At 45.8% G+C, this 144,179-nt stretch overlaps 2 long non-coding RNA genes across 2 annotated transcripts; one reads left to right on the top strand and one right to left on the bottom strand.

Moving 5' to 3' along the window:
- Positions 1-65,233: 65,233 nt before the first annotated feature.
- Positions 65,234-140,430, bottom strand: LOC120409753. Its single transcript, XR_005601539.1, has 4 exons — positions 139,506-140,430; positions 118,654-118,731; positions 82,992-83,364; positions 65,234-66,645 (listed from the first exon to the last, which is right to left on the bottom strand). It is a non-coding gene; the product is annotated as an uncharacterized LOC120409753 (long non-coding RNA).
- LOC109145396 lies at positions 94,482-109,003 on the top strand. The gene is made up of 3 exons (XR_002046755.3): positions 94,482-94,948; positions 107,056-107,213; positions 107,578-109,003. It is a non-coding gene; the product is annotated as an uncharacterized LOC109145396 (long non-coding RNA).
- Positions 140,431-144,179: the final 3,749 nt, after the last annotated feature.

The following is a 144,179-nucleotide window of genomic DNA, read 5'->3' as shown; positions in this document are numbered from 1 at the left end:
CCAAAACCAAAAGAAAAAGATGCTTAGCTAGGGATGGATGCCAAGCCAATTATTTCATAAACAAGCTTGATGCTCTTCCTAAAAATGGAGGTCAGATCCTCATTTGGTGTAAGTGGGTGTGGCTTAAACTGGTCTCAAAGAGCAGGTCAGGAGAAGCAGCCAGGCACTAAAGGTCACTTTATAATGCCTGTCCTGATATTAGATGCTCTTCAAAAGGTCAAGCACAACCTCCCCCTGCACTCCACGTCCACTGCCTGCAGTACCAGTCCTGCAGAGGACACCTCCATTTCTATCCCTGACACTGACTGGATCACCAGGCTATCAGTGGCAGTATGTGAGCAGCTGAACAGCAAAATGCCTTAAAAGGCTCAAAACTTCTGCCATGGGATGAATGCCTCAAAAGGTGATCGATACCTCTCTGTGCAGTTTGCTGCTTTACCCACAGCAGTAGAAAATCAATGTAGGAGGGTCATCAGCATGGGATGAGATGACCCTCCCTCAAGTTGCTCCTGAAGGCTGCCAGGCAGGTGGCAGAAGATGGAGAGAACCTTGGATGCCTGGTGAGGTGGCAGGCAGGGGACAGAGCGAGTAGAAGAAGATCCAGGCTCTTCTGCTCTGACTCTTTAATTTTCCACTTGAGTTTATGTCTATTGTTATGGGGGGGGGGGGAGGAATACTGAGGCTGCTTTGGGGTCTTATTTTAAATCTTTCTGAGACAAACAGAGCTTTTCTGCATCTTTTCTGGTTTTCATCTGGCATTTTATTTCTTAGTATGGGAAAGATGATGTTATTTTTCTGCGCTACCCCATCTGATAGCTACAGATTAAGTGGTAACGTTTGTTCGCATTTATAAAAAACACAATGATTTTTATTCTTATTATGCAACAGTTTTGGAATTTGGGCTAAATCTGATTCTGGATGGAAGACTATCTCAAAGACTTGCTTTTCTAACTCACATTTAGGGGATCTGAATACATTTACTAGCGTTCAAATAGTTTGTCATAAGCCCTCAATTCTTTTATTCCCTGACTAAAGATTTATATGTTTTTTTAATGCATTCGTACAACGCAGCTCTTTATACATTTTTTTTTCAAACACATGGTGAATTTTTTTTTCTCCAAAGGGGGATCTGAACCTCTATGAAAGGAAAAATAGCAAAGAATCACTCCATACACACACATATAACCAATGGATTAATTTCAGCAAGAACAGAGGGGAAACCTGGCAGATGAAGTTTTCCTTCCTCTGAGGCATTTTGGCTAATTTACATCCTCATTTCAGAGCTAAAGGCTCCCACTGAAAGGCAACCATGTGTTCCTTTTAAACAGGTAGATTTGATTAAAGGCTGGACTTCTGGAGCATGATCCTGCTGCCTCTGTACAATCAGTCCTATCAAGGATAATGAAATTACTCACAGGAGTAAAACACTGCAGAACAGAAACCTAGAGTCTCACCAATTATAAGAGAATTTTCTTCTCTTCTTCCATCCACCCCTTTCTTTATTGCCCTTAAAATGCCAGGGGAGCTTCAGAGTTATAGCAATTATTGTTATGGAGAACAGGGCATAAAATGAACTGTTATTGCCTTAAAAGAGCTGGAATCTCTTTACCTTCCAAGAGTAGGGCACAAAAATCTGTATGCAAATGAATAAATATAAATGCAAATATAATCTACACCAGGAAAAGCTGTTTTTCCCTGAGCTAAAGAAGCATAACGATAATCAGGCTCCCAACTGTAAACGGTACTCAGTGTTTTGTAAGAGCTGTGGAAAAATGAGACAAGGGTTTAATCCACTTTCTCCTCTGGTTGGAGAAAACAGGTGTGGCTCCATTTGCAGGTAGCTTATTATTTTTCATGAATAAATTAGAGGCACTCTTTGCATATTTCAAGTGGTAGCAAATTTTGCTGCTCCTGCTCAGGAACACTCACTGGAGACAGAACAACGTGGACTGAGAGGTTTAATTGTGTTGCTTTGCTCAGCTTCGATGGTTTATGAGGATTTGAAGAGGCAGTAAAACATCCTTTGGCAAACAAAGGCTTCCAAGTAGATTGAAGATCAGGCATGCTTTGTTTATCAATGGACAAACAAGAGTGGAATAAAACAGCAGAATTTCTTCTCAAACACCCCACCTTGCAACATATATCCCATTAGGGAATCTTCCAGGAGATGCCTTCCCCCAGCCCATGTTGGGCAACTGGGATCACACGGCTGAGATCGTGCTGCCAGCAGAGCTCCCTGAATAAATATTTGCATCAGTTCACAATTAAACACCGAGACAAATGGTGAAAGAACGAGGAGGGCATAGAATATGTACCTGGGCTGAGGCACACAGGTGAAAACACAGGCACCTGAGTGAGTGCTGAACCAATGAGAGCCACGTTAGTCCAGCACAACTAGAGGAAAAGTGTTGGTGTGAGCACTTCAGTTTTCCATGCTTTTGGTTCCTTTGGCACAGAGAAACTGTGTTGAAACAAACCCACTCAATACCACTAATCACTGTGGTTTCAGCACTGGGAAGAAAAGAAATGAGGTACAGTGTGCTCTGGTTTCGGTCAGAAGGATTTGGCACTTTGGAGGAAACTTGGTGCCAAGGAAGGGGAGGGAAGAATTAAGTGACCCCCAATGTGTATTGTGTCCCAAAATTTATCTTGATACCTGTGGCAAGTTGGTGGGAATGAAGTCCATTTAATGAAGAAGACAGTGAAGAAAGCAAGAAATGTGAAAAATAAAGACAGTAGGTCATGGGGAAGGAAAGGAAACAAAATGACTCAAAGGATACCAAACTTCTTAAAATGCTAAATGAAAAGACCAGTAAAATTCAGATGCAGACAACAGTCTGCAAGAAACTAAGAGTTCAGCAAAGGAGACAGGTTTAAATCCTCACAGGATGTGACACAATTTATTGGCAGAACAGAGAAAACTTTAAAAAGTCCCTAGTGAAATGAAAATTAAAGGGCATTATTTTGCTGCAACATTTACAAAAAGACAACAGTGAAACAAACATACACTTTCCACGAGGTGTGAAGGTCAGAAGAGACGGAAAAGAAATAGAAACTGCTAGACATTTGATTGTAGTGATAGGATTGTAGTGATAGGATTGTTGCCAGAACTGGGAAGAATTACAAACTTCTAAAAGAGAATTTGGCAATAAACTAATGAGTCAGGAGACAGCAATGAAAGTAGGACACAATGACGACCTTAACTTTTGTACTGGGGGGAAGAAAAGCAAGGCACAGGATATTTTTATCTGGTATAGGATAATGTACTATTGAGACAATATGTAATGTGGGAAGAAAAGGAAATAATAAACAAAATTAAGAGTCAAGAAGAAAACCCCAGGAAGTTTCTTCAAATTTGATGGAAACTTTAGCAGAGATATATTATCACAGAATCATGGAATAGTTTGGCTTGGAAACAACCTAAAAGATCACCCAGTTCCAACCCCCCTGTCATGGGCAGGGACACCTTCCACTAGACCTGGTTGCTCAGAGACCCAGCCAATCTTGCCTTGGGCACTTCTAGAGAGGGGACATCCACAAGTCCTCTGGGCAACCTCTTTTACCCTCATAGTAAAGAATTTCTTTCTAATGTCCAATATAAATTACCCTCTTTTAGTTTAAAACTTTCATCCCTTACCCTGTCACTGCAGGCCCTGTTAAAAAGTTTTTGTCCATATTTCTTATACGAAAGATAGGAAGGGAAGTTGGTGCTGAATGAAGTCAAACACTCCTGATGCCAACTGGCTCTACTGCATCCCAGCTGGAAGGGTGGCAGGGAACCAGCAGGGTGACAGCCAGGAACAATCATGGTATCAGGGAGAAGGGTGCCCAGGAAAACCATGCCAGGGTGGAAGGCATACTGGCCTGAAAAGAGCATCTGTAAAAGAAAACTTGAAGGGAATGCACAATGGAGAAATGTCCAGGGAGCCAAAGTGTCTCAGTAAGGCTCTCTGCACACATTGATAAGTCTCTTGTGTCCAAAGCAGGTGGAGAACAGTGTATGTCCACAGCAAAGCAACCAGATGGGACACAACAGGCAGGGTGCATTGGCAAGGGGAACCATTTCAAGGCACAGAGGAAACCCTTACAAAAACACACACGTCAGGCAAACAGCTCTTGTGTGAAACTGGACATAAACAGCCTGGAAGGAACAAACAATAAATGGGGTTGAGTCCAAGAAGATCATTATCAGGTGAAAGATAGCAAAAGAGGCTCTAATGTTGTGAGTCGTTCTGCATGGGCAGGCCCCTAAACTTGTTCAAAATGTTACTGATTTCAGTGACTCTTCATGTCTCTGCTAGCATCAGTCAGAAAAAATCACCAGGATGAGCTGAAAGGTGCTTACACACTTCAGTACCTCATTTTTCCCAGCAGCAGGCCAAGACCCAAACCAAGAAAAGCAGCCTCTCCATGGGCCTTCATTCGAAAACATGGCCAGGGTAGAAATGAATCGTTGGGAATGGAGGAAATCATAGTGAAAGCCCCAAAATGATCAGCAGAGTTTTCAACAGCAGTTGGAGAATTACTCACTGGTGATTCACATATTCTATGCTCAGAAGGGGCTGGTGATCATACCCTCTGATTTCCTGCACAACAGGCAACTAAAACCTCACTTTGCTTCAGGCTCTTTATCACTGCCTGGTCTGGAGAATGTCATTTAGGCTGAGTTCTTCAGAGACAGAAATAACCCACCTGCATGTAGGTGTCTGTCATGTCACCTGGCCCTTATACATCTGGTGGGGATATGGTCAATATATCCACTGGAGATTCTGATCTTTATTTGTTTATCCTAAATTAAGTGCCTGTCTTTGGTTGCTTGAATCACACCCTCGTGCTGACTGGATCCTCACCCAAAAGAAACAAGACACAGAGTTCTGAGAAGTGGATATAGATGCATCACAGGCATCCAGAACTGGGTAAGATATGTCCCAGGCCAAGAATCCTAAGGTCCAAAGCATCCTTACATTTATTATGATTGTTAATCTCATTTATTCTGAATGTGTAGATAAATCACACTAGAAATTAGGTTTAATTTTTCTGCCTTCAGCTTCCAACCACTGACTTTTTAATATCATTTTCTGCTTAACTGAAGAGCTGTTCACAATTAAATTACACTGCTGTTATACTCTCCTTTTCTCTGGACCAACAGAGTTCATTATGGTCTAGATCTGCTATCACTGAAGATTAGATGATGACATTGGATCATATCAAATAGTTCCATTAACCAGAAAAGAAGGATCTAAAAGAATCTGTGAGCCAAATGCTCTATAAATGGGATTTGGTTTGCCACTATTTCACCTTTTCATGCTAAGGAAAAAAAAAAAAAGCAATAACAACCCCCACAAATTCCCCCAAATTCCAAAGCAATTATACACATAGATAAGTGTGGCTATTGATAGCAGTGTGGATATAAAATAGCAGTTCCTTTCATGGGGAAGAAGAATGTAAGCAGAAAAGAACATGGTGAAGGAATTTCCCCTACTTGTTTGCCCTGGTGGGTTTCCTCTTGGATTGCATAACAAGTGCTCACAAGGTGAAGGCTTTGCCCACAGAAATACAGCAACCAAAGTGAAGAGCCATCAGGTTCTATTTTTCTCTCAATCTCAAAACACAGGTTCTTCCGAAAGGCCAAAGATGAGATTTAAATGAGCAAAACCTACTGCATCTGGATCACAGAAGAAATTCTGAAAGCTACCTGTAAAAGCTGATAATCAGTTATTACAAACTACTGAATATTTGAGTAGAAAACTGATACTCTGAATGTTGTATTCATGCATAACTTACCTGGAAAGGTGCAGCTTTCTTTTTTATTCATGCATTCTTTTTTCACTAAAACTATTTTTATTCCAAAAATAATTTTCCTCTTCTTTTTGTTTCACAAGCAGAGCCCCAAGCCAGAGGGGAAAAATAAAAGCCGAACAACATATGCTGCCAGAAATGCGATACATCATATTTTACACTGCTAAAGGATAAAAGCAGCAGCTCAGAAAACACCAGGTTAGATTTGGAGTATCTGCACAGTTTGCTTAATAAAGACTGATGCCTGCTTTGCTGTTTCTCTTCCCCCATTCCAGTTAGCTGGAGCACAGACCAGCCTTTCTCAGAGCAGGATCCTGTTGCTAATGATAACTACTGAAATACAGTGTTGGCAAAGACTTCAAGAGACCATCCAGCTCAATCCCTGGCAGGATCAGGAACACCTAAACCATCTCTGACAAATTCTGATAGCAGATGACTCCAAGGTGTTTTGATACTGCCTGGAGGCTGTGGGTGATCTGTGCACACACTGACAGCCCAACTCAGACAGCAGGGACTGGGTTGCACACACATTTGGAAGATGCTCTTCCCACAAGCCCTGAGGGCTCTGGGAACCATGTATGAACCCTCACAGCTCAAGGGATTACCTTACCTTCAACAGCTGATCTGTTCCAAGAGCTCAAAGGGAAAAGGAAGCCAACCACAACTCCCCAGAGGGGATTCTCCTGCATATACAAGGTCCACAGATAGAGAGGAACCCAACCAACTCTGATGACCCTTGCAGCCCCAGAGCTGGAAGAAAGTGAGGATGGAGTCCTCAGTAATTTCACAGAGGACACCAAGCTGGGTGGGAGTGTTCATCTGCCAGAGGGCAGGAAGACTCTGCAGAGGGATCTGGACAGGCTGGGTCAATTGGCCAAGGTCAATTGTATGAGGTTGAACAAGGCCAAGTGCCAGGTCCTGCACTTGGGTCACAGCAACCCCTGCAGTGATACAGGGTGTAGGAAGAGTGGCTGGAAAGCTGCTGGGAAGAAAGGGATCTGGGGGCTTGGGTGACAGTGACTGAACATGAGCCAGATGTGCCCAGGTGGACAAGAAGGCCAACGGCTTCCTGGATCGTATCAGCAATAGTGTGGCCACCAGAACCAGGGCAGTGACAGCTCCCCTGTACTCAGCACTGGTGAGGCCACAGCTTGAGTTCTGTGCTCAGTTTTTGGTGCTTCCCTGTAAGAAAGGCATTGAGGTGCTGGAGCATGTCCAGAGAAGGGCAATAGATCCGGGAAAGTATCTGGAGAGTGAGTCACATTCAGAGTGGCTGAGGGAGATGGGGATGTTTAGCCTGGAGACAATGAGGTTCAGGGAGACCTCTACAATTCCTTGAAAGGAGATTGTAGCAAGGTGGGGGTTGGTCTATTCTCCCAGGCAGCAAGTGACAGGACAAGAGGCAGGTTCCAGGGGAGGTTCGGGTTGGACATCAGGAAGAATTTCTTCACTGATTAAGCACTGGAATGGGCTGCCCAGGGAATTGGTGGAGCCCCCATCTATGGAAGTGTTCAGCAAATGACTGAATGTGGCATTCAGTGCTCTGGTCTAGTTGACATGGTGGTGTTTGGTCAAAGGTTGGACACAATGATCTTGGAGGTCTTCCCCAATCTTAATGAATGATTCTATGCATGATTCTGTGAGGGAAGGGTGTATGCCTGAGGGACCACTAGCTGACAGGTATTTCTTTTGAGCTCTTTTGAGCTATTTCCATAGCATTTGCTGTTGCTCCTTTACTGCTTAGGGTCCTGGAGGCAACTTGGTCATTACAACATCAAGGCAAGACTCCAGCACCTTCAAGACTGCGCCCCAGAGGGCTGAAGCATCCCTGATGCCACCTTTCTCCTCTCACTTCTACATAAAATACCTATTCTCAGGTATGCCCAGGATGTCCAAGTGACACTACCAGGCAACAGCAGGTTCCAGCCTTCCTTCTAACTTAACATCCCCATCTCCTTATCAACTGGATCTCTAGCAATAGGCTACAAAGAACTTCCCATGTTTTGGGCACTTAATGCATTAAAAATTCAATACCATTCAAATTCACATCATATGGTGGGACTCTCTGCAGACAGACATCTGATGCCTGCAGAAAAGAATGAATAGATAGAAAACAGTAGCACAGAGGTGAAGACTGGAAATCAAACTCATCAGGGAAATAAACAAAAACTACAAAAAGTCAGAGACAAAACTTTTCTGTTAATAATAATAATAATAATAATAATCTAGGATGTCTTCATTTCATGATAACATCATCAAAATTGCTCCCAAAGGGAAAAAAAAAAAACCAAACTTATTTTTGCACCTCAGATCTGGATTGCACTAGCCATATTTAAACAAAACCAGAGAAAATAAAAAAGCTCTTCCCCTCTCCCTCTCAAAAAACCCCCAACAAACAAAAACATCTCAAAAAAATGAACTCCCAACCATAGTAAAAAAAAAAAAAAAGAGGGCTAAAACCTGACAAAAATAGTTTCTAATTAATGGCTATTGACAATTTAGATGGCTTTATATGCATGACCACAGTGAGCTAAGTCTACCAGTAATTCTTTTTATCTATATAATCATCAGTGCAGAGAGATGAGCTCTGCTTTTCTTTGCACACATCAGTTCTGTTCTCTGTTCTCTTGGAAGAGCAAGAGCAATGTCTGACATTCTCCAAAAGCTGCTCTCATCTACTCTTCTTCCCAGTTCTTTCTCAAAACCAAACTGTTTTCTTGAACACTGAAATTAAGATCTGCAGCAGGATCCCACTAAACTGTCTTCCAGATACCATATATATGTAATTCCTGCCCTACTTTATTTCCAATGATTCAAACGGCCTTTGCTCAAGCTCGGGCATTCTGTGAGTAATTCTTGTCTCTGAAAAATGCTCTTACCCATTTAGAGTTCCTTCTTATCCTAAATACTATGGTAATTGTTGGCATCACCTCCCTTTAGACCGCTGCAAAGCTCACCAGGAGAAGCGATCTGGCAGATATGTGAGTGTGGAGGCTGGTTTGGGAAGCAGACAGGCACCCAATTTACATGAGAGCTGGTAGAATTACCTTTCTGCTTAGTGATATCTCAAACTTCCTAAGCAACACAGGGCCTTCCTCTGATTATAAGTCAGCGTTATTTTAATTCAGTTATTTATATTCAGCTATAGCCTTTGTTCTGGGAACACAGCCAACTGAAGTACTGAATACTTAGTGAGTATAATTAGAAAGGTAAGCAGCTCCAAAAGGAATTAAATCAACACACACACAGAGTCATTATACAGGATGCATGAGGAGAAAGCTGAGGAGTGGAGGGCAAAGGCTTGGACACATACACACAATAAAACTCCCACACCCTAAGTGATCTGTCTCTACCAAACTGACATCTCTGTCAAATGAACTCCATTCCCCTGATAATTTGGAGAAATGTTTGTTTGTGGAGTGGGTGGGTTGGACTCATGACCTGTTTGCTGAGGCAACAAAAGCTCTTGAAAAAGAACCTTCCTAAGATCTGACAGGCTTTGGCCTTCAGCAAACAGCATGTTCAAGATAAGCAAATAATGAGCAACCTTCATCGATGAACTGCCAGCACAGAATGCCTTCAGATCTCCCGGAGCAGTTCCTGCCTGGCTGTCCTTCAGGCCTTTTCTCATGGCCCCAGGTAATCACATCTCTTCTGCTCTTCAGCTTTGTTTCCAGCATTTGAGTCATTGCTGTGTTTAACATTCAGTGCAGCTTCATAAAGAACCCAGCTTATCTCTGTCCAGATTGTTCCAGGTATTTACATGCTACCTGGATCATGAGAAAATCAATAGGAATCAAGTACCTAAATATCCTTGGGAATACAGACTGCTGCTCCTCCTCTAATGACCATCCATCTCTTGTCCCTCCAGCAGAGTAAAAGCACTGCTTTTCTGCTAGTGGTACGACACAACCTTCCTGTTCACACACAAAGGTGTCCTCTGAGGAGCAGAGGTTTTGTACTTAACTGGAACAGGCTGCAGTGACTAAAACTGGGAAAATATGATCAAAATAACAAGTGGATGCAATCACTTAATTGGCTGCAATCACTTAATTGCTCCTGGGTGGTTTATGGACATGCATTTGTTCACATGAGTCTTTTGGAGCAGGTTAGGCTCTGCCTGAGCACATTGTGCAATCCCTATAACATCAGACTGTCATTCACAGAGCTACCTACCAATTACTAGGAAGAATCTGAGTTCAAGCCTGATAGAGAAACTACTGGAAGGCCTGCAAAGATTTCCACTGGCTTAAAATTCTCATTAGTTCCTAACTAATGTCTGGTTGCCCATCTTAGCAGGGAAGTAATGCAGCAACTAAGCAGGGTGTGTAAAAAGAAGTCTCTCTTGTATGAAAAATAATAGTTGAAACATGCAGGGTAAGGACTATGATATGAAGATATTCACAATACTCTTTCCTACCATTTAGCATAACAACAGCCCAAGAATACAGACCCTGGGTCCTATCAGTGTAAGACACACACCTCCACGAACTTCTGCAACCTGCTCAAGTCTGCCCTGGTTTCCAGAGCAGGGAGAAGATGTTTCACGGAATACACCATAAACCATCTTCTTCTCCCAGCAGTGAAATGTGCATTTCAGAGAGAAAATTCTGGATCCAGCCCATGTTATCATTTGAAATCTCACATCTGACTTTACAACCAGGAGGCTTCAGCATCCAAGTGAGTAAAGAGGGTGAGAGCATAAGGCCAGGCTAAGGCTACTAAATTTTGCCACGCCAAATTTGCCAGACTTGCACTGGCATAGCTGTGCTAACTCCAGAAGCATGAAAGAATCTCCAGTGCTCTTGCTTGCAGAATTTGTTTTGCTGGTGATCAGATGATGGAAAGGAGAGGCCTAAATCACCAGGTAAAGCAAAGCCTCACGAGGATACACTGTGTTCCCAGTAGGAGATTTGGTCTGAGTATTTCAGAGGAATTCAGGTGTTGGTTTCACCTGTGATGAGGGATTACAGTCCCCACCTCAGAGCTCACTCCCTAGAACTATCTCCGCTCTCAAACTGCTGCCTGTGTCATGGCATCACAATTGCTTTTCTTGTTTTCTTTAACCTCCACCCATAAATAGTTTTTCCCAAACTGAAATTCCCCCACACCAAGCCTAGTTTTAGCTTTTATTTTAACTAATTCCCATGACATACCATTGACTCAAGACTGGAATGAAGTATTAAAGTTGGGCCAAATTCCAGCAAGCTCAATGCAGCCTCATTCAGCGTGGTGATGTATCCACAGCTAGCTAAGGATCAGACTCAGGAACAACTTCGTCAGCTTCACAAGCATTGCTACAGTCAAGCCATTCCCCATTCAATACTCCTGCCTTTACTTCAGTCTTCCTTTCTAATTGAGTGTTTTGAAAGGCGGGTGTTTCACCTCCCTCAGTGCCTACAGGATGGGTACAACATGTGTGACCAGCACACTCAGGATAAATATCCCCGTGCAAGCACATAATCAATATACATGTAGCACTTTAGGCCCCACGGAGTCAATTTTCACACTCAGAATTTCCATTTGGCCAGTCTGGACCAGGGGCTAATCTCATGGTCAGTTACTGCTGTTATCACATTGTGCCAAAACATTCAAAGTAAAATCAACAACATATCCAACACTAAGGGAGATTTCATGCACCACTGACTTGGATCAGGTATTTTCAATTTCATACGGTGTTCCTCTGTATTGCAAGAGACTGGACGATGCAGTTTTGTTATGTCAGTCTTCTGGCTAATATTTTAATCACTTAACCATCCCTCTGCCCTTCAGCTGGAAGGGGAAGTCTTCACTTCCTGGCCTGGTATTTCTGCACATTTCTACTTTCAGCTTCATTTTTTTTCCAGAGAGGGCTGGTTTTCAGCTGTGGACAAAATGACCTTTGAATATCTGTCTACAAAGAGATTTGAGATCTGTTGGCTGATGGTGGCAGTGTGTATCTGCCATCACTACCAATGCGCTGATTTAAGTAAGGATTTGACTTTATTACTAAGATTTAAAAAAAAAAAAATTCCTACAGCACTCACACTGCATACCAAAATCGTGTCTGGATTATACAGAGCAATACACCTGAACTCACCATGTCTTTGCTACGCTGTGGCACTGCCGCTGTCTGTTGCCATTCTCTGTGAGCTGGTGATCATGTCTTCCTGGCTAATTGCAATTTTGAGCAGTATTTTTCTACTTATGAAGATGCTTTTTCTTGAACTAGGGTCACGTTTTCATCATTTTCAGTAAATAAGTTTTGACCAAAGAGCACAGTTTGTGTTGGCTTCCTTATGTGGACAACATTTCCCTGAAGAAAAGCATGTCATGAAGATGCAGCTCCCAATAACTTGCTCACAGTTTTGGCCTTGTCTGTGTTGCCGACAAAGTATGTTTTTCACACAGGGATTAATTAAGGCACATTAGTCATCTCCTGAAAGCCAACAACAGGGCAATACAGTGCTAACACAATAGGTCCTCTCAACTGCTTAGCAGTGCTGTACTTGAAACTGTGACTGACCTGAACCTTGCTGCCTATGGGACCCCATGGGTTCTTGCTGCACATTTCATTTCTGCTTCAGAAAAACTCCTTTTCTGAGCAATGAAGATACAGCCCTAAGTATAGTATTTTTTTTCAGTAAGTGGGTGTGAAGGTGACAGAACATGAGTGTTCAGTGCAGGCACCATAGCATTCTACAACTTTAGTTTTATAGGTGATCTGAGATGATGTTAAGGCACTAATCCAACCACAGAGGATGCAGCAGCCCCACTGGCAGGCAGACAGGTTCTGGTCTGAGCCATTTTGATTGCTCCATCTCAAACCCAGCTCTGGTTTTGACCCTAGTTAACAACTAACAGTGAAAACCCATAAAAGTGGAGTATCACAACTTCTACTGCACTTTCAGCAAGGCAACCTTAATAAATAAAAGCACATCAAAAGCACTTTCTCCTTGCTGGGAGGAATGACCAGAGAAAAACTGAGACTGCTGCTTGGCTACCACTGAAATCTAGGTGCCATCAGGATTCAGGTTGCTGATGCTCAATTTGATGCTGAGCACTCTGTACAATCAGAGTTTGTGTGTGGGTAAGTCGGTGCATACAAACCAGCTTCATCAGGCATCTTGGGACTTCTGACTGTGGTGGTTTGTTAAACGCCACTAAAATTGAAATGCTGAATTTTGGGGAAAACCCACTGGCTGCCAGGACCTTCAGTACATACTGTCTCCTGTCCAGAAGTTACACTAGGCAAAGAGGAAGTAATTTCTTTATGACAGTGCTCTTCCTGAAGGGTAGGAAAGAAAAGCAAGTACATGAATAGGAAAAGACAACCAGTACAGACTGTCCAAAAGAAGGAAGGGCTAAAAAGTGGAAAAGTCCCCAAGCATAAAAAAACAGACTTTAATTTGTGAAAGAACAGTACTCAGCACCTAAGGAAGTCTGAGGTAGAGATGAGCCAGATGACTCAGTTACTTAGCAGAAGACAGTCTGTGAGACCAGACAGAAAGAAAAAAGTCTGCATGGTAAAGAGAGATGATTTGTGATCAGACTCCAAACATAGGAGAGGAGGAAAAAAACAAAATAAATATGAACAGAACATTGAAAAATGTGAAGAGTTCATGCTAATTTCTTCACGGTCTTTGGGAAATAAATCCTACAGCTTGATGCACGACCATTTCATTATTTGAAGACTCTTCAAAAGGCTGGCTTCATTATCCATTGCCATCTTAGGTGCTCCTTCAAGTATTAACTATTGGATGAAGACCTGAGGAATGAAGAACAGAAGTTTGCATACAGGCAAGAAATGGAAACCGCATAGGAAAGAGACAAAACAGCTGGTTTAAGGAAAAAAAAACAAACCCAGTAATTTAAAAGACTCTGGCTTTAGCTCCTTGAAATTCATGTTTCCAACTTCAGCCTCCAGCTTCCTCTACAAAAAAACAAAAAAATTCTGTAGATTTTTTGAAAGTGCCTGTTTGTCTTAGAAAGAGCCCTTGGAAGCTGAGCAATGACTTGCCCTGTCAAATGTGTAACACTCACTAGCTTATAAATATGTAAAACTAATATAACACAGGCATGGTGCTCTGTTGCTATCTGAAAACTCAGCCGTACTCAAGGGCGATTCAATCTGCATTCATTGCCTCTGCGGGAACAATCCATTTGTCGGATGTTTTCCATGTTCACCATAACCTCTGAGAAGCTCAAAATGAATTGCCATCGAGCGGAGGTGTCTTCTCAGGAAGGTTTGCCAGTTTAGCTGTAATCATATAAGCAAAGCAGAATCATTGACCCTCCAAGAATCGATACAGCTTTGCTAGTGCAAAAATATTTACAATAGTTGTCTTTAGACCATGTCTGCAATACAAAGTTGGGAAAGCATCAGTCATAAGGGTGCCAGGTGATGTATGACAGACACTGAGTACCCAGCCTACTCAGATTTCCAAATGGCTGCGCCTTAAGCCAAGCAGAGTATTCCACTAAGCCACAAAGGCAAAAGAAGAGTTTTCCCCATGTAACCTGTACCCCCTTTTCCATGCCAGAAATATGTTCATTGGAAAAAACTGACATTATTCTGGTGTAAACCAGGTTTTTTACCAGTATAGGTCTCATTCGGACTAATAAAAATCTTTAAGATACAACATTGGGTGAGGCACATCCTTTAAGATTTCCCATGTGCAGGGCAATGACTTGTGTCTTCAGCCCCCTCCCTGCACCCTCTCAGGTCACCTAGAATGAGTACCTAGTAGGGCATCACTCAAAACACCTGCTGATACTCTACTGGCACTTCTGCATGAAGCAGCGTCCACCAGGAGAGATGAAACAGACTCAATTCTGTGTCTAGATTAACCCAGCTGATTTTAGAAGAAATAATTTTGTCTGAGATCAATAAATACCAGCAGGAAAACATGGCAAATACCTCAGAAAAGAAACCTCTTCTACAGACACAACTGATCTGGAATGAAATCTGCCCAATCATCACCTGGTTTTCCTCTCTCTTTCCATGTGGTTTTCCTCTCTCTTTCCATGTAAGAGCAATACATTATCACTACTGGCATTTTAGCCTCCTTTCACAAGAATATGAGGCCTGTGTAATTACTCTGTATAAGACTGTACCTGTATATTAACCTTTTCCAGCAATAATTTTAAAACACATTATCAGGTTTAAAAATTATTAAATACATTGACAGAGAGGTGAAAGACTCAAAGACACAAAAGCAATGCAAATAGGGGGATGAGGAAGAAGAAAAATATCAAATAGCAAGAAAAACCCCCTGTATTCTATCTTGATTTGGGACCATCACCCAAGAGCCAGAAGAGCTATAAAAACTTGAAGCCATCCAAGAGAAGATCACTAGGATGGAGTGGACACTGAAGTTCATAATGAGCAAGGAGAGACGGGGATGGCTGGCTTTGTTCAACAAGGAGAGGAGAAAACTATGGGCAGGGGGATGAGGTTCCCTTCTTTTTGCTGCCTGGTGGAAGGAAAACAGGGGAAATGGAGACAGCCCCTTCTGAAAGATGCACAGTGAAAGGACAAGATGAAACAATCGCAACTTATGTTGGAGGCTATTCCAGCTGGACAGAAGAAAATTGTTTCATCTTCAGAGGAGTTCAGAGGAGCTGGAACAAGAACCCTGAGAGGGTGGGCATTATCCAACCTTGGAGATTCCCAAACCTTGCTGAATGAGACCCCAAGAAATCTGATGTACCACCAGAACTAGACCTTCTCTGACCTCAATGCTGGATTAGACACCTCAAGGGGACCCTTCCCACCTAAATCATGGTATGTGGTTGATCTGTCATTAGACACCAGAGACACCACACAAAAATCCAGCCTCAAGATACAAACCTATAGGAAATGAAGGGTCCTTGGCTTTGCTACTCACGGAACTATCTGCACTTTTTAGTAGTGATTTGCCTTTATTAAGAGGAAGTTTTATTAAAGCAGTAGTATGGAAAATAAAGAATGGAAATATGTGTTAGAGCTCCCTTTACTAGGCACAAAAAGAAAATGCATCTTTAATCATAGTGAAAAGCTGCTGCTTAAAAGATGAAAGTAATTTTTCTGTGCAGCTTTGGGTCCTGGAGACAAGAAAGCCTATGGAAAGTTAGGGGTGTGTACCTTTATTTCCAGTGCAGGAAAGGAAACACCATAACAGAAAGGTAGCAGCTTTCACTAGTGCCCTTTGCCCAGATTTTTCTCTCTGTCTCATCAGATGTGCCCACTGTCTCAGTTTCCCCTATGAAATCAGTGCCCTTAGCTTTGGGTGATCTGAAATGGGATGCCGTACCTGGCTTTGGATGAACTGCATGATGCTACTTTTGTCCCAGGGAAAAGCTGTTGAACAGAAACAGTGAATAAAACCCCTGACTTTACTCTTCCCCTGTAAGATAGACTTCTACATGCAGTAGGATGTCAGGCCCCAACCCATGAGGGCAGAGAACAGAAATGGGGCAACTCCATAGCCCTCTCTTGGCACTGACAGGGGGAGAACGTTGCATTCAGCACCTCAAGGGGCCTCATGGAGTATCCAAAACCTCAGGGATAAAGCCCCGAGCAGCCCAATCTCAGCACTGCCCCTGCTTTGAGGGAGTTTGGACCAGAGACCTCCTGAGGTCCCTTCCAATCCAATTCATCTTATGATCATGCAAATATTTACTCAAGAGCTTTAACAATTAACTGATGCAAATTTAGTTGTCTTGCACATCTCCATTCACCAGCCCCAAAGAAAAAGATAAGTAAAAATTTCAACCAAATGTTATTTTGAGGTGGTGGTGGTTTTTTTTTTTTAACCAGGAAAAATATAAACTGGGGTCGGCAGCTCCTTTTTTCACATGTTTCTAAGTAACCCACTGAATTGCTTTAGTTTGAAAAATTACACACTACACTCTGGAACCATTTCACTTAGGGATTTTTTTTTTTTTAAACCCATCATCTTTAGACAGGATTTTTAACAGCCTTTAATTATTTTTAATTGTGAATGATTCAAAATTGCTTTGTTTCATTTGTTTGTTCCTAACAAGATGTTTTAGCTCTCTCCCAAAGTTTGTTTATACAGAGACAAGGACTCCAGTCTTGACTTTTCAAGGTGTGTGTTGGGGCTGCTCATTAGCTCAGCAAAAGTATATTTTAACACAGTTTTGTCAGTGTAAAACAAATGTTGGTTGCACACTTTGAAAGAGCAGCCCAACCAAGCAGTGGTTCCTCCTGTGCCCTGAGAGGCTTTTGCTCTCTGTCTCCTGACCTCTTCCAGCTTGTGGCTCGTTCTCTCCACCTTGGCTGCAATACCAGAGCGCTGCTCCTGGGGTTCTGTGTCTTCCAACTTTTCTGACAAAGCTTCCCTTGGTAATTTATCTGGAGCAAACAAACAGTATCTGCTATGACTCCAGATTTGCTGTCCCAGGAAACCTCCTCACCAGCCTCTTAGTGAGGAAAAGGAGGTTGTTGCTATTGCACACCATGCCCCAGCTCCTGCACTAACAGCAGGACCAGTCATGCTGGGCCTGTTATTCCTCTGGAAGGGACCAAACCCCGACATAATCCCAGGGGGATGGCTAAGTAGAGGTGATTGGACCACTTGTGAACAAGCAGCCCAGTAGGACATTGCATGTACCTACAGCACTTCTACAACCTCCCCAGAGGAAGTTGCGTTAGTCAGCCTGGGAGAGGTCCCTAAAACAGGAAAACCAAAGAAAGTCAATGACTAGAACTTGTTCAAAGAAAGTCCCTCATGTCAATTTTCATGCGTTGAGTGAGGTGTTTACATTAGGTGAGAGACTGACCATAGCTATGCAGCTTGGAAGGGACAACTCCTAGGCAAGACATCTGACTCCTTGAAATTTTGCTGAAATAGCCACACATTGAAACCCAGCCAGCTGGTGTGCCTTCCCACCTAGACAATAAACGTGAGCAATCTTATATAATTATAATAATTAGCATTTGTAGTATGATTATGCTTTGATGCAACCCATTTTATGTGGTTTTTTATCATTGTTCTTTAATTAAAAAGATCTCCAGCTATTAAGATCAGCATGAATGTGTCACACCCAAACGAGTGAGAAAGCAACTTTACCCCAGATCCTAAAAATAAGGGTTATTCAGAATTTGGATACCCCTGAATCTGGCAGTGCTTGTAGCAGGGGTTTGGTTTGCACTTGTGCCTGTAGGTACCAGCCTACAGGCACAGTGGATAAGGAAAAGAGGCAGAGCCAGTAAGTTTCCTAAAGCCACAGCTGGAGCTGGGATCTGCCATGCTGGGTCTCAGTGCTCTGCCAGATCCAACAAACTCTGCACCTTTCCTACTGTAAAAGTTGCAGATGTGAAAAACAGACTATGAAACAAGCCAGAATTCCTTTTGTTTCCCCTTAACCTTTTTAACAAAGAGAATCCATTAAAGGAATGTGGTGGTGTATTCCAGAATGTACAGATTTTATGCAGCTTGTGAAGTACAGTCATGGAACTGCAGCACACAACAAGTGTTTGATGGAATGCTTAACATTCATTCCATCTTTGTTCTTATTTAATTAGTAAACATCTTCAAAGGGAACTGCCTGACTGCTCAGGCAAGGGGCACAAGCAGTCCAGCACTGAAACAGGCAAATAAATGTTTAAAGGAAGATATTTGGAACATACAAGAGGCTGGGGTTTTTTCATGCAAAAAGGAGAACCAAAACCTTTCTGTGACTCACAACCCTAGTTAAAGACAAGACAAAGCTGTTGCTGTTCTGAAGGCTGCTGTGGCACTAGGGCGTTCGTTTACAAAGAACTGTGTCTATAATATGCAGATTTGTGCTGAAATGCACTTGGGATTTGCAACTACATTCGCTACATCAATACTGTTTTCCATGTAAACAGATTTTTTTGTTACTGGTTATCATAACAATCTCAGAAATATTGCACTATTGGAAAATAGTGCCCCCAGACTCACAGTGAGCTGTTTCCAGGCTTCTGCAGAGTATTTCTGTGCACATCTCATCATTAAGCTGGCTGCAGAAAGGGCTGGAGAAAGCCCTTGTTGTGTAAACCAGAGACCTCTTGAAACCAAAAGGTTTCTACATAGACAGGAATAGCTCTTATAGGCAGACAGGGTCAAGCTTTGATCTTTAAAGTTAAATAACAGTCTGCTCTCCCTCACAGTGTCTAAGTATCCTGAGAAGTCTGTTTTGCAGGCTTGGTGACCAGGTCCCTGATGCTTGTGGAGAAAGGTGGAAGTCAGGCACATAAGCACCCCTGTGGTCCCTGCTGGTGGCCTTTCCTGGCAGAGCCACACAGTACATGTCCTGCTCCGAGCTGGCATGGGACACTGGAGAAGAAGCTGTTGGGGGGCTGGGATGGAGAAGGCTGGGATGGAACTGGGCTATGAATAGGAAGGGTAGAAAGGCAGGCATCTGCTCCCCTCACTGTTCTGATGGGGATAGAGAGGAACTAAGTGACAATTTCTTGAATGATGCCAGAAACCTTCAGCACAGGTCTTCCATCACCACACCAAAAGAGATCAAAGGCACTGCCAAAGAATGATGGGTAAAATGAGGTAAAAGCCCCTCCGCCAAATGCTACAGTTCAAGAAAATACATGAAGAAAAAATATTGGAGATAAAAAGGAGGGCTGTTACTTTGTCATCTGACTGTCATGTAAATTCAGTTCTGGATGACCACAAATTCTCCCTAGGCTTTTGAAATCTTTCAGTGCAATCTGGATTCACTCTGTAATTCATATTCTATAATCCTTCCTCTTGCCACCTGTCAATCATCTGCAGTTTGAATGCAAGTTCTTTTTGGCAAAGACAAATATATGGCATAGAAAAGTTCAGACTGGCACCAGAGTTACTTCTCCATGCTGGAACATCTGTAGACTCTTGAAACACCATTTTAAAAATCAGTGAATTTGTAAATCCCATAAAAAGAATATTTAAGCACCCACAAGACATTTTAGGACTCTTAGATACTGATGACTCAAAAATTAATCATTGCTGATTAAGAGAACTTTATGAGATGAAATAATGGAGTAATAAATATCCAAAAATTCTTTAAAGTCATTATCATGCAGCCTTAATTTAAATTTGTAAATCGTAAAACTTAGAGCATATACATAAAGCACATAACCCATATAGAATTTGAGAGTAGGGCTTATGTCTGTAATTAAATAACACGAGCAATTCTAGTCAGGTGATTGTCTTAAAATGAAAAGCCACAAACAGTCAAAGGGGATTTTTCAATACCTTCTCTCCTGAGATAGACCCATAACAAAATTTAAAATTTCAAACATTAAAAATGTGAAAAAAAAAATGTGGATTTGGCTTTTGGTTTTTGGTTGCTGGGGTTTTTTTTGTTTTGGTAGGCTTGGTTCTTTTAATGGAACTTTCCCATGATTAAAGGAAAAACAGAACTGTTGCAAAAGTTTCCATAGGAAGTACTTATCATTTCCCAAACAGCTCTCATCTTCTTTCTCTTGATTCATACTTTAGATTGAAGCTGTCTAAACCCTGAGTCCCAAAATGGTATTTAAACACTGTGAAAAAAATGGAATAATAAAATAATGCTTGGTGGACTATATATAACACTATGTGACTTATGGGCTAATACCTGTCCTGTTGTTATTTCTCTGCTGTGGTTAAGCAGATGACCTCAGGACAGTAGGGAATTCACTAAAATAATCCTTTCCTCTCCAAGAGTTAAAACCCCACTTCTCGAACATACGAACCAGAAACGAAATGAACTTTTGCAGCCTTCTCTTCGCCATAAAAGGACTCCTCTCTCGGCAGCCACCAGAGTCCATTAGCTGGGAAAGCAGGCAGGTGTAAAAGAAGTTCATGTTTAACCTCACTGGGTTTGAAAGCCAGCACTGAAGTTTATCAGCTCACAAGTCCGTGAAGGGAGGAAAGGCAGAGAATGGGATTTAGTCAAAGACTTACTCAGAGTTAACACAGGCCACTGGCGCTAATAAACAAACATTGCCAGACATCAAAAGGAAGTAAGTAAATCTGGGAAGGTTTAGTCCAAACAATGGAAGGGCAAGCTAAGCCTGTTGCAGAGTGGGCAGTGGGGTGGGTGACTAGAGATGTTAACCCTTACCTGGGTCACAGAGGCATCATAAAGAGAGGGTTGAACCCCAAATGTGTTCTAGAGAAGCAAGAAATTTTTGCCCCCAAAGTCAGAAAAACCCTACATTCTGAATCTCAAATTTCTCTGGTTCTCCACCTTAAATTAATCATCTCATGTAAGTCTGGGAGTCAGCCCAGTGCAAAGATTAATGAACCAAACCTGATTTCAAGAGCTGAAATCTGTCAATTTTCACACAGTGCCCAGGCAATCAGTGAGTGATGGCCTTACAGCAGAGGCCATGGCTGCTTGGCACATCAGAGCATGGAGATTTCTATATTTGGGAGACAATCTCCTCTGCAACCAAGCAGTGCGACTGCAGCACATGGAGCTTGGTGATGGGGAAGCTGTGAAGATGTAGCAGCACTGACTTTTGCAAGAATGTCCCTGAGGTCTCTAGCAGCTTTTTGAGGAGCACACAGTTCCCACGTCTTCCTTGTTTAAAGGGCATTTCACCTTAGGTCTCTGCCCTAGGTAGGGTTGATTGACCACAACCAAATTGTGTACTACATACACAATTCAGCAGAGGGGTAAAAGTGTCATTCACTCATCTACGGCTTCCCGATCTGTGTAACTCCCTTTGGTTTTTTCATCTTCCAGTTTGAAATATCAGTTTTACTCTGCCCGTAACATAGTGCTGTGTGAGCACAGCTCTGACAATGACTCCATGGAGGACATATGTACACCCACACTCCAAAAAAGACTCTTCCTGAAGGGAAAGGCTTTGAGGATACAGCCAGAAGCTGGAAGAAAGGAAATCTCTTCAGGTGACAGGGCTCAGTGTTATGTGAGTCTCAGAACTGTGGGTGGCCATCCATGCTCAGAAGGGTCATCTGAACCAGCAGAGTTCAAGATGGGCTCCACCAGGCTCAGCCAAGGGTCTCCTTCCAAGCCCAAGGAGCAGGAGTTGCCATCTTGTACTGGATGCCCTAAGACTGACCTTCCTTCTGCAGAGCCAAGCCTTCTCCTCAGCACTTGGGAAAGTTGGGTCATGCTTCCTCTCACTGAAGCAAAATCTCATTTTTTTGGAGGCTGAGGTAGAACAGGAGGCACTGGGGTAAGTAGTGCACTGCTTTCAGAGGTCAGACCCCACCCCTCTGGGCTCATCAGAGGCAGATCTCTCATGGGCTCCTGCTGCACATCTCCCCAAAGTTTTTTTGTGTCACCTTGTTCCTGAGAGAAATAACCACATGATGACAACTCCACTGTAAGGAATGGCAAGTTGCCCCTCAGCTCTGTACTTCAATTAGGAAGATAAAGAGATGAACGGGAGGCATTGCACAGCTTCTCTCCCTTTTGCCCAGGAAAAATAAAGAAAAGGGAAAATCCACAGCTCCTTCCCAGCAGCTGGATGCCTTTGATGCATGTTCCCCCTCCTGAAGGGTGTTCCTCTGGTTGGAAGCACAGGCACTGCCTCCAACAGGCTGCCTGCAACTTATCCCCCAGCAAGGGGCAAGTGTGTGAAAGTGAGACCAGAGAAGAGAGACTGAAGGATGCAGAGGGCACAGAGGCCCAAGCAGGACAGACAGGTGTGATCAGGTAGGTTTTGCTGATCACCACGGCACTGTGTCTGCAGGACTTAGGGCTCCTCTCACATTGCTCCCTCTGCCATTTCACAGCCAAGCCAGAAGTGTCTTGCTCCAAAGGCAGGTGAAACATTCAAAAAAACCAACATCAAGAAAAGGGCCCCCATAGATACCGCAATCAACACAGAGGTTTAAATAACATCATGCATAATACATTGCAAACTTGCACCTCCAAGCGAGGGAGAGATGGCTGAAAAGGAATGTAAACTGAGCCAAAAAGAAAACAAGGCTTTTTCCAAGAGGCGAAGGCTAGCAAATCTGTAAGGGCTTGCGATCTGCTGTAGCACAGGTTGTTTGAAGGCTGGGGTGAAAAACAGCAAGCCAAAAAGGCCCCAGAGCCTGAGGATTATTAACTTTTTTGTCTCTTCAGTTTTTTCTTTTTGTTATTTCTGCTTAGTCAAGGCTCGTTTTGGCACCTCACGAACTCACATCTGTTGCCGGGAGCGCAGGCCCAGACCACCCAACACAAAGCAACCAGTGAGTGCTGAGCCACAGCTCCAGGTGGCTCCAGCCTCGCCTCCTTCCCACCCTCCCTGCCTCTCAGCTCCCTTTCCATCAGCCAGGATGTCTTGTGAGGTGCCGTGTCACCTCAGATCTCTTTCAGATCACGGTGTGCCGCCTTCCTTTGTCAGGCAAGGTAATGCAATGACAGGATGATGTGCAACGGGACCATGTTTCTTTTATTAGGATCGTGTACCTGCTGTCACTTTGGATAAGGACTATCTATTTCAAGTGGTTTCCTGCGAAGTCAACAGGGCCGGGTTTCTCTGAGAGGTCATAAGAATTATCCGGAACTTCCAAGTGTGTCTATTCAGACCTGCATCCTCTATCACAGCACGGCCAGCTTTGTTACTTCAACATCCCATCAGGTACATAAGCCCTAAAGCAGCCACCAGAAGCCCAAAGAACATAAGCACATATTTAACTTTGAGCTAAAGGATTCCTCTAGACATCAGTTTTATTACCCCTGTGCTTAAAGCTAGGCACATGTCTTTTGTGGATCCTAACAGCATCAATAATTTACATTGTGGAAGCAGCTAGAGGCCCCATTTATGTTGAGATTGTTGAACAAACAAAATAATTGACAGTCTCTGCCCTAAAAATCTTTCAGACTGGAAAGTGAATCTCCAATTCTCTTTGTAGCTCACTTTTCCCAGATTTATTTTTCTCTCATATTTAATCCAACTTAAACACTTCCGTGCAGCAACATCAGCATGTTATTTTTAAATTCAGCTTTTCCTGACTAAAGAGAAGAAGTGACCCTCATCTTTACTGTTGGAAAGAGCAGAGGCAGCTGAGCTCAAATGCTGAAAGATTTACTGTAGAGCAACCAGTAATGTGGAGGCACAAACTGAGATATGAGCCATGAATTAAGATGCTTCTGAAATACTTTTGTGAGCTTTCAGCACTACCACAGGCTTCTTGTCAGATCAGCTGTTTGCCAGTCAAGACAATAAAAATGCACCCTCCAGATTAATTCTCCCCCAAGAATTTGGGCTTAAACCACACAGGATGCTTTGCTGACTGTATTTGGCTATACAGGAATTGGTATCAGCCTTCTTGCAATGTGGAACAGATGCAAAAGCAACGTAACAACCGGAACAAAGCAGCTGGGTCTCCATTTTCCCACTGATATGGTCTTGTGCTGTTCTATTTGCTGTCTCTTAGCAGTTCTAATCCCATACAGAGCAGGGTCCTGGAGACAGAGCATCTCTGATGATCAGGTGTCTTGCTGCAGAGTCTGAGTGTTTATGTGTGTAATTGTCATGAGGTGTCCTTGTTCACTACTCCTCCCATCAGGGCAGCACCCCTCCTTTGCAAAAATACTGACTCCCATTTTCCACAACTGCTGTGGTCTCACCTCTAGACTGTCACTTGTCCAATTCTATAACATGAAGCCCCAAACTGCATCCTGTGGTCCAGTCACTGCTGAGGAAAGTGGAAAATTGAGTGTCTGGGTAGTTTTTATTTAGTTTTTGAAGTACACCCCACACTATCTGCAGTACAGTAGAGCAGATTCCTTTAGCACAATGTTGCCCCACTGACTCATAGTCAATTTATCATCCTCTAAAATCCCCCAATCCTGCTTCATGATAGGAAAAGACTGGTTAGAAAACACCACATTTCCTCTTTTTCAGGAGCCTGACAGAACTATTTAAGGGTTTTTACAGTAGCTGTTGTTTTTATCACATCCTTAGTGTGCACAAAGTTGACCACATTCAATAGTCTTCTTAATTAAATCTCTCTAGGTGATTATTAATATAATAAGAGCTGAAAGCAAGCCAAGATAAAACAATAAATAAACATTTTTATTAGATTTCAGGTTTTCTGTGGAAAAGGACTAGAGCACCCACACCTTTGTTACTGGGTCCCAAACATTCCCCTGCGTTAGATCCAGTGCTCACCCAGGCAGATGCCATCTGCAGAAGGTAACATACCACTCAGCATAAGGAGATGAAAAGAAACCCTTGTTTTTATTATATGTAAGCATTTCAGTAGCATCCAGAGGCTCCAGCCAGGGCCTTCAAAAGCAAGACACAGCTCACCTGTAACATCTCTGCCGAGCCTCAAAAGGTCAGGTTTAGCCTCCAAAGGTCCCTGTTGAAGAGCAGCAGTAAAATCAGCACCAGTCCCAGCCCAGATGCGTAGGAGAACAGCTGAGATTGCCTTTGACACAAACAGTATTCATCTTATAAAGTACCAAATTAAAGACGTGAAACTCTTTCTTTAGGGAAAGGAAGGGAACACCAACCACACTCCCTATCACACTACCTTCTACCCCTCACACCTGCCACACACTCCATACAGTTGCTCTCACTGAAATTTTTATTTTTTCAGCCCAAGCAGAAGCTGAGTTTGCAGTTTTCTCAGCTTGTCCTCTTCCAGTGACAGCTCCTGAGTGCTCTTGAAAAGCCCCATCTGATCTGAGGATCAGAACCACCACCTGGCACCAAGAGGTACAGCTCGGAGAACAGCTGGAGTTCTAGAGATCCCCATTTCCAGCTCAGGTGCTCCCTCAGCAGCTGATCCCATCTGCCTGGAGTGACTGGCAGTAGCTGTCCCTTTTTCCAGACACCCTTGGCCAGGAGCTCCCACACGCTGCCCTCTTCAGTGATGCTTTGCTCCAAAGTTAGGGTACAATGGCACTGTGACCCATGCACAACCCTGACACGGAGGAGGCACCATGGAGCTTGCTCCTTGGTGTCTCCAGGCTCTCCCTGTGCTTTTCCTATTCCTCCATGAAGCCACCAGCAAGCACCCTTTGCCTTTGTGTTCTTCCATACCTTTGGGACTTCTGAAGATCAGCTGCTCCTTTAATTTAGACCTCAGTCCAGTAGGCCAGAAATAAGCAATACTTCTATTAGCATAAAAGACCCTTCCTCAGGGATAAGGGTGGTAATAATAATAGTATTAGTAATAGTAATACCAAACCAAAACCTAAACCAAAACGAACAAGCCCCCTCCCCCCCCCACCCCCAACCAACAAAAATTCCAAAACAAAAATCCACATTCATTGCTGATTCTGGGGTAAGCAGTTGAAGCCATTTCCTTAGTTCCTACAGATATCTGACAGTACTGATTTAGACTTTTGGTCCATTTCACTCTGTTGATATATATTAAATGGTGAGATCTGACTAGTTTTTAAGGTCTTTTATTTTAGCAAGGATGGTTCAAGTAGAGGTGTAAGAAGTTGATCCTGTGGAATTTGTCTGTGGGGCAGAGGAAGAAATCTGCACAAAAAAGATTTCTTTCTCTTCTATATTTTCTACTGAATTGTATTTAATAGAAAATATTAGAAACCATACTATATTCAGGAGAAAACCCTTCGTTATGTCTTTCTTTGGGATGAGTAACCGTCTGACAGATCTGTTTCAAGCAGAGCATTGAGGTGCTACACTGAAATTATTTGATTTCTACCTTCCTGAGATCAGCTTTCTAAGAAGTTAAACATGTGCCTCAATTCACTAAAGTGACGGAGAAGATCCAAAACCAGCCAACAGCATTAGGAAGACTTCCCTCAAACTGACTGGGGTCTGGATCAGACCCAAAGACAGTTGGTCTGAAGAAAAAGAAAAGAAGAGCAGAATTTGAGTATTCCCCAAGTGTCAGAGACATAAGCAAAGCTGCATGTAATGGAAATAAGGAAAAGCTGACTGATAGAGATAATGCAGCAGTTTCCTTACAAGCTTTTCTTTGTTCCTATGATTTAGGACAAGCCCGTTTCTGACAGATTAGCCAAGTACTCATTTTCCTTTCAGGAGAAGCTGTGGTGAACATCAGTAAAGGCTGAATATACCACAGTGCAGAACAACCCTGCTGCTTGAGGTGACAGCCTTCAGCACGGAGCCGGAGCCAGCTGGTTTGAACAAGGGGCAGGCACACATCAGCGCTGCCAGACACGCAGCTGTATTTGCAGTACACAGGCACTTGCAGTAACAGACAAGGGGTACAACGAAATTCCTCTCACCCAAATGCTGATCAAAGAGCACTGAGATATTCCAGGCCAAGATAATGATAATCCAGAAACGTGTTACAAGTGTTGGTACAGAAGCAATAGCCCCCAAAAAATCCACTGGTGACAAGCAGCAGTAGGACATTGGGAAATGACCGAAAGTTGCATTAAGAGAGGATTGAGTTGGATATTAGGAAAAATTCCATTACTGAAAGAGTGGTCAAGCATTGGAACAGGCTCCCCAAGGAAGTGGTGGAGTTACCATCCCTGGGTAGGCATGGAACATCATGATATGGTTTACTGGCCATGGTGCTATTCTGTTAAAGGTTGGACTTGATGATCTTGGGGGTCTTCTCCAACCTTAATAATGCTATAATTCTATGATTACTGCTGGTGCTCTAGAGACCAACAGGTACAGACCCCTAAAAAATCCCACAGCTCTTTTAGAAGCATGAACACAAAGTTATGATAAAACTCAATTTTTTTGTAATTTCGTGCTGCCTACATACATCTTCCCCATTGATATCCCCTACAAAAAACCAAGACATTCCTCATCCTTGGTGGTGATTGCATATGTGTGGGAGGAAAGCATGAACCAATTACTGTTTATAAAATGTTTTTGATTCCTAAAAGACTGTAACTCCCTCTAAAAACATACCACATGACTTAAGTTTTCTGTTGGACTCCAATGATTGATGAATTTTCAGTACGGAAATGACATTTTGATTCAACTAAGTCAAAACTGGGCACAAGAGAGCCCAGAGAATTTCCTGCAGCAGGTCTCATAATCAGATTAAAACCTGTGGTTACATCTTAAAATCATGGAATTCTTTAGGGTGGAAAAGACCTCTAAGATCATTGAGTCCAGTCATTAACTCAGCACTGCAAAGTCCACCACTAAACCATGTCCCTAAACAGCAAGATCTACATGTCTTTTAAATCTCTCTAGGGATTGTGACTCCACCAATTCCATGGGCAGTCTGTTCCAATGCCTGAACACCCTTTCACTGAATAAATCAATAAATTATTCCTAATATCCAATTTAAACCTCCTCTGGCACAATACGAGGCCATTTTCTCTTGTCCTATTGCTTGTTACTCGGGAGAAGAGACCGACCCCCACCTGGCTACAGCCTCCGTTCAGGAGTTGTAGAGAGTGGTAAGTTCCCCCTGAGCCTCCTTTTCTCCAGGCTGAACGCCCCCAGCTCCCTCAGCTGCTCCTCATCAGACTGGTGCCCCAGACCCTTCACCAGCTCCATTGCCCTTCTCTGGACTTGCTCCAGCCCCTCAATGTCTTTCTTGTAGTGAGGGGCCAAAACCTGGAGACAGGACTGAAGGCGTGGCCTCACCAGTGCCCAGCACAGGGGGACAGTCACTTCCCTTGTCCTGCTGGCCACACTATTTTTGATGCAGACCAGGTGCCGTTGACCTTCTTGGCCACCTGGGCACACACTGGCTCATGTTCAGCCACTGTTCACCAAAGGACCTTTTCCTCTGGGCATCTCTCCAGCCACTCTGCCCCCAGCCTGGAGCACTGCATGGAGTTGTTGTGATTCAAGTGCAGGACCTGGCACTTGGCCTTGTTGAACCTCATACAATTGGCCTCAGCCCATCAATCCAGCCTGTCCAGATCCCTCTGCAGACCCCTCCTACCCTTTGGCAGATCAACACCCCCACACACCTTAATGTTGGCCACAAACTTACTGGGTGCCCTTGATCCCCTCATCAGTATCATTGATAAAGAGATTAAGCAGAACTGGCCCCAGTACTAACCCCTGGGGAACACCACTGGTGACTGGCTGCCAGCTGAATTTGCATGTGGCAACAGCGGTAGCAAACAAAAAAGGAGTGTTTCTTTTTTTCCCAGAGAAAGAAGAGCTGATACCTGAAAGAGTTTTAACATTAATTTCTTGATTTTAATAATTTCGTGATTTTAATAATGAAAAACATTTTAAGAGCCCTACACTAAGTTTTCATTTAGGGAACATAGATCTGTTCTGCCTGTTGTATCTGCTACTGCTTAGGGTAGAAGGTTTTTATCCTTCTTCTTCTTCCCTGGCCCAAGAACCACAAAATGGGTTTTCCTGGAATGGCTCGATTGCATGTAACTATAAATTAAAGATGAGCTATCTCTATACTGAAGCCCTGTTCAAGACCCACATCAAAACATGTCTGTCCCACATTTACAAAATGCATATTTGCTTCATGCTAAGAAAACTGACATTTACAAGTGGCTGTGTGCTTTGCGCTTCACTGAAAAAACAAGTTTTAGCTGTGGTTTGTGAAAGGTGGGCTTCTCTCACCAGAGGCACATACTTTCCCAGGAAAGGAAGCACTGGTCTCATTAAGATCCAGTTGAGGATGAATTGCCCAGGAATGTTTTGCAAGAGGAATGTTTTGCAAGTTCAGTATCTAAGTAATGAAGAAAAACACAGAACACTCAAAATAATAAGACCTGTCATTCATACACAAGTTTAACCTGGAAGGCTGAAGCATGGCAGGTTGGAAAAAATTAAAAGCATTTCAAAGCACCAGGCAAAACTCTAAAAGTATCTTCCCACAGTCACATCTTCCCACCCCTTACCATAATGGAAACTGTGTCTCAATCATATCAGTATTTTCCCCAAGTCCTCTCTATGCCTACATATCAAGAGTTATAGGAAAAAAAGGTAATGCAAATAAACATACTGAAAATGAAATTCAGAACTCTTAAAATCAATGGCAGTTTTGCCACTGGTTTCAGCAGAGCCAGATTTCACATACAGATAACAAAGCAGGTCACCAATGTCCATGTCAGACCACTTCCAGACTCCATGAATGGAAGCTCCTTTAGGCAAAGGGAACTTGGTTTTTACCTTTCTAAAGACTTCATTCAACATAGTACTTAAAGCCCTTGAGAGAGAGATTATTCAGTGTTACACTAAGTAAGCACTTATCCAACTGCAACCTAAATTTGTATCTTCAGGGAAAACACAGAAGTGAAAAGGGACATGTCCTCTTTGGGAGGATGGCAGGACTGAATTCCCCCTAACACTTCTCTCAAACGTATGTTGCTTTCTGGTATTTGAGTGACTGAAGAAAACATTTTGCCACTTTGGGTCCTAGATAATGAGGGACTAAGGGAGGAAATGTCTCCAGGCTCTCTGCTGAGCATCACATTTCTGTCAGTGGTGGCACCCACAAAGCTCGGCAGCAGTCCTCATGCTTTGGGAATCCCAAAGACCAGGAAAATCCTCCGAAATCCAAGGTTTGCAGGTATCACAAGAGGCCAGATGAGGTTCAGAGTGGCATCATCCGGTCTTGCCCATTCTTCCCACAGTGAAGTAGCCACCCAGCTATTCAAGTCTCTGAGGAGACCTGAGTTCAGTCACCATGACAGCCTTAAAACCTAACCTCTCCATAATCTCCCTCCACCACAAGGAAAAAAATTCTCTAAAAACACACTTCTGGTTGAAAACACCTTCCTGCATAAAACACCATATATTCTACCATTTGAGGTCAGGTGGTATAGAAAGGGTTAACCAACACCCAACAAACAGGCAAGCTGTTCTTTTTCAGTGTTTCCAGTTTTAGAAAGTCCCAGACAGTTCTCTGGATAGAGCACATTTTTAAAGAAAATGGGCCAGAAAGTCCTCTACAGATGAGTCACACTGACAATGCCAGAGCAGAACAACGGAGTTGTTGTCCTATCAGGGCTAAGCCAAAAATAGTTGTTGTCATAAGGCTTTTAACTGATTCTCATTTCTCATTTGCACTGACCTCCAGTGGGGATGGGAGAACCAGTTTAACACTAAACTTTTTCAAGATGTGTAGCAGAAGTATATTAGTGGAAAGGATGTAGCAAATGAGATTGGGGGCAAATTACTACAGCATTGGCAGAAGAGGTGACTGTGACCTTAGAAGGTGGTAGGCAGGTCATGGCATAATTCTGGGTTTCTGCCTATCTAATAAAATATTCCTTTGTGCATCTTAAGTATTCCTCTTTTCATGTAAGTACCCCAACACTTGTTTATGAGTGTCTGTGAAAGGTAGGACTACTCTGGTTATTATTACTGACCCCAGTAGTCACATTGTTCTTGAAATAAAAGCCCATAATGACTGCAAAATCATTCTCAATCTTCTTTTTATTTCCTGCATTTCATGCTTATACAGGCCTTTCATAAAGGGCAAAAGCCAGTGTCTTGGAGGGACATAGGAGTATGTCACAACTGATGCACACAGGACAAAACTTTGTTATATCCTTGCAGCCTAGGTATCTTTTTATCACCCTCACCTCCAAACCCATCTGTCCTGAGTTAAGTTGTGTGCCCAACCAAGAGAAAACCATGTCATGTCATGGTAGGGCTGTTTGGCCTACATTCAAAGTGGGCCATGGTTTTAGATGCCTGAATTAAGACATGATAAAAGGAGTAAATTTTCAGAAGTATTAAATATCTGCCCATAAAGAGAGACATAAATAGAGATAGAAACTTTAAAAAAGCAACAATCCTTTTTCAGTTAGAACACTAAGAAAAAACCCAAAACACTAAAGCCTATATTAAGCCTCTGACATGAAAAACCCTTCAGTAAGCCACACGACACTCAAAGATGTCAGATAAATAGCACACTAACTGGCTGGCATAGAGAAATCAAACAAAGTCTTCAAAACTGCTGTGGAGAAGATGGCAGAGCCCACAAGTTGAATATTTCAAGTGGTTACACATATCCCTCCCTGGAAGCTGGCAGCTAACCCTGTACACATTTTTTAAAAACCATTATGGAAGTTGTCACGTTCTGTGACATGTTGATCAAGGTTCCCCACCAAGCAAGGGGCTTTACTTAACCTCAGACCTGCTTTTGAGTTGCACACATCCTTGCACAAACATACAAACACAAGTCAACAGACCCGCAGTGTCACGGAGCCAACGATATTCTTTCAAAGCATCAGGCTGGGAGAGGGGGCCAGAAGCTTTTGGCAGTGCTCAGACCTCCCAGCCTGAGAGGAGAGGCTCTCGGGTTGCTCAGTGCACATTTTGTCAACTGATTTCAGACCTTGGGAACGTGACAAGACCTTTGTAACCCCCCCTCTAAGGATCCCCTTCACCCGCCTTGGTGAGCATAATGAAAGGAAGGGGGGTGAGAGGATGCAGGGCGAGGAGGGGGACATTTTTCCCCCAGTCCCTCAATCCATCACAAAGCGTTCATTTTCAGCACTTTAGGGCTACTCATTTATTCACATGGTTCTTCACATTAACATGCTGCAAACTTGTTGCAAACACTTACGCAGCTGCACCAACTAGAGCAGCTCAGATATAGCATGGCACATCAGCAAGGTCTCATGTCCCTTCAGGTCTAGTTGTGTTGAAAAGCACAAGATACAAAAGACTGGATGGATACAGAAATAGGTACAAAGAACATTCATGACAGAGAAAGGACCATCCTACACACTAAGTCCTCTGAGATACCAAAATAATCCGTGTTGCCTCCTTCTTTGTTTAGACCAAGCGCCTAATGCTCATGGGAGTCCATTTCAACAGGACACTAAGATACCCCAATGTGTACAAACAGGCAGGACCAAGGTCCACCTTCTACTTTTCAAGTCAGACACATTTCTAAGCTTAGTGCCTTAGCCAAAGACGTGCCAGCTCCTCTGGAGATAACCTATCACATCAGTGTAGACAAACAGAGTGCTGTTGGTCTCTTGGCTGGCCAACCAGGCTACTTCCTATGGTAAGACAACTGTGTAAGTTGAAAGAAGTTTTAATTCCCATTTATCTGACACTTGTGAGATTGCATCTGGAACATTGTGTTCAATTTCAGGTTCCCCAGTACAAGCAACGCATTGACATAATGGGCAAAAATACATTTCATCTATAATTCAGGTGTGGTGGATTCCAGGACTGCTGGTTTATGCAGGATGAGCTTTCCAGCATTGAATCAGATCAACTTTAGCTGGAATTTTAAGGGCAGAAAAATAGTCATTTTTTCAACAACAAGCATGACTGATTTGACTACAGTGGATGCCTTTTTTTATTCCTAATAATAAAACAGACACTGGTACAGATGTGTACGGACATAGCATAGACACTATTATGTGAGAAGCAAGACAGTGAACATCAGGTTGCATACCATTTGTGTTTAATATTCCCCTATTTTTGAGCTGTCTTTCCTTCTGTGCCTTCTTCCTCTTCTCACAAATAGGAAGATACAGCACACTTTTTAATTGTATCAGCAGCAATCTAAGAATCTCCTATACTTTGTAGACAAGAACAAAACTCCTCTCCAGTAATTAAATGTTTCTTTCACATTATTTTATGTCTACTATCTGAAGTCCAAGAGTTTCTTCCCTTCCTTGCCATATGAAAGCAATAATAGAAACTCAGCAAACATAGGATTTTCAAGAGATACAGTATCCAAAAGCAGTACTTGAAAGTTTAATAGAAATTGCAAAATTCACATCTGCTGTACCTCACCACTGAGGCTCTCGTATTCCAAAACCTTCATCTTGTCCATACATGTAAGTAAGACACGTTGGTTCCATCCCTTGGCACTGGAACCACCTGCCCAGCAGCTCGTATCCAGACAGCCAAGTCCTTTCACATCCCTAGAACAAGGAGCCTGCAGCCTAATTACTACTGGTGATGGCCTCTGGCCAGTGTGCATCCCCAGATGGTGCCCAGGCATTGTCTGAAGAAGCTCTAGCTGGGGCTAGAGCCGTGCTAACAGCTGACAGAATGGACAGGTATACAGCAGTGCTCAGAGTTATGCCTTGTCCCTATTTAACCTGCTGGGATAAACCTGGCCACAACCTCCTACAGCTCTTGCATTTGCAGACTTTTCCTCTCTCTTGGTCATCACAGAAGAATGGTGTCTGCTAAGACAAAGCTCAACTGCACTTCAAGAATTTTGTCAGCAAGGGCTGGAAAACAGCTGGTCAGCACATAAACTCTTAGACTTTATGGTTATTATTTATCACATCTGGCTGTCTAAGGTGTCTTTTAAGGGCTAAAGTGACTGTTGTTTCTTCAGGAAGCAGACTGGTAGGCACATGGGGAGGAATAGGGGGTAGAACCTGAAGTATCTGTCAAGTTCTGGAAATAAAATATTAGACAAGAGGTGACAGATCAAATACTGCATGTCTGTCACTTACAATCTGGTCTCTAAAGCTCCAAAAGACACAGCTCTTATTTTAAGGTCATGTTTCCACACCCTTCTATAGCATCTTTTCACAACTTGATTGAGACACATGCCTGAGGGGCCACCGTGTACTGCCTGCCATTTATCATCGTGCTGGAAGTGCTCATGAATTGCCCTTCACATATACTGGTTTATTTAGAGATAATTTGAGTTGCCGCATGTGTGAACAGGGCCTTTCACTGAAAACCTGCAAGCAGCCAGACAGAGGGAGTGAGGGCTGGTGGGAAGGCGTGACAAAGGGCTTCAAGCAAATGATACCCCAAACTGTTCCACCTCTGCAAAGCCAGGAGGTAGCCCACAGCACAGGGGAAACACCAGTGCAAACAGCTGCCACTTCTTGCTCATCCAAAACCAGGCATTCTGCATGTTTATTTAAACTCAGCTGACTATTAAAGTATACACCCATAATACTGACCAAGGGTGTTGCAATGACATGTTTCAATGTTCCAATGGAATCTTGTTTTGTATTGACCCTTTCCAGACAGACCACAAATCGGTAATTCTAGTAAGGAGAAAAAAAAAAAAAAAGAGAACAGAAAAATGAAGAATAAAAGAACACTTTCCTTAGTATCTTGAAATAACTTGGGATTAGTATTAACAGAGCCTGGGTGGATGCCAGGTTTCCACTCCCCTAAAGGGAAGACATATAGCCACCTGCTCTGTGAATACTAATAACAGTGCTAAGCAATGTCATGTCAATTGCCTTACAATTACAATTGTAATTACAATTATACCTTAAAATTTGAATCCATAGGTGCAGAAAAAGGACACCCTTGTGCAGCTGAATGTCAACAAATCACTGCCTAGGAGGATAGCCCCATTCAGAAGCCTCACATGAACTTCCCTGGTCTTTCTACAGCTTCCTATTCAGCCCTTGCTATCCTCCTCTTGCTCTTCTCAAGAAGCCAAGCTGTGAGCACCAACAACTGATATGTGAAGGACTTAGTCATATGTTGAGCTGGAGCAGAAAAACCCATCCTTTGGAAGTGGAGAGAAGGTATTTCCTACTTAATGTGGTGATTATTAAAATGTAAAATTCAGGCTCCAATGCAACTACTATGGTATCACTGGATAACTCCTAATATTTCAAAACCGGATAGTCTAAGCTTAAGATGTGTATCTTGTTTTGGAACATGAAAGAAGTGTACAAGCCTGAGAGTGTATGTTGCTGTATATCTGGGGTAATCATGCCAAGTAACTGCATCAACTAAACTATCTGTATATTAATATATATAATTATTGATATCAATGTGAGTCCAAAACTAGGACACTTACTGCTCTGGTCTGTGCAAACTTTACACATACCTTTCACCTCAAAGAACTCTAGCTGCATCTCAGGAAGTGACAACTCTAAGGACCCCATCATGGTACCAGACAGCTCCATGCGATATCACAACAGTCCATTGAAACCAAGCTCACTCCTTAGAGAGACCTGGCTTCCAGATACTGGCAGAGAGGCCAAAACCCTGACTGCTGAATGCATGCAAGACCAAAGACGGGTCCCTGCTAGATTAAACTTCCAAGAGTAATATTAATGATTGCTCAAGCTACACAGAACTGCACTTTAGTTCACCTAGATCTGCAGATAGGATTATTTTACCATCAACAAGAGCATCTTTAGAATTTAGGTGATGACCAAATGCCACCATGAACCATTGTCCTTTCCAGCTCAGATTTTGTTCTGTTTAACTAATTTGTACTGGTATCAATACACACAAGGATTTTCTATTCCTTGCATGTTGACATCCATAGTGCTTTAAGCCATTTGTCTGGTGTTAAGCACATTACTTCTCCATGCAGGGGAAGTGAAAAACAAAGAGTAAACAGCTTTGTGTGGAGAGATGTCTTCCAGTCTAAAGACTGGTGAAGAACACTATGTCTGCCTACAAAAAGGGCCTACAAGAACACTATGTCTGTCTACAAGAAGGAAGGTCCAGGAAACTGCAGACCAGTCAGCCTTGTTTCAATCCCTGAGAGAACTATGGAACAGGTCCCTACAAAAGCTATTTCCATGCAAACACATTTCAAGAAGCTGACTGCTGAAAGCCAACATGGACAAACTGAAGGGTCAATCCTGCTTGACCAAACAACACGCTCAGTGGATGAAAGGAAAGTAGTGGATATCATCATCAACTTGATTTTCACGAAGTGTTTGACACAGCCTTCTTCAAAATCCTTTTTAACAAGTCAATAAAATATGGACTGGCCAGATGAAACACAAAACAGCTGACGAACCGACTAAACTGTTTGGCTGAGAGGCTCAAAATTAAAAGGCTCAAAGTCATGCTGGCATCTGGGCACAAATTAGTTTCTTCTGGAGTCAATGCAATGCAGACTTATAAGTGGTCTGGAAGGTAGACTTGAAAGCACTGTCACCAAATTTGAGGATGAGCCTAAGTTGGGTGAAGAGGTAGCAGTGCTGGAAGAAAAAGTCACTATATAGAGACCTTAACAGGTTGCTGAGATTTGGCCAGCAAGAATGAAGTTTACCATGCGGTTCAGCAGAGATAAATGCCAAGTCCTGAACCTGGGGTGGAATAATCCCAAGCAGGAGACCAGCTGGGCGCTGGCTGGCTGGACAGTTGCTCTGCTGAAAAGGCACAGGGTGTCTTGGCAGACAGCAAGATGAACATGAGCCAGCCAAGTATCCTGGCAGCAATGAAGGGCAACAGCATCCTGGGCTGAATTAGTGACACTATTGCTGGTAGATGAAGAGATGTGATTTTTCTACTCTGCTCAGCACCTGGAACACACTGTCCAGTTTCTCTCTTCCCAGTTCAAGAGACATTGAAAGCCTGGAGATGGTCCAGAGGGGACCAGGAAGATGAGGGAACTGGACAACTTTACAACTGAATGAACTGTGCTTGCTCAGACTTGAGCAGGGAAGGCTTAGCATGGGGAAATAAAATCACTGCCTTCCAGTATCTAAAAAGTAGTTCTGGAGGAGACGCATCTCTTTGTGAGGATGCACTATGACAGGAGAAGAAGCAATGGGCACAAGTGGCTTCTAGGGAAGTCCCACCTGAATATTAAAAAAATTCTTTTCTGTGAGAGCAACTAAACATTAGGATCAGTTGCCTGAAGAGAGTGGAATCTTTCTCACTAGAAATAATAAAGATGTGAGTTGATTGGGCCGCAAATAACCTAATCTAAGGCCCTGTTTTTAATGGAAAGTTGGATCAGATAGTCTTATGAGGTCCCTTCTAACCTAGTCTTGTCTCTATTTTCTGTGATTCCTTCCATTATCTTCTCAATAGACACTTTGCTATGCATGTATGTCAGGGAAAGAATTGTCCCAAGCTTTTCAATTTGGAGCAGAAAGCAGTAAGGATCCAACAGCAATTTTTTTCCATGAATGTCCAACATACAAAGATCTTTAAGATCTCTCACTAACTCAGACAGCAGCTCCAGCTCTCACATACCCAGACTTTTAATGCCCTGGGTTGCACCCTAACCTGGACACCTGGCAGACACTCTCTCTGCCAGGTGTCTGCCCAGTCTAACCCTGCCCAGAGGGGCTGCGAGTCTCATGCTTCTTGCTGGGCATGCCTCCCCAACTACAGTTTTGTTTCATGCTCCACATCGCGCCAGCCTGAAGCATGAGCCCTGCCCTTCACCTCATGGGCATGGTCAGGCATGCATGGCCCAGCCTCTGACTGGGAGCAGCAACCTCTCATGAAAGAGAGGAAAAAAAGGCAACTGCTACCAGTAAAGGCAAAACTGGCTGCAACCAAAGGTCTCAGCCTACCAGAAACGCCTATCATGGCTTGAGCCACGAGCCCAGGAGATCAACAGAGCCTCACAGATACCCTAGTCCAGGGCCAGCAGCCAAAGAGTTAACTATGGTAGCAATAACAAAGCAAATGATTGAGCTGTCTAATTTTTGGCTAGGCACCTTTAAACTCACCATCCCACCCACTGCCTCCCTGCTAGGATCCATACCGAGACGGACATGATAAGCAGGATGGGTTTATCAGTCACGCCAACATTTTCTTGTCCTGCATGTGGCAGGCAAGCAAGGAAGGAAGCAGGCTGGCAGTGAGCTGGAGCAGCGCCAGGGGCATGTGGCTGGGGAGGTGTTGGGGCCACCAAGTGCTGTCACATACCTCTGGGATGGCTTCCACCAGTGTGAAATTGCCTCCATCATGGAAGCCACACCTGAAATGCCTCTCCAAAATTGCTTCTGATAAGCAGCAATACCTACCCTGAGGAGCTGGAGGCATGTCTAACCCCAAACTCCTCCCTTTCCTGGCCCCAGCCAGTAGCTTGCTGTAAATGAGGGTGATGCAGACACCTCCATCGCTACTAAGTACAATGAGATGTCTGAGACAATGGGAACTTACTCGGTGCAGGAGTCTTTGAGGTACTTGGGATGATGCCCAGCTGTGTTTTACTTGGCCCCATCCACAGGCTTCCAGGAGACCCTGCGTCACTGCTCCCTGTCCCAGCAACATGCCAGGGCAGCCACACAAGCTGGGGAGGAAAGCAGGAACATTAGCAGCAGGGCAGGCAGCAGCCAAGCAGCCACCATGGAGCCACCTGGAAATTAGAAAATAGGCTGAGGAGGCACCTATTTTTATAAAAATTATCTGCAATTAGGTATTAACTGATTCAGACCACGCACAGGAAGACAACATAGGCTTGAAAACAGGCATGAAGCACAGCTTCACAAAGGCAGGAAACTGATGTATGCTCGTATTTATACCAGTTTCCCACATAACAAGATCCAGGAGTTCACTGTCTGTCCATCCTCCCTCTGCTGAATACATTGGCTGGAAGGAACCAAACATGTCAGAGAACTGAAAGATAAGATTTCAATGCATTTTGTGAAAGCAGCTGAGCAGAGGAGAGAAATCCCAAAGTTGCCAGCCTAGCTTGGGGTGAGTTCATACACTATCAGAGATCAGAGGCTTTGTATGGGGACCAGCTGTGGTCCCAGGCCTATGAGTACAGGGAAGGCACAGATAATCTCTGGATATATGAAAGGGTGGTGGGAAGGTGTCTGGCCAGGGGTCTCTGCAGGCGACTGACTCAAGTGGAAGATGGGACATGGGCCTCCCATGTCAAAGAGGAAGTTGTCAGTTCTTGTGCTTGGTAAAACATGGAAAAAGTAGATACACCCAAAGAAACTGAAGTTTTGCTTTAAAAGTGTTACAGTTTCCTCCTTACACTGACCTACACCCCCAGTTGGCACCAGTTTTTATCCAGTGGTTTCTCAGCTCCTGAACACTTCCAGTATTTCAAAAGTTTTCTGATGTTTCATAAAATCAGTCTTCAGCACAAGCACAAGCAAAGAGAAATGTGGGATGGCCAGAATGCTCAGTGCTCAGGCAGGGTTCAGGCAGGGCTCACAAAGGTGGCCAGCACGGAGCTGGCCATGAGCAGCAGTGATGTCCTTGGACAGCCTGAGGAGGGGGCAGCCCCAGCTCCTGCATCCTCTCTTCCCTGAACAACAGCAGCTGTAGCTGCTGAACCACCTGGGCTTGTAGTAGAAGCATTTTGATCTGGGGTCTCTACCAAAACAGTGAGCAGATAGTGATTTGGGAATGGCTTAATGCCCCTGGGTGTGGAGACCTGCAATTCAGCTCCACGGTACATCCAGGCACTTTAGAGTCTTCACTTCTAACTTTCTACAGCTCTTTTGAGTGACCGTTCACCACCTGCTAAAAAGTTAAGCTTGATTTTTATAAAAATCTCATCCTGATATACACAAATCACACAAAAGAGGATGTCACCCTAGAAGGACCAAGTGTGGATGGATAGGTGTGACACTGAGCATGACAAACAATGCAGTCCTGGCTGTAAAGAAAATGTAGTGGGCAATGCAACCATGTTCATGGGCAATGCAGCCCTGTTCCTGTCCCGCAGCTGGTTCAAGGTTCAACCACAGAACCCAAGGCATGAAGGAGACACAACATAATGAAGACAAACGGTGTGCTGGTGTGGGAATGGTAAGAAATGGGGGGAATCCACCTCTTATCCAAGCAAATCTTCCAGTGTCCTGTCACAGGAAACTATTTCAAATATTTCACCTATGATAAAAGGGGCATATCCTAACTGAGGATTAAAAATGGGAAATCCTATGGCTTAAAGAAGGAACATCCATCACAAGGGGATGCCACCTTCACACTGAGAGAAACAACAGTTTCACAAGAGTTGACACTACTCAGAAAGTACTGTATTTTAAAACTGTTCTTGGACCTGGGATGTTTCCTTCTTAACTTAGCAGACCCTGAGGTCCTTATCAGTGCTGGAGGCTTAGAAAACTTGGCCATCTTCCAGACCATTTTCTTTAAAATGAATAAACCTGACAAGCACAATACGAGTTACAAACCGCCTTGACTTCCAGGAATAAGAGGATGGTTCAAAGAATGCAAGCCTGGAGCCCGATGGAAAAAGAGCGTATCTTACAGCAGAGCCTTCCCATCCCCACCCGCATTTTTTCAGTCAATTTTCTACCCCCTGCACTTTCGCTACCAGGCAGTTGGGATGTCTCTGTGCAGCAAGACTCATTCCAACTGGCAGGTCTGGATCAAAGAGCACTGGAAGCATTAATCAGTGTGCCTAATCATTTCCAATCACAAGAAACTTTTCTCTGTGACCAGGCATATAAACACCAAGTCATTTCATTCACTGGTTGACGGACCAGAAACCAAACAATCCTTATCATGCCCAATTCATCTTACTCCTGCGGGTTATAGATGGATCAGCCTGCAATCCTCCAGCAGCAGTGGCAAACTTGAGGTGCTTTACTTAATCAAACTGATTAGCAACCTGTCTGTAGTGCCTTTTATCTGTTGGTGGCAAAGTAGTTTACAAGCATTAAGTGCACCTAATTTTGCGATAGCAAAGCAAGACATGGTGACTACATTTAAAAGCACTTCCAGTGATGTGGGGGAGCTCTTGTTTTAAGGGGGTGGGGTGGTTCAAGGCAGCAAGTTTTGCTGATGCATGAAAACCACTTTGAAAATTAAATGAGCGAATGGCGGAGTCAGGGAGGGAGCCCAGGAATTCTGATTGCCAGATATCTGTGCTGCCCATAGTACCATATGGTTTGCTGCAAAAGGAAATAATCAAACTGGACATCTGTGCCCAGAGCCTTATCTGTTTGGGCACCATCCTCTGGACAGCCACACTCTGAGCACAAACAAAGAGTAATGAGATCTCCTCTACCCTTGGCGGATCTGCAGGGGGATGTGGTGCCTCCTGCACTACTTCAGGTTAATATGTGTGTGATCACCACCTGTTTGGGAGTTTGCTCCCATGGTAACACCGATTTCTTACTTAATGCCAAGAGCAGAACAACAGCCCTGCCACTGTTGCAAGGAAATCTGACAAAAAGCTGAGGTTGCTTTAGCTTTCCTCAGCTTTCACTCAGGTGCCCCTGACTTGGGGGGGAAAAAGCAGAAATAATTATGCCGAAGGTCACCCTGTTCCAGGGCAGTTTGTTCTCGCTTTGAAGGAGAGAGATGTGAGGGGTGGCACAGAAACCTGCTGCTACACCTGACAGGCTCTCATGGATAAGAGCTGGTGATGAAGCCCTGCAGGAGCTGTTTGCAAACTTGCATGACCTGCCTTGAACCTTGCCCAAAACGATCCCATTCTTTTCTTCAGTGCATGGTGCCAGAGGCAATCCAGCTCCCTTTCTGCTCTCTCCTGGACACCGAGCAGTATTTCTTTACCTTGAGAGAAGGTGCCTTCAGGGAGAAGTGTGGGGAGGTGAAGAAGGATGGGAAGAGATGCACGAGCGCATGGAGACTTCCCTCCTACGTTGATGCAACCCCATCTGCTGCGGTGGAAAGTTAAACGAAGGATTTCCTGGTGGAAAGGCTGCCAACTTGAAGCTTGGGAGAGCTGGTTTTCAACACCTGCTCAGCCACAAGCTTGCTGCCTGGCCTTGCACAAGTCACTCAAAAGCCACATGTATAATGGTACTGACATATCTGGCTCGTGGAAGGAAGTCCTCGACAACGAGCTGGTTGGCTGCAGAGGATTAGGCATCTATGAGTAAGTTTGGCATTAGGCAACACATCCAATGATGGCTGCCAACCAGGGCAAGAGGAGGTGCCAAAAGACAGGAGCATATCCCCCCCAGGTCTTTGCTGTTTGAATGCACATCCCTGTGAGAGCCTGCTGGTGGGAGGGCAGCGAGGGGCTGTTTCATCCTCTGTTGATCCAGCACCTGCAGTGGCTTAGCACATTATCACTCCTTGCTCCCATCTCCCTGCCCCACGTTTCTGCAACCATTCACAGACCCCAAACTGTGCTTTATCCCTTTGATTCCCAATCCCAATCTGCTGCAGAGGTTAATAAACATGACCAGACAAGCAGGGGACAGGCAGGACATCTGGAAGCAGTAGTACTTCCACGAGTTTCAGGGAGCAATGCCAGGGCTGGTCCCTGGGTAACTTCTCTCTCTGCAGATGGCTGGGGACACGGATTTTGTACCTCTGCTTGTCACCTGGTGGTCAGGCACCAGGAAAAGGGAGGCTTTGGATATGGAGCTGTGCACAAACTCTAGGCAGCTCTCAAGAAGCCAAGCAAAGCCGTATCTCCTTCCAATTAAGAGCAGAGAATGCTGTTTTCTTTGTTGACCTGGCTGAGACAGTGTTAAATTTTGGTAGTATCGCATATCCTCGGGCTGCAAGGTCCCAGGCAGGCAGGAAAGAGCCACTCCAAGGATGTCACTGCCATGCTCACCCCAGGCTGGGCACTCCCAGCAGCATCACTCCAAACACTGGCGAGCTCTGTCAGCATCCCACATCTCTTGGGTTTGCTACCTTTTCTGTAGCTGCTCAGCCAGTCTGTTTCCTATCACCAAAATGGGGATAAGAACAGAAGACAGATGCAGCGCCTCAATCTCACAATGAGAACAGCAGACAGGCAGAGACTGGAATATTCCCACATATCATTCATTCAAAAATTGTTCTTTTTCACAGATAACCAGCTCATGTTTCCTAGGCACTGGCTGAGGGTAACAATGAAGGTCTCAGGAGATGCAATGCCAAGATCACCCTTCCCTACACCTGACAAGTGCCAGGAAAAAAATCAGGGACTCATGGAAGAAAAAGCACTGCAGCTTCTGCTGTAAGGCCAAAGCTGGCAATGTCCAAGTCCTGCCACAAGCCAGGAGAGATGTGGGTGAGCTCGGTGGTTCCTGGCAGCATTGCAACCGAGCTCCCTGCTGCTAACTGCAGGTGATGTACCCTCCCTCTGGGCAAGGTTTTTGTGCTCAGCCTTGGCACTGATGGCAGGCTCCAGAGCTCTGGGACCAGAGCAGGCACCCTCTGTCTGCCTGCACTTACCTGCACTGATGGGCTCTACACAAGAACTAAGTGCTTGATGCAGCTGCAGCGACTGTGAGATGCACACTGCTGTCACCTGAAAGTGAGCCAAGGCAAATAGGGAGAGGAGTGCTGGGGGCTCCTTCTTCCTTATCCCCTTCCAATCACTGGAAATTTGTTACTGGTGACACAAAAAATATGGTAGGATACACTAAAACACCCAAGTCTCAGCAGTCAGAGCAGGACTGCTGCTGGTCTTTCCTGTCCCTGACCTGCTGCACTTTTGAAGTTCACACGATTACCCTTCCCATTCTATATTCCTTCACTAATGTGATTTGACAGTGGGTCAAAATGAAACAATTGCTATTTTGCTGAAGCTTAAATAAAAAGGAAAAAATTGGAGATAACTAAAACCCAATGTCTGGCCTCTCCTAATCCTCACTTTTCCTTTGACATCAACTTGTTGATGAGAAACCACTTAACTTGTGGAGTGAGTAAATGTGTTGGTTACAAAAAAAAAACCTAAACAACCAACCAACCAACCAACCCCCCCCCCCCAAAAAAAAACCACCAAACCCAACACTGAAGGGAGGAGAAAAATCACAGCTTTTTCAGTCCCATGAAATACATCTGATTCATTCAAAACTTAGAATAAAATGCAGGGATTAAAAAAGTTTATTCCACAACCCCCAGCACTCCATGTTTCTGTAAAAACTCACATTTTTCAGATGGTTCCAAGATACATCACAGATGTGAGGTTTATAATTTCATCATCACCCTGTGAGTTAAAAAACAAACATGAAACCTTCTGCCATCCATTAGTGAATTAATGTCAAATAGGTGAAAGAAGTTTGTACTTCAGCTATTCAGCCAGCCAAAAGAAAAAACAAGAAAAAACACCAGCAAATCAGTGTGGTTTGTGTCCAGGGAGGAGGTGGTTTGCCCTCACTATGCTGGACAGCCCTTCGAAGGCCCTGGAGCATCGCTCTGCCTGGGGAGTCAGGCCAGTGAGTGCCAGAGCCTTGCATCCTCCCAGGGCCCAGCAAGGGCTGCAGCTGGCAGGGCGGGTCCACACAGGAAGAGGAAAGCTTGCTGCTTCTCTGGCAGCTCAGCAACCTTTTCGAGGAGCACACGGGAATCATCTCAGCAACATCTTCCTGGAAGAGGGATATGGGTTATGGTTTGCTGCAAATACTCCACTGCTATCATCCTCTCAAAGCCCAGAGGTTTTGGATTTGATTTTTACCCACTGATGCTTTATCCATGCAGATGCCCTAATCTGAAGCCATGGCAAAGTGGTCACATCTCTGCGGAGCTTAGGGATGGGAGGCTGGGCTCATGAGGAGCCTTCATGTCAGACGATCCTGCCAGCAAACTGGGACATCTGGCAAAAGAGTCATGCTGCTCCTTACCAGTGGCAAGAGCACTGCCTCCATCCCTGCAAAGCAGTCTACGGCCTGGGATGGAGTATCACAGGACAGTTACCATGTTGGAACTCAGCCCTGAGGATGAGCTCACAGCTGCTTCCCAACATGGTATGGCTGGAAGGACTGGGATGGGATGAGTTGGGGTGCAGGGAAAGAACTAGGAAAACATTTGATCAGGTTGAAAATAAACCTCTGCAAACATTTCCCTCCTTTCTGCCAATATCTCCCTCCTTTCTCAGCACTTCACAAAAAAGAATGCTGCAGAAGGTGTGTTTGCTTTTAATAATGAACAAAATACCCCAATTCTTTCTTATTGAAGACTTACCACTGATTGCTGTCCCCTGTGCTTGTCTCTTTTTAGACTGCTGTCCCTTCATTCTTCTGAAGGCAGGCAGAGGAGTGCCCAGTGCTGCACTGCTGGGGTTCAGCAAGTGGGTCAGATTTGGTACAGGACCCCCAGGGACTGCTCAGCTGCGGAGAGCTGATTAAAGTTTCCATATTATTTTCATCTCAGTGGTGTCAAGACGATTCTTCATTAGGTGCTTTGTTCCAGTAACTCCTCATCACACACGCAGGCACTGAGAGGGGGGTTCACCTCACACAGCTTCAGACATCCAAAGCACAGGAGTCCACATCTCAGCCAGATTTCTGGTCTCCCACACAGTTGCTGGAGGACAACAGCCATTATCAGAGGGAAACCCAGTTATCTTAGACACCTGTCTTAAGATGAGATGGCTCCAGAGCGTTTTGTCCTGATAGTTCACACTATGGCCAGCAGAACTATGCTGTGGCAGAACTGCCCTACCCCAGGGAGGGGTAGAAGGTGCTTCCCTTCTTTGAGGGAAGAAGGTGCTGGGGAGTACCAGAGCTCTGAGCATAAAGGCAGAAAGACCCAAATAATGCATCCTGCCTTCACTACACTGCACATCAGTCCCTTTCACCCAGGACCTCTATTACAGCTGGTGATGGGGTCAGTGGCTCTGACTCGGGAAGAGGTGACTGGTCCGGGGAGATGGTCCCGAAAGGAATCGCCTTCCCGAGGCCCAGTGTCTTCCCTCAGCTGCTGGCAGGAGGGCCCTTGCAGAGACTGTCAGCTCTTTAGTGATTATCAGCTCGTGATTCCAGCTCAGCTCTGCAGGGCAGCCTCCAGGCCAAGCCAGACCAGAGAGAGAGACGAGAGGCTCGTGTGGCTGGTTCCACACAGAGGTAGCTTTATTGTTGGTCCCCTCCGGCGAAGGGGAAAGCCAGGGACGAGAACTCTCTCTGAGCCCCACAGGGCCAGAGGGCTTGCTTTTATAGGGATATAGGGGATGGGTGATGGCCAATGGGTTACAAAGGATCTACATAGGGTCTCCTAAAGGATTGTGGGTCTGTCTTTTCTCGCCCGTGACCAAAGAAGTGGTTGCCTTTCCAGGGAGTCCTGCTGGGTGATTGCGAAATCTCTTATCTCAGCAGAGATCCCTCCAGGGCAGGGGCTGGGCATATCCCACAGACCTCTACATAATAAGCCCAGTATTTTTGACTAAACCTGCAATGCTAGAGAGACATTGCCCTTTCCTCCAGAATCTGGAAAAGGACATAGAAATTCTAAAGGTTCCTCCTCACCTCAAACCTGCTGACCAAAACTTTCTTCCCCTAAATGTGGCAATCAAGTCACCCCCTTGCCAGCCTTCATCCCCATTAACCAAATACACTGTGCTCCTCAAGCCTGGAGTTCTCGTTTGGCAAACCCAAATTATCTGTGGCTTTCCATGAATTCTTCCTGGCACTTCCCCTCCCTTCTTCAAGTACAGACACCAGGCAGTGTGTCTCCCTTTAAAAGGACGGAATCATGAAAGTCCCTGCTTCTACCTGCTCTCCAGAGTTGCAGGGCTCCTTTCTGCCCCACAGCTCCATCATGAGCTTGCTTTCACATGATTACACACGAGGATCCCATGGACTCTCCCTGACACTGTCCTCCCCAGATGGGCTCCCACACACTATAGACAGAACCTGAATTCTTTGTTCCCAACTACACACATTCAACTGCCATAAATGAGTGTGGGGTTGTTGGTTTTCTCCCCACACTGTGCTATTTAATCAGATTCCAGCCTACAAGGACTGAATACATCCTTACTACTAAAGAGTGTGAGGTGATATTCCCAGACACTGCCCTGCTGCAGGATCCCATGGCACACAATTCCCATGGGCTATGCTGCAGTGATGAGTTGGTCCTCAGGTGTTTGTTAAATCAGAGCTGGCATTAGGCACCATCCATTCCTGTGGTCACTGGATGCCCAAGATAACCAAGGTAGAGTAGCTTTGGCCACCCATGCTGAAATTTAAATAACAAGCCCAATTTCATCCTCCTTCTGGAACAATTCAAAAGCAACACAGCGTGATGAAAGGACAAGAGAACAGACAGGTTTTGTTGTCTGCATGCTACCAAGGCAAACTTTTCATGGAAACTCAAAAAACCTCCCAGAACACCCTGACTATGTGATTCATAAATTCTAAGAGCTGACAGAAACCAGCAAAATTATTTTGTCTGTCCACCTGCCTAATAAAGACCACAGAATTTCATACAGTGATTTCTGCCCGAAGCCCAGCAATTTGTGGTTCAAACAAGAGTATCTCAATCAGCCCACTGTCCACCTTTGATGTGAGGACGTCCAATGAGGCACTAACCACTTCCCATGCTGTCAAAAACTGGCTCTTCTACAGGTTGCCTGCATCTCTTTACCACTGCATAACTTTCTGTAGCCTTCCCAAGGACATTAAAATTTTTAAGCATTTTTAACTTCTCTGTCAAAACTCTCAAACCATCAAAAAGAGGGAAAACACAGATTCTGAGGCACAAAAGACTAAGCAAGTACAGAGAAAAAGAAGAATAACGGAGCATCTCTATGCACCCTTCTGCTGTGATTAAATGGATGAAATCAACATTAAAATGCAATTCAAGGTGCACTCATTTTCCCACTCCAGGTAACAGTGGAAAAGTTATTTTGGTACAAAACAGAACAAAAAAATGCCTAGTGTACACCTGTGTGACTTGTAAGGAAAGCACATTAGTTCAGTTACAAAACTAGTTTTTCCTGACACTTATAAGGCTTGCTACAGTTTCACAGCAATAAATATTTCCACAGCATAGACCTGGAGTGGACAGAACAACATCCACTTCAAAACCAACCCCTGAAAGATCAGCCTAGTAAAAAGACACCTCACTGCTGAACACCCCTTCTGACTTTTTGTTTCCAAATGTCTGTGGTTGGTAGCACTGATGGGGAAAAGAAAAAAATTTTTTCCTTTTTTAAGGAAACAAGCCCAAAATGGCAGCAGTCCAGAAAGCTACTAGCCCAGACTCCTCTAAGATGAAAAAATATTTATGTTGAGCACAGAATTAACACAAGCCCTTCTTCCTTCTATACTGTAAGTGCAGCATTTGATGACAACCTTGGTGATGAAGTTCCTCCACCCACAGACCCACAAGAGCCCAGGCAACAGCCTTGAGACTCCCCTGTAACATCAGCCTGTGTTGGAGGATGGCAGGGGGCTTCAGGCACCATCTCCTAAATCCACTCCAGTTCCTGTTCCACTAAGTAACCATATTCACATTTAATAAAACCAGGCCAGAAGGTTCATTCCAACAGTGTCTCTTTTACTGCCACTTTCAAAGAGATGCTTTCTCACCCTCTGTCTGCATTTGTGCTTTGGCCAAATTTGGGCTGAAAACGCATTGTCAGGATGGATATCTATGGTTCCATGGTTCAGACTCTGCTGGGATGAGCCTGGCTCCATTTTCTGCTCCCCACCCAGAGGGACTAATCTCACCTGCAGAGCAGGTAAAGGTGCAGCTCCCACTTGTGAAGGTGCTGAGCTGGTTCTGGTCAGCGTGTGCTGCCAGTGAAGGTACTGAATGCTTGTGTAGGGTGTCTTGGGGGGGCTGAGGCCCACGCTTAATTGCACGTTGTTACAGCCATACTTTTTGTGAGGTGATAGCAGTAACACCTCTGGCCATGGCTTTCCCAGCTGTCCATGAGGTCCTGCTACCTAAACCAGACACAGAACTATGGCAACAGGAGCAGTACCCATGTGGAGAAGAACAGGACACGTAGGCTGATGAATTAGGCACTCATCTAACAGGGCAGGTCTACACAAACCATCTAGTGTTTTATTGTATGTGAAACTTCAGACTGTTTTAAGGCAGAGCTAAGGTGCTCTTCTTTACTTTAGGCACCACAATTTTGTGCCTTGAAACTCTTACATCAATTAAAATTCTGTGTTAAAGTGTACGAGTGCAATCCAAACTGGCACAACCTGTGTGAAACAAAAGTGCACGTGAAGCAGAACAGTTGGGCCCCATTTCTGTACACACAGACCTGCAGAAATCATAATGTAAAGATGCTGTATGGCCATATAACTGCACTGACACTGAAGGAATTCATACTTAACAGTGGTTCAGTTGAAAAGGTGTTGCTTCTGAAAAAAACAAAAGCACTGTTTTTTGAGGTCCTGGGTAACCAACAGTTAAAGCTCTGCTTTCAAATCATCCATCCATCCTGAACTGGTCAGAGCAGGTAAAAGAAGCAATCCTCACAGTGCAACAACGCAGAAGACGGAGTGAAACCCCACAGCCAGTTTAAGTATAAGCCACACAGTTTCCATTACTGCTACTGTAGCTGATTTTGCAACTCTCTTTTATTTTTCACCATTTCAGCTGCTAGTTTGTGGGAAATATTTGGGGAAAAGAAAAAAAGAAAAAGAACCCAAAACCCCAGAGACTGCCCATCCTTGACAGGGACAGTCCTGGCATGCTTGGAATGTGTAAAACCACAAAAGAGCCATTTCTGTTCGTATGTTACTCCATATGAAATCCTCTTTTAAAGAAGACTCAGTACTGCAAGCTTTAGGCACTCAGCAGAGCCCCTTTAGGATTGCCTTTTACTTTGAAATGTGACTTATCAGCTGAAGCCCAGGCGGGTTTGGGTATCTGACTGTTGTGCCCTTTGCTTTGAACTCCAGGATCGTTACATGCACGGCCACCAAACTGGTCAAGACATTTTCCTCCCCTCCTTTGTCCCGAGGCTCAGGATAGATAAAAGCTGCACCAGGCTTGCTGCCTCACCAACGCCAATTTGACTGTTAATTTTACATTTAAGGAAAAAAGCAAATAATAAAACCCAACACCACACACAATGATTATCATCATTGTTACCCACACAAAGGCCAGAGCAACCACAGCATGATTCAACAAGACCTGGACTGCAGTGGGTATCTCTGGACACACATGAGAATGTTCTTTGGCAATGCAGTTCTGCAGCTCTCTGACATGTCCTTTTCTGCTTCTGAGTCTTTTTTCACCCTCACGAGCTGTTGTAACATCACTGTGATGCTGCAGCTGGCAGCAGGGTGGTAGCCTGGTGAGAGCAAGGCTTTGATCAGCTCCATCCACGTATAGGGACACCTACAGGGCACAGGCTGAGCAGATGCCCAGGGAGGTTGTGGATGCCCTGCCCCTGGAAGTGTTCCATGCAGAGTTGGAAGGGGCCCTGAGCAACCTGATCTAATAGAAGGTGTCCCTGCCCATGGCAAGGGGGTTCAACTAGACTATCTTTAAGGTGCCTTCCCACCCAAACCAGTCTGTGATTCTATGTGAGTTTGCTTTGCTGGAGCAATGAGGCAATCAACTCATGCCACTGCATTACTGCAGTGCTGCCCGCACCATCTCTTGAGGTGCCTTAGGTCAAATCCTGCTCCTTTTTAAGTTACTAGGTAAACTTTTTGCTGGCTTCTTCTTCCTTTTTATATCTCCTTTTCTTCTTTCCTGAGGTTTCTGGGATCACCTTTCCAGGTAGATCATCACTACAAGCATGTGGCAATCTGTAGTGTGAGGCTCATGTCTAGCTTGAACTTCAGAAAGCACCAGATCAATGCAAGATCAAGCTGAAACACAGGGACTGTTAACCCCAATTTCCAGCACTCACTGCCTTTTGTTTGTGCAGACTGACATGGAGCCCTGCGAAATGCAAGCACTGTAGTTCATAAGCAAGAGGTCTGGCAGAACAAACATTAAAGACAGTAAGAAAACACAGGCAAAGAAGTATCTTGTAGAGAACTGAAAAAAGAAAAGATAAATGATAAGCAGGAATTCCCCAGTGGGCTGAGTTTATCAGTGTGATTGCTTTCAGGACTTTTTTTCTTGTTGTACCACCTTGATTTGCATACAAAGCATCTCTAACAGGAAATATCATCTGTCCTGGAAAAAAAAAAACCAAGAAGGATAAGGATTTTTGCTGCCAAGAGTAAAATGTCTTTTGGCACCATATGACATGCCAGAAAGCCCCTCTCCTCACAAAAGCAACTTGCAGTGGCACATTGCAGCTCTTCTTCGCTCCTTGCTCTGCTTCCCATCCCAGGGGCAGCAGTGCTTGCAGCTCCTCAGGAGAGCTTCCACAGTTAGAAAATCTGAAAATGAAAGAAAAAACAAGCAGGTGAGTTGATTTGCATTCCAGATTCACAATTAACACAGCACCAAATTAGCTTGTAGGAAGTGGAAGAGTAAAAAGGAAAACCGCCAACTTGAAAATGCAAATCTTCACCCTACTACAGTCACAAGCCACAGCCAGGATTCCTACGGGCTAGGAAGGCACGAGTAAGAACCCATTTTTCACTACTTTTTCAATGTGGTCACTTCATGAACTTGACAGTGGCTTGTGATATTCATTCCTATACCATATATAGCCAGTTTCATTTCCTGAAAAGAACATGAACGGAAAAGCAGAAAACCTTTAAAATGATCGTAGTCTTTCTTCAGAAATCATGTCTTTCTGCAGAAGGACAGGTCTTTCTGTCTTTTCTTTTGCCTTTTTGTCTTTTATTGCTACCTTCCTACACTAAAAAAAAGGCATTTATTAAATTAGTACAGCATAAGAAATGGATCTTTTCCCAAGGCTCTTGGATCTTAAAGAATATAGGTTGCTGCTTTGAAACTCACACACCAACTTGGCAGCACAGCATGGAATCAGAGAGTTTTGTTTGAGTATGGTATACATACATGGATCCATACTATTCCTCTGCACAGGGCTCCCAGGGGTCATGGTTCAAGGCCACCAGTGAGCACAGTGAGCTATGTTCCACAGCCCTGTGCGCTGCTATTGTGGGACCTCAGCTCTCCGTGGCCATCAACAGTCACAGCCCCACGGGAAGCACAGCAGCGAGTAAAATCTTGCTTTCCAGATGAGTAAGTGAGACAGTGGTAGTTATAACACTACACCTCTTTCTGCAGAACTCAGGTCATCTGTCTGGGCTCTGTCCCTCTCCCTGTGGGAGCCCACACCATCAGCAGGGAGAAGAAGTCTTTGCCACCCCAGGGCTCCTCGATACTCCTCTCCTGGCTGCTGTGAAACACTCAAGCTTTCCAAGCACAGTACAGGGGTCTTATTTAAGCAACCATGTAGGCACAGCTCAATGTCCCAGCAGCTCTGCCACTCCTCAAGGGCTGGGACAGTTGTTAGGACCACAGGCCAACTGGACCTTAGGAAAGAAACTGCAGCAAAGACCAGCAGCATACTGGGCTGCAGGAGCAGAAACAGCCAGGAGACCTCAGCATTCATTAGACCCCATATAGACACTGCATCTAGTTTTGGTACAAGAAACATGTACAAGAAACACACTGACAAACTAGAGCAAGTGCAGTGGAGGAGCACTGGTGGACTTGCCTGAAAAGAAGAGGCTGTGGGAGCTGGGATTGTTCAGCCAGGGCAAGAGGTGGCTTTGAGGGATCCAGAAGCAGGCCCAGCACCTGCAGGGAGGTGATTGGGAACACAGACATGGGTTCACATAAAGAAGGACTTGACCAAAGTCATGAACAACCTGGTCTGATCTCACAGCTGACCCACCCAAGATCCCTTTCAGCCTATATTATCCTATAGACCATCTTCTAGCCTCTGCCACCAGTGCAAAGGCTTTGGAGGAAAGGGTGGGAATCACTCAGTGCTCAGGGACCGCAATATCGCCCAAGTGAAAGAGTTGGAGAAACAACCACATCCCAAGACCATGAAAGCCCAGAAGGCACCCCTGGGCACTGTGTCTTATGCTCCCCTCTGAACACGACAAACCCCAGTGCTGCATGCAGTCCCACAGTGACCCACACATGCAACTGTTCATCTCAGTTTGGGCATCAGTGGCCAAGGAACCTTTGTCCGTGTCCCATCTGCAGTGCACACACAGCCATCTTTCTCCCATGTGTATGTGTGTAAGTACACACACAGAGTTCCAGAACAAGCAGGATTCCCTAAGCCCCAAGTACAGGCCAATGCATGTACTCCACACTGCCCAAGGCAGCAGCCTCTGCTCCACAGGATGGAGATGCCTCTGCCCCACCAACTTGAAAGCTCTGGTGTGGGATGATCCAGCTACACTGTCAACATGGCCATATCATCTTCTCTTTCCCTTGTGTCACAAAGAGTGTTGGAGCAATGTCTTGCTTTCAGTCAAAATAGCTTATTTTGCTAGGACACAGGAAATGTTCACAACTGAGAATATGAAAAGGGACCTTACAGACAACACTACCGAGCTCCAGCTTCTCAAAAGGATCCATACAAACTACAAGGTGACTGTAGCAAGTATTGGGTTGGCAGAAAGGAGGAGGTGGAAAAGGAGAGGTTCATCTTCTCACCCCAGGTCACCAAGAAAGTCAGTGGCAGAGCCATAAATAAACCTCCTCCCCGCTATCCCAGAGTCTGGATGCTCCCTGTCCTCCTCATGCCTCTGCTTGATAGCCAAGCTGTGCTGGGAGGTAAAGCTGCCCTCCTCACGTGGCACATAACCATGCTTCTTTTTGGAGACCAAAAGACCCCTTGCCTAAGGGATGCTAGCTCCCCACCAAAAGTCAGTCCTGACCAAATATCACCTTTCAAAAATGCAAACTTGCATCCGCATTAAGAAACCTGTCCAGCTTTGATAATATGCTTGCCAACATGTTCTGAGATGTGGTCTTGTCTCACAGGGCCTTAGAGGCTCTAGGGGTTTATCCACATATGATTTTTTTGGTACTTGGAAGTGAGACCAGCAAGCATTTTTACACCTACCTATTCAAAGAGTTTTATTTTCAGTACAAAAGCGGGTATCAGACCACTCAGTTTCAACTTCAGCTGAAATTCCTGTGTGACCCAGGACAGCTCATTTCAAGCAGTTCTGAGTCCTCATAGTGACTTGTGCTAAACTAAATTTCTGTAACTGCACCCATACCAACGTCTGCATAAATCATCAAGAGAAACCACAGCTTCAGTCAAAATTAGTACCTTCATACAGAAATAAAGATTAAAAAAACCCATGTCCACCTCCTTGTTGATAGGTAAGCTCTTGACGCCAGATATACCTTCAGAAACAGCCTCCCTCTCCTCTTTCTACCCTCCCATTCCTTCAATCTCTGAGCTAGGCCTCAGGGCAATACTTTGCAACCTTGTTTGCCAGAGGAGAAGGATGCTTTCTGTCTGGGAAGCCGGGAAGACTGTGCTGGAGCAGAGCAGACCCCGGGCATGCAATTACCCAGGCAGCAACAACAATATGTTAATTCACTGGATCACTCTGAAATGAAGCACAGTGCAAGTCCCTGGAAAAAGTGAAAAGGAGCCTGTTAAGGAAACTGTGTGAAGGCCTTGTGCACAGCAGCCCCTTGGAGTCCAGACAAGGACAGACTTTGCACAGACATCATTTTTAGACCTGAACTGGCAGCCAGCATGCCTGCTCTTCCCACCGCAGAGCATCCAACGGGAGTGAGGGGAACCACGCTCAAGGCTGACAGGGGACATCGAGCAACATCCTTATTTTTAAGAGCTACAGACACATGGATTAGCCCCTGCAAGGGGCATCTGTGCAGCACTCACCCTGGGCAGATCACAGTCATAATGCTACACACCCTCTGTCAGTGTCCAGAGATTCCTCATACTTTCAGGAGAGCAGTCTTCTCCTTGGTGTCCGCAGCTGCCAAGTTCACATCCCATGCTCAACTCCTCTATTCAGTTGTCCAGAGCTCCTTATGTAACTTGTCCTCCAACAACAAACAACAAAGCCAACATAGCAAGGAGAGAAGAAGACTGAAATGGACCTTTGGTGAATTTGCTGTGAGAAGTCAATGCCCTCAGAAGGTCAGCACTGACTGACTACCTCCTGGTGCATCATCCTTCTCCTGCTGACTAACTCCTCCAACACCCAGACAGAAACTATGGCCTTGTGATGGCATCATGACAGAAGTAGTCTTGCACTCCTAAATCAGAAGGGATGCCTTGCTGCAGGCAGGAAAACTGGCCTCCCTCCTAGGGAAAACGGACAGAGGAAGAGTCACAAAGATCTCTACTACCTCCCTATGTTGGACTGACTGCCCACCTGCATACTATGAATGCAGCTTCCAAATATCACAAACCTTCTTGACAAGCAAGCAATGATTTCATCAAAGGCAAGAGCAGCTTTAAACCTGCATAGCCTCTTGTAGAGAACTTTCTGTTGTAATCCATACATAGATTAAACTCACCAAGTGGAAGACTTGCACACCAAAGCTCTTTCTACATAAGGCTGTTGACCACTGAGCTGATATATTGAGGTCAAAGGCTCATCTGTGCCAACACACTTCTTCAGGAATGCAAGTGTGGCTTTCATGCAAAAATACAGCTGTTACCCTGAGGAGCAGGGGCAACCAGTTTAATGCCAAGAAGTTTAAATTCAGTTCTTACATTGCACCAAAACTCCTGGGTTCCTGCACAAACGGGATTAGCAGCAGCAAATATCCAGAGAAAGTCTTCTGCTAGCTTCTGCTATGCACTGGCTTTTTTGGAGACAGTTTCTTAAGTGTAAGACTAAGAGAAATCTTGTTTAAAAATGCACCTGTTTTGCATGGATTGAGTTTTGCTCTCCAAGGAGATGGGGAAAGTAAAACACAAAACTAAGCTGCAAAGACAACAGTGCCTAGACATGAGGCCTGGCCTTTGCAGAACTCCTGATGGCTGTCGCTAAATGGGAGCACTATGCTGCCAGATGACGTGTCCCAGACAAGGTGAGTTTCCTGAAAAGCACTGACAACACGCGGTTAAAAGCTTGGTTCAGACAAGCAGCGAAACACGTCTGTTTTCTGAGCTGAAGGTTTTTGAGCTGAATATTCAACACTTTCCATGTTTGCTCTCTCACAGGTTATCTGGGCTGCACAATCAGCAAAACTGCAAAAACACTTGCTGGGGCTCAGCTACCAGGCAGTCTGTAATGGAGCTGTTCTGGAAGAAAACAGAAGTGTTATTGTGCTCGCGGCTGTCCCAATACAATTAGTCATATGTGATGGTGAGATACGCGTCCTCACAGAGCTCTTACTGCCTTGTCAACAGATGAAGTCAAAATGAAAACATCCTAACCATCAACAACTAACCTGAAAGCTGAACCATGAACCCTGAAAGCAGCCTCAATGTTACAAAGAGATTTCTTCCCTGCAGAAGAAGACAGCTGGAATCCTTCCACCTGTCCTCCTTTTCTTCTTCTCATATAATTTCTTGACACTGCTCAATGGAATAACGTTTTTTTCTTTCATCTCTCCACTCAAGCAAACCTTCTCTCCTCCAGCTGAGTGATGCTGTAGGGCCAGAAGAAACCACACTTGAGGGAAGAAGAATAAAAGGCCAGAGCTTGGGTGGTGGGAAACAACATCCCAGTTATCTTCTCTGCGTTACCTCAGACAACTTCCCCAATGCTGCTTTGTCTCATTTCCCCACTGAAATAGCAAGTTCTCCAACATACTGGGTGACTACCTGGCCTGGTGTTACCAATCTGGGGTTAATACTGACAAAATCAGAGGAGGCTGATGGTGTGCCTAAGCTTCCCTTACACGTCAGCATCTCATTCGGTCACACAGCGATATTCAGCACAACCCAGACCATGGCTTCATGCAGCATTTCTCTACTTGTACACTTCACAAACATCTCTGTTGGTGTCTTTTAGCTCCAAAGGTCTTGGCAAACATTCCCTATCACAAGAGCACCACTTCCATGGTGGAAGCTTAGGAAATCCACTTTCTCTCTTCACCACTTGACAGACACGATTTGACAGGACATATTTTTGCATCTAAACTAACGAGAGATGGAGAGGACTGTCAAACAAATGGGTGGAGTTCGGCTCATGGCTGGTACCAGGAGTAGAACATCAGAATGCCACTCAGTTGTTGGGACTTCTCTAGCTGGAACGTTACCTGTCCAGGAGGCACTACACTGATCTCAAAAGGATCCTGTGGTCACTGAAAGAAGGACCCTGGATCTATGCATGCATTGCACGATGGCAGACCTGGGAGCAGACACCCAGCAGTTCCTCTTGATAACCATTATGGAATTCATTTGGAAAGAAAATTCTTTTTCAGAAGCCTCTTCCCCAGCACTTACAAATCTTTCAAGATGCAATTTGCACTGCCAGGGCTCACAGCAAAGTACAAGGGGAAGCATGCTCTGCTCCATGCTGAGGGTGGCCAGCAAGACAATGAGCTGCTCAGTGGCTCCACATCCATGTCAGAGCTCGTAACGGAAAACAAATCTTCCAGATTTGGGTGACTCCCAGGCCAAGTCTCAACCAAACCCACACATCTGCGCTCAAGCCAAAGAGCAGACACACAGCAAGACTGAAGAGCAATTGCTGTAGGTTGCCATGGCAGTGTGCATGGGTGATTTTATCACCCTTATCAGCTGCCACAGCACTTACGTTCCATTATCAGAGAACACTGGTATTTTTTTAAGGGTGAAATAGGTGGGAGAAGCAGAAAATCAGTGTCAGCCAGAAGACAGAAGTCAGCACACAAAGCAGGAGCCCTTGCTTTGAACGAGCTGCCTCCCAAGGGCACACGGACATTTACCCAGCCCCGGGCTTGTGCTGGAGATGACGGGTGATGCTGGGCTGCCCAGCAGCCCCCAGCCCAATGAGCTCTGCCCTGCACAGAGGGATGCACAGCCCTCCAGGGAGCACAGCAACAGCAAGCGGAGGGTACTCGCCTGTGCTCTCCACGGAGCCGAGGGAAGTAGGTCAATCCTTCTGCTTTGCTGAGCCTTTTGGCAGGTCGGCGCTGTGCTGCCGTCGCCACTCGCAGCTCGTCACTTGCGCCGCGTGACAGCCACGTCGTTCAGAAGTTAACGAATTCAATACATCTAATTAAATCAACCTTGGCATCCATTCAAAACCCATCTCGTGGCTTTTTTTTCTTCCTGCCTTTTTATTCCCTGCGTTTGTTATAAAGAGACCCAGCGAGGAGAGATGCAAGAGAAGGTTGCCAGGGGGTGAGCCAGTTTTTATCTCTTTATCTCAGTTTTTTATCTCTTCTTTATCTCAGTTTTTATTTCCCTGCTGCTCTCCTATCATAGAATCATTAAGGTTGAAAAATATCTCCAAGATCATCAAGTTGTTGCAGAGATGCTTTGTTTTCCTCAAGGGAATTAAACAAATCCACATGGCATTACTCCTTATGCCTCTTTCTTCCTCCTGTGCCCTAGACAAAATGACCTTTTCCATCTCCTTGCAGACTTTGCAAACAGAGTCCAACACACCCTGGCAATCCCTTGGCTGCTGACACTCACCACACTGAACATGGACTTGGCAAGCAAGCCAAGCTGGCATGGCTGGCAAAGGGAGGGCACATCAAAGTGTGACCTGCAGCCTCTGGGCTGGGCTGGACACTCTGCAAGGAGGGAGCACATCTTCCACCACCAGACTGAGCAAAGCCAGAAAGCAGAAGGGAGAACCCTGGAAGAGGCTCATGCCAGACAGGGTCTCCTCTGGCTGCTCTCCCATGCAGCTCCCAACTTACACCATATGCCAGCACTGCTTGATGGATGTGGTCGTGAACATGGGATCACACTGGAGAAGCCATCCAAGACAGGCTAGTGGATGGCCACAGAGCTCTAGAAAAAGACCGCAAGATGAGGGGCTGCCATTTCCACCACATCCTCGGTGACACTGGGACACACTGGAGCGCTGCCCACATCTGCCCTCTTTCACAGACTGACATGGACACTGGGATCACCCTGTCCAATCTCCCATGTCTCTTCACTATAGCAGATCCTTCCTCTTCCACCAGATCTTCTGCCATGTCCTCCCTGCCCTGTGACCGCCACCCGAAGTCAGGATGATGACACAACCCGCTGCCTTTCTGTGCCATGACTCACAGATGCCAACAAAACTGCCATTCCCAGTTGCAGGAGTTTAATTAAAGGCATTTGGATCATCCCAGAAGAACACTCTTCTGGCCTGGATCCTAGGAGAAAGTTTATTGTTTTTCCATTTCTTCATGTTTTCTATAGCCTTGCTCAACTGGGGAATCAGGACTAGGAAATATGCCAGGTGCTACCAGACCAAGGCTATGCTGTTTCTTTCAACCAAGCATTGTTTCCTACTTAGATTGATATGAAAGATCTCTCTGCCAAAGAGGGAAGTGTTTTGTATCTGTATGATGGCATTACACACAGAAATTCACCTGCAGTCTGTTCCCTGCTATCACCTCAAAGCCGTTCTTGGCCCACCTGCTCAAAATGCAGCTGTTTACCTTCCATGTCTGCACTATTTCCTCTCCTTTAATCCACTCTCCATCAAAATAGCTCCTAAAATACTCACAACAATTCTGGGTAGCTCTTCCTCCAGTCTTCTGAAATGACACCATGCTGTGGTGTTGCTTTGCTGCCCAGGAGAAGTCAGTGCACTGGAAAAGCTCTGGCTCCCAGCACTGCAGCTGCTGCAGATGGGTGTCGTTCTCCTGGCAAGAAAGGACATTTCATGCAAAACCTACTGCTCATCCCTTCCTCAGGACTATGAAAATAGTCTTAAAAGCGCTTTGTACTCCTCTGGTATGTACCAGAAGAGTACAAAATATTCCTTTGCCCCCTGGTAGAGGATGTTACACGAGTCTCTTCATGAGCGCAGGAAGTTGTTTCTCTGCAAGAAAGCTGCCCCTCCTCACACAGGAAAGATGATGTGCAATGCTCTGCCAGGCTCAGGATCAACAGTGCCCTCTGACCCCTTCCTTGCCTTTTGCATGTCAGCCATGCACATGCCAGGCTGTGCACAAGCAGAGGAGTACTCCTGGGTTGGAGGAAAGTAATGGGAGTAGGGGATACAAATTCAGGGCAATTATCCTGGCTGCTGTGAAACAGCACATCTTCCCCAACAGCACTGCTGTCTGTGAGAGTCTCTCCCATGTGCTGACTACTTGCTCTGTGAAAAACACATTTACATTTCTGTTTACATTTCCTTCAAACTTGTGGAGGGCTGTGAGCCCTTGGCACAAGAACCCTCTGCACTCCCTTGGAGGAGAGAGGCCTGAGGGCAAAAAGAACCTCCCAGAGATAAGCAACCTTCCTCGGGTCATGGTGACAAAGTGAACCACCCCCAGCATGCCTTGTTTCTATATGGTAATAGCCTGTACCCAGCTGGGTAATTGGTTTCTACCCCACCCCCTGCCTTTCCCATAAAAAGCCCCTGTTTCTGCCCCTGAGGAGGGAGCCTTTGTCCCTGGCCTTCCATTCACAGGGGCTTCTGGACAATTAAAGCTACCTCTGTTAATGCCAAATGAGGCTCCTGTCTCTCTGTCCCCGAGTTCTCCTTGGGTGATTTCACAAAGAGCTGATTCACAAGGGCTGGAATCACTTGTAGCTGAGAAATTGCTACACTTGTTGAAATCACCTGCTGCCCAGGGAGGCCTGCCACTGCCCCTGGAAGAGCTGTTCTTTGCAGGATGCTCTCTGTATGAAGGTCCTGGCACACCAGTGCTGACCAGCATCGGACCCCCTGCGATACAAACTGATCAGATTTGAGCAGGGCAGTTACATGACCCCATACAACAGAAGCCTTCCTAGCCATGCCGGTGGCACTGGGTGCTGCATGAATGCAGAGGAAGAGGCAGGCTTGGAGGAGATGCAGGTGACCCCAAGAGAAGCCAGGAAGAGCAAAAGCCAACAGAGTTTCAAGCAGTGGTCCCTCATGGTGCCCAATTAACCAGCAACTCTCCTTTGCAGAGCAAAAGTTAGTGAGAGATTCTGGTGGGTTTAAGAAGGGTGGGTGACGGGAGCTGCTCTGACTTTCAAACACAGAAAGAAATGGGGTAACCACTAAGTGCAGAGCAAACACCACTGTCTGTGGGGTTCTGGGCTCTTCACAGTGGATTTTGCAACTGGCTTTCTTCAAAGGATGAAGAAGTGTAAGCAAGACCCATCTCTGTGTTTCACATTACTGTTCCAATCAGGAATGATACAGTTTACAATGATGTGGTTTGGACTGCTGAAACACATCAGGTTCTAACCTCTACAACACAGACCTAGAAGCTGCTGGAGCAGAGACAGGAGAGCAGTGATTTGCACTTCCACAGTGATAAAGAAACCAGAAGCTGCCTTTGACACTCATACACATACAGCATGTTAGTGAGTGCAAGTGGAACGGTGTCCTTAGAGGAAGAGCCATCAGCTCAGCATCATCTTTGCACTCTATTTTTTATGTTTTCTCTTGAATAACCTTCTGATGCAAGAAGTCCAAAAAGATAAACTAATTCTAATGCATTTGGCTTTTTACAACATTTAGGTACATGAGGGACCAAATGGTAGGACAGGTGAACAACCCACATGCCCTTGGAACAAACAGCATCAGCTAGGGAGCTTTGCCATCCCTTCAGCAGCAATTTCTCTTTCTTGCATCTTCCTCTCTCCCAGTCCTAAATGGTGGGTCCCAGGAAAATTACTGGCAGGGATAGGAGAAAAAATTCCAGAGGACCAGTGTTACCAGTGTTTTCAAATCCTGTGCACTCTTCTATGTCTTCCAGGTAACACAAAGCAACTAATATCAGCCTGCTTCAGGGCTGGCCTGGGTCACACCACAGCTGCTTCCAACCCCAACTCAGCCAGGACCAGCCTGCATAGACTTCCCAAAGAGGATCCTCATCGCCCCCCTGAGCCCAGCCTAGCCAAGGTCTACAAAGCACTGAGACAAGCGAGCAGCACAGGGCAGTGCGAGTGATTCAGCCAGCCCAAGGCAGAAGGCTGAGACATTTCACACCACTGCTGCCAATGTCTCCACTGCTGGCAGGAACACTGTGGGGCCACGACAGGAAATTGGGTCTTAATCACCATCTCACTTTTCATTCCCCACTTCAGTTCTGCTATTTTAGCAGCTGCTGCGAGCTGGCTCCACACTTTCAGATGAGCAGCCGTTGGGGCACAGAGTTTAGCTTGAGTGTTTTCAGGCTGCAACTCCAAATGCAAAGAGAAAAATGAAGCTGGGGGAGGCTCAGGGTAGTGATCTGGCAGCAATCAAAGCTTTAAGACACAACCAAACAAGCACCAGTCTCTTGCACAGGCTGACACTACCTGGGACAGGCAGCCAGGCTGGTGAAGCCATATGGGCAGGACACTGGTATTGTGCAGACCTACTGACTGGGCTTGCTGCCCACTTAGGACAGCTGCGAGACATGGTCCAATGCAGATGTGTCTCCAGGTGCTTCCCCTCCTCCTTGTTCATGGTACATCTAAAGACCTGCTGCAGTAGCAGAGCCCGCTGTAGCAGCTCCCTGCTCAAGCTCTGCAGCAGCCAGGGAGAACCCCCCTTGCAGGGAGGGAAATCTGCTGCCACTGTAACCAGAGCAGATGGCAGAGCCAGCCACGTACACCTGCACCAGGGATCATCTAAAAGGGAGAGGGTGTACTGGGACCTGGAAAGAGACATGGCTAGAGCTCACTGGCACAACCATCCACGTGCACCAGCACAAGAATGTGCACCAAATGCCCATCAGCCCATGCTCCCCATGCTCACATGGCCTTTGGACCTCCAGAAGGCAAGTGTTAAAATTGTGAAATCCTTGAGCCAGGACAGAAAGCAACCTTTGTCACAAAACTAATTAAGTCTTCGGGAAAAAGGGAAAAGTGACAGTATTTACTGTCCACATACTGCCTCAAACAATAGTATTCCTGAAAAGGTCTCACACTCCTCTTGTGCCATGCCCTGAAGTCCTACCTTTGCCTCCCCATCACATCCATGGGTCACAGCTGCGGTGGGTGCACAGACTGCGGGTGACTCAGCCACTGGCAAATTGCAAATGACCTACACAGAGTTTTCCCTTCTCCAAGCTGGCCTTGATCTGACCACCATCTTCTTCAGAAGTGGATGGAAAGTCAGTCTTGCTGCAAGAAGGGGTCACTAAACTTGCTTTAACACACCCCCCCCCCCCAGCCCAGCAAAGCTTGGGGCACGAGCATTGCTAGAGCAGGTGTAGGATTCATCTCACCCACCCTAGAGCCATCTGAAGTATCGTATTGAGTCGAAGTGAGCTGGCTGGGGCACGCCACATCTCATCAGAGAAAGGTGTTTGCAGTGTTGGCATCTGTATCCAAACAAGTTGGCACGGGGTGTTTCTGCAGGCAATGAAGAATCTGCCACACAGCCAAGGAAGATGAAGGTGCAATTCATCCCATTCATCAGATCCATCACACCTTAAACCCCATGGACAATGTTGACTAGATCTCCCCTGGCTGCAGCATAAACCAGAAGCTGCACTGCTGACCTACATGGGGAAGGTGCCATGAGATGGCTCCCACCTTGCCAACCAGTCCAGCGTAAAAAAGCAGACACTTCCAGAGGGCAAAACTGCTCTCAAAGCCTAACTTCAGCACCTGACATGTCACTGCCTCCACCTCAGTGCACTCCCAGCCTTCGATCCTCCACCCCTCCAGTTAAGGGGAGGCCGAATAGATATGCCACATTTCAGCTTCCCATCTGGTGCTCCAGTTCTCCCAGTAAGCAAAGATGGGTTTGTGCTCATACAGAGCAAGGGATAAGGTACAGGTACGGCACGCAAAGCCCATCCTTAGCCCTGCCTCTGTGGGTAGCAGCTTTTGGCAAGCGGGCAGGTTGGGAACTAGGAGCAGCAACATCTCAAACAGCTCCACAGGGATCCATTTCACATGAGGATGGTTATCAGAGCATGCAGATGAGTAGTACCTTCAGCACAGCTGTATTAACACAACTCAGTAAAACTCCCTGAGACTCCAAGACAGAAAATGCCACATGGGCAGCTAATTTCCACCTAATAGCACATTTTCCTCTAGCAGAAGTTATAGACTGCAAGTGCTTCATGAGCCATTTGCATGAACATTTGTAGGCACTAGTGAGGAACTCAGAAACTTAATTATCGCTTTTAAAATGACCTGTGTGACTTAAAAACCTATTTGGACTTCAGGTGCCCTGGGATCTGTAATCCCTGATCTAGTTGCTCAACTGGCACAATCTTGAAGTTACCATACACGCCACTCACATTGTTCTAAATTGTTCTACCTACTCACCAAACCCGCAAACATGCCCCCAAATCCACCATCCCAAACTGACAGAGAAGCAAAACCCCAACGACGACTTCCTTATCCTTGTCCACTACCTGCCTGAGCTTCCCAAATGATGGCAATAGTACAAATCCCCTCTACTGGGGTCAGCAAACTTTCAGCATGAACACATGCCCAAGCATCTTTAGACACAAATATAGATATATATATATTATATATATATATATATATATTTAGGGAAGTTATTATGCTTCTCGGAAACTTTTGCAATACTCTTACCAAGGCTCAGCAGCAGTTTTTAGAGCCCGGTGGCAGTTCACAGCTTGAACCAAAAGACACATCAGGCGCAAACCCTCTTACTAATAATGGCCTGCAGGGCTGGAAAGCCCCTGTGCCTCTCTCAGCCCCGGGCTGCAGTGAGGTGACATGCCTGGGTGCTCAATTTGAATATGTATAGCTGAGACCACCACGGGGAAGCACAGATCCTGCCTCTGAGCTGCCATCCTGACCCCAGTGATGCAAGGTGAGTGAGGCAGGGCCTTGTGTTCTCATTTCTCTACCCCAAAAATATTTCCACCAAGTGATGGTTAAGAGCATTTGTCAGAGTTTTGGGGTTTTTTTAGGCATGTCAATGCAGAAGGATATGCCCCAAGTGGTAAAATTCCTGATACCCCGACCCTGGCAGTCACTGACTGATGCTACATAATCCCCCAAAGCCAAACGCCCACCCTTTCTACCAAGAGCAACACCAGATTATCACTCAGAAAAATTTAGTCCTGAGATTGTTTCACAGCATGTGAATATCTGATGCAGAGCCTAAAGGGAGGAGGCCTTAAAGGCATTTTCTACTCTATAAGGCAGGGACCTAATTGAGACTACGTTACAAGCCCTCATGCAGGGGTTTCTGCTGGAGCCAGATGCAGTATGTGTTTTTTTACACATGAGCAGGACACAGTTCTTTATTCCAAAGTGCCACAACAGCCTGAAGAACAGAAGCTCCGATGAATGTAGCAAAGTATCAAAATCATAGAACCACAGAATGGTTTGGGTTGTAAGGGACCTTCAAGGATCATCTAGTCCAACCCCCCTCTGCCATGGGCAGGGACAGCTCTCACTAGATCAGGTTGCTGAGAGCTCTGTCCAGCCTAACCTTGAACACTTCCAGGGATGGGGCATCCACAATTTCTCTGGGTAACCAGCTCTAGTGTCACACCATCCTCACAGTAAATGCACAGACCCAAATCATGCCCCTGGGACACAGCACAGGTCCTCAAGCCAGATTTTTTCGTCCTGGGCTCTGGCTCATGTTTGCTGAGAAGTCAGGTGCAGCACCTGACACGCCTCCACTGCCCCACTGGAAAGTCCTGCCCCAAGCTGCTGCTGGTGAAAGGGACACACTGCTCAAGCCACAGCTGCTCAGCCATGGCCCAGCACCTTCATGGAAACCAAACATCCTCAGCAGTTTAAGCCATGGCATGAACCACAGGTGATGCCCAAGAGTGTGGTACAGGCCCCAGCCACCCCCAGTGACATCCCCAGTGACACCACCCACACACACTGACATCACTGGCATGGCCCTCGCTGCAACACTCCCTTGCAAGATTTCTCCTTTTAACACCAAATTTCCCTCACTGCTGTATGGCGCTTTGCACCCGTCCAAGGTAAAGCCACCTCAGTCGCCTGCCACCCCATGTGGGTTAACACCTCCCCAGCAGCTCCTGCCATCCTGTACATACCCTCTACCTTCACAGCTCAGCTCCTTTTGCATCTCCCCCAAGGGCAGGTTCCTTTCTCTTGCTCATCACTTCTTAAATCTCATCATCTATTGCTCACACAGCCTTGAGCCCAGTGGTTTTGGAAGCAGAGGAAGGTTCAGACACATGCTCTCAGGTACCCTGCAAATTTGTCCCTGAATGTAGTGATTCCAGGGCCTCACATAGAACTGGGCACACTGGGTACAACTCTCACTTGCCATGCAGTCAACATTTTTTTTTTTTTTTGCACTTTATTGAGGCCAGTATTTTGCCCTTAATGACTTGAAAGTAACATGCCTTACCTGTTTCTGCACCTTCCGGTTTGTTCTCCTGAAGAAGGGGTATAATGGCTCTGAAAAAAAACAAACAAAACAAAAAACCCCAAAGAATCGAGGAAAGCCACTAATGGCATCTATTAAAAAGACAAATATTGCATGTCCTGGAGAACAGCTATAAAGCTGCAGCTTTTCAACAGTAGCTTTCACTTCAAGGTGACATGAGCTGCCCCATACCCTGTACCCCACTGAGGGAAGCAAAACATCCCCTGTGAACCCTTCAGATGGACAAACCAAGGAGAAAAGGTGTCAGAGACCAAAAGCACATTCATGAAAAAGCATGGGTGGTGAAATTAAGGTTCCTGGCTCTTGGTATCACACTACAGCTGTTATAAAACAGGATATCCATCTCAGCAGCACAGCTATCAATACTCCAGCATGAGTCATCTGCAATACTTATCTAATGGTGAGTAAGCTGCTCCTGTTGGTCATACTTTCCAGATAAATCTGTGAAGAAAACAAGAAGAAAAAACCTATCAGAAGATTTTATCAAAGAAATAAAATGTAGGGGATGGTATCTGGTCAGCAAGACAGCACCCAAAGTGGCAGAGGGACAGGTGGTTTGGGGGTCATTGGATGAGACATGCACACCAGGAGCTGCAAGACAAATATTAGGGCCCACATGGAGTGTGAGTGAAGTACCACTAAATCAACCATAGTATGACCCTTCCTGCTTGTGGATGCTTCAACCAACACCTATGGCACAGCACGACGCAGCTTTTGGGACTGGGACTCAAATGTACAGATGTGTCAGTCTGGGGGGTTTGTGCTAATCCCTTCCTTGCTTGGCAGTGAGTGTTTGTCCAAGTAAGGACACAGTGCTCAGGAAGAGTTGCTTGGGGTCAGTGTCTTTAACATCCCAAAGAGCTGTGAAACTGCAACCCAGCCACGCACTGGGTGCAAAACAATCCTGGACACGGGGGATGCTTCCTCACCTCCTCCAGTTTTGACCAAAGCACAACAACTAAGTTGCAAATAATTTAGTGGTGAAAATAATGACAGAAAAAGATAAAGACACCTTCTTTCAAATCTGTTTGATGAAAGCAACCCTGAATGACTGCACAGGCTCATTTGCACCCAGCAATATGCGACCTTTGTGTTTGCTGCCTGCCTGTCCCTTGGAGGATTCTGGTGAGCCACAGGAGCTGAGGCCAAGCCTTAGCGAACTTTCTCACAGAGAAATCGCTGCTGGGGAGGTGGAGGAAATACCCCAAGGGTCTCCCAAGAAGGTTGAGTCATTGCATGGGTGTCTCACAGAGATTTCAGAGGGGAGCTGGGGAGAGGGGGCTGTGAGGGGAGAAAACTCCAAATACCTCCCCAGCTTCACATGTCAGAAAATGAGAGAAAACCCCATGCATGAATCACCCTGTCATGGTATCTCAGAGCCACCAATGCGTTTCACACAGGCTGCCATGCAGGCTCCTGCCAGCATAGAGGAGTCCATTTTCTGTTCTCGCAGCCCAGCTGGGAGGCTTTGTGGGCAAGGGGATTCCAGGGTGGGCACAATGCTTCTGTCAGCTTGCCTGCAAGTGGGAAGAAGCACAAGGTCATGGCTGTGGGGACCAACACAGATCCACCAAACCCCAAGACCTCCACACCCAAGAGTGAAGCCTGAGATGGCTACTTCCGTCTCCTCCTACCTAGAAGGGACTGGAAAAAAGAGCTCTTGTCATGGCTAGCATTTCATAGAATCACAGAATGGTTTGGGTTGGAAGTTGACCTTTAAAGATCATCTTGTCCAAATCAACTGATGTGGGCAGGGACAGTTTCCAGGCATAGTAGACCAGGTTGCTCAAAGCCCCATCCAACCTGGTCTTGAACACTTCCAGGCATGGGGCATCTACAACTTCTGTGGGCAAACTGTTCCAGCATTTCACCACCCTCATCATAAAAAATTTCTTCCTCATGTCCAAACTAAACCTAGCCTCTTTCAGTTTAAAATCATTCCCTCTTGTCCTATCACTCCATGTCCTTGTCAAAAGTCTCTCTTCAGACCTCTTGTAGCCCCTTCAGGTGTTCTAAGGTCTCCCCAGAGCCTTCTCTTCTCCAGGCTGAACAACCTCAGCTCTCTCAGCCTTTCCTCACAGGTGAGATGCTCCAGCCCTCTGACCAGCCCCATGGCCTCCTCTGGACCTGCTAAAACAGGTCCATGTTCCTCTCATACTGGGGACCCACTGCTGGGCCAATTTCACACTGCATCCCCAGCACTGCTCAAGGTGACCTCTGTTTTCCTTACCTGCCCTGGGAACAAAGGCTTTTGTCAGACAAGTGCAGGAACTGACACAATCAAGAACAAGCTTGACTGTGTTTTTCCTCTGGGTTAAATTTTGTTCAAGTCAGTGGTGCATTGCTGCAGGACCAGGCACACCCAGGCACCACCAGCAGGGATGGGATGGAAACCAGTTTGAGAGAGCAAAGGCAGAGTGACCAGCCCCTCTGGAATGGACACACTCATACTGGATGAAAAGGGCCACATAACCACAACCTCACACAGTCATCCTCAGCACTTAACTGTATCAACCTTGGAATAAAAATGATTCCTTCATTGGAGCACAGGCTCTATATGAGGACAGCCATTTAGAAATAAAACCAGGCCAACTTATTCTGTCCTGAAACCTCAAGCTTATTTTCATTATATACATTTTACTTCTTTTTTTTTAATTTTTTTAAAGGATTGAGAAGGGTCTCTCTGGAGCATGAACTCCATATGCATTAACCTCAGGCAAACACATGATCCTGCCCAGAAACAAACCAAACACCTTAATCCCAACACTCTTATTTAAAAGCTTCCCTGAAAACAAGAAACTTTCTTTTTATGTTCAGCCTAATTACCATCATGACAAGCGAGATCCATTTGCTCCTGAAGCACCAGAATCCTTCTGCCTCAGACGGTCATCTCCTCCCTGATACACCTGTACTGGGCTTGAACAAGCAACCTGCTGCTCCAGGCTTTTCCACCCCAGGTCTTCCTGTCCACCTCTTCCCATTTGAATTTATCTGAAGAACATGAGAACTGGACCCAGTCAGCACTCCTGGAAGGACAACTTGTCCTCTATGAAAGCCCCGTTTTTCTAGATTCTCCTTTGAAACCTTCCTACTAGAGTCTTTAATTTTGGGTTTGGGGCTTGGCTTGGTAATTTTTGTTTCAGTTATGCTCTGTGATCAAAATTGCCTTTAAAATGTCTAAACGTGCATTTCATACAAAATTAGCATAGAGGGAAGAGGGGGAAAAAACTGTCATATGTTATTGCCAGGATGCAAATAAAGCACTGAGGAACCGAACTGGCCACAGATGTAATCTAGCCCTGTCAGTACTTTGCAGCACGTGTGATACAATATTAGACACAAATTAGGAGACTCCAGCAAATGAAAAGACCATTTTGCCAGCTTCATTTCTGGTGAAGAAAAAAAAAATAGAGAGTTCTATTTGGTCTAATATAGCATTTAGCCTAGCCAGTTTTGCAGGAATAAAAAGAATAAAATCAATAATAACCTATGTAGCAACCTATCACAGTTCTGCACATTTCTATTGGGAAATAGACGTAGCTGTATTACAAGGATTACCCATCTGTATTACGATACAAAGGCAAACAAACGTACACTGCCAGCTTCGGACCAAGGCTTTGGAATTTACAGAAGCAAGGAAAAATCAACAGGGGCTTTGCCTGAATAAAGACCGCTGGTTTAAGCATACATGGCTTGTGCCAGTGTTCAGTGAACCAGCTTGGCTGGCATGTGTGTGTGCACAGTTAAAGATAACTATCTCGATATATTTATATCAAAGAGGGGGAGCGAAAAAAAACCTCGCATGCAAAACATGGTGACGTTCACACAGATCTTACAGATCTGGAGGCAATGAGCAGTGCTCTCACAAAGAGGTCATAGCGCTCGAGTTAATAACTCTCTGATGTGGGCATTTTCTGAAAGGGGAGCTCATTTGGCTGCCTCTACAACTGCTGTTGTACACAAAGTTGTTGCAAAAGTCACATAGCAAGCATGCAGTGAGGTGATGCAGCACTGCAGTCATCCAGTTACTCATTTTCTGCATGCTGGAGAACATTTCTGGGTTCCTAATTTTGGGCTTGGAAGTATGGAGATTGGATTCTTAAAAGAAAATGTGTGAAAAAGTCTGTTCCTCCTAACTGCTAATGTGTCTGTTTGCTTAGGTAGGACCCTTGTGCTGGTACTGGTGAAGCAGTTGTGTTTTTAATGGAGCAAAATTGCAGTCACTGGTAGAATTCAAGAGAACTGCAGCTTCCCATCATCTCCTCTGCAGTCATCTGCTGGATCTGCATCTGGTTCGGTAACTCAGCTCCATGCAGCTGCTCCAAGTGCACCTCCCAATCCCTACAGTAACTACTAATTCTCTTGGGTGTAAATACAGCCGTCATCTAAGATGTTTGCAGCCATTAATTAAATTTCCAGCTCTAGGTACTGCAAGATGCTATCTCTCTTCGAAAGCAGCAGCCTTGACTCAGCACACGCCGGAGAGAGGGAGAAACCGTGCTTCTTCACTTTCTTGAAAGGTCAGCGAGGGAACGCCCCGGAAACCCTGAGTAGTAACACCTCATCCTTAACCCAAGTACAGGAGCTGTATTTAGGCAGCTGACTGATCACAAGAGCTACAAGGACACGTGTCTGCTCAGCAGCAACCAACTGGAAATGCGGATGCCTTTTATTAGCCGCCCTTGTATTTAGCTTGGCTTGGAAAAGCGTGGTGCTCCGCTGGTGGATCCTGCAGCGTATGGAAGAGCAGTTATTAGTGAAGCTAATTACAAACAACGTGGCTACTTAGAGGGCTAAAAATAGTGTGGTGTATTAATAGATGGAGTGAAAACTGGGACAGGGAAGATGACGATTCTGATCTGGAGCACGGCAGCATCCTACACGATCTCGGGTAATTCTCTTCATCTGTATGTTTTGTTCTCACAGTTTACAAAGCAGGCAGGAAAACCTCTTCTCAGAAAGGCTGAGAGGCTGAATTCCTCAGCATCCAGGAGCACTGAGAGGTCCTCTCTTGTATCTCCACACATGTGGAAAACATTCCTGTGTCAGCTGAACTGGCTGCGTGACAATAATTTCACGCCATTTATGTGGCAACTCAGGTGACGTTCCCAGAAAGCTGTAACATTTACCTTAAATACCTGAGTTCACTAGTCACTGATCAAAGGAATGCAGCCTTTGAAAAGGGTTTCCAGTTGACCTCGAGCTGCTGGAGCAGAGTGACAAGTGAAACCCTCAGTGCCCGCCACCAATCTGCAGACAGGAAGACCACTGCAAAGGGGGAAGCGTCTGACTCACTTATTCTGTGCAAATTTTAACCAATTTAAAAATCTCATGATTTGCATCTAGCTAATGACCAGAGATACAAAGACTTGTAATGACATCATAAACCCCTCTGCCTCCCCACCAGAAAAGCACAGTCTCAGCCCAGCACCTGAGAGCACACACAGGAGAAATCAAGCTCTTCCTTCCCCTAGTCTGCAATCTCTCAGTCAATCTAATAACAAAAACAAACAAGCCCCTGGCTACCATTCCAGGCTGGACAAACACCACTGCTGTGCTGGAGGACATCTCCTGAACAGCAGGAGACCACACCAGCCACCAGAAGGAAAGGACATGAGGAGCCACAGCTTGTGTCCCAAATCCCATATGTCCCAGAGAAGCTGCAGCGCCAAACCTGGCCAGCCTTGCAGGCACCATGTGGGCTGCCATCTCCCAGACTTCCAGGCTTCCTCTGAAACTTCACAGTGCTGCTGGCTACATGCAGGGTAGCTAGATGTGTGCAACCCCCTGGTCCATCCATGCAAAGCTGCATTTGCGTGGATCAATGCACTGTCCCAGGATGCCAAATAACCCCTCTACATCTGTCCCTCTGATACAGCTGTTTCTATGAACAATAAAAACAAGAGGTCTTTAATAACGATGCATCTGCTGTGTTATAGGAGATCTGCGAGACTCCTAATAACTACAGTGCAACATACCTTAGTGAGTAAGAAAAGGGAGTGGAAAATTAATGTGCCTAGCATTTGCAGAGGGATTCATCTATTTATTTAAGACAGAGGGCATGCCTCTGAAATGAGACGATGCAATCCCACGGTCAGTGACAGTCCTACCTTTGCATTGATGTAGGAGAGATAAGACTCTGCCCTTGTGTTTTGTTAGCTCCTGCTCAAGAGTTCAAGATGATAAAAAAAAGAAAACGCAAACCCTGCAAGAAAACATAAAAGCCACAAACCATACCAGTTTCAATACAAACAAACAGGAATGTTTTCTTAAGCCTTTTCTACCGTGGCAGGAGCGAGATAAGTGGACCTTTTATATGAGTGTTGTGAAAACAGCTGCAGGAAGATAACAAAAATTGAAATATATGTCAGATGCAACTGTCAGCTACTGTCAGCGCAGGCTGCAACTGCTCCCACGCTTAATCTCCAAGACAAGCAAACAAAAACATTTAACAGGGCTTCCAAAAATCAGCATCTCTCAGCTGCACAACTGGATTCCTAACCAGGAGGGGTGATGGCACCCCTTAAGAGGAGGTTGTGTCCCAGAGGCAGAGAGCCAAGCAGGAAGAGGAAGGATGGAGAGTGGAAGGAAGAGACACAGGAAGGAAGAGCAGTCTCCTTCCTCCTCCATGTTTCCCTTCCTCCTTGCTCTCATGGTACCAAATTTCTCACGCCTTCTGCCACCTGTCATGTTTTCTAGTGGACATAAATTCCTTTACCACCCTCAGGAGCAGAAGCTCAGTGAAACCTAAAGATGCTTCAAGAGCCAAGCGTGGTCCAAGGCAGCCCAGTTTCCCCACTGAGCTCCAGCAGACCCAGGAGAAGACCTAGCCCAAGGCTGAGGTGCTGGAACTTCAGCAGGACTTCAAGGTCCAGCTTTACCCTGCTGCAACCCTCCTTGGGCTTGGGTGAGGTGTTTTATCTCCCACAGAACTCCACAGCAGAAGGGGGGATGACCCTCTCTTCTGCACTTCGCTCCTCACAGGAACTCAGCTGTAGGGCTGCTGCAGCCCAGGACCTGGGCAGACACACAAGGACTGCCCAGCAGTGCAGGTCTGTGCTGCTGATGGGTGCTCAGGGGTGGAACTCCACAAGCCACCAACGGGAACACAAAAAGAAAGCAGCACCCAGTTATGACCATGGGGAAAAAAGAACAGACACGCCTGGTGTATCCTTCTTCTTTTTCAAGCTTGCTTCTTTTTTTTCTAATTTATCACTTAATTTTTTCTAAAATATCTCTTTATGCCGGGATAAAGCAATTTGTGGAGATGCTCTCTAAAGCCAATATCCACTTCACCTGTTACAGACCAAAGGACTTTTATCTACTTAAAGGTAGAATAAGATGTTTCAAACAGAAAAAAATATATAAACTGTCAAAAAAAGTGATTTTCTTTTTTCTTCTTTTTTAAATAATCACCTAAATCATAAGCAAAGTGAAATTAAATTAGGAAAAGGGGAACTTCAGCCAGACATTGGGAAGTATTTAACAACTTCATGCATCTTCCTCTTGGGAAAAGCTTCCCATGAGGAGGTCAGCAGCAGGGGAGTGAAGTCACCACCGGCTTCTGAGCCCAGGGCTGCGCGGCCTAATCTGGCACTGGCAGCATCCTGAGCGACGGATGAGGGGTCCTTCCCGGCTCCCCCCTGCAGGACGGAGCCCGGCTGACTTCATCGGAAGCGAATCCCCCCTTTCCCTGCTCCCCCTCTGGCCCTCATTCATGTTGGGAAGGAGCCTGGCAAACCCTGGGAGGATTACAAGGCAGGGGAAGCAGGAGGTTAAAACACTCTGAGGCCCCTTTCAGACTAAAAGACAAAGTAATTGCGAAGCTAAAACAGATGCTTTGCTGAAAATAAAGAGTGGTTTACACAATTCTCAAAGAGAAGCCAAAAAATGAAAATACTGTACAGTCCCAGGAAACTGAGAGCATCCTGTTCTTATAAATAGCTACAATACTTTCGTCTACAATAACATTATTGCAGTATTTTGAAATGATGAAAGAAAATTGTGTTGTTTGAAGGACAAATTTGAGATGGTACAAAAAGGAGACCTTGTTGCTGAATACAATGTAATGAAAGCCCTAAGTTTAAAAATATATATATTTACAATTTACTTCCATGAGTTACACGAGGAGGACTGACAAGACCAGCAACCCAGGCACAGGGACAAGCAATTACCCATTTAAAGCACTCTCCACAAACAGAGCAAGAGATGCCAAGACAAAGCCATGGAGAGATTAAGTCAGCAAATGCTACTTTTAAATGTAATTATTGTTGACACCTGTCCCATTTGGTCGACTGACCTGTTTCCCTGGAGAATCAGAGAGGAGTGATATTCTGAGAGAATATTTCTGTAGGTTCGCTGATGCTTGTCCAGGGCCTTTAATCCAGCTCACCTGTGCATGTGAAGAGATGCTATACTCAGGCTCTGGGCTCAGCCATTCCTCCACCTGTCTGCTGAACCTGTCACCTCTGAGTTGCAGCGCTTGCCAGCAGTTTCTTGCCACAAGCATGTTTCTATCCTCTCAATTAATGCAAATGGATCAACTGAAATAGGAGATCACAACTTGCAGGATTTCAAGAATCACAAAATGGTTTGAGTAGGAAGGGACCTTCAAAGATCATCTAGTTCCAACGCCCCCTGCTATGGGCCAGGGACACCTTCCACTAGACCAGGTTGCTCAAAGCCCCATTCAGCCTGGCCTTGAACACTTTCAGGCATGGGGCATCAACAAATTCTCTGGGCAACCTGTGCCAGTGTCTTACCACCCTCACAGTAAAAAGTTTCTTCCTTAAGTCCAACCTAAACCTGCCATATTTCAGTCTGAAGCCATTCCCCCTTGTCCTATCACTCCATGCCCTTGTAAAAAGTCCCTCTCCAGCTTTCTTGTAGCCCCCTTTAGGTACTGGAAGGTGCTCTAAGGTCTCCCTAGAACCTTCTCTTCTCCATGCTCTCCATGCTGAACAACCCAAACCGTCTCTGTTTTACCTCACAGAAGAGGTGCACCACCAGGACACCAGAGTAGATAAAGGCAGCTCTCCTGGAAGTGAGCCCATCCCTGGAGTTTGGCCTCTATTTACCTCTTTGATCAACCCCTCTGGCTGCTGCTTCAGAATGGCTAAAGGACTCTGATTCGTCTTCCCTCAATCTCTGGAGCTCCAGGTGAGCAGCAAGTCTGCCAAGTGAGGGAGCAGCACAACCAGCAAGATTTGTCCCTGCATTATGTTGCTTTCCAGAGAGTTTGAAACACCTGTGCAACTGTCCTGGGACCTGCCAGTGAAACTGAGCTGCTGTTGCCCTGCAGCTATTCACACCAGACCCTGCCTCGTGGGTTTGGTATTCACTGTCTACTTAGATAGGCTGAATTCAAGGGTCTTGAACTTGGACACTTCAAGTTATCTCTCAGCCCAGTGCCAGCACAGCTTTTCACAGACTTCTATTCTGCATCAACAGGTGATTTTTCATCTCCAGGTTCAAGCCAGACTAGTAGAGAAGTGACAACTCCTTTGTTTAGTTCTTAAGTCACCAGAATACTCACAGCTCAATTATAGCCAAAAACTACTACCTAACAAAAAGAGATGCTGACTTTTCATATATAGAATAGTGGCAAAGAGCGGAGAAGAGGGGAAAAAACAGAAGAGAAAAAAAGAAAGGGGAGAAGGAATGAAAAAAAAAGACCAGAAAAGGGAAAAGGGGGGGGGGGGGGGGGGTGCGGGGAAAGCGGGAAGGGAAGGAGACATGGAAAAAGGGATGGAAAGAACAAAATGACTGCATGGGGTGACTCTGGTAGGGTTCAAGCATTAATCCAGCACTTTTTCACCTGGCATACTGCCCATGGAGAACAGGCATTGCATTAGGTACCAGGTCTCCTGCACACTGCTGGCCCCAGGCTTTAATCTTCCTCCTGCACAGACGGCCCCATGATCACGTTTCGAGCCTTATAAATTATTTACATCAGATATGAGGAAACAGAGACATTAGAGATGGAAAAGATGCACCAGCCCATCCCCTGGGGAAGAGAGCTGGATCCTTCCCTGTATCACATGAGCAAAGCAGTGATGCTCTGTCTCTCCTTGGGAAGGTGTTTTGCTGCTCCATGCCCTCATCAGGCTGAATTTCTTCATGAAGTCGTTGCATAAATTGCATTTATTTTGACCTCTAATCCCTTCCTTCTGGCATTACCACCTGCCTGCATCCTCTGCAGCCCTCTGAGTTGCACAGCATCACTAAGACACTTCCTTCTTGAAAGTTTTCCAAAGACATGAAACATTCTGCAAAGCCCAGTTAAAGATACCTCAAAGAATAACCTAGTAATCGAGTACTTAAAAAAAAGAAAATAAAAATCAGACTAACTTTGAAAGTGAAGGACTTTCAGCTAGAACTTTGCTCTTCCTGCCTTTGTGGGAGGGCAGTTGCTAGCTAGGGATGTGGTCAGCAGGAAAATATTTCCTGAACTATGGACCAACTGCTTTGTAAAGTTACTCCTGCAGCACCAAAGTAAATAAAGGACTCCAGAGCAGCTTCATCCTTCCTCCCACGATGCTCAGCCAGTTGGAGTTTGTGGGCTGGGGCAGCACCCATCCTCCTGAATGCTTGGCAAAGTCCAAAACACAAAGCACAAAAGAAAACACAAAATAATTCAGTCTCCATCCCCAGCACCACATTTTAAGAGCTAACTCCCTCCTGACAACTGAGATAGAGTACATAAAGGAGCATGTCATGCTTTGAACTCAACAGTAATTCACCTCCTTGCCAGGATCTACACATTCTTTCTGTTGGCTCCAAGAGTTGCCAACACTTCCTTCACTTACAGAGCTTCATGCAGATGAAAGACTCCTGCTGGGAGTCGTCAAGATTTACTGCAGTTTTGGTTCACATCAGGAAAGCACTTACACGTGCTCTTAAATACTGCCGAAGTCAAGGGCACCCGGCTGCACGCTCCCATACTCCAAAGCAATCAAGAGGAACCCCCTTTTCTCACTGGAATAAAAAGGCATGGAGAATCTTAATTAAAGCTAGATGGAAATTACCTAAATGAGCTGCTTGTTACAGTAACAAATCAGATGGGAAGATAATCAAGTACAAGACATGAGGACAGAAACTGAATGGGGAAAAGCTGGCACTGAGGTTTTGCTTGAGCAAGCAAAGGGTGCAGGATACAGGGCTTGCCCACAGCACCTCTGAAAACAGGCTCTGTCTTTTCAAGACACCAAAGCCAGAAAGGAGAGGTTTCCAGGTACTTTTATTGAAGATTCCCCTTCTAAAAGACGTTTTCTGGTTTGCTCAAAGTGGTAGGGACCAAGCCAGTCTGCTTTTCCCCCATGCATAACTGCTGTCTTGTCCTGCTCTGCTTGCACAAGCCTGTGCCGGTACTGGGAAGCCCTGAGTACAGAGCAGAAGTTTTGGAGGCTCTTCTACACTCCACAACTCATACCTGACCGGCAGCATCTATGGTGAACAGATTTACAGATATGAGTATTTGGGAATATTTGGTAGTTCAACCCCCATTCCTGTACTCCCAGAGCTACCCATGGGATATCTGCCAGTCACCATCAACTGCAGCTCCAACAAGGGGGCTGTGGCTGCTCCAGAGGCCTCTGCCACTACATCACCCATGGCTGCACCTGAGCAGGACCAAAACTGGGCACTGACAACGTTCCAGCCATGTGTGAGAGCCACTTCAACCTTCCTATTATGAGTGTGTCAGCCTAACCCAGATAATGGTTTCTAGCAAGAGCACTGCGGGTTCCAGATTGACTGTGCCTTAGTAGCTTCTAGAAAAAGAATTGCCTCAGCTGACAAATAAAATGAGAGGGTTTGCTTTTTTTTTTCCAACTGCAAACTCAGTCTGGGAACTGAAAGCAAAGATGTGAGCTCTCCTCATCACCTCAAGCATTGCCACCCAGGACATAATCTTGACAAGCTTGCAGTCTGCATGGAACTGGGTATGCTGGGTGTGTGGGGTACATGCCACGATGCCACAGGTGCATGGGCTGCATGTCGAGGGTGTGCAGGACACTTAATGAGAGTGTGTAGGGTGCATGCTGTACACATACAGGGTGCACACCACGGGCATCTGGGGTGCACTCTGTGGGTATGCGAGGTGCACGCTGTGGGTACGCTGCCCCAGCCCAGCTCACGAGGTTATCTCCAGCAATTCAGAAGTCACAGCCAGACACAACGCCTGAGAAAATGGACAGAGCATGCAGTTGGCAGTTGGAGGGAAACCCCTCTCCTCTTTCTTTTAGCAAATCAAACATGATCCTGCAATTGCATTAAAAGCAGGCACCCAGAGGGACAGGCCAGGCTGACAACTGGGAGCTACCAGCTGGTCACCTCAGATGGTCACTAACCCTCAACACAGCACTTCCCCATAATCTCCCCAATCCCCTGCTGAGGCAACTACCCATTCCCACAGGACAGGAGAGCACTGCATCCAAGGCAAACAGGTGATAAACAGCCACCTCAGCAGGAGCCCAGTAATGGGGCAAAGCATGACTGTGGTGCGATGGCATGTGGACACTGCTGGGGATCGAAGCTGGTCATCCAATGCCCTGAAGACCTCCATCCCAGCATGACCTCAGGGCACTGGTTGCTCAAGTGCTGGTGCAAGGCCAGAGGCCTGATGGGCAGGCCTGAGGTTGCTCCATTGAGGTCACCGATGAGGTCAGGGTGACTCAGCATGATTCAGGGGGAAAATGATGAACAGAAAATGTCTGAAGGAAGGAGGACCCAGCCCACATGTGACAGCACCTGCAGGTGCCTGGGACCCCTGTGCTGCAAGCTGTGATGGGTGCTGGGCTGCACCATCAGAATGGAAGGAAGGACATAGAAAAACCTGAAAATCAGGTTGTGGATGGTGTTTCAAGAGAAGGAAGATGGCTGCACATCCCCAGAGGTGCCATCGACAAGAAGTGTGGCACTGTCCTACTCTCTGACCCCTGCCAGCCTAACTTGGAGATGGGGCACCCTGGGGATGCTGCACCCATCAGCCCCAGCGTTTCTTGCAGGCTGATGAAGATGACGGCTGCTGCAGATGGCAGAGGAGCCTCCCCAAGGAGTCACCCAGAGCACAGCCCTGGCCCACTGCCACGCCACAGAGGGCTGTTATCTCTGGGCATCTCATGGGGCACTGCAGAAAGCAGAGCTGGTGGTTTGGCTCTGAAATAAAGTGGTCTTCTCTGGGCAGCATCACTCAAAGATGTGTCCCATGCTTTCAAGAGCAAGCCAGGGTTGAGCCAGGAAGGGTGCACATAGTGGGACCTTCAGCCACAATGTCCTCACCATACTGGGCACAGTTACCACTCTTATACCGACCTACAGAATGGCTTCTGCTGGGCACCTGGGATTTGAGCTCTTGCTGTGCATTAAATGGCTGCCACAGGCCAACTTGAAGATACTTGTAATTAAAGGGGAAGTGAAGCACCTTGCCACGGTCACAGATAAACTGAAAAACTCATTTGAGACCGCTTAGCAGAAGAAATCGATGGTGCACATTACGTCTCTCTCCATCAGTGTTTTACCAGATTTCTTTTGATCTGAGAAGATGACCCTGCCCTTAGTACAACAGTACAAGAGTATTGTCCTGCAGAACACACCCTCCTGTGAGGAAAAAACATTTTAATTCAGAGATGCCTTTTCCATTTGACCGTGCTTGGGTGGCTAGTCTTGCTTCCTGCCCAGGAGGGCTCCTAGGAACAAACTTGCCTTTGTGGACAGGGCTCAATTAGGGGAAAGGACAGTTCACCAAGTCACTGGAGAGTCCCTCCACTCTCCATCAAGAGCTTTGCTCAGATTCATTGCAGAAGCTGAACATCCCAGTCAGTTCTGCACTAAGAGGCAAAGAGAAAGCAAAAAGAAGGTGCTGGGTGGGAAGAAGATGCAAGGAGAAGCTTCTCTGTCTCTCTCCTACCTGATAAATACCCCAGAAAACCCCTTGACTCATTAGCAGCTACCAGGTAACCTTCAAAGACAGAAATGGAAGGAGAGGAAGGAAAACAACCTGTCCTTAAAAGAGGTGGGAGGATGGACAGATGCAAGCTCTAAGTCTGGAGAAAAGCTACTGCTGTCAGTAGGAGGGGATGGCTTTTCACACCACGGAAATGGAAGCAAAGCCTTTGGGCACTGGGAGAAGAGGGTCCCTGGATGTGAAGCCCAAAGTTAGCAGCTGTGCCTACAAGGACTTCCAAGTGAAGATACATTTGCACAGCTCTAAGACGCCCTGCTTTAGTCACAGTCTCACTTCCCCTCCTCAATCCCACGTCCTAGCAGGCACACAGACAATCCTCAGAGCTTCGATCTGCAACAAAACCTTGACACAAGCGCCTCTGACCTACAGACACAAATCCATTTATTGCTGGGCTGGGAGGCTGGACAAAGAGGAGCAGTGTCTCAGAGCTGGGTGCCAGGGCTGCTCTCTGATTCAGCAAAGCCCTTGATAAGAAATGTCATCCTCCATTCAGTAATTTTAGCCCATGAGATAAGAATCTCTATCAGCCTCAAACATATGGCTGGCTGCAGAGCATGCAGCAAAATGAAACAGGTAATTTATTTGCTTGTGCTAAGAGCACTCCCAGACCCAGAAAAGCTGATGCAATGAAATAGTAAGTGCCAAATTACACTCTATTCTTCTTTGGAGACCTGGAAGAGGCTCCTGTGAGATACAAGGGGTTGCATCTCTCTCCTTTAAGCATCAAGGCACCAAGGAGACAGCAGTCCTACATGACTAATTGAAGACTGAGCTGCACAGGATTTTTTAAGGTCTGTTCTTCTCATTAAAACCTACTTGTTACACAGGAATTCACACCCACAGGTATGACTGGGGCTCTGTATGAAGTGCCAGGAGATGCTTTCCAGTGGAAAAAGTGGAGGGGTTAAATGACAGAACTACACAGGACTGAGGGTGAACTCCAATCTTCTGGTCACTAGAGGAGGACCATCATCCCACCAGGTGCTGTGATGTTCCCTGGCTGAGTCCAACCTAGCACCTCTGATTTAGGTGACCTTGGCTAATTCATAAAAACATGATACTGGGCCAGACACTGCATGGTTTGGGTTGCTCAGAGTAATGAACTCTGTAACCTGAGCATGACAGGAGCATCTGATCCATGGGGACAAATGGACATAAAGGACACTCCCAAGAAACACTCAGCAGATTTAACCACAAGGATCTGCTGAGGAAGCCTGATCCCTAGAGCATGTTTCTTATACTCTTTCCTCTCTTAGCTATAATCAAGGAAGGTATCAAGCTAGATGGTCTCGCTCTTCACAGCCAATTCTACACCTTTTCATCTTCAACAGTGCAGCTGCTGTTCAACGTGTACCACACATTTTCTCACCACTACCTTTAAATGGGGGAATTTCACTCTCAAACGAAAGATTAACACCTAAACATCCACCCTGAAACAGAAACTTAGGCTCAACGTACAAATACTTGAATTTGGTTCTTCCAAGGAACTGAGCTAGACCCAGACTTTGATTCTCTGATTCAAATCTGCTTTAGAAATGTAGCAACTACTCACTTAGCCACAGATAGTGTCTTCACTACTGTGAAATCATTGCTGCTTCCTAGACAGTGGTGTCTTCCCATCCCCGTATCTACCCACGTCACTGGCATTCTCACTGGAGAAATCAGCAGTTAATCCAAAAACTGAATAGTCACAGAGGTTAAAAACTTCTAATACAAAGTGATGGTCCTTCCAGCTCAGTGCTGAGACACAAGGCTGAGGGACAGCCAGGAAATCTCTGATCTAAAGAAAAGGAGGGGATTTTCATCTCAGTGGAGTTCAATTCAGCATTTTTCATCATTTCCAAATTTATTAGGGAATACTGTAATGACAATATAGGTCACCATGCACACACTGGCATGGCCTTCATGGCAACATCACACATACCAGCCTCAGAGGAAGAGTCTGATGAACTCTTTCCACCCTCACCACCACACAGCCATCAGATGAACCACAGCGTGCACAAAGTGCAGCAGAGGAAAGCCACATGTCCCTCATGCCCCTGGAGTTGTATTGCTGGAACAGACCAAGCCTGACACCCCTCTGTCATCATGGCCAGCCTTCTCTTCCAAGGAATGCTTCCAGCACTCCAGAGCCCAGGGTCCAACATGGGAGGAGCCATGAACGTTTATGAGGAAAAACATCCACAGCAGGAACAAAGCTAAAAGCTAAATGAAGCTTCAACTTTCTTTTCCACAACAAATGTTTTTCAGTTCCCCGAAGGCAGTAAATTGAAAACAGGTAATTTTGCTCTATTTCCTGTCTTTCTCCTCTTGTGGTTTTGTCCAAAGCAATGTGATAAGCCCATACATTTCAGCTCTCTCTGTATCTCATCCATTTGGAAAATACATCACTGTCATGCTCTGGAGCTGCAAAGAGTGCAGTGCAAACAGTGTGAGGGACTTAATATCCTCACTGCCAACAACAGAGCAGCAAGTTCCTCAGGCATAAAGTAAAGGCACAAGGGTCCTCCAGAAACAGCACATTTCGTGTGTGTGTGTGTGTGTGTGTGTGTGTGTCTGCAGAGATGCTTGAAAAATTAAGTCTTAGATATGGGGACAACTAAGGCAGTCGAGATTTGCTGATGATTTTTATATGAAGCCTACTCAAGGCATGGGTGATGCAGGACACAGGAAGTGTCCAGGAGAACAGGAGAGAGACTGGGGGTCAGCAGGAGAAAGTACTCAATGCATGGACTCATTACTCATCCCACTTCTTGTCCGATGGATACTTGAGTGAGGTACAAAGGAAAGAAAATGTTTTGGGTTTATTTTTTTTTCTTACCTTGTTACAAAGCTTCAGTCCCACCCTGGAGGTCAGCAAGCTGGCTTGTAGCATCACCTCTTCTCCTTCCTGTATCTTCCCCTGGGCACACTCTTCCCAGGCAAAATCTGTCTCTAAACAAAGATCTATATGCCAGGCTTTTCTCCTTTTGAGCATTCCTCCCAAGAGCAACACAGCATTGATTTTCATTACTTGTGCAAAGCAGCCAACTCTGCTCTTTCTCCTTTTGTGACACTGGAGATATAAATTTAAGCTCCTCTGTCCCCAAAGTCTAGGGGGAGGGTTGCCTGGCAAGTTCAGAAAGTCTTCTGAAATACTGTAATCCAAGCCAAATCGCAGCTCATCAAGCTTCATCATCCAAACAGTGGATAACCTATGATGAAAACACAGTTTTATTATCTGGATCAGTACAGATTGACAAACCTTCAGGTTTTATACATCATTGCTATTAGTATCAAGAGAGTGATGTCTGGTTCACCCTTCAAAGGACACCCCGACCTTGCAGTACTGACAAAAGAACATCTTGTTGTTGCCTCAAGACTCAGACAACAGAAGGTACTACTCAAACAGAGATGAACAAGAGATGTCAAAGAAAGCTAAAAAATCCAGTTCTATAATCCTTATGGGATTTAAAGATCTTGCTTTTCTTTTCTATCATCCTGAGTAAGTGGGAAGGAATATAAAAATCTTGAAATTTTGAAGGTTGCTAAATTGCAACTCATTTTGAGTTGAAGCACTTTGTTTCAACAGCTGGAAAATTTCCCTTTGGAGTCATAAACTTTTACATTTTGTATTATAACTTCCATTAGAAACAAAGACTCCTTTCAAATACAAACCAAAATGCAGACGGAGTCAGAAAGTTTAGATGTACTGTCAGTAGCCAACCCTCTCCTCTCCAAATTTTTACTATACTTTTCCCAAAAAGGAGGACTTACTGAAGCTGACTGTCTCCTGAGGGTGCATTCAACTGCAACACGGCACCGGATTAGTGACAAAGTCACAGCTCAAATGCTGACAAAGGAAACATTGAGCTATTTTAATCAAATTAAGTGGATTTTAATACACAATACAATATAGTTAGCTTAAATGTAAATTCTACCCTAAGACAATTTCAGTGTTCAACTACAGACTCTCACAGACTAGCAAAATGACTACACTGTGTGCTGATTAACACTAATGTAGACATTGCTCTGCTGCATGTAACATACTACTCCAGAAAGCATATCTAGATTAAATTCTAAGTTTTATTAAAAATAGCAATTTTTTTGTGTGTGTGTACAGAGAGAAACAGAAACACAGCATTTAGGTACTTTATCTAAAGACTTTCATGATGTCCAGGAGCTCCTCCAGTGGACACTGGCCAGACACAAGGAGCCCAACGTAATGGTCCTGAGAAAGAAAGAAGCTGCCTTTATCTGTGTTCAGTGGACATTTGAAAGAGATGGAGAAGCAACACAATGGAGATGTCTACAAGGTTTCTTTGGGTGGGAAGAGCTGCAGAAGAAGAGGCCAGCAGCCCTATCCCATTAGGAACAACCTGCAAACTAACTCCAACGCAGCAACTGAAAAGGATTGCCAGGGCAGATGACATAGAAACTAACTCAGGTTTAGGAGGCAGCTGGAAATAACTTGTAATTTAGCCTCATAAAAGAAGAGCTCTCTTATATCAATGGATGTTTGGTCCTACCCAAATTTAATGCTCCTCGTTACAGAAACCCACAGTGAAGTGGGGCCCCTGCCCATGGCAGGGGGGTTGAAATAGATGATCTCTACAGTCCCTTCCAACCCAGGCCTTTCTATCATATGATTCTATGAGAAGCAGGAGGGCTGGTCTATGCTGCTAAAGAAACCCCTTCCTTGGGTGCAGGATGTGGCACAGGAGATAAAAAGCCACTGATGCTCAAACACACCTTCGCTAAGGAAGCCAAGCAGCATGGTTCACTGCCAGAAGAAACAAGATAATAGCTGGTGTGGTGGAGGCAAATGGCTTTGGCACTCCCTGGGAGCATGAGAAGTACAGCTAAGAAGATGGGAACTGGAAACAGGCCCCAAGCCATGAGGGTGGCAGTGATATTCACAGGTCCAGAAAAGGGTCTCTCTGACCATCTCTTGCTGCTTTCTGTGTTCATGAGGCAAACATTTAAAACAGTGTCTCTCCTGCTTCAACACCTGCAGTGCTGTTTCAGGGCCTTTACTCTCTGAAGGACCACACACACAAACCAAGGCGCTGCAGGCTCCTCTAGGGCTGTACAATGTCCACCTCCATCCTGTGAATCACCCGGCTGGGCTGCTTTGTGCCACGTAACCAAGAGCACCTGATGGCCCATCCTTGGCCAGTTCATGGTGCCGAGTCACGCATTAGAGAGGAAGGGACAGGAGTAGGATGAGATCTATGCCTTTGGGCCATTCATCTCACAGGCACCTACCACACCAACATCTCCTCACAGAAGGGCTTTGCCACACCCCAACCACACGCTTCCACCTTCTTCCCGCATTTTAACCTGCACAACCTCCAACATCACCTCACCGCCCCTGGATGGAGGTGACACACTAGCCCTCATACGGGGTTATGAGATTCTGTTCTTCTTCAAAGACCTTGTGGCTGCTATCACCTTTCAAGACCAGGCATCCACATCAGTACTTTGCAGTGAGCACCACAAACTGGTCTGCTCTGAAGACACGCTCTCTGTGACACTGAAAATCAGCCACCAGCAGAAGTCATTGAGGAAGAGGGAGGAAGAGCAGTGTGGTGTAAGGAGCTGCCGTGCACACCAGATCTGAGTCCATATCAGACGGACTGTGACCCAGGGCTTGCAGTGAGCAGCCTAAAAAGACACTGCTAACCCACGACAGCCCTACCCAAGGGAATATTGCCAGCAGCCTGAGGATAACGCTCCATAATTCCCACTACAATGGCTCAGGGCACTGGGAATTATGGAGCGTTATCCTCAGGCTGCTGGCAATATTCCCTTGGGTAGGCACAACGCTGACACAGTGACACAGCTCCCAGTAGCATCCTGGCTGCCCAAAGCCCTGGCATGAGGCAGCTGAGCTGTCCCAAAGCTGACCCTCCCTGGAGGAACACCACATGCTGACAATCCTGGCACAGGGATTAGCAAGGCAGTGTTGAGTGCTAAACAGATACAACCCGGGCGAGAAACAGCTTCCCACTAATGAGGGGACAGGCAGGAGTATCTTTTCACACATCAGTCGCTGCACAAGGAGAGCTTGCCCTGCTCTCAGCTGAAGTCAGTGCTCAGACAGACAAATGTCTTGCCTTCATGGCTGAATTGCAACAGCACAGGTACACAGTGACCTGTAACCAGGCAAACCTGGGGAATAGTACTTACAATTACATGCAAGACTACTTCCAAACAGCCTACCCAAATGGTAAAAGCAAGAATAATTTGGGTTACAGTCTGGACTGCCTTCCTTTCCCACGCTTCCTTGGCAGCTGGTTGTCCCTGCTTCTGCTGCTAAACTTCCCCCTCCTCCATTTCTGCATTACTCATAAATTAGCATCACACACAGCAGCAGGCAGTAAAACACACCAGCAGCACTGCTGAAGGCATTGACTTCAACAGTGGCTTAAGCAGATGTGCTAAGAAAACATCTGGATGTTATTATCAAAAAGCTTTCTAGGTTCCCCATCAGATCAACACCTCTGTTTCCTCTGAATCATTATACATGAGAAACAACATAGAACCAATAATAAAAACACCTCGATTGGAAATACAGCCAGCTCTCTGCATCTAATATCGAGAAATTCACCAACACTGACCCAAACCCCCAATGGGGGCAGCCAGTCCATGACCCCCAGGCAAGAAGCTTGGTGCTACACTCCATAGCCAGCAATGACAGGTTTGGCTGGCACAGGGCTTGCAGGTTAACCATCTCCATAGTTAATCGCCATGGGAGAAAACAATCCACCAAGAGCTGAAGAGGTCAAAAAAGCCTGCAGGACTCTGGAGCCAGAGCCATGCATCTGTCCTGTCCCACCATGCACTGGAGATACATCTCAGTGTTACTTCCCTCTTGTGAACTACTTTCTTTCCCCCAGCTCTGTAAAACACGTTCCTAGCAGTTCTCAGCTTTGTAAAGATTTTTGACGTGTGGCTGGTACAGTGAGAAAGGCTGGACTAAAATTCCTTTCAGAATGTAAATCAAGAAAAAAAAAAACATCAAAAAGATTAAAGAGATGCTTGGCATATTAAAGAAATGGGTGCATGGAAACTTTTTAAACATACAAGACCTAAAGGACTGGCTGAGGTAAGAGGCATAATAAGCCCAACGTGAGCTCGCAAGGCAGGTCCATGGTGCTTGGCTCCACAGACGAGGGATGTCACGTACCAGCAGAAAGGCTGTGTTATCTTCGGGCCTTGGGCTGGCACAGCTGATGGGAGTGTGAGGTTTAATACTTGTACCCACACTTCAAGAATACTGCTGGAAAAACTGGAGAGAGTTCAGAGGACAACCACAAGAACAAACCCAGGCTTGTAGCAAGGAGCTCAAGGAAGTCAATCAAAGAGAAAGTTAAAAGGCACCTCACAGCCTGTAGGTACCTGTCAGAAGAGTGCTCTCAGCCTGCCAGACAAAGGCATAATGAGACCAAAGGTTGAAAGTTGAAGCTCAACAGAAAACAAACCAGAAACTATACCATTTTTCAACACTGCAAGTAATTTACAGAGAGAAAAGTAATCCAACTGGCATGGCCAAGGATCCAGCACTGGCAATTTTTTCAGTAAGACGGGATGCTTCCACCTTGCTTGTCTTGCTCCCCCAAAAATGTATGCTTGGTTCCATTCACAACTGCTGACTGTGGAGTGGAAATTAATTCAAGGAACCTCTGTTATACAGCAGGTCAGATTAAACAAGCACCATGACCTTAAAGCCTAGAAATCAATGAGGTACAAAGAACAAGAGGCACAATTATTGTTGGTACGAAGAACAAGATGCCCCATTATCAGTGGTCAGGCTTGTCCAGCCCCAGACATCCCTGCCCCATCCAAAGGTCCTCTGCATCCCATCACTATCCAGATGTGGATTTTGAAGAGCAGCAGAAGTGCCAGATCCATACCACAAGCAGTAAAACTAAATGCTGTTATACCAAGAAACCCATTCTGCTGGTTTTTTAAAAAACCAGGAAAATTCATATCCAGACAAAAGAGAGTAAAAAAATTATACTCACAGAGCAGAAACAAAACATAAGATAAGACATAAGCAGTTTACAGTGAGAACAATCACTCACTGGAATAACCTCCCCAGGTGGAGTTTCCATCACTGGAGGTTTTCAAGATACAACTGGACAAGGTTGCTACAATCACCTTGGCTCCCTTCCCACAAAAGATTGGACTGGACGATCCCTTCCAGTCTGGGCCAGTCTGTGGCTCTATGAAAGGCACACAAAACTTTCCTGACTACAAGCACTTGAGCCAAAGGAATGAAGCTCCCGGTTCTGACACTCTGAAACCGCCCATTGATGTTTAACATAATTATGCTTTCAGGTTCTCTTTGTGCTTCTTGATTCCAGGATCTTCACATCTGCTGGGTTCCTCTAAGCCTCAAAAGCATATCCCAGGATATAGTCCCTGACTGCATTCTCTCTCTAAGAGCTGGAAAGCCCTCCCTGCAAACAGAAAGCAAATTTCATCTCCTGGATGGTTTGTTTAAAGTTTTCAGCATCATGGTACTGGTTCATGGTACTGCATTTGCAATCCCTTCCCTCACTCCTGCCTCTTCTTCCTTTAGGGCTTAAAATGTGGGGGGGGGCTCACTGTGACAGCCATAGGATTAAAAGGATAACCAGCCTGTGGCACAAAAATCAAGGAGCTGCTCCCTAGAAAACCTGGAGGCTCCAGTCAAAATCCAGCCTCCACCAGCCCTAAACCTGCACTTGGTAGCTGGAAAACACAGGGGGAACCAGGGATGGGGATGAACTTCTGGGGCTTCAAAGCATGGCAATCACTGCCTAAGACTTTAAGGACCATTGGGTCACCCAGTCTGAATCTTGCATAAGGGAGGTCACAAGTTTCACTCTTACCTTTGATTTGAGCAGTACTGCTAGGTGTTTGCCCAAGCCCCACCTTCCAGGTAGGCATGCAGGCTCCATGCAAAGAACTCAAGATATGGAGATGGTAAGTCACCTTTTTGATGGCTGGCTCAAATACTTTAAAAGCCTTTGGTATTTAAAAAAGGCACTTTAACTCTGATTTATCTGCGCTGCATTTTCGGCCAGGGGTGCCTGTGATACAGCTGCTGGCTGTGGGAGGTGCTCTGACTGATTTCCTCAGCTGCTCACAAAATCCATCTTCCAGGAGAAACCCTGGGGCCTCTCTGCTCTCTTCCCCTGCAGACAGCCTGTCTTCTGCCTCCACCCTTTTTTCTGTATTTATAATCGCCAAAGGAGAAGAGGAGCTTTCAAAGGATTTAGCACAAGTGCCTGGAAGGGAATTGCTTCTGCGGGTGGCTGGTAAGCAGGAGAGGGGAGGAAAGGAAAGGCATAGCAAACACTTTCATCCCCATTGTTTCCATTCCAAGGCGAATCCACACATTTCTCCACACCCATCCCCCACCCCCATCTCCTGCTCTCTACCAGCTTTTCCATATACTCACACATTTAAGGCTGCCCTGCCCCAAATATCCTCCTCAGATGCCTCACAACCACAAACTCCTGTGACCCTGTGCCACTCTCCCATAGTCTCATTAACAATAATTATTATCCAAGTCACTAAACCTCCTCCTCAGTGCTCACCTCTCAAAGGACAATTCTAACCTGGCTGGCTAAGCAGCACTCACCACCAAGCAGGGAAACCTGGGCTAAAGAAGATGCTCACACCAAATACTTCCGATAGAAAGAGGGATCACATTCCACTGTCCAGAGCTGCAGCACAGAGAGCTCCTCCTGCCTACCCTAGCTGCCATCTGCAGCACCTTCATCCCACTTGCAAGGGCACAAGTTTCAAGAGCCTTATACTGAAGCTTCAGCACTTCCACAGACTCTTTAATATTCAAAATGTTTATTTTTAAATTGGGTTTGTTTATCTCTAAGCACAGATTCATTTCCAATTTATGTCAGCAAAATAAAATCCAAAATGCAAAACAAAGATGAAAGAAGAGTTCACCTGACTTGGAAGCCTAAAAATAGACCTGTGTATTGCAAATAGTGAACTGTCAGGTAAAGGCTGTGGATTGAAGGTTCAAATGAATAATGTGTTTGTTTTTCCTGCTTCAATACTTTCCTGCTGTTATCACTGTACAAATAAGTCAGCACACGCTAATTACTCTGATGGCAATTTCCTGGGAACTGGTACTTAAGTATCAGGCCAAATTTATTGCCAAGCATCACAGACTAGTCCTCCCCCTGCACTCCCAAACAAACAAACAAGCCCAGCTGCCAAATCCCCCTGTCCTTTCCTTCATCACTGCAGACCCACCACTGCCAGCATGGTTCCACTCCTGACTCCAACATCAGGTGTAGGATCTGGCCTGAGGAACATGTTTTCCCCAACAAGCCTGGTTAAAGCTAAGATGCTAGCGGAGAACATGGATCTGGCAGTGCCAGAACCTGGACTTACATCTTTCAAGGTGTTAAATATATGAATAAATTGTGGATCCCAAGCAGTATTTGCACAGTAAAAGGGGTTTAATCTTTGGAGCCAAGAGTACAAGCACCTTTCCTGCAAGGCACACGCATCAAGAGAGAAAGGATGGGAAGTGAAATGCCTGTGAAGTGTTTTTATAAGGCACCCAACAAACCAGTCTCAAGCCCCTTTTAGCCCAAAACTATCCCACAAGGCTCACAGTTTATATTCACGGGTGAAATACATCAAAGAAACGCCTGAACAATGACTGTGGTTTCTGCTGCATTTCCCCCCCCTCCCCACTTGGTATTTATACAGCCACGGATTTGCACTGTAATTCAGTGAAATGCATTAGAGCAAAGATGAAGGGAGGAGAGAGAAGAGGGGAAAAAAAACACTATTACCTGTGTTACATCCCAAATGGCATTGAATTTCTGTATAAACCTTTGCTGCAACCTCAACTTAGATGCAGGCTATTTGCTGAACAGGCAATATAAACCCAGCATCCTCCTCTGGGGGTTTTTTCAGCTTTCAGGGTCTTTTTATTGGAGGATGGTTGGCTTCCTTTGGATTTATTGTATTATGGTTTCTTTCTGCTTTCACAGAAGGCAAAGGGTTAAGCGACCTTTCAGATCCTCCCTGGATGCAACTCCATGCATAACAAGAAAGCTCCAGCCCAGTGAAAACAACTTGAAAGAAGGGCAGTGACCCAGCCACAGGCCTAAGTTTCAGGTCACAACACCCCTGCTCAAAACAATCCGTCTTCCTCTGGCCACAAGTTTGCAGCCAGTCACCTCCCATTAGTGTGATTCGTCTCCAGGATTTACAGGAAAACACCTTTTGGAGACCTGGCTGCTGTTAGCATCGTCTCTTGCCCCTGAGATGAGAGCTGTGAGCTAACAAGGGACACTGTAGGTACACACTGATGCAGCATCCCCTTGCATCCAGTGCTAAAAGTTAAAAAAATTAAGTGCTAAAAACACATGGACCATTAGGAAAAATAAATAAATAAATACACCAAACTGCAATTATGAGCTTTGGTTTCATTTACTCTCAACTTCTGTAAGGAAATGGGTGTTTACAGCCCCTGTCAACCTGGACACATGCACACCACATTGCACGGCAGAATCAAAGCTGTTTGGCTAGCACATGAGTATCATGCTGCTCGGTTAAGAGCCCTGGATCAAAAGAAAGAGAAGGTTTGGTGCTACTGCACACTGAGCCAGGGGAAATAGTGCATCTCAGGGATGCTACATGCTGGAAGAAAGCTGGGGAGAGGAAGGATGTGCCTGTTCTCCCCTTCTGCAAAAGGAGTTCCCTCAGGCCAGTTAGAAATAATCACCTGTTGGACCACAGAACTGGGGATCATAGAATCATAGAATAGTTTGGGTTGAAAGAGACCTTTAAAGGCCATCTAGTTCAAGGCCCCTGCAATGAGCAGGGATATCAATGGTTCCATCTCCACACTGCAGCAAGGATGTTGGCAAGCAACCCACTGCTGAGAATAGTCCGCAAAAGATTCAAAACCCAGCTCCACACAAGCCAAACAGAAACACAGCTCCTGGGAGGGGATCTTGGCTCATCTGGGGCAAGAAGGACAAAAAACCTAAGTGTGGCATCCAGCACCAAGCCTGGAACTCAGCCCAGCTCCCCCCAAACTTCACATCTGTCAGGGGTGGTCTTGCTCTGAACCAGTGCTGACAGAGAGTATCAGGATGAGATTCAAATATAGAAAAATATGAGAATGTGAAAAGAATTATCAAACACTCTTCCAATCTCTAACATTTTGTGCTGTTAACTTTAAAAGCAAGAGCACAAAGGAACAAGCTGTGTGTGCAGGGACCTGGGTGCTGAGACTTTCCCATTTATCATCATGAACCAAACTGCCCTGGGAAGTAGGGCAGGCACAAAGCCCGAGGAGGTTCCCAGTTCAGCTGCAGCTCCCAAGGTTTTGATGTGATTAGGCCTGTGACTCTCCCCCACAAGCTTTCTGGCACTGCGACCAACCCATGATATTGTTTCCATTACTTCCTCCCTCTCAGCCATGCCAGTGCATGCCAGTTTGCCATGCGAGACTGCGAACTGGATTGGGGAACCAAATCTACAGAACAACAACCCAGGGGAGAGAAAAAATGTCAGCTGGATGGGTTCCCTATTGCAAGTGTGTTCAGCAACATCCTTTGCTGAGATGGTTTTGGGTGTAGCAGTGCAGAAGGACTGCTGAGCTGCCAAAGGAATGAACCACCAAATGTGGCCTTGGGCTTTTAGTTTTTTAGTGACTAGCTGTATATATGTGTGCTATCAAAAAAACTGGACTGAGTTTGGTGAAGTGATCCCACTTCTCAGCTGACTGGCTTACTGTGCGATCCTGCAGCACCAGAGGAACCAGCTAGAAACATCAAGTGCAAACCCAAGGCAAGCTGTTTCTGACTAGGTGCTGAAGAGAGAAGCCCACGGCTGAAGCTGGGTACACACCAGGGACAATACAGGTATGAGCTGAAACAGTCAAAGGACATGACAACTTCACGAGGCTCCCTGACCAACAAGCTATGCAGGAGTAACAAGATGCTGATGCCTTCAAATGCAGTTATCTCCTACTGCCGTGAATATACTCATGTGGGATGGACACGTGTATTTATTTCAGTATTTGCTGGAAGTATTCACACTATGTCCCAAAAAATGCAAATATGTCTTTTGGTGTTCAGAAAGGCATGTCTTGTGGGAAGATGAAAAAAACCCAAAACTTGTTTTGCCTCTCCAGCCTGCTTTCAGACTGATGCACCCCGCTATTGAAGAGCAAGCACAGGTAGGGTCTGCATTAATTAGCAACAGCCTTTAAAAAGGTCCTGAGACACTCATTTTGGGAGGAATTTGTAACTGAGCAATGTGAGTACTCAGATCTCCCCTCAGTGCATGCAACTATGCCTTTGTTGCTCATGGTACCATGTGCTGGGCCAGCTTCTGTCTTCCATTTCTGCAACTCTGCAACAAGGTCGGGGGATGCCCTGCACCCCACTCGCCCCTCTGGGTGAGCCAGGCTGGGGGCTGCCCTCACAGAATCATTTGGGTTTCAGGAGACCTTTAAAGACCATCTACTCTAAACCCCTCCAGTGAGCAGGGACATCAACTCGATCAGGTTGCTTAGAGCACAGTCCCACCTGACCTTTAATGTTTCCAGGGATGGTGCATCTACCTACTCTCTGGGCAACCTCTCCTCCTCCTCCTCCTGCTCTAAGGAGATGAGTGAGCACCCAGGCTGCATCAGCAGCTGCACCCTGATAAAGCCTAAGGATAAATGATGATGATGTAGTCAGTGGGAAGATGTGGGGACAAGACCATGGTGTTTTACCCAGTAACCCCAGTAGCGCTGGGTAGTGTCAAGATGGAAACCACTTCTGGGGAGATTCTGAAGCCCAGATCTCTTCACTTGGTTTGGAGAGGGCACAACTCACTCCTTGTCTCTGGCACAGATCATTACCCCTCTTTCACTAGCAAAGTACCCAGTTTGGGTTTTTGAGCTACATCAGGGCCACCAGCTCTGGAAGGACCCTGGGGAACAGCAGCACCAGAACTGGGGACGGTGACTTTTTCCCTGAAGATGTCCTTCACCACCACAGAGTACATGGGGAACTCAGGACAAGCGGTAAGACCCCCACCCAAAACCAGGGCACAGCTCTGATGGGGCACCTGCCCAGGGTCCAGCAGAACAGCCCAGTACACACAGGAAGGGCTCAGCCATCCAGGCAGTGCCACTGTGCCAGCGTTAATCACCACAGCACGACCAACAGGGCTGCCAGCCACAGCCAGCCCCAGCGAGAACAAGCCCTGGGGAAGAAACACAGCTCTGCGTCCTGGCTTTGCAGCCCGGCTCCTACGTGGAGAAACAAAATGAGAGGCACAGCTCACCCTCTCCAAGGAATACGCCCTTCCTAATGAGAGTCGACCCAGGAGCTATGTGGGAGTGGCGCCCATTCCCAGGCAGGCTCCAACGCCACTGAAAACCAGCGACGGAGACAGGCAGCCTCCGAGGAAAGAGACAGCAGTGGGAAATTTTGCTTTGATGCCGGCTCGCCAGCTAGCTCCGGCACCAGGGAGGAGGAGGAGGAAGGACTGCCGGCTCTCGCGATGCTCCCCTGCATGTGTATACACGCAGAGCTGAGCTCAGCCAGAGGTCCTGGGAGAGGGTTGCAACAACCGCAGAGCAAGTCACCAGCTGTGCCCTGCCTGACTGGGCAGCACATGGCTGGCACAGCCTGAGCCCCACAGTGGCACCTGACCACCCGCCATCGGACAAGAAAGCCCACGGAGAAGAGCAGGCACTGCAAGGACGCTACGAAAGGACTGTGTTGTACAACCATCCATCGCCCCAAGATGTCGGTAGGAAAAACTCCCATTATCTGTGGCTAAATCTGGGCAGAGTGAAGTGCCAGGACCTCTTCTCATCCCAAAGAGGTTACGTTCCAGGAGACACAAATATTTTTTATCAGTCTTGCTGCTGCTGTTAACACAGTAATGATGTCAAGCATAACCTAGCAGCAACAGCAAGATTCAGGGTCTTGGGTTCACCACAATCTTTATCTAGGTCTAGAAAGCCAACAGTAGCAGTGGGATCAGAATAAATACTAAGGTGATACAATGAAAAAGATTTCGCAATTAAATTCCTGACACTTGTATCCCTTCCCCCACCTCCTCTCCTTATCTCTTAATTCGCTTCCATAGATCTCAAAGCACTTAATGACTACTTAAGTGTAGTTAGCACCCGTCATCCTGATGGAGAAACTACCACTGGGTTGAGCAATCCTTAAGTTGCCCAACAACCCACTGGGCGAGGAGAAAGCAGGACTGGTTGAGCACAAGTCTATCCATCCCTCTGCGCTGCCTCGCTGCAGGGTATGAGTTACCGGCAGGAGAGCAGGGCGGTTACATGGCACAGCCATTTCCCAGGATAGGGCGTGCCCCACCTTTACAGGTGCTGGGAAGCACTGGGCACTGTCCCTGCTCCGAGGGTAGTCGGAAATACATCGCTTCTTTCTTTTGTTTCGTGTTTGTTTGTTGTTTTCCTCATTAGAATTTTTCTGTGTTTTAAGGTCAGGAATGCAGACTTTCTGCAGAGAGCAAGGGCTGTCAGGGCAGGTAGCACATGTGGATCCGTTTCTCCATTAAAAAAATAAGATTGATATCTGCAGGCGTTTTCAAGAAAAAAACCACCAAAAAATCACTAAGGATTTCTGTTCTGTTCTTACTGTCCCAAACCCTCTGTGTCCAAGGTCTGAGTTAAACAACTACACACTAAGGTGACTGAGAGAGGGCATTTCAGAGAACCAGGAGCTACCAGTGTGTGAACCTTGCCATACAGAGTCCCTATCAAAGCAAACAACTCTGACCTCAGAGTTGCCCAAAGGTTGCAAAGCTGGACCCTTCCAGCAGCACGACGCCTGGGGCTATGGCTGTGATGGTGCTTGACTGTTTGAATCACTTGTACAGGTGACCATGGAGGGCATCACATGGTCAGCTGGTCCACCCTGACTGGAGGACCATCAGGACAGAAGATGATGCAAAGTATTTCTGTTTGCTATATATATTCTCCAATGTGCTGTCAAGCAGCTGCTTCTTCTCAGTTCCGGACAGTGAATGTGTTAGGTGGAGAGAGCAGACAGTAGAGTCCCTCATCTTGCCACAGACTTATTTGCTCTTTTTTAATTCCTTTACTTGCTCTAGTGGCCCTATTTTGTCCATCCCATCCTCTCACCCTCCTCAGATTAATTCATTTGGCCTTCTTGTAAACTCTTAAATTACTGTACAAATGAACAATTAAGGGATTATCATCATAGCCACTGATGATAATGCGTCTAAAAGTCACACCTTCAGAGAGGTTCAACCTGACCAAGAGCAAATTGGACAGGGACTAGGGACTATCTACTGGTGATACCCATGACCAAAACTGCGGCTGATAGAGAGCATAGACCACCTCTGCCCTAGCTCTTGTTGTACAACTGTGGACCACAGGCATGAAGCAGTTTAGTGACTTAGCCCAAAATCCAGAAGTTGGGTACCAAAGCACTGCACGTGAGGATCCCAAATATGGGAATGGGGGGGCTAAGAAAATCTCTTTACCACTTAACTCTCCATCACCCAGTCCTGCCAGGAAAGAGGGTTTAATTAATATTTTAAGTACATGTGCAGTTAATAGACTCTGTCCAAATGCATCCCAGCTGCTGAAACACAATTAGTTTCATCTCAGCTTCTAGGAACAGGCTGTCTCCTCTTTGGTGCTGTGCAGCAGGTGAAACCTTGGGGCCCCCAGCTGCTGGCTGGTCCCCAGCTAATGAACTGAATTAGGCTGCTCCCATTCTCACTACAGACCCTTTGGAACAGTGTCCTTTAAACAGACCTTGAAGCTACCTTCAATAAAATGTTCTCATGTCTCTGTGGCTCAAATTCAACTGCATCAGCTTCTCTTAGGTCGACAGTGCTATTGTACCCACGGTGCTCACTTCTGCTGACAAATTCTCCAGCTGCCCAGCCTGTGCATCCCCATCTCACACAGAGTACTTGTCTTCTCATTAGTGATCCAGCGCTACCGGTTCCTTCAGCTTCCCAGGCCCTTTATGTGAAACTCCAGCAGCAGAGCCGAGAGCAGTGACGGCAGCAGCTGCTGCAAGCAGCCAGGTTATGCAGAGCACCACATTCCTCCTCTGGGAACGGGCAGCATGAATAAAGCCAAAATCTGATTTTATTGCATCTTTCAAATTCTTAACAAGCCAACAAAAATTACTGCTGCCTTGGTTTTTGTGGTTTTTTTTGTATTATTATTTCCCATTCTTAAAGTGACAAGGCTTTTAAAATCAATAGTTAAATTTTCGATGCTAGGATACTGTTAGATGCATTTGTGGATGGTTAATCAGAGGCACCGAAGAAATAATAATAATCATAACAACAACAACAACATGAATTCCCCACCAGGATATGTAAGAGTTAGGGAGTGACTGTCACCCTCTTCCCTGCCCAGAGTCAAGAGCAAAAGAACATCCATGAGTCTCTGCCCATGCTGGCACTGGGGCAGTGCTACACAGGCAGGGTGGCCTAGGACATGCAGAACAGGCTCTTTGGAAAGGAGATAGGAGCCATTCAAACCTCAGCCTAGGCCATTTGCAGGGCTGAGGGCTTGGCAGGGAGAAGGCAAAGCCTTTTCTGAAGCAGGCAGCTGCCCACAGCAGGGGAGTCTGGGAAGAGGTGTAAGTAGGATGGGATGCAAGATGGGATTCAGGGCAGGATGCAGAATGAGATATAGGGCAGGATGCAAAGCAGCGTGTGGAGCGCATCCCAGAGGGAATGACAGCCCTGCTCCAAAGCATTAGCCTAAGCTCTTTCCCGGCTCCAGCCTTCTTTCCCAGCACTGTGCCACACACATCTGTGTGGGGAGGGCCAGTGTGGCAGAGAGCCAGCTCAGCAACTCAAGAGGTGCAATTATCATTAAAGCCAAGCAGGCTGGAGCAGGGGAGAGGAGATGCCTCCCGCCAAATGAATAGGTTTAATGCTGCTCACATTCCTGCATTCCTCTGCTGAAGCGTAATGAATAAACCCTCACAAACTGCTAAAAATGAGGTGGTTTTGGTTAAGCCTTGCGAGTGTGTGTTTTGTAATCTTACACCTTTGCAGACAGAGAGCCCTGCTATGCTGGTAATCTAGGAGCTGAGGTTTTCCAGAGCTGGGTTGTGCAGCCAGGCAGAGACATCAGCACATGCCTCTTTTATGGGAACAGCATCCCCATCACAAGTGGGGAGATGGGATAGAAAGTGCCTGGAGCCAGGCAGATCCCTTCCTAGGCAGGAGTGCAGCAGGGGTCCCTGACCAAAGCACACAGACAGAGCCACTTCTGATGACAGAATAGGATAGCATAGCACAGGGACAGGACAGGACAGGACAGGACAGGACAGGATAGGATAGGATAGGAATGGAACGGACCATTTTGGTTGGAAGAGACCTAAAACAAACATGTAGTCCAAATGTCTGACTGCTTCAGGAGTGACCAACAGTTAAAGAATATAATCAAAGGCACTGTCCAAATGCCTCTTAAATGCTGTCAGGCTCAGGGCATTCACCACCTCTTTAGGAAGCCTGTTTCTGTGTTTGACAACTGTTAGCAAAGAAATTATTCATCATGTCCAGTCCGAGCCTTCCTTGATGCAGCTTAGGACCATTCCCACACATCCTACTACAGGATCCCAGGGAGAGGAGCTCAGCACTGCCCTCTCCTCTCCCCTTTCCCTCCTCAGGAAGCTGTTAGGGAGCAATGAAGTCGCCCCTCAGCCTCCTTGTCTCCAAACTAGACAAGTCCAGAGCCCTCACATGCTCCTCACAGGACATGACTTCCAGCTCTTCTACCAACTTTGTTGCCCTCCCTGGGATGCATTCAAGGACCTTCACATTCATCTTAACTGGTGGGGCCTAGAACTGCACACAGAGCTCCAGGTGAGGCCAAACCAATGCTGACCAGAGTGGGATAATCACCTCTCTTGCCCATCTGGTTCTGCTGTGTTTCATGCCCTCCAAGATGACATTACACACAAAGCTTTTCCCTGTCTGCACTGGTTTATCTGCAGAGGATCCTGAATGGGTCTGGAAGCAATAATATTATTTATTCATGGTTCTACTGAAAAAAGAGTGGCTCCATAGCCAAAGGTCAAAATCCCTATGTCCCTCTACTCAGCCTTGGCTTCTCCAACCTGCCTCTGTCAGCACAGTCTCTCATCTCTCCCTTCCTAACTCTTTTATCATCCTCCAGTTCAACCTCAGATTTCCCTCCCCATGGGCCCTGTGTTCCACCCATGCTCCCATCCTTCTCTACCTCCCCTTCACCTCCACCAGAAATTTGTATCATTATGATGGTCTGTGCTCTCCTCCATGCAGACTCTCCTCTCTGCTCCAGACTGGTCTCGTGTTCAAAAATAAGTCTCAGGACATCTTTTGAATGCTCTTCCATCCAGCATCCAAATCTGCCATTGTCATTGAAGCACTTGCTTTCCCACATCCCAGCCAATACACCCACCCTTCCCTGAGACCCTCCTGACCAGCAAGAGTACTACCACATGGGTCATGCCTTCTATCCCACTTCATCTTCTCAAGGATAGCCCCTTTCCCTGTTTCATCACACGAGCTCTGTAACTCTCAATGCTTACCCCATGCCCTGAAGTACCCACTAGCTGCTGTTGACTCTTATGATGTTGACTGTTACTGAGGAACTTGGTCTCCTGGGCCAGTCAATGGAAAATGCCTTAGATAGTAAATTATTTTTCTCCCTTCCTGCCCCTTGTCTGGTAGAAATTCATCTCAAATATCTACCAGACCACCTCAGCGACTTCATAAAAACTCTCCTTTGCTGTGACATTTACCAAAAAACTCAATAATTGTGAGGCTGCTGGTGTTCTCAGGCATGTCTGTCAAGATAATCAATAGTGCCCTGGCATTTTTATTTTACTCTCCCACATGCATGTACCAGTCGCAACCTCCTGTCATTGATCCACACCATGAGCTCCTTGGGGGATGGACAGCCTTTGATTCAACATTTGTACAAAGGACAACAGGCTCTGGGGCATGGTTAGTGCTCCTACTGTCACAGTGGGGAAAATAACACTTTTAAACACCCATCAAGGTCAAGAGATATCTGCTTGCACTGGGTATGATCCCCAGGCTTACAGCAGACAACATGACCAAGAAGGTCACCTGCATAATGTAGTCAGGAAGCCACAAGTTACTTGAGCACACTTCACAGTGCACCCAGACCCAGCTAACCTGTTGCTGCATCTACTTACAGCAACACCCTATTTGTTCCCAAACAAATCACAGCACAAGGTGCTTCCACCAGTTACTACCAGCACCTCTTGACACACCACTCTTGGTAACATGGAAGGCATCCCACAATGATTTCTTGTACATCAAAGACCACAGCATTACCCTTGTCTGCAAGCACAAGCTGCTTGCTGACAACTATGACTGCACTGCAGTGATGCTCTCTCTGTCAGACTGGAAATCGCAGAATAGGCTGGATTGGAAGGGACCTTTAAAGGTCACCCAGTCCAACCCTCCTGCAAAGAGCAGGGACATCAACTCGATCATGTGGTTCAGAGCCCCACCCAACTTGACCTTGAATGTTTCCAGGGATCGGACATCTGCTCTACTCTGGGCAATGTGTTCCACCATTTCACTACACGCATTGTAAAAAATTGTTTTCCTTATATCTAGTCTGAATTTACCCTCTTTAGTTTAAAGCCATTACCCTTCATCATCACAGGCCCTGACAAAAAGTCTGTCCTCATCTCTTATAAGCCCCCTTTAAGTACTGAATGGCCACAATAAGGTCTCCCAGGAGCCTTCTCTTCTCTGCATGGAACAACCCCAGCTCTCTCAGCCCATCCTCGTCAGGGTCACGGTGAGACCAGATGAGCTGCTCTGGATCCCTGAAACTTTTCCATCCCTCCACTTTTGTCATCTAAAGGTGACCAACACCAAGCACCCCTTGCTGCTGTTTGGCTCCAAACAGCCTTGAGCAAACCTTAGACTGTTCTGGTCCCAGCTCTGCCAGTAGCTCCAACCCCCACATGTGTGCTGGCATCTCTGCTATCCAGTCAAGGAGATGCCAAAGTGGCCAGGAAGACAACCCATGAGTATCACATCTCACACCCTGGGCAGCTCTGACACAGAGCTTCTCCCAAATTGAAAGACATAGGGGGAAAAAAAGCAAGCCCACATGGAAGTGACTTTCCCTCTGCTGCCCAGGAGAGACTTGCAAGACAAGTTCTTCCACCAGGCTCCAGGGCTGGCCATGCCACGGGCAGGGCTGAGCCTGCCCTGCCCAGCCACAAGTGCCAGCAGCCCCAAGCAGGACCCGCTGACTGATGAGAATCCAACAGCCACATGGGACCTGTGCACTGCAGCACAGAACAGACATGCACACGCAGCAGGGATGGGTTTGTTCTCCCTTTACACTCATCCATTAGAACACGACCTGAACTAACACTGCCACTGACAGAAGCCAGGCATAAACCACAGACCTTACAGACACACAGGGAGAGCTCCCCTACCTCCTTCGGTGCTTCTCGCTGGGGCTGAGCTGCATCTCTGCAGATTCGGGATTGATTTGCCCCATACAGAGGGACACCACAGCATCTGCACTGCACAACACAGGCCCTGCCTTCCTCTCTGGGAAGCACTTCCCACACTCACATCAGACATTTTGCACATGTGCACATGAGAAAGTTTCTTAGGCAAGAGCTTGCGCCTGCCACCTCGCAATCACCTACGCTGCAGGTCAGCAACAGCACTGTTGATCAGGGTTTCTCCAAGGAGTGTAAAGCTGAAAACACTGTTCTTTGAGAAACAGGCATGACTCTGCTTGGTTGAACACAAACAATTCCTTTGTTTTTATTAGTGTTACAATTTCACATCACAGGCATTTTCAGGCTCCCTGTGATTATTTTGTATATCCAGTGCTACACAGTTCACAGGCATAGCCAAAGGCAAGAAGGTCCCTCTAAGGCTCTGATGAGTAGGGATTTCACATGATCTGAATGGGATGTGTCCACCCAGACATGTGCAGACAGACCTGGGCTTGCTCTGCTTGTGCCCAAAGTTGACTAGGACTCAATCCAGCTTAAGACAAAAGCCACAGAGCCACGTTAGTACAGCACTCTGCCCAAGCTCATATGACCAAAGTGGGTGCCCTGGGCAAACACCAACCAGACCTCTGATTTTGCCATCCACACAGTTATATGAGAATGGAAGGGTTACAAATCACCTACAGCACAGGGAATTCCTAATAACCATAACTGGTAACTATTAAAAGGAACAGATTTAAGTGAACAAGTGTGCTACTCTACCCTGGTTGAATGGTGGATTTCAAGCCATCTGGTCCTTGGGGAACAATGTTTTATATTGTATAGGTCTGTGGAAAATAACACAAAAAGTGCAACTCTATTGTCAGAAGGCTTAAATTTCTTTGAAAGAATCCCACAGCTTCATTTAAAAACCCATATTTAGGAACTCACAAGGTGAGGAAGGCTTGGAAAACCAGTTAGAAGGTGAAAAATGAAGGGAAACCCACCCTTGGGTGGAAAAGAGCTGTTAAAAACCCAATCACCCAAACCCCTCACAACATCAGTGACCTCATTGGTATGGTTTGTGAGGAACAGTTTATTCAACAAAAAGAAAACTGTTCAGAAGGAAGAAAGAGAATTGAAATTTAGCAAATACAAAGATAAATGTGAATGTACAAAGAAAGGCGCTAACATCCCGAATGATCATCAGAAGGCACCTCCAAAAACAAGTGTCTCATACAGGTGGGAAAAAAACATTCCCTGCACCACCAGTGTATTCATGTACAGATGGCACCTGGAATGCCCTATCCAAGCAGCCACCAAGCTCAATCATGTTTAGCTTGAATGCATCAGTGAACACACAAGAATGAAGCATATTTCTACATGTGCGTGGGTGACAAGACAACCCTACACTGAAATAAAAGGAGCTGATAATCTACCAGGCCATTCCCTTCTATTGAAATAAAATTTTACCCTATGCCATGGTTACCCGCAGAGGACTGGGGTTACTTTCCCAATAGTTTAGAGGTGAAAAAATCAATGACTATACCTCGGTGGTTTTGGGACTCTCAAAGCAGTTGACCTTTTTGGAGAGAGAAAAAAATCCACTAAACTTTCTTGTCTTTTAAGTGATGAGGATGCAGCCTTGATGGGTGACCTGGACTGGGCTGAAAGCTCCATAATGTATGCAAGTGTAACACTTGCTACTGAAAAAGACCAGGTAACCTTTCCTCACTTCCTAAAGCCACTGCTGGCCCTGGTGCACCCCAAAGCCCTCCAGCTGCTGATGCAGCTCACTGACCAGCAGAAAGCTCACCCAGTACAGACACAAGCTTACTTTCCATCAGCACAGTGAGCTGTGGGTGGATCAGTGCCAGAGCAAGAGCAAGGGCTGAGGAGGGCTGGAGACAAGAGCGGTGCCATCCCCGTGGTGGCAGGAATGGTGCAGCCCAGCAAAGCCCAGCACGCAGCCAACAGGCAGCAGAAGGGAGAAGTGCACAAGGAGGAGGAGGAAGAGGGGAAGACGATAACAAATAAAACACTCATTTGGTTTTGAGGGAACTGCCTATAATTAAAACCCCAAAGCAAACACAAACTTGGCAGCTGGAGAGAACAGTGCTGGGTTCCGTTTTGGATTTGCTTGGTGTTTATCAGTCTGGATGGCAGGACACTTGTTAAGTAGCTCATCCTGAGGGAAGATTCCTCTGATTTTCCTAAAAATTCCAAGCTGCTTCAAACAAACAAAAACTATACTCAGGTATTGCCCATACCTAGGTTTCCTGACTAGATAAAACACATTTATTTTATCTCTGAACAAATATTTTGCCATTCCCTACCTCTGTGTGAAGAAACCAACGAAGGGGAAGAAGGATACCTGCTTAGTCCAGGGGAAGAGAATCAGAATATGCACACAATGCTTTGAAAATTGCACAAAACAACTCAGGTGGGAAAGTGAAGTAAGTGAACAGACAGGAAAGTTGCTCTTGGCCCTGGTATTGGCTATGGTACTGTGAAGCTCTGGTTGCTCCTGGAGGTACCTGCAGCTGTTAACTCCTGCCTTGCAACCTGTCTGTGCCCCATGCTGGGCTTTCTCTTCTGTTCATTAAACAACACTGAAACACCCTTTTTGAAGTGATTTGCCAGAAAAGGCTCTGACAGATTTGAGCTGTGGCTCCAACACTGCTCTGTCAATCCAAATTAGGGATGCTGCCTCCTGATTCATGTCCAAAAGAGGTTCCACCTGTACAAGGTGATGCTCAGGCTTCAAAGGACTCTTCTGGCTGTCTCCATGCAGGGTGGGAAACACAATCCATGAAGAAGGATTGCACTGAGAAGGGTATTGCTGGGTGAGAGCAGCTATCTATCATCACTGCTATCCCTATCCCTCGGGATATCACTGAGGGAAGTCAGCATGGTAGTATAAAGCTGATGTGTTGCACAGAAGCCCATGATGCTCCTACCCAGATGTGTCAGCTGCACGTTGGAAAATGGAAAGCAATCTAGAAGGAGAGGGGAGAGCTTGCACACAGGGGAAAGCTCCAGCAAGTGGGAAATTTGGACCTATTCCCACTTTCCAAAGGAGAGGGTTCAGCCAGATGAAGTACATGTTTCCGCTGTAGAGCTTCCCCAAACTCCCAGCCTCTGCAGTGCCCTGACAGGCAGCAGTACCTGGGGCCCACGGGCATGCCCCAAAGTCCCTGCACCTGTCACCAAGTAGTCTTCTGGACATCCCACTGCAAAAGTATCAAAGTGACGCGTGCCCTAAAAATAGCCGAAATTTCCTACCCCTTTAATCAGCTTTTAATTGACAAGGGAAAACAGAACAGATGCGCAACAGGAGTCGTGCTTGAAAGTATCAGAGGTGTGATAAGCTTTTTTGTGGAAATCTTCCTTTTTTCAACAAGTGCCTTTGACATCAAAAGCAGCCTGTGGGGAGACGGGAAAACCTGAAATAACAGCAATGATCCAACCGGCACGCACTGCTCAACACAGCAAAGGCAAAAGCACTGAAACTCTATGAAGTTAACAGCACTCCTTGGAGGTTTGTAAGCAAACAAAAAGTTAAAGAAGCACAACACAGACTCAAAATTATCAAAAGAGATGGGCAGGAAACAGAAGGAGAAATAGAGAGAAGGTAAATCTTCCCTGATCGCACCAGCCATGGGTACCATTTCAGCAACTTCCTTCAAACAACAACATTATTTCATGAATGCATCCAAGCACACTGGCACACCCCTGCCACCACTAAAACTTTTTATAAACCCCTGTTTTACCACACTAAATACCAGAAGTTTATGGGCAAACCTCCTGGCAGGCTCCTGCCCAGAGGGCAGCAGGCTCAGCACTTCATCCAGGGAGCTCTAGCAGATGCTCTGGCTGTGGGTCACTATCCTGACTTCAGGGTCACTATCCTGACTTCAGACTCTTGGAAAGACATCAACCGGTGGAAGCGGAGTGTTGTAAAAAAAGCTGAGCTCATCCAGGGAAGATGAAGCCCTTTTCAGTCTGCTAAGTCTCCCACCACATATTGTTAAATCACAGTGATGCATGGGGAGGAACCCAGGCACAGGGCTGGAGTACCAGCTCCTGTGTCTATCCTCTGTGGCTGAGCATTGTGGGGAATGAGCAACAAGCCCTGGCAGCCTGTTACACAACACCAGGTTGTTTATGTTTCTAACTAAAATGGTAAAAAACATTTTACCATTTTAGAGGTGGGGAGGGAGGGTGGATTCACTGCAAGCTAGGGTATTAACCAGCCAGCAAGAGGGTACACTGTAGCTGCCTCCTCCACACCATAGTATCCCAATATGATGCCAAACTCACATAGTTGGATTAGTGATAAACTCTCTATGGAGAACAGTGAAGAAGGAGCTGGAGGAGGTGCTTCAGGCACTTCAGCCCATGGTGCAGCCCATAGTGAGGCAGCTGTGCCCCTGCAGCCCATGGAGGACCACAGGGGAGCAGAGATCCATCTGCAGCCTGTGGAGAAGACCACACCAGTGTTGGTGGATGACTGAAACAGGGCTGTGAACCTGTGCTGGAGCTGGCTCCTGACAAGGACCTGAGGACTCATGGAGGGAGGAGTCCATGCTAGAGCAGGTTTCCTGGTAGGATTTGTGACCCTGTGGGGGACTCACACTGGAGCAGCCTGTCCCTGAAGGACTGCACCCCTCGGAAGAGTGACCCACATTGCAGCAGTTCGTGAAGAGCTGCAGCCCATGGGAAGGCCTCACGCTGGAGAAGTTCGTGGAGTGAACATGGGAGAGGAGGGAAAGGACTCCCCTCTCTGAGCAGCAGCAGACACAACCTGTGATGAACTGATGGTAAACTCCCTGTGCTGTCCAAGGGGAAGGAGGCAGAGCCTGGGAAGGAGGAATAGGTGGGTGGAAGGTCTTTGTAAAATTCATTTTATCTCTCATTATCCTGCTCTGATTTTGATTGGTGTATTTTCACTGGTAATAAATTCAATTAATTTCCTCAAATCAAGTCTGTTTTGCCCATGACAGTAATTAGTTCATGATCTCCCCCGCCTTTATCTCAATGCATGAGCCTTTTGTTACTATTTTCTCTCCCCTCTCCCTTTGCAGAGGGAAGTGACAGAGTGGCTTTTGGCATCTAGCCAGTGTCAACTCACCACAATAATGAGAGCTGGATGGGAGATCCTGAGAAGCTCTTCACCAAGGCACCCAAGTACCTCTGTGACAGCCATGTCACTTCATCTACTCACCACGCAGCACTGGCTGTGGGCATTTGAACTGCAGCTCTGCAGCACCCAAGCTGGGATGGATGAGCCCTCTCTTGGCTCTATCATGCTCAGAAAACAGCTCTGATCTAGCAAAACTTACCAGCCAAAAGTTTGTCCCAGGATTCTTTCTTTCTCTCCCAAAACAGAAGCACAAAGGCAGGGGTTAAGTCCAGCCTGGGATGCTGAGCCCCTGCAGATGGGCAGAGTGAGAGATGAGGAAGAGCCCTGACCCACCTGAACCCAGAGGGAATCTCCTGCACTGCTCCACTCCTGCTACCCCTCTCAACATCTTTATTCACCAACTGTAAGTAAAGCTCCAGAGGGACTGTCAGCACTGATTCAAAAGCCTGTGAGGTATTTCCACATTATTTTATTTTTTACTGGCTGTGTATTTCTGGCTAAGTCAACAAATCCAGTCATTGCTGTTACACATTGTCCTCAGTCTGACATTTATTTTTGCTCATGGTAAAAGAAACTGCAGTTCTTTCTGATTAACTCCACAGAAATGCCTATTACTCAGACAGGAGTCTGAAAGTTGGCTTGAACTAATCAGCAAATTGGTTTAAAACAATTAGGTTTTGAGGATGAGCATCCTCTGGCATCCAAAATGCAATTCTGAGGGGTTTATTCGCTTCTAATGTTATTTTTTGTCTTACCGTCCCCATCAGGTTAATCCCAGACAGGACAGAAATGTCATCAAACCCAGCCAGCCCATCGTGGTATAACCCAAAATAGCACAGTTAGTTTCCGCAACGGGCTTCTCTACAGAAGCAACATATCCTGTTCCAGTCTTGGCTCTCTGTGTGCCTTGTGATTCAGTTTTGAGGGGAAGAAGTTCACAAAGGAGCTGCATGAGTGAGTGCAAACCCCAGAAGTGCATCCTGCAAAAAGGCAGTAAAGATGGCTCTAAAGGCGACTGCACAATCAACGCTTTGCCATAGAAATACAGAACCATAAACTATCCTGAGCTCAAAGGGACCCACAAGCATCATCGAGTCCAGCTCCTGACCCTGCACAGGACAACTCCAAGAGTCACCCTGTGCCTGAGAGCATTGTACCAATACTTCCTGAACTCCAGTAGGTTTGGTACCGTGACCACTCCCCTGGGGAGCCTGTTCCAGTGCCTGAACACCCTCCAGGTGAAGAACTGTTTCCTAATAACCAACCTACCTCCCCTACCACCACGACTCAGCTTCGTGCCATTCTCTCTAGTCCTGTCACTGCTCACCAGAGAGAAGAGATCAGTGCCTGCCCCTCTGCTTCCTCAAACTTGCAGCAGGTTTGGCCAGCTGGCCAGGCATGACTGTTTGCTAGTGGTCCAGTACAGGACAACTCACCCTTAAAACAAGATGAATGAGTTTCAGCAAGTAAACAAACACAGACTACCTGACAGAGGGACACAAAAATGCCATAAGAAAGACGTATAGCACATAAAAAAAGCCAAGGCTGCCAAGCCAAAGAGTTGCACAGAGCCCTTTCGTACACCATTCCCCCAAGTCTGACAACAGAAGAACATGAGGCTTTCATGGGAGCCCAGTGCCTGTGCTGATGGTTTCAAGTTGGCTCAGGCTCAGTGCAGCTTCTCAGTGGGAAAACAGCCCTGAAGGACTCAACAGAAAGCACAGCGACTCACTTCGCCTCTCCCTGTTGTCAAAGCATCACTTGAAGCAAGAGCCTGAAAATGTGTTACCTGGGAAAGCAAAGCAACCACATTAGGGAGCGAGAGCACAAAGCACACCATGACATTTACAAGTGAGCTTGAGCTCACTCATTTGTATTTCAAAGGCCAGGTTGACACAAGATATTCTTCTTGCTCTAGCTTTGGCTGTGAAGGGAATAATACACGATTTTGAGAGCTGCTGCCACTGCCATCGGCTTTCCTGCAGAGTCAGATACAACAATATTCAGCCTGCTTTGCTTGGAGAACATAAGGACCAATCTTGGAAAATCCCCCTTTGGCTGATACAAACAAAACCAATTTCAGGAGTCTTGCTCATGTCCACACACTCTCTTCCTATGGCTCAAGTGAATGAATATTAAGCTAATCGTGTTGAGTGTCTCCCCATCTTCAGTAAATTCACACTATGAAAGTTTTCCATTTTCAAAGCTCTCACTGACTGATGGTGACATTTAGTGACAAAACAGGCTCAACAATTTAACACTTTTGTGGCCTCCATCACACTGTAAGGTGTCCTCCTTTGCAGGAAGGGATCAGTATTTCTGATCCCACCACCAGTAGCAACCCCACCAGCGCTGATCAGGCACACCCCTCTTGGTGACAAGCCACAGTGCTCCTTAGACCAAGAGCTGCCTCTTCAGCCCAGAAAAGCAGTGCAATACTGAGTAGAAATCCAGTTTACAGTCTTCCCTGTCATGCCAGACCCACCAAGACCTTTGTTGGAGGTGGCAATATCCTGCTCTGGCATAACACCTGCCTCAGCTGACAACCTTGAAAATGGCAGCCAAGTTACACAGTGCCTTTACCTGCAATAATTTCAGCCTCACATCCTCCTCCTAATAAACACCCAACTGTCTCAAAGAAACAACCCATCCTTCTCACTTTTCACCTCACATATTTTATGCCTCCTGCTTTCAGGTCACAAGTCCAGGAACTCCAGAGCTTCTTGGAAACCTTTACCTGCCCACAGCAAAGCCCATCACAATTCAGCTGGGCAAATATGTAAAACTGACAAACTTTACTGCTGCATGGGCCAGGTCTCCATCCCCTTGGTAGAGAACATCATGACAATGTGGAGACCTTAAAGAGATGCCATAATAACAAAGACCATAAATATCCAAGCAATAGAGATCACCCTCTTCTAAGCAGGACCAGAAGATGGGAACATTAAGTGGGCATTTTGTTCCACTGGTTCCTTCAAGTCAGAGTTGACCACAAAGCTTCACTCTTCCTCCATGACTGGATCCCACAGTTAACTCTGGCTCCTTTCCTGTCCCCGAACAAGCTGGCACTGTCACAGTCCTTCTACCCAGTTTTAGGGTCCACACATGTGACCCAAGCAGGCACACTAGGAAAGCAAAATAGCAAAGTTAAGGTGTTCCAGAAACCGTAGGGGAATCAATTTGCCCACTTAATGACCTTCATATCCAAATCAGAATTTTCCTTTCAAGTTTGCCATCCAGTGCAGTTTCTCACATCTTCTCTACCCATCCACGTACTCCACATCTGCCCTGGCTGCTGTCTCCAGCCTTCATCCATGCCCAGGACACTGTAGTCATGGTCCAACATGTCTCCCCCTCTACTTCAGGGCAGGTTTATCCCCATTTCTAAAGCCATCTTCTCCACTGCCCACATTTGTGGACCCATGCTCACTTGCACACACACAGCTCATAAGCGTGCGTAACTCAGGGATCTGGAGGCTTCCACCCAGCAGCTCCAAAGCCCCCACATCCCTCACCTGCAGTCACCTGAAATGGTGCTCAATAATTTGTATCTTCTCTTGCCTGGTGGAGCAATGGCCTTGTTTGGGAATGAAGGGAAGCAAGACAGGTCACAGAGAGACCTGGCAATGGACTGGTTGGACCCCGCATATCCAAGCCAAGATCCCACCACAAAAGTGAGAATTATTTCCTTGTGACAGCACAGACAAGACAAGCTTTATATGAATCACATACAGCAGCACATACTCACACAGAGCTATACATAAGATATATGTACAGTACACACCAAAATAACGCCAAGGAGTATGGACGCCAAAGAAGGGATAAAATTAGTATATTAGAGAAGTGGCAAAATCTCATAAGATAATGGAAAAAAGGCCTATTTTGAACAGCAATGAACACATTTCAAAAATATTGGATATTCTTGGCTTAGAGCCCTACATACCACAACATACGACAATCACGTCAGATTGAAGAACGAGAAGAATCAGCCAGAAGGTCCATGGGAGATATCCCAAGAAAAACAAGGATTGCATGTGGTAGGGCGCTGCAGCAAATTATTTCCTTGGAATCTCAGAGTGCACCAGTGTGCTGTCTAGTCCAGCCTGCTGCTGAAATGCAACTTTCTTAAAGTCACACAGCCCTTACATGGCAAAAATTAGCATAACCTCAGAAATAATTTTTCAAAATCTATTCCTTGAAGGTTAGTCCAATATTAACAAGACAAAAAGCAATGTTGGCAGGGAATACCAGGATGCCATCCTTGAGACTTAACCCAGAGAAAGCTGAAATGTCAATAATGTCAAATGCATACAAATTGGAACCAAATAATACTGTCGTTAGCTAAATGACTTCGTAACAATCAAGTTACAGGGCAAAAGGAGACAGAAAATAAATGAAAACGGGCCAGACAGTTTTTACCACAATTGGATAATGTGTTCAAGGGCATCGAAAGGGGCACACGAGCATCCTAAGGTTAAGAATCAACCCTGGGAAGACTTAACAGATCTTCTAGAATGGAAAAAACTAATAAATGCAAGGTAGTACTAATCTGTAATAAAGCCTACTATAATATTAAACAAGAACTAATTAAATTCAAATAAAGGCACTATATATATTGATCAATAATAAGTGCAAAATGTAATCACAATCACAGCACCCAAAATTAAGACCTACTACCGAGATGGGGGCAAACATGGTGGCATTTGAAGACGCATGTTCTGCTCCACACTTTATGGACATCAGGACTTTAATGCACTTTACTTGGGTAAAATCCCACCCCCCAGCACTTTCTGAAGAGAAATCTGTGCCCGAGACACCAACACAGCTCTGAGCATCATTTGCCCAGCTCAACAGCAAAAAGTTTTCCTAACTTTCCCATCCTTTCCGACGCCGTTTTACTGGATTATTTGGTTATGAGCATGAGGGATGAATTGCAGGCACAGGGTAACTCAATCCTTCTCTCCCTGGAGGAACTCTACTGGCAGCTTGAAGTGAGGTGCTGACCTTGGTTACTCTACCCTGTTTTTCTTTCTCCTGCAAGCAACCACAACAGAAACCTCAAGCAAAATTGTCCTAAACTCTCCTGGAGGTTTGGAATTCAGTCCAGCATGGGTGCTATTGTAACTTCATGAAAGGAACATCTTAAATAAAAAGGTTTGCGGTGGTGTGAAGCAGTAAAATTGATTTTAAAGCCTTAACACACCAGCTCATCAAGAGAAATACAAGCACATTCATTAACTCCCAGCATGCTGGCTGCTTCAAAGATGCTACCCATGGCCAAGATCAGCCTGTTATCCCAAACACAAACATTCATTTGCTGCTGTAGCCAGGACACAGCTCCAAATTTTGTATTTATTCTCTATTTCAGGGAAACAAGGACTTAATACTAAACTCAATTTACATACAAGCAACAGAGACATCAAGAAACTAGAAGGTGGGACTACTGTCTCCCCTAGCCTCACCTGTTTGGAAGTTGGGCATCTAACATAAACCAAATGTTTGGAAACTTTCCATGATCCATAGAGGAACAGCCTGGTCCAAAGCATTATTTGTTCCCACTCTTCCCACAGAATCTAAGTGGTGTTTACATTGGAAAACCATTTTTTTGGATTTCACACCCTAACTCAGCTGACTCCGAACCACAGCCATTCAGGAGCCATGAAATCCACCAAACAGCAGCTCAAACTGGCATAGTCATACTGGTACAACGTGTCCAAGTGGATCAGCATTTTGGATGCCAAGTCACATTTTTGGAAATTTCTAGTCCAGCTGTCTGACCTGCCCAAGGTCACTTGGGAAGTATGTTGCAACACCAGGACCAGGGTGTTTCACACTCAGGCTTGAGCTCTTCCCCCTTTTGGAAAATGAAACTGCTTTCAAAGCCTTCATTTGTGCTCTCAGAAAACACACAAAAATTAATCCCAAGAAGTATCAAGATTTTTAGAGGCGGGTTTTTTTTTGGTTGTTTTTTTTTTTTTTCACTACTGTTAAAGAAATACAAAAATTCAATTCAGCAGACCAATGCATTTTCCTCCATCATCGAGACATCTCTTCATGGATAACCTACGTGGTATGGGACTTCCCAGCAATCAAACACAAGGAATGACCTTTCTGCCACTTCCCACCTGGTTCTGGTCAACTGCCCAGCAGCCCTGCCTGCACCAGTGGCACCATCACAGCAGAGCATGTGGAAAGGGCTGCAGCCTCAGATGTTCATCCAAAGCACCAAGGCATTGGGAATAACATAAAATAGTCAGAACCATCCAATTCATGCTCTTTGGGACTATGCCCAGTAAAGAAATCTTCCCAGGAAAAGATAATTTGTAAAGCACTATCTATACAGTAAGGTCTAATGAGTTAATCCCCGTCACAATGTATAGCTGATGCCTTCCCACAGAAGAACGCAATCCAGCAAGGACATACGTATTCCTGGCATGTCACTACACATACTCAATTAGAAGGAATATCAGCTCTCCCTGTCATGACCACAAGGAAAGACAAGATGGAAAACCACCACCCACCTCATTCCAAGTCAGCAGCTCCCGGTCTGCCTGCTTGGAGCAATAAGGACAACCCTTTCCTCCACAGATGAGCTCCCTTTATTGCTGCTAAAGACCTCCCAGGTCCTCTTTTTGGGGGGAATCCAGTTGACAAATTCAGGCAAACAGACCTGAAGAAAAAAGAAAGAAAAAAAAAGCATACCCAACACATGCAGCCATTTGGCAGTCTGGACCCTCTGTTTTCCTGCCCAATTTCTAATCCCCCTTTCCATGAGGGTATATTAGCATCATGCACCCACCAGCCCCATCAATGTGGACCCCTCAAGCCTCTAGCCTCCAGCGTCCATGCCGACTTCTCCAAGGTGATACTGCTTTGGTTGCAACTTGCACTGGGGCAGGCAGCTATGACTCAGGGTTACACCTAGGAAGCATTAACCCTGGGGCACTGGGATGTTAGCAGAATACACCCCAGTTTTAATAACTAACCCTGCTTGACCTCAGTCCCCTTTACTCCATATTGGTTTTCTATACACAGCTTCACAATTCAGAAAATGAACAGAGTTTTCTTCAAAAAGGCCAAATTTTTTAAGGAAAAACATCCACACAAGGACAAGATATTCCCAATGGAGCCATCTCTGCAGGACATGCTGCAGATCAGACACTCAAGATAAAAATACACACAACACAAACCACCTCTGAGAGCAGCTTTTTCATGTGTGAGTAAATCATCCATAGACACCGTTACTTTAGGAGGAAACAGCAGAACCAAACAAACCACTGATGCAAAACCTAAAAAAAAAAGACCAGAACACACCTGGTTCAACTAAATATATGCAGTCAGCAACTGGATGCCCTTCATGAACACAGACAATGTAACAGAATGACAGAATGGGTAAGGCTGGAAGAAGGGACTACATGGCCAGACACACAACACAGTTTGCAAAGGAGACTGTACAGATCTGTACTGATGCAGTGCTCTCCCTAGACACAGCTGTGTCACCACTGAACGTGGCAAGTTGCCAACTGGCCCAGACAACCCTGGGAGCTGCTGATGAGAAGCAGCTGGATCTTGAAGAGAAGTCTGCAAGGAGCTCAGGGGAGACCAGACTGAACAATGTCACAGGGGTTTTTTCCCCCCAGATTTATACCAATGGCTCTGTGAGGATGTAACGCCTCAAAACCTTTGTTCAAATGCCTGGGTGCCCACATGGGCAAGGACGGAGCCTGCAGAGAGCACGGGGCTGCCCAGACTGCTGCTCCCTCCCCACCTTCCTATCCAGGCACCTGTGTACACTGTCTGTCTGGAAAATTCACCAACACCAGAGGTATATGTCCAAAAAGGAGACAGAGGAGTCCTTCAATTTTATTTGAATAAAGGGAAAGAGTCCACTGGGGCACACGCCCGTGGGATTTTCTCTCTCGAGGTTTCAGAGGGCAGACCCTCCCTTCTGTCCTAACTCCCGGCCGCATGTTGCCCTCTTCCTTTCCCCACTGGCTGAGGTACTAGGAAGGTACAGCCTTCCCGAACCACCTACCCATATGCCCCCTTGAACCTACTGTTTTACCCCAAAGTTCAGAAGTTCAGGCTTGTGCAGACCTTTGTCTGTTTCAGGAGCCAAACTGTCTGGGGCCGGCAAGGAACCTGCTGCCCAAAGTCAGCAGAGGCGTTAAGACCCATTTCAAAGACGTTAACACCCATGAAATTGTTTGAAAAGACATTAGCACACATCTTTCCTCTCACCCATTGCCTCTGGAAGTTACTTTAAAGAAGCAAAAAATGTCTGAAAAAGGAGGCAGCTCGAACAGATTTTTATCACCACATCCTGCACATATCAAGTGAAATCAGAAAGAGGGAGGTGCAGTCCACAAACCAATAAGCAAATTAACCCTCACAGTGAAAGAGTCAACGTCTTGGCTTTGGGGAAGAGGGGGAATGGCAGCTGGGGAAGAGCTCATTAACACCGGCAAAATTAGTGAACCTATCAATGAAATGAGGAAGATCACCTGCACGACAGGAGGGCACAGGTTAGAGGTAGGGGAACACCGGCCCTCTGCGGCTACAGGTGAGCTGACAACACCCAACAGACACATGAGCAGGCACAAATCACAGCAAAAGAAACTTAACTTCGTTAAAAGCTCTGGTTGGGTGTAAATCCAGCCTGGGTGCAGAACTCGACTGCAGCAGAATTGGGGCAGGAGGGGCAGATCAACAGCTCAGCTCTGCTCCACCCTGCACTCAGCATCGGCAGGTTGGCCATGGAGGGTCCTGAATCCACACCAGTTTCAAGCTAAGGCATTGTCACCACTTGAGCAGCCACCCCTTGAGCTGTAGCAACCAGCTGGATTCATGTATTGCTACTACATCAAACGTGAGGCAAAGCACGGCCTAAAAGCCCTTCCAGCTGAGTTTAAACTAACCAATCTCATGTGGTACCTGTTGGGGCAGCAGCTCAGCAGGCTCTGCTCACCCAGTGTTCCTCACCCTGCCTGCATCAAGGAGGGTTTAAGGTTCACACACCTGTACTGGAATCGGCACTGACTTAAGTGGGCTACTGTGAAACCTGGAGGAATCCGGGACCTCACAAGGGCCAACCAGGGGAACCCAGCTCCCCACCAAGACAGCAGAGCCACAGTCCACCCTTTCCTCTCTGTATCTCCTGGCCTCTGGGCTTTGCCTCTTTTCGCCTCTTTGCAAGGTCGTTAGGTTTGACAAAGTTATCTTGTCTGTTGGACCGAACTGCTTTTTCTCAGGGTTGATCGACTTGTGTCATGCAAATTACCCAGGGTGGAGGTAAACCAAGAAAAGGGGCACTCAGATGGTTCCTTTTATGTTTCACAGATCATTTGCATCCTTATTCTCTGCCTTTAGGGCAACTCTCAGTTGACTGAACACCTGCTTTTAGCTACCGGGAAGCACATAACAAACCTCCTTCTCCACCCACCCCCAATTCACACCCCTTCCAAGTACTTAACTGGTGTCACTGAGGCTTGCAAAACCCTCCTCACTTCAGGCAGGCTGCTCATTTTATCTTGGTTAAGATTGAGATGACGACAGTCTTCTGCTTACCATGTCCCAGAATCCCAAAGCATCCCAGCTCAAGGAAATCTCAAACTCAAAGAAAGCAGAGAGCCTCACACCAGGCCACCAGCTCGGTGGCTTCGCATCTACGAGCCCTGAATACTCTTGCTGATGTCCACGGTGTCAGCCCAGCACAAAAATGCTTCAATAAAAAGGAGTGATAGAGAAAGAAAGCCAGATGGAGAGAACCTAATTGTGAAAAATCCAGAGAGACATCCAGCAGCCAAGTAAAAATGAAGCTGTTCCCTGGGAATCACTGATACTGCAAAAAGCATCCCCCCTTCTTAGACACAGCCCTTGGATCTCCTGTTAAATTGCTCATCCTCAACATTAATTCTCATGGCAAGTCCAAAGAATCAGTTTATTCCTGCCCTTCAACTCCAAATAATCAGTTTATTCCTGCTCTCTGGATGGAGAATCGAGGGACAGATTCAGAGCAGAAAGACCAGTGACAGAAGCAAGCATCAGATACAAGGGCACCGTGAGTCCCTGCAACATCTTCTGGTCCCCAGGGCAGACAGATGGAAGGCAGGAGATGCATGTGTCAGGCACAGGCAAGGGGCAGTGACCACATCATTTCACTGTGACAGTTTCCCTTGCTATAAAAAGAAGAGATTCCTCTCTCCAGGGTGGCAATGAAAACACTCTAATTGTTAGTAATACAGAAAAGCTAAAGTAAATTGCAGAGAAAACACTAAATAAATGAAGAATAACACACACACATTCCCTTTGCCCACTTAAAACTAAACAAAAGTGATGTACTACAGCAAATTATATTTGTTCCTTGACTTAAAAGTGACAATCTTAGCGATGAACCATCAACATCAATTCCTCTTTCTGAACAGACTGCCCTCAGAGCACATATTGAGGACAGAAGTACAAGCATACAAAAAAACTTCCAGAGTTACCTCTGCTGAGGTACAACACCTTGTACATCTAAATTTCAACCAGTGTGGGTATTTATCCTCACTGCAGCAGGGATCAGCCAGCACAGGCTGAGCACTCCGCAAACACAAGCAGAAAACAATGTTTCCGTCCCTCAAAGAACTAGGAGGGGAAGCGGAGGAGGTGGCCTCGCAGAGTCAGGCAGATATCTGTGGGGGGATTTCCCCTGGCTGGGAGATGCAGTGATGTACTCTGGACGGAGATTATAATCTACACAGACCTGGCATGCAGGTCCCAGCTCTCCACAGAACCACACCTGGGGGATGCTGCACCTTAGCCAAGGTACCAGGATGGGGATGATGCTCCCATGTGAGGCTCCCATGGGGAGATGGGTTACATTGTTCCAAACCTTCCTGTGGCTGAAAAGCCACAAGCCACATCACTCAAAATGCCAAAGAGCAGAGCAGCTCCAGGGCTGGTTCCCAGGAGGTTACAGTGCAGCCCAAGCTGCGCCAGTGGGTCTTAGTGCAGCGGCTCCTGGGGCTGGAACAAACTCCTGAGGCTGGAATCATCTTGCTGATTCTCACTGGGGCTGCAACAGCCAGTGTGAGATGACCCAGTTGGACTGAAACATCCTGAGCAATCATACCCTATCCTTCAGGAATGTACGTATGCTGCCCGTCAGGGTGTATAAATGCTGAGAGCAGGCTCAGACAAGTGGCTCACAGATTTAAGCTGTGTCCAAACCTTGAAGAAAATTTAAGGGCAGCTTAGGAGAGGCCAAGCTTTCATGCAGTGGCTTTGGACACCCCAAGCCACAAGCAAGCTCCCTGAACTCCAGTCTGCCTACACAGGGAACAGACATTACACATGCCTTGCAGACCCTACATCCAAACCAGCTGCCCCAGCTGTGCTGACAGTGCAGAGAAACAGGTATTGTAGGGAATGATTCAATCCATTCAGATACCTACAGCAGGTCAGGGTCAGGCACTTCCTAAAAATACCCATTTCCCTCCAGTGACTGTAAAGGGAGAACTGGGGGGGGCAAAAGTGGATCAGTAGCAGGTAATTGCAGCAGAGTTCTCTAAACCCACAGGAGTAAAGTCCCCTGCTGTGAAGCCCAAATACAGCCAGAAACAAGGTCTGTGTGATGCACAAACCTCAACATATTCCAGATAGTCTCCAGCCCTTCTGAGACTCCCATGCACAACAGCAGTCTACAATCCTCCCATCAGCCCTGAAGAGGCAAAATACAGGGAAATCTGTACCAAAAGGAAATCTGGAGGATCAACAGAAGAGGTCTCACCCAGAAGGTGCAGGGAAGACCAGGAGGGCTTCTATCTCCAGGCTTATGAGAGCTGAAAGACATCACCACTCACCTCATTTCCCAGGAAACCCTGGCAGGATCTGACCTCCCTTTGACATGCTCCTCCCTTCTTTTTGCAGTCAACCAAGACCTAAATGACATTACAACAAAAGAAATGTCAGCAAGCTCAATCTTGTCCCCTCTCTCCAACCAAAAAACTTCAATTTCCTTATTTTTTCAACATAAGGCTGCACTGGAAACCAGTTATATATAAACTGCAGCTTGTATATATTTAAATATTTATAAATCTACTTAATATATATTACCTATTTAAATATATGCATAGATACATACATATATATAAAAATATATAAATTGGTGAAGGGGCATGGCCCCATGGGAGTGCTTGAAGCAGCAGCACATTCCTCTGCAGCCACCAGAGTTCAGGTATCAGTGATGGAGCCCTACAGCTTGTCCCATGCTGGACATCCACGATGACCCAGCAATGTGGTGTAAAAATGAGCATGACGAGGTCCTCCTGAGATGTTCACTGCCAGCTCCAGAGCAATCCCTCAAACACTCCTAAGTAGTGGGAGGAAACACAGACAGAAGTGCCAGGGAGCCTGGGTGGCCAAGAGCTGTGAGGAAAAGGGATGGAGGCAGCAGACTCCAGCTCCATGACCCAGACTATCCCACTGTCATCATGGAGAGGACATGGCCTTTTCCTCGTGGTGACCTCCAGACATTTCTGACCCCCCTCATTACAGCCCAAGGGTCACACAGGACAGCCAGGTGGACATCAGGCTGTTCAGGTTCTCAGTGCTCTGCTGGGTGGCGGTCCTTGCAGACTGTTTTCTGCCACTATCCAAGTCTCCATCCTCTCCTTCTCAGGCCACAGAGCCCTTGTTGGCACAGCCATAAATCACAGACCCATATATCAAACAGCTTTCTATAGCACAGGCTGCTGGCAGCTTGAGTTTGAGGCAGAGCAGGGAAGGGGACCTTTATTACCATCAAAATCGCCTCATCACTCAGCCTACTCAACCCAGCCACATTTGCACTGCTAAATTTGGGAGAGTATGAGAAGCATTCCCTCATAATGGGAGGTGGGGGAGGGACAAGCCGGCTTCTGGCCTTCTTTAACTGCCTGCCAAGTGCTCTGTAATTCAAAGTCCATGTCAGGGAAGCCACCCCTAGAGCTGCACAGCAATGGCCCAGACCCAGCAAACCTGGAGATCTGTGCCTTAACCCCTTCCAGTCAGCGTCTGAGCTTGCCTATTTTAAGTAAATGACTGAGTCAGGCTTTGGGAAACAGCTCCCACTTAAATAACAGGTATCCAGGAGGTCTGTGAGGGGAATTCTGAACACCTCCACACATCAGCTTCAGACAGTGAGTTTGAAGACCCTGCCCTGAAGGGATGCAGTGCTCAGCCTCCTACCAGCTAGCAGCAATCCTCAGCTTCAAACTGTCTTAAGGAGCTGTGAATGACTATTTTTGGGTGCAAAATAGATGAACTACTCAGTAAAGACAGCATCAATAGCTGCAGCAGGAAGGGGTCACCATCCCTGTCAGCATCTAGAAGCATTACCCTGACCTGCAGCACAGGTACCTATAAACAGTTATCACCAGGCTTTGCTTTTCAGATCATAGAAGCAAATTAAACCTCTCTGTCCTTGTTACTGGCAGGTACAGGAAGGAAACGCAGGTTACAGTAACCTTTCCGGGCCTGTTCTCCATAAACACCATCAGCACCTGCACCCTTCTGCAGATGCCCAGAGAAATCTGCCCCTGGAAACACAAGCCATGGAACATCTGGGGGGGTGTTGCAGCCCACACCCAACAAATAAACATGTTAATTAATCCCAGAGGGTGCCAAGTCCGGTGGTGTACATGGTGACCCAGAAATTTTCCCCAGCATCCACACTGAGACATTCGAGGGAGCTTTTGAGGAATCCAGGCATGAGCCTGGGCAAGCGGCCGGAGACATTTCCCAAGCAATTCACATGCACACCAAAAAAAAACAGGCTTGTTTTCCGTAGAAATGGGCATCAAACGTTCTGACATCAAGAAGGATGATTAAAGACAGCTGAGTTGCAGGAAAGATTAAAAGAACTAAATATGCCCAACCTGGCTAAGCAATGAGTAAGAGGAGACGTGATAAAAGACTCCAGGCATCTGAATGAAGGGAGTGGTGTGGCATTAAAGGACTGAATAAAATATCTTTCTGAGAAATGGATCCATCAACGATCTCTCAAGAGATAAGGTACAAGCCTCATTTTTTAGTCATTTATAAAACCGGTCGCCAGAACTGAGGTTTTTGAGGAGAAATCCACATTGCCCCGAAGGGAACATACACCAAAGCTTTTTATCTCTGCCATGGGGTGCTGCAAACAAGGAGCTCGATGCCACCAGGGAGCACAGGAAACTTGGGAAGGGGTAAGCGTTTCATAACACCTCACCCAAGAAGCAGAGATATGCCTTTTCACTGTAAAATTAAAATTTTTATATATATTTGATTTTTCACTCCTTATTTTTAATTCAGCAGCCTTAGTCCATAATGTTTCAGGTTTAGAAAAAAAAAAAAGAAGTGGAAAGGGGAAAAAAAAAAAAAAAGAAGGAAATAACCACCAACCTTTTAAAAATTAACAGGTCTGGGGATCTTAAAAGTACTAGTTTTTTTTCCCCACAATAATTAAAGCTACATGGCATGGTACCAAGAAGGCAAGAGCCTGGACTGAGCTGGGCAGTGGTGATCCTGGCGACTGCCAGCCCAGAAGCTCTCTAGGCACAGCGAGACACAGCACACACATGGGCAAGGTGACAAAATCCTGGGAAGTTTTTCAATGCCTGGCTCTGATGAGATCATACCCTTCAGTGAAAGTATCTTCTGACCCTCTGAAACCCAGGGACCTGATACACCTTATAAAGATCAGAAGTGAGCCCTAAGGCCTGAGTAAACCACCCAGGAAGAGAGATAAACCTGTTATGCTGGCTTTGCCCCAAAAAGCCATGTAATGCACACCTATCAACTCCGTGAAGCCCAAGCAGTGGATTCTGTGTAATTTCACACGATGTCCAGCCACATGAGAGTCTTCTGAACATGCCCCCCTGGCACAGAGGGGTGCACCCAAGAGAAGGAGCTTGACCTGGCCAAAACTATTTACTGAATGCAGACATATGCACGGTGAGGTTTCTACCAACACCAGCTTATCAGTTCATCTAATGTGCTGGGGGACTGCAATTAACCCCAAAATGTTCTTTCAGGTGCTTCTGCCTCGATATTGCTGATGCAACTCAGCCACAAGGTATGATTTACAAAGCTCAGCGGTATCCCACATTTGGGTACCTAGAGACTTCTTCCCCAGTTGTGAAAAGCCAGAAGACACTTGCCAGTGGTGTAATTTTAAATCACAGTTAAATTCACACAATGGTCACATATCCTGTCTCAGCTGCCCCTGGCTCCCCTAACCCGGTGAGCCAAGTCAGGGCAGTCAAATCGAAGAAGAAACTAGATAGGAAAAAAAACCACAAAGGTAAGTAATTTTCTTCTAATTAATTCCCTAAACCAGTTCAGTGGGGCTCAGGCAAGTCCCAGAAATCTTTCCCCTTTTGGCATCAGCGAGATCAGCTGAACTGCAACATGTGACTGCAATCCAAGGCAACCTTTGTTTGCAAGACCAAGACAGGATCTTTTTAATTTTATTTTTTCCCCCTTTCCCACAGCAACCTCTTAAGTTGCCTTTCTCCATGGGAACAGGAGATCCACGATTAACTGACCAGTGAGTTTTATTGCAGAGTTGAAACAGGATGTTCACAGAGGATTTTATTGTGAGTTTTTTAGTAAGTGGGACATTTTAGTAGGCAGTGTATCTTCTTGCTTTATGCATGCTTGTTTCTTTGGGAGGCTGAAGTACAAAACCAGGCTGCCAGATTCATTTATATACTGAAGAAACATTATTTTGTTCTACCCAATTATAAAAAGAAAACATAAAAAGACCTGTTCAAAGTGGAGGAAACTCTGCTCCTTACGTTTGGGATGAAAAGGGAAAATTAAAACATCTAAGATAGATTATTATAACCTTCCATCAAACCTCCATCTTCCCATAGAACCAGCAGCTTCCATCACTGTAGCAACACTGATGCTGGAGATTACCTGGCTCAGGGTATCACTGTCACACAGAATTAAAGGTTTGCAGGCTGTATTTGGACAACTCCCTCCTTTCCTTTTGATGTTAATTTTGGGTATGCCTGCTCAGGCCATGACTGCAGTTTTACTCTGCTCTCATGCATTCAGACTGACAGCCAGACCTGGCAGCCCTCACAGCAGGTGTGGCAGGAGGGCACAGACAGCCCCTCTCTGACCCACAACTCATCCTTCCAGGAACAACTCTGGAGTCTGAAGAAGGGAATGTAAAATTTTGACTTGTGCAATTCCCACTGGAGGGAGCAAAGGTTATTTTTTCCTCACTCAGAAAGTTAATAGGAAACAACTCTCTCCCAAAACACAGATTAGTTTCTACTCAGAAGAGTGGACTGGGGACAGTCCACACGTAAAAAAAATAAAAATGCAGAGAGCTCCCACAGGATGAGCCCCAGAAGGAAGCTGTGTGCTGGGAAGCAGCCAGTTCTCCATGTCCTTCCCAAGAAATGCATTTCTCATCCTGACACACACATTTTGGTACACCCACTCCCACTCAGCAGAGCCTTTGCCGGTATCCATTTTCCCTGGATATTTTACAAATGCTTATCCAGAGCCTCCCATTCTCACTCTCTCACATGGCAGTAACTACTATTCTATTTTTGCTCCAGTTTTGAAAAGGTGCAAGAGAGAAATGAGTGTTTTTCAGGTTTCAGAAAGATGGGCGCCTCTGTCTGTGCTGGCAGCCACTCCTCTGCTGAGGGAGAAGGGATGCACTTGCCCGTGCACAAAGCTCTTGGAGAGGGAATGGGGCGGGATGTAAGTGCCTGGCTGCTGCTGGTAGTCTGGAAAGAGTTACTGCTGGGCTGGGGTGAAGAATGCAAGTGACGCAGCAGCATCCTGCGGGGAGAGAAGGGAAAATGTAAAAAAAATTTAAAAAAAACCCTTACAAAACCTCCAGCTCTTTGGCTGAGGTTCAGGATGACTACACTTTTACTGTAAGTGTTTGGTAACTCAGAGTCACATAACCCTCTCTGCCCACTTGGGGCCACGAGATGCAGCTTACAAGCTACAAGAAATGCTTCACACACACACACACACACACGCCCGGCCGAATCCCTGTCCAAGGGAGGACAAAAAGCCTTTAACAAATTAAGCTGCATTTCCCATTTAAGCAGAGCTCCATCGCTATTTATTTAACAATTTTAAAGTGTTATTTTAGCCTTCCTGGTTTGTGTGTGTTGAGAGATTGTTCCTGGGACAGGAGCCAAAGTTGCTTAGAGCAACCCGGCAGCCGGAGAGAGAGGGAAAAGCAGGATAGAAGAGAGGAGGAGGAAGATGCCAGAGCAAGGCTTCACTGTGCTCACAGCAGCCCCCAGCCACAGAGCTGGAGGGAGGTGAATAGAAAACTGAGGACAATGATGGAGGAAAAGAGCTGGGGTGGAGAGCTGTGTGTTCTCTGTCACCATTCGGTGGCTGTTGAGGCTCCCTGCTTTCAGCACCCTGAGCAAGCACGTGGGGAGATGAGCAGGGGAAAGCAAAGCTATGGCAGTCCTGCACACACACCAGCATCCACCCCAGGTGGTGGAGCTTTCTGAAGATACCATCCAGGCGAGGTGCTGATCCTACCTGAGAGATGCTCTTACAGGAAAACTGACCAGAGGATGGATGACCCACTTGGGCACAAACACCTGCTCAGAATGCCCTGCAGTACCAACAGCCCTGGGACAAATGCATCAAGGAAAAAACAACAACATTAAACAGCTCCTGTGGGTATCAGACAAGTCCCACTCGGTTCTGCATCCTACTCCTCCCGCCATGACTGTACTTCCAGGTTGGCTTCCAATAACATATCTTTGCATGAAGTACTAGTCCTGTGAAGCCAAGATTTCATCCTTACATATAATTACATTCACCACTGTTATTAACATAACAGATCTGTTCCTTGAAAAGGGACTTCTAAAGAGGAAGTTAGTTGTTATTAGTTTGTCTTCCTTAAAAACACTTTAAAAATCCTTTTTGTCAATGTCTTTGCAGTCCTCCCTTTTACTAAACTGTCCTCTGAAGTCCAGCATTTGCCAGACTCTGCATTTCCTCACTTAGAGTCGATGCTGTTGAGTCACCTTTACGGCACCCTGGGGTTTCAGGAATGCAGCTTGGAGCCTTCAGCATCACCCAAACCACCCACTGTGTTTTGCAGAAGATGGGTTTTCTGTGTATCCAAAGACAAATCCCTGAGATGCCACTACAACTTGGCTGACTGAAGAGCTCTGCCACTCCACTGTCAGCAGTCCTGCTGCCACACCAGCTCTGCCACCAGCAAGCTTCATGCGGTGGTCACTCCTTCATCTGGTGATATTATATGGAACTGTCTGGGAATTTGACTTTTTCCCAGAGTAAGCCAGCCTGTCAGCCTTGAAAAGGCAATGAATAGCAAACTACTTGTTCTCTTCTTCACTTTCTCTGTACCCTTTTTAAGACAAATTACCATGCCTCTTTTATTTTTTAAGCAACTTAGATCAACACAAGTCAGGTTCAGTGCCAGCACGTCAAACATGTCACAAACAAGCACAGTAAGCTTTTTTTTTCAGGGGAATTTTAGCATCAAGAAGACTGGAACTGAAGCCTAGATCTTCCTAGCAAGGTTCACATCTATATCCTCCAAGACTGTGGACACAGACGCTATGCTCTGAGCTGTGCAAGGACACAGCAAGGCAAGGGAATCCTGCAAACCACAGGGGAAAGCTCTGCAGCCTACAAAAAGTCAACCAGGCGTATCCTGTAGGTCTGCCTATCTATGATCTTCCTCTTCAAGGCACTTCTATATCCTCCAGTGATTTCAAAACCCAGCACACACTGTTTCAGCTTTGATGCTCTGTGTTCTCATTATCAACCAACCAATACCAGAATATCCTTTCTTCTTGCAGTAAACCCCCTTTTTTCCCTAGGGGTAGAGCTGGTCAGACAGAACAGACCAGGCATTTAGCGTTTCATCATAAACCTACGTCTCAGCTTGAATCACCAAGGCTTGCACAGCTCCAGCACATTCCCATCGGCTGCCAACACCAGCCTGGTAACATCCCCATCAGGGAGCAGTTGCAGGGGTATTTGGTTTAGCATCCACAGCAGAGGAAATCATCAGCTTACATCACAGCACAGAGTGACCAATTTGTGGTCAACCAAACTACTCCCAAGAGCCAAAAAGCCAAGTGCAATGCAGTAATGACAGAAATTTGGATTCAGAACATCAGGAGGCACTGAGACACTCAGCCTCAGCAGGACTGACAGGGGTAGAAGCCATGCCAAAATCTGGATGCAAGGACTGCAGAAATGCTGGGCCAGGAGGGAAGTCAAACAGCCTCCAAGCCCTGAACCCTCTCTTGGCTTGTCTTTGTGGTGCTCTCCAAGGCAACACCAGCACAGCCCTGCCAAGAGCAAGCAGGACTCAGCTGCAGTTCCCAGCGACGAGCAGCACTTGCCCCACCACCCGGGAAGGGCTGCTGTGCTGCTAACAAAGAGGTTTCTAATGCTTTTTGGGTCAGCTCCAGCATCACTCATTCTCCTTCACCACCACCACCAGGAGCTGGAACCTTCACTTTGTGAAATGCCAGCCTACCCCGCTGCTACCAGGCATGACGGAGGCGATGCACTGGAAGACTGTGCCTGGAGAAGCAATTCCCTGTACACAGTTTTTGTTTAGTCCTCTCTTCAGACATGGAGAGACATCGTGTGCTGCACTCTTCACACCACCTTCCTGGATGTCTCACATCTACTGTGTTCCCTTTAAGTCTCAACTCTACCAGGTGCTCACAATCCCAGTTCCTCTCCTTGCCCTCCTTCCTCCTGCATGCCATCTGTTGTCCAGGCAAACTTGTGTGGCCATACTTTGAAATAAATTTGGAAACACTTCAGCTTTTTCTATACTAAGAGAAGTTCCTTGTCCCAGCTCACAGTGTGGACACAAGCTGTGGCTACACAACTGACCACACAATGAGCTGCAGCACAGGCAACACCAGGAGAGCAGAGAAACTTAGCCCCAAAACTACTGCTGAAGCATCCCATCAAACCATGGCTTGACACCTGTGGGCTGCTGGGTTTTTTTTCCCTAGGTGTAACCCATGCAAATCTTCCAGCTATTCCTCCTAAGTAAATTTTCCCAAACAGAAGCTTCATCTTCCCAAGCTGCCTGCTTTCATATTTAAAATAGAGGGGCTGAGACTGGATGCTGTGTTTCAAACAGGGTTTTTTATAGGACAACAAAGATTGAAGAGCTGGAATTATTACCTTTGCCATTTTTCTCTGGGCTATTAAAGATCTGCCTGTCTTGTAACAGCATCTGACTGCAATTAACAACCAGCTTGTGAAATTCACTGCATCTCATAGATCCCTTTCCGAAGTTAACCTGCTCATTTTGAGAGTTACTGCACATTTTGGGTATGTGCATCTGTTTTCCAAGAGTGCTGCTTTGCACTTGTCTTTATTGAATTTGTTTTTCTTATCTTTAAACTTGCAGCTCATTAAGGCAACTGTAAGAGAAGATGTTACCACCTGAAGTACCTGCAACGTCCCTGGTTGCATTTCATCTTCTGTATTATCTGCAGTCTACCATCTAATCTGCTACTGACCCCGAAAATGCCCTCCTGATCCAACAGAGAACTATTTCTTTTAGCTTCTTAAGTACCTACTTATAATGATTTCATCTTCAGCACATTTCCTGAGTTTGTTTACTGAGCTGTCGGGACTTCCTCAAAGGAACTACTCTACAACTTTCTGCACTTCTTTGGTAAAGTCACTAAAATACCAGACTTGGTATGAGATTGCCTAGTAGTTCTGCAGGCTCTCCATCCTTCAGGAGAACTTGGCACACCAGGAGGTATCAGAGCTAAGGGCTGGCAACTCAAGACAATACGAGTTCTAAAGTTACTTGAAATTTTCTTTAAAGTCAGGTGAAGCAAATCATCCATTCCCCATTTAGCATCAGCATCACAGTTTTTCAAGTCTTACCTAACCAGCTCCCCATTGCTATTTCCCTTGACTGAGCTAAGATTTCAGGGCTGCAGGCACTTACAAAGAAAAGCTCATGCCCAACGGGTTAAGACTTGTTATTTTCATTAACTTTAAATCATAAATATGATTTCCACTTGAAAAGGGAACACTTCATTTAACAGACACAGAGGCTCTGATGGGTAATGCAGGGTTTTGAAGGAAATTTAAAATAAAAGGAAGCAAGGGGAAAAGGAAAAATAACACTTCCAGAAAGTTTTCCGAAGGAAATGAGTAACCACTTATTATTAAATGATAAATCACAGTCCTTGGGGAGTGGCATTGTCTGTGGTCTATTTTTAAAGAGAAAATACCTCTGTCACTGGCACAAGGGCTATATGGGATATGTCTGTGGACAGTGGGAGTGTTCATTGGGAGCCATCATCTCAATGCTGCTATTCCCATCACTTATCCGCAACAAAAACAGGATGAAAAGAACAAGGCTTAGAGAAAAGCAAAAATGCATCCAGGGCAACAAACAAGGGCTACTGTTCTCCATGGATGGAAGGCGGGAGGAAACACCAGAGACCAAGTGGAGGCTGAGTGTAGTCTTAAGCTTTGCTTGTTTTCCATGTGTGAGGGATGCACATGAAGCCACCAGGAAGCAAATCTGTGCTGACCCCAATGTCTCTATAGGGAATCAGGTGACCTAGCATCCTCTTTGTCCCCAAGATGGGAATACATTACGCACACAGCCACAAGAAACCTCTGGGCCTCTTTTCCCCAGGGTTCGCCACCAACACAGAGTTTTCTGGGGAAGCACCTGATGCTGCAGCACCACTGATGCTGACAGTTCAGAGGTGTAATTAGCCTCATTTTATGCTGATAAATGAGTCACAAATTCCTGTGGCAAAGTGACTTGCCAGCTGGGAAGAGGCACGAAGTGTCAAGGGAAGGGAAGCAAGGGACAGCAGAGCTGGCTGGAGGCTCAGCTGTAAGCGCAGCCTCAAAACCAAATCAGAGGGACCACGAGCTCCCAGACCCAGCCATCAGGCAGCGAGACTCCCTGCACACCGCTGGAGGGAGCGTTCCTGGCATCCTATGCCAAGCCCAACTCTCCCAAGTCCCAGCCAAGCACTGCCGAGCCCAAGCCACAGGGTTCAGCTGCAGACCCGTGTTTCCAACCCACTCATGCGCTCAACCCACCCTGTCCCAACACCACACACCCCCACAAACTTTCCAGACTGCAACAGTAACAAGCACAAACCTATGGCCAATGTGCTGAAATACCATGCACTATGCCTAATTTTACCGTGAGGGTGACCAAGCTTGCTCAGGAAGATTGTGGAGTCCCCATCTGTGGAGATATGCAAAAGCCATCTGGACATGGTCCTGGGCAACTGGCTGTAGCTACCTACCACCTGCACAGGTCCCTTCCAGCTTCAACCATCCTGTGACTTTTTATTGCAAAGCCAACTGCATCGCAATCCTTCGCCTTCACTACCCGCAAAAAAGACTGTAATTTTTCATCTTCTCAACTATTTCTGACATTCTTTCCATAGATGAGGTTTAAGCCTTTCCCCCCCTTCCTTTTAATAGGAACACAACCCCACAGTTCACAGCAGATTATAAAACATGCACACACACATCACTCTTCCAAAGCAGCATTTGAAGGTGTTTGATTTTTTTTTTTTTCTACTACCCATAAACCACCACCCTGCTGGTCTCATTCATTGTGTGGCATTTTGCAATGAAGCATAAAAATGGTATTAATCATAGCTCTGAAAAAACACAAACTTCTTCTCTGAGGTTTGAAATACCCATTTGGAAGAAAAACTTCCAGGAGCCAGAAGGACTGACAGAGTTGGAGACTCAAGTCCTTGTTTGCACAGGCCAAGTGTATCCCAATATATCCTTTGGACAGTTGCCCCAGGCCAGAGTTATAATACTTTATTCTTCAGTTCAAGTAGCAAGAAGGAGATTTGGTACAAAATCAGGACAAATACCTAAAGAGAATAGGGAGGAAAATGTGTGGTAAATCTAATGGGAGGCCTGAGCTCTAGCTACAGCTTTGGTGAGAGTGTCTGAAGCCTCAGCTGCCTCTCATCTCCAGGATGTCGCAGCCAGAAAGACCAGATAAGGGTACCCATATCTCACAGGCAGCACCTGAGCATCATGTACTGTGTGCTGGCACTCACCCATGGCATGGTGTTGCTTCAGCCACAGGCAGAAGCACAGAGATCTGCAAAGGCTATGCCAAAAAATAAAGACCACTATCATCTCTATGTTTTCTGGCCAAACACCACTGGAGAAAATTACCTTTGACATAAATCAAGCTCTTTGTCCACCTCTGTAGATTCAGTGCTTCTCATAGAAGGGGAGCTTCTGTCAAAGATGGATTCAGGAAAAAACATGAAGCTCTTTTTTAAGATAGATGCTTTAGCAGAGATTTGCCAAAGGCTTTGGAATTCCTCGGCTTCAGTGGTAAAACATTAATAATTTAAACACCTTCTTTTAAATTAGGAAGGGCACTATAAGAAACTATTGAAAGAGAAAAACCATCAAGCTTGTCACTACCTCCAACTCAAATACTGACATTTTCTCTCAAACCTCAAAAGTAGTTTCACCAACCTGGCAAATGAGAAATTTACATTTTTCTTACCTATCCTTCCCTCACATTTTCTCCTCTGCCATTAATCATCCAGGGAAAGCAGCTGACCACAAGGACAGGGCACACTGATCATACTGGTACAGAAAGCCCCAGGATGCTGTAATCGGGGGCAGGGGTAGTGCAAACAGTTGTAAAATGTTTCACAGGGCATGGCAAACATTTAGTGTTTACTGTTATATTAGTGGGATGGAATGGGATGGGATGGGATAGGATAGGATAGGATAGGAGGAAAGGATCTACAACCATCATCCTAGTTCAACTGCAACTACTTTGTGTTACAAGAGCAAGACAGTGGGAGAGAGAAAATAATCAATTATTTTCTCTTCTTTTTAATCAATAATCCCAGACTCTTGTGCACGGTGAAGTTCCCTGCTTATTCAAAGCCTGTATGCCTCTGCCTGTCTTGGTTACCAATACCTTCCTTATCAGCACATTTCACTCTTTCCCATTCTTTCAAGAGCTCTGCAAAGTGAAAAAAAGTGTATTATCTCCATACTTACGAGACAAGAAAGGCTGGCAGAGATAGGACTAGCTCACTATCAAGGCTTTTGCAAGAGCAGGAACAATGTGGCAGCCCAAGATCTTGTGCTGTCTGCACAAGCCCCATCAGCAGCAGCTGGCCTAGGCACAAGCGTCTGTCCTGGTATCAAGGTGGCCAGAAAAAAGCACACACTTGGAGACACATCCCCCTCTCCCATGCAGATGTATGAACTTCAGATGACCAGTCCAAATTTGCAAAGATGTGTACGGCCACGGTGCTCCATCCATTCACTCCATACCAGGTCTTCTCTTGAAGAAAACCTCTTCGATTTGAGTCCCCAGTGCAGCTGTGTAAGCACCAGAAAAATGCAACTTTATGTCTCTCCAAAGGATGCCTAAACACATCCTGTCCCTCAGGGGGAAAAAAAAGAGGATTAGCGATTCAAAACCTACATGCCAGGCGATTTGGTGACCAAGTACCTTCCTCTGATAGCTTTTCTAGACAGTCATGAACTTTAAACTATTTTTTGCCTCCGACTCCCAGCAGCTCCTAAACAGTGTGAGCTAAATATTTATAGAAGAGTCACTGTTTGTTTAAGTTTCAATCCATACTCCCTGAGGTCCAATATGTCCAGATCCTCAAATGACAGCTGATTACAGAAGAGCCTGAAAACACCACAGAGGGGACACTGACACTTACCAGATCTTTCATCTGGACACTTTCTCCGGTGGTTGTTTTGGGAAGCCTTTCCCAGCTTCTTTCAAAAGACTAGGAAACATAGCTCTTGCCAACCAAGGTCCATGTTTCATCAGACACTTTGGCACAGCTCTGCTCAATGACACAGAGCCCTGGGTTTTGGGGGGCCCTCATCTGTGCTCCAGAGCTAGGCACAGGGACTGCTGCTGGAAATGCAATTGAAGCACCCAACCTGCTGAACAGCAGGCACCAAGGCACAGTGAGAACACCCCAAACACCTGTGCCACAGGTGGGGCACAGACAATGTCTGTCACTTCAGCTTAACAAGTTCTACCCTGACCTGCCTCTTCTGGACTCAGCAACATCTTTTCCATTTTACCATACGTCCCACTCCAGTGGAACAAAAAAGTCCTCCCACACCTTGCAAAAGAACTAAGGATACTCAAACTTTTTGCCTAACTGAACAACCTGTAAGAAATTGAAAAGACACTTATATGAGCTGACACACTACTGCTATAAGCTAGCCAAGTCCAACAAGTCACTTGCTTACATGTGGTGTTACACAGTTTCATGGGTGAGGCAAGAAAAAAATAAGACTGTGCTTCATCCCCTTTAATTGTGTGTGACTGGGGTTGTCCTTTTGGAATGTAACGGGGGACTCATCACCACAAAGGAGAACACAAAATGCAAGGCTATCAAGCAGGCACAGTCCTATGACAACACATCCCAAATGAACATCTCACCCTGTAGACCTCAGTGTCCAGCTTGGCAAGCTTCTAGAGGAACAGCAGAGACAATACCAAGCAAACACACTTCCAGTGACCACCCAAGGCTGATAATTCCCTTTGTTTTTATGGTTTCACATAAAAGCTCCAGCATGAAGAACAGAACCGAAGGTGTTTACTCCCCTCAGATGGGTGAGAGGTTGGGATATCTTTGCACAAGTCCAGCTACCTCAAACCAGCACCTGCTTTGAACAGCCCCTTGGACGACTACATGTTGCTGAAGAACTCGAAATCCCCACTGACAGCTGTTGCTGTGCCCATCCCATCAATATGAATTCTTCATCAGCACTGCAGCAAGACGGGACTCAGCAATGTTGATCTGTCCTGGGGTTCTCCAAGGGGACAGCAGGACTCATCCCCCCCTGTACAGGGTATTTCAAGGCATTTAGCCCCAGTAAAATAGAAAATGTGGTGTTTCAAGCAAGAGGATGACTTTTGTCATTAGGTGGATCTCAAGGACAGGTTTGCACACTGCCGTTCATTAGGAATCTGGATATCCAGCCTGAAGGCCTGTGCATGGATGAAGGAGCAATCATGGAAATGTCTGTGCCGACACCACGTGTGCACTCACAGCCCACACTCACCCTCACACGTGTTTTCTATCCAGATGTGCCTATGCACACCCATGGGAAAGTGCCATGAAGCCTTATGGACGTGCTCATGTGTACATGCATGGGAATAAGCAGGAGTACAGAGGCCCACCACAAGCCAGCCATGCTGGCACACAAGACTAAAGAGGAGACTGGAACAAGAAAGCTGGAAATCATGACAAGCACTTTCATCAGTAAAACTGCAATTATGCAGCCAGCACACAGCCTTGCATCTCTGTGGACCAAGCAAAACTACTTATTATAGAGATGCCTCTACTGTGATCTGACTTTTAGAGAAAGGAGAGGAGCTGCCCTGGCTTTCCCATGTTTTATTTCTCTGACTCTCATTCCCTGTTATTGGAAGCACAGGCATCACCACACACATCACCATGGCTGCTGGGCCCACTGGAGCCACCCATGGCTGGGAGGTTTGAAGGCACAAACCTACAAACAAGGAGCCTTCAAAACTGCAGCTGGTCTCTTCCAGCATCACCCACACATTCAACACCATGGAGCTGGCTTTACTTAGGCTTCATGGAAGAAAATTTTACTAGGGCATAGAAGAGAGACACTTTTCTATTTTAATTCACCTGGCCCTAAAAAAGAAAAATAAAGGGGAAAAAATAGAAGAAATACAGCCCCCCTCTTTCCCTTTTTACGTAAATATTGGATCTGAGCGCTTTATGCTCCTAAGAAGTTAAAAATAGGAAATAATATCAAGTCTGTGCGCTGCATCTTTTATCAAAGCCTTTTATAAACATCAAAACCAGCTCCTCTGCACTCTTCTATACTTTCCTGCTGTCACTCACAATTCATAAAAGAGGTCTACAGAGATACAAAGGGTAAGGCACTTTCCAGTACTGTCAGAGAGTCTGGGATAAAAACACAGCTTTTCCTCAAAGCTCTGAAATCTAAGAGCAATTTTATGACATAATGTCACTTTTAGCACAAGAGATGAATAATAGATATTCAAAATATAGTAACACTTTCATAAGTAAACAATGCTTTGCAGTGTCACAGCTTTTCAGCAGCAGTGTCAAGCCTTTGCAGAAGGATCAACAGAGCAATCACCGAGCACCACCGGGAAGCAAACACTGCAAGAACACACACATGTTTAACCAAAAGGCCGAGTCTCTTTGGCCAAACTCCGTCTCTTTGGCCAAACTCCATCTCTTTGGCCAAACTCCATCTCTAGAGACACACATCCAGATCCCCTCTCTAAAAAAGGGGAGGTAGGGAGATTAACAAGGTGACCCAGAAACTCTTTACACATAAACTCAACTTCAACCCTGCCATCTCTGAGAGATGGGTGATAAATCCAAACCTCCTCCCCACCTGAAAGATGAGCAGGCTTACACTCACCTATATTCAAGAGATAGGAGCATTAATTAACTCCAACATTGAAAAAAACACATTTGAAAGATGATAGCTGCTAGAATATTCATGACTCTTACCCAGCCTGTTTATATAACTGGATATGAAGCAAATCCTCCATGCAAACCATGGCAAACCTGACAGCATCATTTAGCTGTTCAGCATCTTTTCCACAGAAGGCAAATTCCATAACTTGTGGTCACTATTTTTTTCCTCCCCTGCACATAGGAGTTAGGAATTCATAGGGAGGAAGTGATAAACCCATGATAAAAAAAATTCCATTGAACTGTCAGCATTATCCTAACCAAAAAAGAATTTCCTCCTTAGTCATACACAGGCAGGGTAAGTCAGCTCCCCCATGAATTACAGAAGAGCAGGGAAAAAGTGCTTATCTAGGAGATTACTTCTCTTCCTAGTACATTGGTACTTAATTTTTAAGCAGGGTGGAGGTCAAATGAAAACCACCTGATGGTGATGCAAATGGAACCCCGGATAAAGCTGCACAGGGGCCACCAGAAAGAGTTGCTCTTTGCAAAAAGCTTAATGAAAGCCAAGAGATGGTGCCAGTGGGGAGGATGATGGCAATTCCGCATCCATGTGCCGCGAGGATGCTGCCAGCGGCAGAAGGGCACATCCAAAGCTGTGGAGAGGGCCAAGCCAGGGCAGTGCGGGGTTCCCAGCATCGCTCACCACCCCAGGGAATGCCCCCTGCCAGGCAAACTGGCTGAAGATACACTTCTCATCTGGATAGTAAGAGATCCACCTTCCAAAAGCACCAGGGCTGGAATGCAGCTGTGCCTCATCCCCCAACTTGTCTACAATAACCATTCTAAATATATGTACTTTTTTTTGTTGCACACACTCAGGTCCCATTTTTGCTGCTGAAGCCTCAGGTCTCTAATCCGACCTCCTGGCTTTGACACTGCAAAGGTAAAGAGGAGGCAGCGCAGTGATGGTACCCTGCAAAAGCAGAGCCAGCAAAACCACAGGATACCCAAAACAGTGCCAGGGAAAAACTAGGAGGCCAGGTGAGAGGCTTGATTCCAGCTCAAGAAACACCCTGTGAATAAAATATTGCCCAAAATAGCATTTTATGTTTCTGAACTGGGTTCCACACTGCAGGACAAGAAGATTAGGCAGATGCCCTCCCATGGGGGCAGATTGGCCCCATGGCAGCCATTCCTGCTCAGCAGTTTTTGTCTGCTGCCCCGTGTAAGCAAGCAAACCAGCTTGGAGATGATTAAATATTAATCAGAAACCCTTCAGATCATGTCCCATTCACGGCTTTGGGACAGTGCAAATCCCGCCACCTTTACCAAGAACCCCTCCAAGGGCCTCTCACAGCCCTGGGATGCCAGCCAGCTTTGGAGGCTTTACATTTTCGTGGCATGAGACAAATTTCGCTAAGAGTTCCTCAATACTAATCCACATAATGCTGCTCAGCAGATGGGAGCACAAGAAAACAGCCTGTCGACACCTTCAGCTCTGCACAGAACCCCTCAAAGCAATGCAGAGGATTCAGAAGCCAAGCAGATACCTCTTGCTTTCTTGCTGGCATTAACAGTACGTCTCATGATAGGTCACTGCTTCTTTGCAACCTGAAGAGCACAGTAAGTCAGCAGATAGTTCAGTATTTACTGTGCACAGTAAGTCTGCACCTGCAGATGCAGGCGCTCATGGAAAAGCAAAGATCACACATAAAGAAAGGTTTTTATTCTGAAAGTAATGACTGTGATGCTTTGGTTAATACAAAATTCCAAGCAAGGTCTTAAAGCAATCAGTAGAGGATCATTCAAGACATACTAGCAGGATTATTTCAGATATTTTAAAATACATAAATATTTATTTACTTATATAAATAAACAGAAATATGGCCTAATGTATCCCAAATTACACGTCCTGCAGTAAGGGCACAAAGTCTGGGCACAAATGGCATTCATTAATAAGTGCCCCAAGAGAGGGACAGCCCTTAAAGAGAGAAAATGCACGCTGCGAAAGGGGTTGACATTTTTAGCATAAACTAAGGACTGAGATCCACCATTAATTTGCTTTGCTCATGTTGGCTTTCGCTGCTGCACGATGAGCGAAAGTCAACCTGTGCAGGATGAGCACAGGTGCATCAACATCCTTCACCCTGGGCACTTCCTCCTCCAAATTCCCCATGCAGAACAGGGGAAGAAAGATCAAAGCAAAATTTCAGCATCGGCAGCTTCAGCATTTTCCCTCAGCAGAGGCAGACGTGAATCCAAAGATTCAGCTGTAAATATTTTAAAAGTGGCAAATGGACTTTTGGCAGCCAAAATAAGAATCTTTAAAAGCACTAGCATTTGCTGCCCTCAACCCTTGCAAACCCAGCCTGCTAAAGTGGTAAGCAAGGTTGCCCACAAACTGAAAACTGAAACTAGTTTCAGCCCCAATTCCAAAAAACCTGGAAGTAATTTTAGAAGCAGGAAACCCTCAAGCAAGAGACAGCACCTGTAGATTAAAACCTCTTCCTCTGTCAGGCTTCAACACATTCGACTAACAAAACCATAAAGAAAGTAAGACTCCCTTAAAAAAGCCTCATTTTCAAAATTTTTTATAGCTTTGAGGTTGTATTTTATCCTTAAACCAATAAATACTTCCAATTCCTTAATTTGCTGCCAGCTGGGGAGAGGTTTAAAAACTTCTGTAAACCTGCAATTTCAGTGCTGGTCTGTGCTGGGCACTGAAAAATTCCACTGGGGTGAGAGTGAGAGGGGTTAGTCATGACAAGAACATCCCTGCAATGTGCCAGGGCTGCTTTTCACTGTCATCCAACCATCATTAATACCGACTTAGTCCATCAATGATTTTCATAATCAGTTATGTGCTTTTGAAACACACCCACACACATAATCTTCACAAGCGGCCAAATAGAAGCTTTCTGTATTTCTATATTATTATTAATAACATGCATCTGTGTACAGACCAACCTCCTAAAGGATATTTTGATCCAAGGATCTGCAACCTGACTGAAAGCGAACTTTTGCCACTTTACCAGCAAATATCTTGAATGCTGATGGGGTTCATCTTTTAACTAGCACCTACGGATGTAGCTGGCAGCCCCCCTACCCGGATCCTCACGCTGACCAACACGAAAGCCCTTAAACTACTTACCCTCTGAAGCTGCCCCACATCTATGCAGGGTGAGACCTGCTCTTAACAAAACCTGAGATGATTTTTCCTCCCTGTAAAGGACAGCTGTACATTTGCAACTGAAACATCGTTCCCGGCCAAGCTCTAATTCTTGGGCCACCCCCAGGTACCCCAGGTGTGCCACGTGCCTGCCAGACCCTGTGTGACTAGGGAGTCACACTGCAAGAGGCAATGCAGAATGCAAAATTCAGGGTACATCTACCATGGCTTTTCTCCTTGCTCGGTCTGAGTGCAGACCCTACAATGCAGAGGTCAAGCACCCTGGGGCTGCACTGGGTTACCCAGATCACAGGCAGGTTTTGCTCGGTCTCTAGAAGGCACCTCCAGAAGCACCAAAGGGCCCGGCAGCACTAGAGCAGAGCAACTGAAGCCCCATTCGATCCCAGTTACTTATAAAAGATAAAGCTCATTCCACCGCAATGTGCTGCTGACAAGGGACCTTTTCACATCTTACAGGAGCAAGTGGAGATCTGGTTTGCGATGTCTTTAACAGCTGACTACAAGGAAAAAAAATAAGGATTTTAAGTATCAATGGTGTTTGCTTTAATTGCAGATAAAAAGAACAACTGCAAGTGATCCAGTCTTTCTTAGGTGCTTTAGAAGTTGTTAGGAGCTAGTTAATGAAACACCAGGGATTTCAGTGATGCGAAAGCTGTTAATTCAGGTTAAGCAAGGAAAACTCCTATGTGCAAATGAAGAGCTGGTTCCAGGGGATGTCTCTGCAGCAGAGCACAAAGTCCATGCGAGCAAGCAAGGGGTCTGGCACTGCAGGGCTGAGCCTCCAGGCAATCCTACGGGAGAAGGCTCTGCCTTGGCACATGACCACGCTGCACGGGGCTTGACCATGACCATGCCCACTAGCCTGGCCAGGATGCTGCTGTTCACCTCTGAGTCCAAATCCCCACTGTTAGCTCCGGCCTCTCCTACAAGCACAGCAAGCGCCTGACTTTGCTCATTGATCAAGCAAAGAACTTTATCCCCAGTCTTTGTCTACCATCTCCATCTGGCCTAGGAGTCACAGTCAAATTGAAGAGAGAGGCAACTGATTATGTTTCCCACTGAACATGCTCTATCCACCCTGCCCCCTGCATTTCCTTCCTTTGATGCAAAATTGTGCTTACAAAGCAAGAAGACAAAACTTTTAATGCCTCACAAATGCTGAGGGGAACGCAAAATAAATGTACAGCAAAGCATTTTCAGCCCTTTTCCTTCAGCACCTCCTCTTTGTATAGTAAAAATAAAAGTTAGATACAAAGAGCTACTTTTTTGTCTACCCCGTAGAAGGAGCAATCTGTTCACCCGCACACCTGAGCATTTGACCAAACCAGCACAAGTGCCAAAAAGAATGATTTTCACAGCAAATTGATAGCCACAGACACCAAAACAATTATTCAATTCTCTCCTAGAAAGAATGGAAAAAGAATTTGTCACCTTCACAAAAACACCTAACTCATTGTAAATGATTCTAAAAATACAAATTTGGTTGTTATCACTAGTCCTATTGAGTTATACAGATCTATATGGAATAGGAAAAGTTTTAATTTTAGAGCTAAAGGCATCTCCTTTTATATGGGATAAGTGATCCTCAAAATTATGTTCTTCAGCAGAAATTCTATTAAACTAAGAAGAGAAAAAATGTGTTTAACACTTGTGTCATCTTTTTTGAAATGAGATGATGAAGCCCGATAAGCTGATCCACACATGGCTGGTGGCAGCTGTGGGTTACGAACACAGCTGCCCAGGAGTCCAGAAGGATCCAGGTGGAGGAATACAGAGCATCAGATCCATCCTTTCCCTCATGTATGAGGCTATGGTTGGGCATCAAAACCTTCAGAAGCTGATACCACTGATCCACGAGAACCTTCATCTCAAACTGGGTCTCTCCCAACAAAGAAAAGCCATCTTCAGGGTATGGCACCAGGGACTTTGGAAGGTCTTACCTTCAGCAGAAGCTAATAAGGAAAAAAAGTGACTGAACTGAAGATCAAGAAAGCAAACTGGGCAGTCAACAACAAAACCATTTACATACCTGCTGGACAGGAATGCTGCTGCACTGGAAAAGCTCTGGGAGAAAATATCTTCCAGCTGGGTAAAGCAATGGCTCCGTCTTAAGAAGATGCATGGGGAGATATTCCAGTAAGTGACTGTATGCTATAATCCTCAGGACAGGGCCACAAATGACACAGGGTGACCCAGGAAAAAAGAAGGTAAAAAGATGGTAGGAACTTCCAGATGCTTATATCCATAGCCGACATTCTCCAGAGGGTTTTGTGGGTCCATATGTCCATGCATCCCATGATCCTAAAAATCCTTGGGAGCTACAAAAAGGACCAGACTGCCAGGCTCCTCCAAACGTCATCCCAGACCAGTGGGACGCATGGGGTTGGGACCTTCAGAGAGAAGAAAGGGACAGGCCATTACACAACAGCTCTTACCACGTTGGACAAGGTCTATTCCCATGGAAACTCCTATCTTTTGATTTATTTTTGCACGGAAGGAAGGTTTTAGTGTTTGTTTCTTGTTTTGTTTTTTAATTTGCATGATTTACTTAAATGAATGTAACAGTGAGCAGAGGCACAACATGGAGTCACCACCTCCAGATGCCTCATAGCTGCTAGCTGATGTGAGACGAGGAGGACGACAAGCCAGCAACTGAAAAAAGTTTTCACCTAACCAACAGATCTTTCCAAAACTCTCTTCTTTTTCTTTTTGTCAGGTGAAAGGACAGAGTCTTCCTCTCCTCTCCTTTTTTCCACACCTTCTAAACCTAATGAAGTATTTTCTCTACCAGGGAAGAGGAGGATGGAAAGGGTTGTAAAGAAGCAGGTCAGCAGCATCATCTGCCTTCCTGACTTCCACCACCAGGAGAATCACACCTTCAGCAACCCGCATCAACGTCTGGCCCAACCCATCAGTGACATAGCAGAAACACTCAGCTCTTGAGTACAACCCACTGTGACCTCCGACCAGGCAGAGCCACACTTCCCACCTCTACCATCAGAGAAAATAAACACATCCCAGCAAAGTAGCTCAAAATACCGGAGGAATTAGTCATAAAGATTCTAGTACTTGACGTATATAAACCCATCATAATCTGGGGGGTTGGGGTTGTTTGTTTTTTCAGTTCTTTTAATTTGATTTTACCAATTGTGCTGGGAATAGAGCTGATGGGATTTTTGTTTGTTATTTTAAAATATGAAAGCTGTCACATAAACACAGGCAAGTGCCAGGCCCAGATATAATGCCCAGCAAGTGCTGAAAGGAAACTCAGCTCTTTGCCCGACATTGCTTTCTAGTCCAACTGTAAAAAGAAAACAGCAGAGAGCAGCTGAGAGCCAAAAGAGGTTTTTTCACTTTGTTTTAGCTGCAGCAGCACAGGAAGGTGATAACATTGTGTGTAATGCAACCAAGCAAAGGAGTAATGAAAGTGCAAGCAATTAGATCAAATAGCAGAGGGTTAAGGAAAAGGTGTGATAATCATTTGTTTTGCTAATTGTGTCAATAAAGACCTATCTACCCTCAAACAGCGGAAACGTCATCAGATATTTAAAAGGGAAAAATCAAGTGAATAATTAAATGTACAAAAACCCGACATTTTTTCCCCAGATGGTCTCTTTAAAGGGTTGATTAGGAGAATCACATGTTTATTTTGAATAAAATTCCAGTGACTTTGATCATGTTTAAGTCACCTCACGTACAAAATCTACTTCGAACCAAAACTACTTCTTCCCTTGGGAAAACAATCAAAATTACCTTCTCTGCAGGAAAGATGCAGCATTACCACAACCCAGGCTAAACTGGCTTATGGGGACAACACCATAACTCACAAAAATCTGGTGCCTTTGCAACATGTTTTTGTTGTTACAAAACCCAGCAAATCAGTATAAGCCAACTGGAAGTCTGCAGACAGGCTTGCAGATGAAGTTGCACTTGAAGTCTGCTAATTCGTGGAAAAAAAATCTGAATGACCTTGTCCTTGCTTCTAGTGTTTTCTCAGTGATGGGGAGAGTTAGCAAATGAAATATTCCCTAACTTCCCCCCAGCTAAATGAAGTGAAGCTGAAGAAGGTCTGACCCAAGTCTCTGAGCTGATGAAAACATTTCAGAAAAGGATTTGAATCTCCCAAAATAACTTCCATCCCACTAATTACACAGCCAATCTCAGCCACTCTGATAACTGTATGACATTGAAAATGCCTGTAAAACCTATTTCTCTACAGCAAAAACACCTGCCCAAAATCCTCGAGCTAACTGTGTTCTCCATAAACCAATTACCTGTAAAATATTGAGCATGCAAACAGAGATGAAGCTCTGTCTCCAGAGAAATGAGGCTCAGCCCACCAGCCTAGCCCCTCACTGTGCTGTGCCTGATGCACCAGCAGGACTTTTTCTCCAGGCTCCAACACGGATGTGTCAATATGTACTTTGCTCAGTTCTCCTGGGAGATGAGCCCAGCAGTTGTCACTATCCAACAAGTGAAAACGTAATTTTTTCATTTTCTATCTTCTATACCTTCCCCCATCCTGCATATACCACACCACTCACAGCACTCTCATCTTCTGCCTTCAAGGCCAGCTGGATGGCAGCAGGACTCACAGGCTGTGCAAGAGCTCAGTGATCAGCATCTTGCACAGTTTATGTTTTTACATAAACATATGGGCTTTTCTAGTCAGATTTTAACAGATAAACTAATGGCTGATGATTAATGTTCATTTTAATCATCTTCCTTTATGGTATGGAGGAACCTCAGTACTTTCCACTCCTGGATGTGAGAAGACACTGTCTCATTGCTTCCCAGTTTGAGAGGCAGATGAAATTCAAACCCTTGTGCCCAGCACATGCCTGAAGAGACAACCTTCCAGTTGTCTAGACGCTACCATTAAAATGTGCCAGATTTTTAAGACTGAGCACACTGCTTGCTGGGAAGAACATCACTCCACTCCAGCTCACTCCATTGCTGCTTCCCCCTCAAAATGCAGGGACTTCCTTGCAGACTGTCCATGAGCGTTGCCCAACAGTTTAGGTCTTGCCCTTATCAACTCACTGAAGGTCATGCAGTAGGTTGGCAGCAAAGCCATGAAGCACAACCAGATTTTACAAGTCATGGGCCAGCACTTGAAAAACACATTCATCTTCCCCATCCCTTGACAAGAAATAACTCCATTACTTGTGCACAACAAGGGTTGAATCACTCGCACACAGAAACACCACGCACCGAACACATGTCAGCTCTGAGCAAACAAGGCATCACCATCAACACGAGAGCAGCACCCTGAGCCCACAGCTCCTCTCCAAGGGCAGCAAGAACCTGAACACACCAGCTGGAGGAAACCAGCAACGAGCAAAGTGTGCCCTGCAACACAGAGACCCCAAATGATTAATAAACACACAAAAAGAGTTAAAAGACTTGTTCCTCATTAGCTGAAAAATACATGAGGAAGAGAGTAGGAGTCCCACCTGTTAAACTTTGAATGTTGAAGAGTCCCAAGTGCAATGGCTCGTTTCACAAAACAAGGGGTGTTTTCTGTGCCTGTGTTTTATTTTAAGGCAAGAGCCGGGTTTTTTACACTCTAGCATGTTTATTACAATCCAGCCATGTGAGTTAAATGCAGCAAGGGACCTGTTAAACCTCATGATCAGTGCAGTAAGCTCCAGCAGTAACTTTATTATGGGCAAGAATGCAACTGGGGCATTCATGTCTGCTGCTCCTGCCACCAGGCACTGTGAGCAGTATGTGCTCAGTTTGTCAACACCAAAATCCCCTCCTTAAACACAAGGTGAGCATCCCAAAATGGCTTCGTTACATCCCAAAATGGCTTTGTTACATCCCCATGCAGAAGAACATCTCCAGATACAGGGACTGCTTATCAAGGTCAGTGTTACCCAGCAGAGAATAAAAAAGGAAAAAAAAAGAAAACAATTCAACTTTTCTTGTTTTTTTTATAAATCCTCCAGTGAATGGTTGCAGATATATTTGCTGAAAGGCAGCAGTTTGCTACAGTGGGTATCTCAGCTACCACGAGGGAATGCATTTCTCCTGGTTTAGCGAGCCAAAGCAGGCTCAGCACCAGTCCTGGCAGAAAGAGCGAGCACAGGACCAAGCCCAGACTGTCCCCTGCAATAACATCCAGCTGATTAATCAGCTCAAGTCACCTCCAAAACCTCTCCTTGGCTTCCTGTTCTTAGGCATGAAATTTTAGAAGAGCTATAGACTGAATCTGACATTACAGTGAGGGTGGCAAAATCAGGGAGTTCCAGGTCAACAGGACTTGTGTTCTGTATCAGTGAGGAAACATGAACTTGCTTGCTTTATGGAATTACAGAAGGACACCAGTTGACAGTCTCTTATATCATGTGCCTATAGTATTTATGTCCTTATAGAAGACAAATAAACAATACCAATTATTTCCCAAAGAAACACATAGGAAAATAGTGTAAAGGCCTCTGCTCCTTTTTCTCCTCACTCAGCAGCACCAAATTTTTGGAGTAACCTGGCTGCTTTTGAGGGCTTCACAAGCTTAGCCAACATCCCAGGCAGTCCCTAGAGCTGGGGCTTTTGCTCCCAGATCAGAAACAGCAGCTACAGCTGGGACATGATTAATGAGGGGAGGGCACTTCGCAGATGCTCCACCAGTCTGTGACCAGGCAATGACACTGCACATCCAATACCCGAGTATTTTAGGAAAACAAGATGAAGGCAAGAA

Source organism: Corvus cornix, chromosome 2, assembly GCF_000738735.6.
Source record: "Corvus cornix cornix isolate S_Up_H32 chromosome 2, ASM73873v5, whole genome shotgun sequence".
NCBI lineage: Eukaryota > Metazoa > Chordata > Aves > Passeriformes > Corvidae > Corvus > Corvus cornix.
Note: the sequence above shows the minus strand (reverse complement) of the source record. Positions and strands in the feature narration are given on the sequence as shown.